The 144,179-nt window shown below is 40.2% G+C and overlaps 2 protein-coding genes across 2 annotated transcripts; both read right to left on the bottom strand.

The window, feature by feature from the left end:
* Window positions 1-9,152: 9,152 nt before the first annotated feature.
* LOC134474376 (zinc finger protein 709-like) lies at window positions 9,153-10,115 on the bottom strand (the record flags this gene model as incomplete). The annotated part of the gene is made up of 1 exon (XM_063242125.1): window positions 9,153-10,115. A coding segment is annotated over one exon (963 nt), but the record flags the coding sequence as incomplete, so codon positions are not given.
* Window positions 10,116-52,744: 42,629 nt separating this feature from the next.
* On the bottom strand, window positions 52,745-110,251 carry LOC134474476 (zinc finger protein 709-like; the record flags this gene model as incomplete). Its single annotated transcript, XM_063242646.1, has 4 exons — window positions 52,745-52,753; window positions 53,644-54,372; window positions 73,450-73,454; window positions 109,513-110,251. Coding segments are annotated over 4 exons (1,482 nt in total), but the record flags the coding sequence as incomplete, so codon positions are not given.
* Window positions 110,252-144,179: the final 33,928 nt, after the last annotated feature.

Here is a 144,179-nt window from a genome sequence, read left to right as displayed (position 1 = left end):
GCTTCCTGAAGAGTGGAGGACAGGTGGTCACAGCACTATCCAGGGAACTCTGTCATCAAGTGAGGGCTGATTATGGTTAGTGCACAGGATACACTGGGAGGGCAGTTTGGGAGGGAGGCCAGACCTGTAGTGCTGCTTACAACTGTCCTCCTCAGGATCAGAGTTTCCCTTCTTGGCTCCTGGCAGGTGCTGCTGAGGAAGGTGGGACAACCAGCCCAACGAAATCTGATTGAGTTGGGCCAAGCCTAGCTCACTGAAAATGAGAACTACAGTGAGAAGGAATTGGCCTGGGTCTCTTGGTTTCTGAGGAGGACATGGGACACTTTAGAGGGAGAAGGACTGTCAGACATGGGGCCTCCTGCAACACAGAGGTATGCAGAAGTGAGTGGAGTGAGGCAAAATAGGAAGTTTTCCTGGGGTGCATTAGTGCACCGAGCTGTCTCTGACAGGCCCTGGGAGGCTAATGGGGCTTTCAAGGAGCAAGGACAGTTGAGGATTTTTCTAAGGCAGGGCTGATACTGGACTGAGCTCAAGGTCCCCTTATAGATCTTGTGCCAGCCTCACCTCCAATGACCTAACAAGCTCTGGGATCAATCTGAAAATCAAGGTCAGATACCCAGTCTGGTGGAATTCCAAGGCATGTCTGTCACTGGCTCCATGGCAGGTGTCCTCAGCTCCACTTAGGGCTCAAGTCTTGCAAAGTACCAGCCCTTCATTTCCCGTTCACTTTGCTTCTTCTATTTTTCTCAGTTTTCATTTCTAATCTTAAAACTATAGTTCTTTGAAACATTAAATTCTAAGATAATTTAATTTTAAGTTAAGATTTCATTAGTTTCCACATGTTCAGTTGAGTCACAGGTAAGCACATTGTCAATTGGCACAATCTAAATCTGTACATCTGTCTAGTTCCAGCTTTCTGCTCAGTATTGGACCCATCCATACCCCTGGTCTCTCCTGCTAGTCGCCACCCACCGCTGACCTTTCTCTCACTGTGATTTACTAAACTGGGTTTTTCATATCAGTGCATCAGATTCTGTTTGGCCAAACATTCCTGGAGGAGACTGGATGCTATTGCTGTTTGACAGAAGACAAAACCACAGATAGACAAAGTCTATAGGCAAAATGTAGAGACCATTGTGTATGTACACAACTTTTCATGTCAGAAAATGTTTTCCATGATTTCAGTGATATAAAGGGAGCTACAAACGGCTGATTCATTGCATTTGAAAAACGACAATAATGCAAAAATCACAACAGGAAACCTTTCTTTACAACCAGTAGTCAGATAGATGGTTTTTATTACAAGTATGAAAGAGGTCTCATGAGTCCATTTTGTGAGGGAAATGATAAATTCTTCTAACTCAAAGGGAATCACCAGGGCCAACAAGCACACACAACACTGAGCCTCCTAAACCTGATACATGCAGGCACACATCCCTGAACTGTGCTGTTTCCCCAACCACTGGCACATTTTAAGGCAGATGCTGAACAACAATGGGAAGGACGGGGTGGGGCAGAGCACAGCCCAATCTCGTAGCTCCCATCCAAGCTCTAAACAGCCTTCCCTAGAACTCCTAGGACTAAGAATAGAGTTTTCTCCCACACAGAATGTTGCACAAATATTCAAGAGTTTGATTCACATTACTCTTTGAAGCAGGAATGAACTGGGACCCTTGCTAGCCTCCACGTAGAGTGTGCACAGAAGAGTTGTCTGGAGGATGCTGTTCACTGCAGCTGGGGGGAAACTTGCCCTGGCCCCAGGGCCACAGAGCTTCAGGATTATGGATGACAAACTCATGGCATGAAAATGTTTTCCCTGGGCCAGCCAGTGCACTGGGCATCTCCACAGCAATCCAGTGCCTCCCAAAGCCAGGGACAGCACTGGGAAAGGGCATTTGGATGCCTGGGTGGCCAGGTGAGGGGCAGCCCTGCCTGACAAAGCTGTGCAAAGTGTGTTCCTCTGGATCTAAACCTCCCGCAGATTCTATTTATTGCCTTCATCAGGTCTGGCAGCAAGGATGTCACACTGAAGCACAGCAACACACTTGAAGTGTACTCAAACTAAATCGTTTAGCTTCCCTTCAAGAAATGACTGAAAATGCACAAGTCTGGAACATCAAGTCTGAGAACACCACTCTGCATTTTGTATAAATAAACTGATCCTTTACAAGACATGATGGTAATGCCCCTTGGTGGGTCTGCTATGGCAGAGATGTAGACTCTCAGGAATAAAGGATTTGTAACTGCAATAGAAAAATTGCAAATAAATGATGCATGTGCAAGACTTTCTGTTTGTATTGCACTGAAGGAAGGGAGATCGAGGCAGTAACCTAGATTTACTGAAGTGCCTCAGTAAACCCAGGGCACAATCCACCACATGATTCCATCACCCAATTATGAAAGCTCAGCAACTTGGTTCCCCCTTGTTACTGCTGTTGATTGACAATTTTGAGGTGTTTGTATCTGTGACAGCCATCTCTGCCTCTTTTAGCTTCTGTCCCCAGACTATGTGTAGATCAGACTATGTGTTTAAAAAGTTCCATCACGATTTCAGGACCAGTGGCAGCCTCTCATGTACTGGAAATAATTCTTCAAGTTTGGCCATAAGAAACCTGATACAATGTGTTTGAGAGGAATTGAGATTGTGTGATATACATGCAGGAAACTCATTTTGTCTGTGGCAGACTCAGCTGCTACTGAAGCCCATATTCTTGAGGGAAAAAGATATGAGTCGGAGTGTTGGAAGGCACAGTAACATCCCCAAGTTCAGTTTCTGCTTTGCTTCACTCATTCTACTAAGCTGCAGAATGGATTCTGAGTGTTCAAACACATAGGGTGTGAACTGCAGCAAAAATCTGTAAAAACTTCAGTTAACTGGGGTGTGAAAAGACAAGGAAAGTTTTTTGGCAAAACACACCTCTAAATATGTATTTGAAGCATCAAAGAAACAAAGAAGAAGACAAAGATGAAGACGAAGAGGAAGAGGAAGAAGAAGAAGAAGAAAGAAGAAGAAGAAGAAGAAGAAGAAGAAGAAGAAGAAGAAGAAGAAGAAGAAGAAGAAGAAGAAATAGTAGGAGCAGGTGGAGGAGGAGGAGGAGGAGGAGGAGGAGGAGGAGGAGGAGGAGGAGGAAAAGAAAGAAAAACAAAAATAATGCCAATGTGTGGGGTTTTGTCTCCAATGCCTCAGCCTCATTTAGAAAAGAAAGGATCAAAATTTGCAGAATGGAAGGGTCACTGTGGAAAATGGTCTTTTCACCAGGGCACTGATGCTGTGTCTGGCCCACTATGGATGTCTAATCCATAGCAGAGCCTGGAGCCTGGTGGAGGCTGAGGCCCAGACCCAGAAGTTGAGGCCCCTGGGGCTGAGGTGGCAGAGTATTTGGTGCACCCTCATGGCTCTGCCTTATTGGGCCTGCAGGGCTGCACCATGGATGCAGTAGTGGAAGTGTGTGTAATTCAGGAGGTGCTGGGCTCCTCTGCATGCTGCACACTCCCTGCTTGACATCAGCACAGGAAGATTCAGGTTCTCATTGCTGGCAAAAGAGACTCTGAAGAAGATTCTGGGTGTCCTCTACCAGACACAGATGAGCACAGTGACTTCTCAGGTAGGGAGGGCAGGACACCCACCACAGTGGGATTTGCATGGCTTCATGTGTTGGGGGTTTAAAAGTTAGTCATGAATGATGTGTTGCCTTTCTGAATAAAAAGACTCCTTATTTTATATAATTATAAAGTGAAGCTTTAATGTTCTTCTATATGCGTATCCTACATTACATATAAAAGAATATTAAGTCATCCAAATCCACTCACCTATTCAAGAAAATACCAACTATTTATTCTTAAGTGAATTGAACAGAAGAGAAGTAATATTGAGTGGAACACTATAAATAATGGAATGGAAAATAAAATAGAACAACCAAAAAGGCATCCCTCCCAGGATGAGAGGTCTGCCATTGACCAGCTCCTCTCTCCTGTCCTCACCTGCTGTGCAGGCCTGTGTCTCTTCACTGCTGGGTGGAGAGCCAGGACACAAGCTCTCTTCAATCTCAGGAAAGATCAGGGACATGGCCTAGGACATGGCCCTCTTTCAGCATTTTCAGTGGCTGTAATTTATAATTAACACAGCAGCTGTGCTGTGGAACATTCATGGTTTCTAACAGTTTACATCTTAACTGATTAAGAAGAGAATGCAGTGTCTGTCAATCTCATTTTTATAATGACTGTTAGAAGTGGAATCTCCAGGTTAAATATATATAAGATTAATTTGAGGATCCCAGATTTTTCACCTGAAACCTCAGCATAGAGACAGAGCCTGGTAGAGGAAGACTGAGTCTGCTCAGATCTATGTGGAGATCTAAAGTCAGAGAGATGGTCCAGGCAGAGGTGTAGGACACCATGGCTTAAAACGGCCTGGTGCAGGCCTCTTCATCCATCAGTAAGTTCTCAGGAAAGCATCACACACTGTACGCTGCACAGGAGAGAGCTGGAATGGTTCCAGAGCTCTTCCCTACATGCCTGAGGCCCCCTCTCTCACTCAGGGGAGCTCTGTATGAGGTCAGTCTGTTACACAGCCCAACTTGACTGAATGTTTTCCACCCAGGTGCAGATCTGAACTGCCACATGTGGACTCACCATAGTTATGGAGCATGACAGGTGTTTACAGGGAGCAGGTCAGGAGATGGGGACACTGCAGGCAGGTCAGGGTATGAAGCCTTAAATAAGAGACCAGGCCCTCACCGGCCCCAGTTTCCTCCAGCATTAACCAAACCCTGCAAGAGTGTGCATTAAAAACTGAGTAACTGAAAGGAGTTACTCACAAAATTATATATTATAGAGATAGTTTGAAGATACAATATAAATGGAAGCATTCATAAGTAAAATGAGATTTGACCCTTAATGGATATGTGGTGTCCATTGATGTCCCCAGCCACATGCATCAGAAGGAAACAGTCTGATGAACAGAGCAATAAGGAGCACAGGCAGTGGGTAAAAATCACAGCTTCTTAATAACAACAACAAAGCTGGGATACAAAAAGTGCACTGGTGAATTTTATCCAGTATATAATAAAGAATAAATACTGATATTTTTTCAGTTCTTTGATGAAGTTGAAGAAAAACCCAGCACCAACTTCTTTTAAGTGACAAAGTTAAAGTTATCCTGAGAATGAAGCCAGACAATAATGTGTTAAAAATAAAATAAATGAAAACACTCTGTTGGCTAATATTCCTACCAAACATAAACAAAAGTGTTCAGCTAAATGTTTGCAATGTTATCTCACCAGCATATTCAAAATTAGCCAACATGATCAACACTGGACTCAATCTCAGTGGTGCAAGAATGGTCCCTCTCTAACAAACTGTTTCCACTGGTTTTAACATGTTGTATCTTACTATATTTTACTGTATGTGATAGTATAAAGAAAAATTTTATAGGCAAGGAGATAATATAGAAACCATTGTTCATGTTCTGTTAACTGGTTCTAAATACCCTGTAATTCTTTCATTCTGTTGAATGGCTTTACACTGTCTTGATATGTTTGATGCTATTGTATACAAAGTTATACTCAAATAATTCAAATAATGAGGCACTATGGTGACTACTATTATGTTAGATTATCTGGGAGTGAAACACAATTATGTTTAAATTGTTCCATTCTGACCAGTGTTGTTCTATTACAATATCCTCTTTTATCTCAATCTCCACCCTTTTTTAAAATTAAACTTTTTTATTTTTTTCAATTAAGGGAAAACTAAATTTAAAAATAGCGGGATATATTATAGTAACTATTAGTTTTCCTATTAACCTGATTTGAACCCCAGTATTGCTCTCCACATCTTGTTCTGTCTGATTTTACTATATTCTATTTTGTTTGATAATATCAAGTTTGAGCGTATAGACAACCACTTTGAAGGCCATAAGATTTATTGTGATGGCCCATTATAGTTTGACTATTATCTTCTTTTGAAGTCTTGCAAGGTTTCCAGTGTAGGTTTTATTGGTCTTGTTCTGTACGGTTTTGATCAATTCTATTATACCTGATGATATAGCAACTCTTTTTAAAAATAGCAAGAGGCACCATGGTAACCATTTTTGATCATCTGATATTCTATTTTTGCATCATGTACTATGCCCATCCTTCTTTTCTAACTGTCTCTGTTTTATTTAGTCATGTTAGGATTTATTCTCTTCAAAAAAATGTAATAAGAACTGTGGGAGTAAAAAAACTCAAAACGTGTAACTGTTATTGTAAAAAAGAGAGGAAAGGAAGGTGGTCTAAGGGATATAACTGCATGCTTGAGTGTGTAGGATGGAAAATCATATTACTGAGCTTTTGTTGGATCACTGAACAGAACCTTCTGCAATCTCACTGTATGAATGTCCACTTTATATGCTTTAATTTTATAATTTGGACAACTGTTTCTAAGATGACTGAAAGGGTTTTGGCCCAGATAGGACACTGTAGCCAGGAAAGCCACAACCGGAAGCAGGAAGCCCCATCTCCCCTGCCCCTAGGAAGTTACCTGTGATGCCATCTTCCCACCCATGGAAATTTACATAGGGCGCCAAACCTAAGACCAATGGACTACCTGTGTATCCCTAATGCCCGCCTTAGGTTCCACCCCAAACCAAGCCTATTTACAGGCCCCCATGCCACGTGTCCGCCAGAGAGATCACTGGACGCCAGCGGTGGGGGTGCCTGTCATCTCTCTCCATGTTCTCAGAATAAAGGCCACTTTTTATTTTATATTTCTCATCTTTTGTTAATATTTTTCATCTTTTGGAAATAACCCTAGCAATGACAATATGTAACCTATTAACTAGTGATTTCTTACTGTATTTTTTCTTGAAATTCTGTATTACTTGTACCCTTTTACTGCTTTGTTTTTTATTTCCTTTCTTCTCTTTAATTAAACAAATAATCAAACCTGGAATGGGTATCTTTTATTCATTTATTTTTTTGGCTCTGGAGATCAAACTCATGACCTCACACTTGCCAGGCAGGTGCCTTAAGCCACTGAGCTAAATCCCCAGCCCACCAATGGATATCTTTTACACCTTGTCATCTTCAGAGTAGTTGCTTCTGCTCTTGAACTTGATACCAGCAAGCATATCAAATGTGAATAAAATCAGTCAAGGCCAAATAACATTGAAACAATCTAGCTTCAAAGAAGATCAGTCATAGAAGACAATGTAAGTAATATAGGGATTCAGTTTTAGTTAATAGGAAATTAAGGATAATTACCATGGTACAACCTGCTATTTTTGGGTTATCTCTCTGTGCCCTCAAATCTAATATGAGTAGACAGAACATAACAAAATATAACCAAACTATACAGAGCAACAAGACTACTGTAGCTTTTAAATCCTGATACACTTTTAACTATGTCCTCTGCCTTCTTTTTTTAGGCAATTCCTCAGCTTTCTCCTTCTCAGGATACTATTATTCACTGTTCAGAGTGATATTAGTCTAGTCTCTTATGTTCCATTTCAGCATACATAAAGATAAAGACAGCTACTACAAAGACCATGACAGACATTATGGTAGTCATTATCGACTTCCCCCAAATAAGTCTTGAAGATCAAAAAAGCTTGCATCATCCTGTAATTATTTGAATAGTTCTATAATATTCAGTATATATTCAATGTGTGTGAGGATGGAAACAACTATTTGGAAAAAATCTAGAGACAGTAAAATAGACAGTGAACATTTCCAGTGGACTTGCTTTGAAATCTGTGTTTCCTTAACTTGTTTCCTTATGAACTGTTTTGCTCTGTTTAATCTTACCCTCTTTAAGAAAAAACAGTGTGTAGGACAGATAGGCATATTAATAACTTTTTGGTGGATCATTGAGGTGAACCGTGACAGTGTCATTATTTGAATATCACTTTGTATGCTTTAAATTTGTAACTTGAACAACTACTTCTAAGATGACAATATAATACTAATCAACTAGTGATTTCTTATTGTTTATTTTTCTGAAATTCTGTATTATTTCTACAGTTTTTTTCTCTTTAAATAAACAACATTACAATTCAGAAAATACAAAATTTAACTTCTAAAGACAAAATATTAAGTATAGAGGCACTATCCATACTTGAAAGTGAAAAGCCCCATTTCAGTTTAGCATGTTTAATTACAAGATGCCATGTTGAAGCACAAAAACATCTAGATTAATAAATCTAGAGAGGAACAAGTGATTAACTGAAAACCATACAACATGTGCACCTAAGGAGAGCCCCACCACAGATTTGTCATTTCTGGAATATTTGTGAAGAAATATTGACATCTAACTTCTGTATCGATTATTTCTTCAGGTCTCCTTGGGATTTTTAAAGTAAACTTAGATCTAAACTGTCTGAACAGTGATGCTTTTTCTATGTATTTAACAAGAAACATGGATTGCTATATTTCTCACATTGGTAATCCACATATCATCTCTGCCTAGTGAGCTCTTTCAGATATGTAACAATGATCAAGTATGCTGATAGTATTCCCATAACACAAAGGGTTTATCTCTTGTGTGAGTTTTTTTCATGTATTTCCCTTACAATCTGGCTGCTGAAAGTGTCTCCACTTGCTTACATAGCCAGTGGTTCTTCCCAGTGTGAATTTTTTCATGTGTTTTGCAATGACTATATGCAGTAAAAGCTTTGCCACATTGTTATACACATAGGCTTTCTCACCAGTGTGAAGTCATAGATGTATTTTACAAAATCCATGTGTGGTGAAAGCTTTCCCACATTCTTCACAAACACACAGGGTTTCTCAACCATGCAAATTTTATAATGTATTGGAGAATGAGCATTTCTGCAGAAACCTTTCCCACATTCTTAACATATGTAAGTTTTCTGCCCAGTGTGAAGATTTTCATGCATTATGCAATATATACCTGTGCTGAAACCATTCTCATGATGCCTATATACACTGGTTTTATATTGAATGTGAACTTTCATGTTTCTTACAATCTCCCTGTGTTTTAAAAGCTTTCCCACATTGATTACACACATATGGTTTCTCTCCAGTGTGAATTCTTTCATGAACCTTACAATTTGCACGTGTGTTAAAAGCTTTCCCACATTGCTTACATACATATGGTTTCTCTCCAGTGTGAATTCTTTCATGTTCCTTACAATGTCCAGGTCTGGTAAAAGCTTTCCCACATTGCTTACATACATAGGGTTTCTCTCCAGTGTGAATTCTTTCATGAACCTTACAATGTGCACGTGTGTTAAAAGCTTTCCCACATTGCTTACATGCACATAGTTTCTCTCCAGTGTGAATTCTTTCATGTTCCTTACAATGATCAGGTCTGGTAAAAGCTTTCCCACATTGCTTACATACATCGGGTTTCTCTCCAGTGTGAATTCTTTCATGTTCCGTACAACGATCAGGTCTGGTAAAAGCTTTCCCACATTGCTTACATACATAGGGTTTCTCTCCAGTGTGAATTCTTTCATGAACCTTACAATTTGCACGTGTGTTAAAAGCTTTCCCACATTGCTTACATACGTAGGGTTTCTCTCCAGTGTGAATTCTTTCATGCTGCTTACTGTATCCCCATGTGTTAAAAGCTTTCCCACATTGCTTACATACATATGGTTTCTCTCCAGTGTGAATTCTTTCATGTTCCTTACAAAATCCAGGTCTGGTAAAAGCTTTCCCACATTCCTTACATACATAGGGTTTCTCTCCAGTGTGAATTCTTTCATGATAGTTACAATCTCCCTGTGTTTTAAAAGCTTTCCCACATTGCTTACATACATATGGTTTCTCTCCAGTGTGAATTCTTTCATGAACCTTATAACTTGCACGTATGTTAAAAGCTTTCCCACATTGCTTACATACATGTGGTTTATCTCCTGTGTGAATTCTTTCATGTTGCTTACAACATTCAGGTCTGGTAAAAGCTTTCCCACATTGCTTACATACATATGGTTTCTCTCCAGTGTGAATTCTTTCATGTGCCTTACAACGTCCAGGTCTGGTAAAAGCTTTCCCACATTGCTTACACACATATGGTTTCTCTCCAGTGTGAATTATTTCATGAACCTTACAATTTGTACGTGTGTTAAAAGCTTTCCCACATTGTTTACATACATATGGTTTATCTCCACTGTGAATTCTTTCATGTTGTTTAAAACATTCATGTCTGGTAAAAGCTTTCCCACATTGATTACATACATAGGGTTTCTCTCTAATGTGAATTCTTTCATGTTGCTTACAATGTTTTGATTTGTTGAATTCTTTTACACATTGCTGACACATATATGGTTTCTCTCCAGTGTGAATTCTTTCATGTTCCTTACAATTTCCAGGTTGCATGAAACCTTTTCCACATTGCTTACACACATAGGGTTTCTCTCCAGTGTGAATTCTTGCATGAACCTTACAATATTCACGTGTTTTAAAAACTTTCCCACATTGTTTGCATACATAGGGTTTCCCTCGACTGCAATATTTTTCATGGATCTGAACATCGTGGTGTGTTTCTGTTTCTTTCACATTCACATTACCTTCTGCAGTACAAAGGAATACTTCTTTATACTGCTTCCAAGTATGTTCATAAGATATCCCTAGCTTGTCATTTCTGGAAAGAAAAAAATCACATATAGGATTTATAACCATATTACTAAGCTTTTTTCGAGAGTTGAACAAAACTGTTTGCAGTCTCATTGTTTGAATCCCCACTTGATATGTTTCACTTTTGTATTTCATGACTATTTCTATGATCAGCATTCGTAATCATCATCTTGCTATTTGCTACTGCTTTTTTTCACTTTGAATGCAGTATTATTTCTACTTATTTTGTCTTATTTAATCTTTCCTTATATTAAATTTAAAAAAAGAAAAATTCACTGTGAAATTGGTCTCCATTTAATGACTGCATTAATATCAAGTTCTGTTTTTAATGCCTGCTAAGAAATTCTGACCAAGAAGCAACAGAATGGCCTTGTAAGATATGTTGAAAACAACCATTCCCAAAAGACTGGTACACATTTGGAAATCTTAAAAGTTGGTACTTTGAAATGCATAATCTTTACCTTCACTTTGGAAATGGGTACATATATGTATCACATGCAGATTATTCTCATATGTTTCCCCATCACAATCTTCCTTCTGTCCTTAACTTGTAGTTCCCTTTTCCATCTGGTCAGTCTTACTTTTCTCTAACAACTCTGTTTCATTTCTTTCCACATTTTGTATTTTGGTTTCTCCTCTAAGAGAAAGCCAGTGACCTTTTAGGTTTTATAGCTGAGTTATTTCACTGAATTGATGGGTGAAAGACCCATCTAATTCTTATGGCAAATGACATTATATTATTTATTTTTTGACATTATATAACACATTTTTTCCATTCTGGTCTGGGAATGAGCAACAGATATTAGCATAAATCTATAGCTTTTTAAAAATCTATTTTAACAGATTTTCATAGATCATTAAGCTGTGAAGTTTGAACTTGAAATTGCCATTCTGCAAACAGATTTGCAAACCCTAGTGTGCTGGGTTTACAAGAATGTAAAATCACAGAGAGTCTATTAAAATTTTCCTTCTCCACAAATGCAGTGATAGATAGATAAGCTTCAAGGCCTGATCTGTCATAACTTGATCTGCTTCGTATATGACTAAGCATGTATCAGTATTTTATGCAGATTTTGAGATTTTAAAAATATCCAGGACAAGTATGAGGGGATCAATCTCTAGAGACAACTGCATACTGATATTCAAAATGAGTGCACTAACATTCCACCAGCCTACTAAGAATATTAGTCAGAATCGCCAATTGTCTAGACCATGGCTTGGAAACATGAGCACTCAGTTTTATTTCACATTCTATTGCAATCTTAGCAATTGTTAGATAATGAATGTGTTGTATTCACATGTATATATGGGTAGAAAAACTGAAGGCAGAATGTCATAACTCAAAGTGCATGCCTTTCGTACAGATCTATATGCAATGTCATACATTTTCATGATTTAATTCCCTCATATATACACTAGCTTATACATCTTTGGAGAATATTACTGACATTAAATTGAATGGTGCCTCATTTCTTTGGTGGTCATTTTTCTGCTGACTCACTAATTACTCAAGAACATTCCTCTCCTTGTGAGTGTGAATTACCTTAAGTACCTCCAGTAAATTTTGCATTCTTTTTCAGCTTCCTGGATATCCCCAAGTCCTCCTGAATTGTAGACATAGAAATACCAGGACTCAGTTGAGTAATACATACAAATTAATAGATTTTGTTTAGATTTATGATATAATGTGTCCAGGTCTGAGCTATTTTTAAAAATATTTTCATATTCTTTTTTACAAAACAGCACTAATGAGCAACAAACAATATTCTGACAGCATGAGTGCCAAAAAAGATTTCATCCTTACCTATTGCAGCCATGTTCCTAAAGATTTCACCCATCACATCTCTGTAGAGGTTCTTTTGGGATGGACTCAGCAAACTCCACTCCTCATTGCTGAAGTTCACAACCACATCCTCAAAGATCACCGCCTCCTAGAGGATCATACATATAATTCTCAAAGGAAGCTTGAGACCCCAGGTTTGTGATATCTTAAATTCTCTCCTAAAAATCTGAATCAAAAGCAAAGTGTGGTGGTGCATATCTATAATCCCAGCATTCAAAAGGTGAGACAGGAAGGCATCAGTGAGGTCAGGCCTATTCTAGGCTCTATAGGGTGTTCAAATCCAGCTGATATACATACAGAAAGCTTGTCTCAATAAAACAAAACTAAACTCAACAAATAAAGCCAAACAAAACAGCTGAATGAAGACTGATTTGTTCAAATTTAAATCTATGTCTTGGTCGTTAATTTTGTGTCTATATACATTTTTGAAGACAGCAAATTTGATACTAGATTGCAACTCACTGCTAATATAACAGCCAAATAGGAGCACTGATTCTTGTGCTGAGTCATGGCAAGATTCCCTGTGCTCTTTCTCTAAAGCAGAGCTCACAGTGAGAAGCCTGCAGGACCAGCAACCACAAAGCACAGAGGCAGATAAATGTCTCATCACTTGCCTTGGAAGCCAAGCAAGCACCTCCCCTCCCTAGTCAGTGGTGGCAGTCTGGAAAACTGCAGCCCTTCCAGGGGGATAACAAGCAGCAGCTCCTAAGATCCGTTCTATGTTGGAACTTAGGGCGCTGTGAAACCAAACAACCAGCCTGTCTCCCTAGTAAGCAACACTGAACCTACTGATGCACCACCTAGAATCAAACATCCCACTTCCCTACCCCTCTTGTCCTGTCACCCCACATTAGCAAATGGGAACCAGAAATCTGAGCATCTCCTGGGAAGTAGACCATAGCAAATAAGGGGGACTTCCTTCTACTATCTCCTTGAAGGAAAACATTTTTATTATTGTTTCACTCTATTCTGATTAATGGTACTGCTCAATTCAATATTCTGTTTTGATACGTTCTATAATGTTCTGCATTTCATCTCATTTTGATATATGTGATTAAAGAACAACTATGATAAAGATAACAAAATATACTGTGATACATAATACTGTTATCCCAGTAACCTGTTGTGAAGTTGTGTACCAATTTCACTGTGTGATCTTAGTTGACCTTAAGCTGCCTTGTTCTGTTCTATTTTACCAATTTCAATATTAAATAAAAAATCTTAGTAATCACTATAATAGACTACAGATGATGTCTGTTCAAATCTCATTTAGGCCAATGAGTACTTTGTTCTTAATATACTTAAGCAGCATTTTGAAACATGAATTTGGTTTCATAGAACAAAACATAAATAACATCAAATATGGTATATAAATAATACCTCAAGTGTTTGTGGAAAACAGCTATATTTTAAAAATATGTATATAAAATGAAACCAGGCCCAAGCTGTAAATTAAACATCACTGTCACCAAGTGATCACTTTCAATTCAAATATAAGAAATATATCTTGGGAGGCTGGTGAAGGATTTCTTCCTTGAATTTGGGGCTTTCCTAACTTACAGAGCTGTCTAAAATAGAAAACCCTGATTGAGACACCGAACAGACAAAGTGAAACTTAAAAAGAGACTGCATAACACACCTTTGGTTAGTTTTAAAAAAATTATAGCCACACAATACAGAAAAATTCCAACAATATTCAACACTTTCTCAGAAACAATGTGGATATCATCCATACTACACAGAAAATATTTTCATAGTTGCGTATTTAGCTCAGTGTCATGAACACCTGCCTGGAAAGCATAGGTCATGCGTTTGAACCTTGGTACAAAAAAATTGAAAATTTCAGCTTCATGACAATGGGGCATAATTAGAGATAATCAAATTAGATCTCAAGTATGGAACACAAAAATTATGGGTTGACAGGGATGTGGAATACTGATTGTTGCCAGAGCTGGTGTTGATCACCTCAGTGAAGCAATCAGAACCCAACTTTACTTCACACTTACTCTAAGAACTACCTGACTTTCAGTGAAGACCCTCTCTGTTGTATGTCCTGCTATTTGCTGCCTGCATCCTGTCAGCCACTTCCACATCTTTTCCACACTCCTCTGATCCATCCTAAGCAGAAAACCCTTCATGCCTAACTATCGATATCACTGCAAAATTTCTATTTAGGGCTTCTCATTTACACCACTTAGATAAGTCCATTGTAGAGAATTTCCATATTTAAACTGTCTATTAACCAAGCTACTAAATCAGCTCTTAATTCAGAGGTGACACCCCTATTCCTTTCCATTCAGAAGGGTATCACGTGTATATGACCATGCAAATGTGTAAATTTTGGCATTTTTCGATGAGAATTTAACAAGTAGCCCTTTCTGGAATTTGTCCTTCACAAATTTTTACCCCGTCCTTGATAACACTTTCATATTTACTTCATTTTTCTCAGACTTCACAACTCTATGGCTGTTCTCACAAACTTAGTCTGTGAGCAAGGGTGCCACCTAAATAATTAAGTATGTTCAGAAATTATTTTGCACTGATCTGTATAATACACAGGAGTTCACCAGTTGTTTGGGAAGCCTTTCTCTGCTGAGGCACAGTACTACATATCTCTGAATTCTCAGACCTTTGTCACTACCTGTCATGAGGATGGAAATAGGAGAACATACTATAAATTTAGGAGATCACTATAAATACAAAAAACCCAAGTTTAAGTTGAGCCATTGTGGCTATGAGGCCCTGCATTACATACATTAATAAACTCTGGACATTCCAGATCTGTTACTCTGCAGAAAGAGAGCACAGACCTAGATCATTACTGCTCTACAAGCTACAAAAGCATCATAGTCAGGGTCTTCCCAAGCTCCACCCAATGACTAAGATGGTGGACTTACAGGCTAGCAGTGAATTTCAAAGATGATACTTGAGTCTGCTGCTGTCATAGTGAAGCCAGGGTTCTGGGGACCCCAAATTACCCTTGCCAACAGCAAGAGGCAAAAGGAATAGTGAATGACCCATGGCCAAAGCTGGAGGACCTCAGGAGCTGAAGCTAACTGAATACCTGAGGCTCCAGACACTGGAACTACTCCTAAACACTTGTAACTGATTTTGCCCAATCCACGCTATTTCTGGGTGCCTATCCACAACCTCACCATTCCATGGCTACAGGATCTCTCAGGTTCTTTGCCAAGCAGGCCACAGGACATCAAAAGTACTAAATGAGATCCAGCAAGCATTTTGCTACCACTATTGTACTCAGAACAGGTAAATCATGCTGAGACACCAGAACAGACAGAAGTCACAGCCAGCAGTGGCCCACCTGATTGGACAGTTCATATAGCCTGCCCCTTCATCACTGATTGACTCCTGCTCTACTGCCCTCCTTCTGAGTCAAGAATAAACAGAGAAAGGACCCCCTCTCTGCAAGAGAGGATCCCAAATAATAGACTGTATTGCAGAGACTTCTGGAGCTGCCATTCTTCTACAGTGGTGATCTCAGCTCGACAGAGGAGTGTTTGTACTGAAGAGCTTTCCTCAGGCTTTTAATTTTCAAATCCATTTGATTTCAAGGAAAAAAGAACACATCAACTAAAATTAAATTCCAAAACATGTCAATCAGGGGGCAACAATGGTATATACATTGCACACTGTCATCCCCAGAACATTCACCCAGAGCACAAGACATCTGTACTCAATTTTCTAAACAGTGCTGTTAACAAGGTCCTGAGTCATTTAAATACTATTGGCATGAGACATGGCTAGGTCCCCCAAGGAGCCAATGCAGGAGACCAGATACCTTGCAACTATGGCGTAGACTGACACCTCATGCTATGGGCCAAGGCTCAAGACAAATTATAAGAAAATTCATCCATATCCTAAGGATTGATATTCTAAATAGTTCCCTAGCACTCTGAGGAAGTCAGGAGTCACCATTTAAAGAAATGTATCCTTATCCTAAAGATTGACATTCTAAATAGTTCCTATCATCTTGAGGAACTCAGGACTCACCCTCCCAAACCCCTAAGGGAAGAGAAACAGCTGCCTAAGAATGCCTGCTTTCTATGTCACTCCCTTCCCCCTTTGTTCCCAATTAAATCAACTTTACCTGAATTTATAATCTTATTGGCTACCATAACTATGTCTCATCTTATGCCCATCTGCATTGTGAGTTCCTAGTTTTCCCCACCTTAAACTCACTTCACCACATGATTTTACTCTATAAAGGTCCCTAGAATGGACAGTGTTTGGCAACCTGCTCAGGATACCTTCTCTCTCTCAGGCAGCTTTTTTTCTCTGAATAAGTATAATCTTCTCTTAATCTCTGTTGTTCCTAAAATTCATTCTTTGACTTTACAGGACAAAAACCTAATAGACATAGTAGACCGGGAGATTCATTTCAGGATAACAATATCAGTACAAACTTTTCTCTTTCTTGAAGTCAGAGAAATCAGTAATAGTTTGTATCACACATAGTTGATCTCACCATGCCATGAATACTTGCATTGAAGGCTTTAACCCTGCCTTTAAGTGCTGCTTCTTTTTCTGAAACTGAACTGATCTGTAATTTTGGTTATGGTATCGACAATGCATTAAGGAATTGACTCAAAATATTTCTTATGAATGGTTTACCAACAGCCATGGAGAAAGACAGATAGCAAAAATTCTTTGTTTTGATTTCTTCATTCAAACCAAAGGATGTACTTGAAAGAGCTTTGCCCTTCAAACAATTACAGGATCTCATGGTTGTAGTTCAAGGTATGTGAAATCAGGGATGCTTACTCATATGGCCACTTCCTCTTTTATCCTGGAATACAACTTCCTCTTGCTTTCCCAGGGGCCTAAAGAAAATTCCCATCAGCTCCTAGCATGACATCAATGTCCCTTCCAAGCACCACATCCAGTCAAAAGTCACATATACCCCATAAACCCATAGTCAGTGGTGGGGGGGGAGCCAAACCCTTGGTGGCTGTGAGCTCCTCTCCACATTCTTTAAATAAAAGGCCACTTTTATATTTCTGATATTCTGCTTCTCTATTGTGCTAATTTACCTCCTCAGTAATCTCAGTAATCTAACCCACTTTAAACCTATCTCATCACATGATTTTATTCTATAAGGTCTCTAGAAAAGACAGAGTCTTTTGCTACAAGCTCAGAATCCCTCCTGTTTTTCTCAGATAGAAGCTTTCAGATAGAATTTTTGGTGTAGTAAAAAAGAGAATACAAAGTCAAAATGGCCTTTATTCTAAGAATATGGGGAGAACCCCATGACCACTGGGGGTCTGGCATTTTCTTCTGGAAATATGTGGGCGGCATACATATAGTTTTTGACTTGGGTGGTGCTTAATTAAAGGTGGCATTGCTGATATGCAAGTAGCTGATTGAGATTCTTTTCTGGCCACAGGTAGGTTGAATAGGGGAGAGGAAAGTGACTTCAAGGTAAAAGTCCCCTGGTTCCACCTCCCAATTCCAAAATATCCTATTTAGAGCAAAATACATTCACTTTCTATCTCTCAATAAATATATTCTGCTCTTCAACTCTGTTGTTCCTAAAATTCCTTCTTGCACTTTAGAGAACACAAACTCATACCAGACATAGAAGTTCAGGAATTTCATTCCACAATATCATGGTACGGTTGCCTGTATTTCTAACTAACTCAGCTGCCTGTAACTTTAAGAATTGTTTATCAATTTGACTTGGGGTAATTGTAGCAAATAAAATGTTCTTAATGGATATAGGGAAATATATCACTAAATTGAAAAAAATGATTATCACAGTTTTTCTAGCTAGCATCAGCCAACATTTTCAACTTTCAAGTATGTGGGAAAACAAAAAATAAAAACAACTCAGAAAATAGCAATCCTGTAGGGTACAGTACATCATTTACTGTAATTGCCATGTTATCTGCAGGTTTTCATAGACCACAAAGGAAACATTAAGCCTATTAATTGACAAGTATCAGTTTCAATAAATGTGCTCATAGAACTGCATCACTGACAACTGCGAGGTTTTTTTTTTTTTTTTTTTTTTTTTTTTTTTTTTTTTTTTGTATGAGGGATTGAACTCATGACCTTGTGCTCTTCAGGGAGCTTCTTGTATAACTGACCTCAATCCCCAGAACCAACAACTTTAGATACTAGATATGACTATTAACAATGTTTAATTTGCTCTTGACATATTTAGTTATAAATTTTGTAAACTTACATTTTCACAAATGAAATGATTTTCTTTCCTTGCAGTTTAAATTACTTTTGTTTATAGGTACCAGGGATCAAAGTTACAACCTAGCACTTTCCAGGCAGACGTTTCTGCCTGCTGAGCTTAAAGCCCTGGCCTGTATTAATGAATATTTTAAATGTATAAACATCACTTTATCCATTCAAATACTATTGTGATTTTAGCAAAGGATGTCAATGTAGACAGAAATTGATATACAATCATAGAGGACCTGGAACCTTCAAGAGTCAATGCAAAAAACTAAATACAACAATCACTGCTACAGGCACAGTTGAAGAAAGCCAGAACTGAAGGTGAAGATTGAAAGAGTTGCTGGCTCAGACTGAACACTGTAACCAGAAAAGGCTGCTGCTAAAATCCTCCCCCCCTGCCCCCTATGGACTTGATTGTAATCCTATATCCCCATCCTTAAGGACCTGTGCACCAATGAGATACCTGTGCATCTCTAATGGCCTTAGGGCACTGCCCTAAGCTTAGGCTATTTAGATTCCCCCACCCCACGTGTCCGAGAGAGACTGCCAGATTCCAGTGTCCAGTATGCCTTTCTCCTTCCCTGTGTTCCGGAATAAAGGGCTCTTTTGTCTTATACTCCTCAACTTTTGGAAGCATCTTTAATCCTTTAAAGACAGACCTAACAAAGCTGAAGTGACCAGGTCTACATGCTCCTGAAGAGAAAAACAACAGCTTGAAATGTACTACAGTTACCACCACCTCCTCCAGGAAGTTCAGATGGGCATCAATTACCATAATCAATGACCAGAACAACTGGACTATTGTTCCCACAAAATGCCTTGGCTCTTCCCACATACCTTTTCTGGCTGACTTGTTCTCCTGATGAATAATATTAGTTAAGCAGCCATAAGTTTATAGGTTGAATATATTCTGAGACCCACACTGTACCCACATTGTGGCTTTCCTGTATAAATTACCCCTGACAATAGGTCTGTGGCCAAAAACTGAAGACCACTCCTGAAAATTCAAGGCTATTCTTCTCTCTTTTTTTTCTAAGAAAATTTTTGAACCTCTTTTGGTTTGTGACTTCCTTTCTCAATGTTGTGAGCCATTAAACTTGGTGCATTTGACATCAAACAGGGCCGGATTATATTTTTCTTATTTCAATTTAAATATGAAATTCTGCTAAAGGCCATGTTCCAAAGGCTGGATTTCAAGCTGTTTGTTTGCCATGAATTTAAGATTTCCATGAGCTTTTAAAAGTCCTCATTCTAGTGAACTGCAAATGTATTGGAGGAAGGAGGTCATTGTTGTGCTGTAGCACAGTAGGTGCCATTCCTAAATCTGTTTTTGTCACTGCCTCCTGGATGCCACTACATAGCATTCCTTCTTCTGCAGCATTATTCAATAAATCCCATTTTGCATAAGTCAACTTTCACTCAGCTCTATAATTGTTTTTATTAGTCTTTCTGTCACCTTGGTTGTTTATGATTTTCATTTTAGTTTTTTGATTTAAAGACATAGTCTCACTTAGGAGTTCTGGCCAGCCTACTCACTATGTAGGTTAGCCTGTCTTTGAATACATGGCCATTCTCCTGTTTCAGTCTCTTCATCACTAGGGAAAAGAGGTGGGCATTATAACACATGGCAGTTGTCTTTTTCTCCTCTGCTTTTCACTATTATTCTTTCATTTCAGTGGCAATGTCATTTAATCCTGTTGTTTGCTTGTGTCAGTAAAGGTTTCTGCAGCTTGAGTTCAGTTTGTGAACAACAATATAGGAAGACAAGCAAACCAATTGAGAAATGTGGAATTTCATTAGCTGGTCTCAGGACCACTTGTATAAAAAACCCCTATGCCCATTTCAGGATGTAAAGAAGAGGCTTTGAACTGGAAAGTTACAGACATTTTAAAAGATAGAATCACAAAAAGATCCTGTTGGAAATCATTGAGCTAGAATCTTATAATAATTTTTGGATGACAACTGTAGTCTGCTTCTTTTCTTGAGCAGGTTAATTTTTTTCTTTGGGTACAGCTCATTTTGCTTTTCTCCTGGGACTTATACCCTGTGTGATTTTCTATTTTTGTGAGTGAAATACAGGGCACCAGTTAAATGCAAAGCTCAAGATGGCATCTATTATGCCAATCTACAACACAGCTAAGTTACAAGCCTCAATATATTCTAGGGTAAAACCACACATATCTATAATCCCAGCACTCAAGAGCCTGACACAGGAGTGCTGCTTTGAGCTTAGGGCAATTCTGCACTCCATAAAGTGTTCAAATCTAGCTGATGTATGTAGAGAAAACCTGTCTCAATAAAACAAACTAAACTAAACAAATAAAACCCACATAACAGCTGAATGGAGACTGATTTCTTAAAATCTTAATTCCAAATCTTGGGAATTAATTGCTTGTACATACACATATTTTGAGACAGCAAATTTGATGCTATAATGCAACTCACAGCTAATGTAACAGCCAAATAGGAGCACTGATTCTTATGCTGAGTCACTCCAAGATTCCCTGTGTGCTGGGTTTGGTGGCTCAAACCTGTAATCCCAGCACTCAGGAGGCTGAGGTAGGAGGATCCTTGCGAGTTTGAGACCAGCCTGGGCTGCAAAGTGAGCTCAAGGCCAGCCTGAACTGCATAGTGAGACCCCGTCTCAAAAAAAGCCAAAAAAAAAAAAAAAAAGAGTCACTGTGCATTGTCTCTAATGCAGAGCTCATAGTGAGAGCCTGCAGGACCAGCATCCTTAAAGCACAGAGGCAGACAAATATCTCATCAATCACTTTGATGTAAGACCAATGATATCTCTTCAAATCTCAATTAGGCCACTGAGTCCTTTGTTCTTAATATACTTAAGTAGCATTTTGATATTTGAATTTGGTTTCACAGAACAAAACATAAATAACATCAAATATGGTACATAAATAATAGCTCAAATGTTCATGGAAAGCTGCTGTAGGTAAAAAACGTATAAACAATGAAACCAGGTGCAAGCTTCAAATTATAGCTCAGTGTCAATAAGTGATCACTTTCCTTTCATAAATAAGAAATATATCTTGGGAGGCTGATGCAGGAGAACTGTCTTGAGTTTGGGTTAGCATAAGTTACAGAGCTGTCTGAAATAGAGAAACCCTCACTGAGATACCACACAGACAATGTGAAACTTGAAAAGTGACTGCATAAGACACCTTTGGTTTGCTTTAAAACGTTATAGCCATACAATATAGAAAAATTCCACAATATTCAACATTTTCTGAGGAACAAGGTTGATACCATCTATAACTTACAGAAAACAGTTTCAGAGCTGGGTATTTAGCTAGCAGCATTAAAACCTAACTTGCAAGCTTGAGATCATGAGTTCAATCCTTGGTACAAAAAAAATTCAAATTTCAGCTTCCTGATACTGGGTCATAATTCAAGATAATCAAAACTAGATCTCAAGTGAACAACGCAGAATTCATGGGTTGACAGGGATGTGGAATACTGATTGTTACCATAGCTTGTGCTATTCACCTCAAGGAAGGTATCATAATTTAACTTTAACTTCATGCTTACCCTAAGAACTACCTGACTTTCAGTGAAAACCCTCTCTGTTGTATGTCCTGCTATTTGCACACAGTGTCCGGCCCGTCATTTCCACATCCTTTCCATGCTCATCTGATCCACCCTAAGCAGAAAACCCTTCATGCCTTAACTACTGATATCCCTGCACAATTTCAATTTAGGGCATCTCTTTACACAAATTAGTAAAGTCCATTACAGAGCATTTCCATATTTAAACAATGTATATGATCAACCAAGCTATTAAATCAGCTCTTAATTCAGAGATGACACTCATATTCCTTTCAATTCAGAAGGAAATCACGTGTATATGTTCATGCAAATGACTAAATTTAGGCATTTTTCAAAGAGAATTTAACAGGCAGCCCTTTCTGGAATTTATCCTTAGCAAGCACACTTTACCCTGGCCTTGATGACACTTTTATATCTGCTTCATTTTTCTCAAAATTCAAACCTCTATGGCTGTTCTCACAAACATAGTCTATGAGCACATGTGTCACATAAAGAATGCTCAGAAATTCTTTGCACTGTTATTTATCATACACAGGAGTTCACCAGGTGTTTGGAAAGCCTTCCCCCACTGAAGTATATCAGTACACATCTCTGAATTCTCATAATCTTTGCCAACACCTGTCATGGGGTTGGAAATGTGAGAACATAGTATAAATTTAGGTGATCACAAAATACATAAATGCATAACTTTAAGGAGAGCAGTTGTGGCTACGAGGTCCTGCAGCACATACAATTATAAACTTCTGGCTTTCAGATCTGTGGCTGACAGGAATGAGAGCAGAGACCTAGCTTATTACACCTGCATCCAGCTTGAATCCACATCGGAATCAGGGTCTCCTCATGCCCCGTCCTGGGCCCAAACTTGGAGGAGCAAGCGCAGCAGGCGATTTCAAAAATGGCCTTGTGGCCTGGTTGTATCACAGTGGTGACAGCGTTCTAGGGACCCAGAACTGTCCTGGCCCCAGTGAGAGGTAAAAGGGGCAGAGGATGACTCACTGCTAGAACTCATGGACCTCAGAGTCTGAGGCTAAGCACACAGGCTCTAGACCACACAGCTGCTTCTCACCACTTGTTTTTTTTTTTTTTTTCATTTTTTTTCTTTCTTCCTTTCTTTCTTTCTTTCTTTCTTTCTTTCTTTCTTTTTTTTTTTTTTGGTCTTTTTCCTTTTTATTGGTACCGGGGATCGAACTCATGACTGCCTACTTTTATGGCAGGCACTTATGCTGCTGAGCTAAACCCCAGCCCCTTCAAACCACTTCTAACTGGTCCCAACCGGATTCCACCCCATTTATCTGCTCCCATCCCATAACATCACCATTGCATAGTTTGGAGGTCTCCCAGGTTCTTTCTAAGCAGTCCACAGTGAATAGAAGCAAAAAATAGTGGTCTAGCAAACATCTAGCGCTCCCTTTTTTGCCCTGGCATTGCAATTGACGCCATGACACCGGAAGAGACCGCCTACCTTGGCCCGCCTGATTGGACAGTTCTTACAGCCAGCCTCTTCATCACTGATTGGCTCCTGCTCTCCTGCCTGCCTTCCCCACCAAGAATAATTACAGAAAAAAAACCCACCCTGGAACTGTGGATCCCCAATGAAAGATGGTGGAGGCTTCTGGAGGTGGCTGTCTTCTGGAATGTTGACCTCAGCTCGTCTGATGGGTATTTGCACTGAAAGTCTTTACCTCAGTCCTTGTTTTTTCTCCCAAACAAATTTTATTTGAAAGTTAAAAAGTAAAAAAGTGGTCCAGGGCTTTAGCTTAATCGCCTGCCTGGCAAGCCAACCCCAATGTCTACAAAAATATTTCGTCTCTACGGATTGTGAACACCTTTAATCAGAGACTGGCTGTTGCTTTTGGGGACAAAGATACCAGCGAGTGGAATGTAATTTTTTTTGAATACATAGGTCCCTGTAAGTCTCTATTAGCAACCAATCAGGCAGCATGACATGCAAACCCAACAACAATTTTTTGTCTAATTTTTGCTGGGATGTTATCTAATAGGGAACATAAATTTATCTTAATTATCTTATAGACAGTAGCATTGGCTTCCAATAATTTACCAGTGAAATAGTCAGTAATTGTAAGTTTTAAACAGTGGGTTACAAGGTATCTCCTTGGGGTCTCCATAAGGAATAACACCTAAGAACAAGATTATCAGATACATTTGGCAATCTTAAGCTTTAAAGAATCCTTGGAGGAAACAACAGTCCACGTATCTGTAGGTTGATTGTTGTCAGAGACCAGAACTGGCTTGAGGTGGCAATGTTGAATTGAGGCAGGCTTTTTTGTGACTTTGAAGGCAGTCAGAGTGCTGAGGACCACTGTGTAAGGGTCTTCTCACCAAGGTTTGAGGAACTCACGTTGCAGTTTCTTGATGAGTAGTGTCCTAGGTTTCATGGCAGGACGTTTATCCTCAGGATGGGCTGTAGGCAGAGGTTGTTGTTCTCAGAATAACTGATGGATGGAAGTCAGAGCTAGTTGAAGGTCCTGGAGGAGCTTAGCAAGATCTTGATTAGCCAGATCAGCTAATTTTTTTTCAGAAATCTTAGGAATAAGAGGAGGAGGTCTCCCACATAGAACATTAAAGAGGAAACAACTGTAACATAGGGGGTACATTGTGCACGCAAGAGGGAAAAAGGAAGGAGACTCACCCAGTTCTCGCCAGTTTTGAATGTCATCTTAGTTACTACCATTTTTAAAGTCTGGTTTATCCTTTTTATTTGTTCTCAACTTTAAAGCCGGTAAGCACAATGGACTTTTTAATCAATCTGCAAAGCTTGGGTTAGTTTTTCAGTTCTCTGGGCTATAAAACCCGGGCCATTGTCAGACCCCATGGATAAAGGGAGGCCAAATTGGGAAAACTGCTATCAGGGCGGACTCAACACTTAGTAGGAAAAGCTATCTACCCGTATTCATTCCCTTACAGTCCAGGTATTTTTATTTTTGTAAACTCTGATTCTCAATGTTTTTCAGGCATAGTCTCATGATTTCAAGTAGTTTTCATTTGTTGTGGTTGCTTAGGATTTACCAACTGGCACTGAGGGCCTCTAAGGGTCACAGACTGAGTAAGCTTCAATAACTGAGGGATAAAGAAATGATCTCAAAAAGGGCAGCGAGTTTTGATCCTCCCATGTGAGTAGACTGATTAGCTTGTTGGATGAGTTTTTATCTCAAGGCCTCGCAGAGGAGTACTTGAGTATGTGGCAGTTGGTACTAGCCCCCAATGATATCAGACTTTGCTTGGAGTTGAGCTGCCAAATGTAAGTCTTTTTGAGTGCAAAAGGGCTCTGACAGAGTGGGTGGAATCAGCAGCAATGCCGGGATTGTCTCAATCCCCACTGATTTTGTGGCTGCTTTTTGGGGAGTTGCATCTGTTAGATTATTTAATAGCCATATTCCTTGGCATCCAAATGGCAGCTAACAAATCCCAAACTTGGGGAGCATTTTTATCTTTTGGCTCCCTTAATTCAGTGAACCTCATTCCTGATAAAAGGCCCCATGAACAAGGGCAGTAGCAAATGCATATCTGCTATCAGTCTGACAACTTGAGGGCCTCAGTGAGGGCAATGAGTTCAGCCCATTGGGCTGATGTTTTTGGCTCTAAGATTTGTTCCCATAGAATCTGAGAGTCTGTGACAGTGGCTCCCATGACCTGCTTACCTTGATATATGTGGCTGCTTTCATCAGAGAAATATGATGGAACTCAGGACAGTGGCTCATCTTTCAAGTCTGGTCAAAACCCCATGAAATGATCAGAGGGGTAAGGAGAGGTCATCATCAGGCAGCTGAGTATCTGGGTTTAAAGACACTGTCCCCTTGAAACTGATGGTAGTCAGATCTAGAAGTAATGCCTGATAGGCAGCCATCCATCCAGTGAAGATTTGATGAGAGTCTCCAGTGAATGAGAGGAGATAATTAAAAGTTTTTGTCCAAATGTCACCTTTTGGGCCATTTTCACCAGGAGGGCCACCGAGGCAATCATCTGCAGGCAAGGCAGACATTGCCCTGCCACATTATCAAGTCTCTTGGAAAGATAGGCAATAGGCTTTTGCCATGGTCCTGAACTCTGGGTCAGTACTCCTTTTGCTATCCCTTGTTTTTTATCAACATAGAGGGAAAGAGGTTTTTGCAACTTTGACACAGCCAGAACTGGAGCTTCTGTTAAGGCTGATTTCAATTGCTGAAAAGCCTGGTCTCGTGAGTCTGTAATCTAAAGCAGGCAATATCCTATGGCTCCTAGAAATTTTTATATTTGTTTTTTAGTCACAGGAACTGGAATCTGTTGAATGGCTTGCACCAGCTGGAGGAAAGAGTCAGTTTTAAGAAAACTCTAATAACTAACTGAGAGAGATTTTTTAAAGTCTCTTAATTCTTTGCAACTTTTGCTTAATATCAGGTGCTGACAGTTACAAAGGTATTATTAATGGCCCTTGCCTTTTTAGGTGCTACCAGATCTACAGGTGTATAAATGTAATAGGCCTCGAGCAATCTCTCCAGAAACACCGAGGAAGACTCATCATCTAATTGTCTCACCTCTGTTACCTTGGACAAATTGGTGGGTTTTCTGGCAGCCCTTAGAGGCTTCTGAGAAAAACGGGCAATACTGAACGAGAGCCTTATTACCTCTGGTTATCCCATTGGAGCAGGACAAAGGGAAAACATGGTTCTGGCATTTGGGATCAGAGGATAGGTTTTTATTTGGAATGCACACTGCTTTTTATCCCACAACATGAAGGGGTTTTTTTTTCTCTCTCTTTTACTGTAAGCAAAACCAGTAAAATCTGCTGGCAGTCATCCCAAGTGGTGTGATGAATGGAGAAGACAAATTTCAAAAGAGAAATAAGGCCCCGAGGGTCCTTAGAAAAAGGGGGGTGAGGAAGAGGAGTACAGGAATTCTGAACGCGGATGGCTTCTAGTCCGGATGGGACTGAGAATTACAGTCCTTTTTAATTTTTATTTTCATAGGCAAATATATTTTATATATGGTGAACACTGACTTTTTATCATTATATAAACTTGGGATGACAAAGGGCTCTAGTTTGTCCTCCCCTTTTTAGAATACAATCTCATTTTAATGGAAACATTTTGCAGTAAAGGTTTACTGATCCAGTACTGTCAAATTCTGAACACATGTGTTTTTCTGTTTCTGTTTATTACCAATTACCTTTTTTCTAGCTTTTTAGACAACATTAAAATTTTTAACAAAATCCTTGAAGTGACTTTCTTAGTAGTCTAAAATATATTAAATCATTTTATGTCTTTTTACCATCTTAAAATGTTACACTTTAAAAACTGTAACTTTTTAAACTGGCTCAATAACAGTATGACCTGGCTTTATTTGGTAATGCCAATATGATTTTAAAAGCCATATATATATATGTATATATATATGTGTGTGTGTGTGTGTGTGTGTAAATATATATGTATTGTTATATATTTACATTTTAACCAGAAAAATACTTTTAAAGACATGCCAAGTTGTACATAATCAGTTGAGAACTAAAACATTAAACAAGGCGCCACAAAAGACAAGACCAACATTAAAGACAAAAACAAAGGGTTTTCTGTCCATGGTTCGGCGACCTAAAGGGAAATAAATTTTCATTATGACCCTTAAGTCAAATAACCCGCATGGGACCTGCAACAGTAGTTTGAGAGAAAAAAGAAATCTAAATGTTTGTACTGAGGTAACAGATTCAAATGAACAAATGGCTCCACCGTAAAAATATGCCAAGCACAAAACCAAATGGATAAAAAACATCCCAAATCACAAATGGCCTAGAAGCCCTGTCCTAGAGGGCATCCTGCTCCGGTGCAGAAAGAACCAGCCAAGCTCTCTGCAACTTCAAAGGTACGCACTCAAATTACAAAGAATAAAAGACCAAATACTTACAGATGTTTCAAGCCGATCGATTGGTGAAAAAATGTGGGGAGGGGTCCCCATGTAATCCCGGAGCACCCCCAAATGTTGTACTCTACTCAAAAAACAGGGCCCCATGATGAAAAACGGGCAAGACCCCAAGATGACAAATGGCACAAGATGACTTTTTTAAAAGAATCGCTTTTATTTTAGCTGGCCCAGCGACACAGTGCAGATGGAATTTGCAAAGCTTTGCAACTGAGTTAGAATTTTGACTGAGTTTTATAGTTCATTTATGATTAGCTCATTGATCATTAAGTACATAGTGATGAGAAACAGAAATAAGGTGGGCCTTTGTTCCCCTTTGCAGAGGTAAGAGGCATTTCACAGTGGGTGGTTAGCCAATTCATAGCCCTTGGGCTGCCAATTCTGGGAACATTTGTCTCTCATAAAGGGAATAATGGTTGACACAAGATCATTTGTCTCTTACAAGGGGAACAAATGTTGACATAGCACACAGGTCACTAAGGTGGGGGGAGGGGGTGATGCATTACAGAACAGCAGAACTACTCAGTCAGTTAATTTATAACTATGTGGTTGGTGCTTGGTTACTAGGGTAATGAGAATAGTACATCATGAAAATATTACTAATAACTATATTTTAAGTAACTATTTTGTTAATTATCTTTTAATCAATTATTTTAATTTTTAGCATCTTATTATACCAGCATCCTGTGTAGTTACAGACCTGTCACCTCTAGAAAATACAAAGTGTTTCCCAGACACAAAAAGCAGACATATTGCTTAGGATGGAAGGAAGCAATTATAAGGAACCATAAGGAAAATGTGAAGGTGACATATACATCACCACTTCGGTGATGATTTTCAAGGGGCTCATGTATGACAAGATTCCTAGAGGTTTGTTTGTTTTTAGTTTCAGATTTGTTTATTTTTGGTACCAGGAACCAAATTCAGTACCCTGTGATTGCCAGCGAGCACTTTGCCAATGAGCTACATCTCTGACCCATGTCAACTTTCATCCAATTTTGTATTTAACCCTGTTAGTTCATTGTATGTCAATTATAATGAAATAAAATTGCTTTTAAAACACTTCTGATCTGAGCTATCCACAAAAGCTTTATTTACTTACAGGCTTACTGACAAGCAATTTTGTTTTTTATAGATTTATTTCTAAGCAGTATTGTTTATTTATAGATTATTTTATACAAAGTCTGTTTATTTATAGATTTATTTAATTTTGCTGTGCTGAAGATTGAATCCAGTGCCTTGGTCCTTTTATCATAATTTATTCCAAGATAGGGCCTTGCTAAGTTGCTAAGTTGTTTACATTGGGCTGGAATTTTATTACATTTATTAGCATTTTTGTATACTTAAGTATAACAAACGTAATTGAATTGAGTAATCTCAAGTAAATCAATAAATACAGCTTAACAAACAATAGCTGGGTGTGATTGTACATGCGTGTAATCCTGGCACTTAGGAAGCTGAGGCAGGAGGATTATTCCAAGGTCTAGGGGAGCCTAATTTACATAGTGAATTGAAGGCCAGCCTGAACTACACAGTGAGAGATTTAAAAAATAAATTAATAAAATAAAATAAGATAAACCCTGGACTAAGGCAAGGAATTATCTTCTAGTCCAGAGCATGGGCATCTTCAGAGGATTTACTTTTGAAGCTGTTATTGTTTGTATCTGGGTGTCCCCACTAAAGCCTCATGAAGTCAAAGAGGCAGCTAAACCTAGCATCTGTGATTGGTTCATTGTTTAGTGCTGTGATTGGTGATGAAAGTGCTTCACCTTCCCAGGGTTTGAATTATCAGAGTAAAAGAGATCTCACCAGTTCATTTTGTGAGAGAAGTGAGAAAGTCTTATAATTCAAAAGGAAATCACCACTTGTGGCCAATGGGTTCAGAAAACATTCAGCCTCCCAAAGTTGATAAGCACAGGCACAAATCAATGAGATGTGCTGTGTCCCAATCCAATGGCACATTTTAAGGCAGGAGCTGAACTGCAATGAAGAGAACATGGGGGACAGAGTCCTGTACCATAGCTCCCATCACAGCTATATACAGAGCCGTCATAAGACCTCACAGGACTAAGAAGAGAGGTTTCTCCAACAGAGAATGCTACACAAATTTTCAAGATTTCTTTTCAAGAGATTGATTCACAGTACTGTTTGAAGCAGGAAGGAACTGGTAACCTCCCTAGCCTTCACGTACGGCATGCACAGGAGAGCTGTTTCAAGAAGCCATGCATGATTGTTGGAGGGAACTCTGGCCAGGGGCTTTGAGGTGCAGGTCTAGCGGTGAAAAACTCAGCACAGCAAGGTTTTTCATGGGCTAACCAGTGCACTGGGAGTCTACACTGCAAACCAGTTCTTCCAAACACCAGGGACAACACCGAGCAAGGGCATTTGGATACCAGAGTGGCCAGTCAGGTGAGAGGCAGCCCTGACTGACACCCTGAGCAGAGTATCCCTCTGGAGCTGAACCCCCCAGCAGGTCCACCTCACTTCCTTTTCAGGTCTGTCAACAAGGATATCACACAGGAGCACGGCAATACAATTGAAGTGTGCTAAAACTATATCATTTAGCTTCCCTTTGAAGAAATGATTGAAAATGCACAAGTGTGATAAAAACAAGGCTGAGAACAGCATTCTGCATGTTATGTAAATAAACGGATCCTTTACAAGTCATGGATATAATGCCTGTGGATGAGTCTTTAGTGGTAGAGGTGTGAAAACTCATGAATGCAGGTTTCACAATTGCAAAAGAATAACTCCAAATAAATGCTACATGGACATCACTTCCCTTTGGCACTGCCCTACAGAAACCTAGATTTATTGAGCCACCTCAGCAAAACCACGGCAAAACCCACCAAATGATTCCATCACCCAAATGTGAGGGTTCAGCAGCTCTACTCCCTCCTTGATGCTGCTGCTGGTAGACAATTTCAATGTGTTTCTATCTGCACAAGCCATCTCTGCCCCCTTAGCTCATGATTGCCTGGGTGTGGATCAGACTATGTCTTTACATACAACCCCACCATGATTTCAGGATGGGTAGCAGTCTCTTGTTTACTGGAAATTATTTTTGAAGTTTGGGTGTAAGAATCCTTAGACCATGGGCTTAGCAAGTTGAGGGGAAATGAGATTGTTTGAAGTAAATGTAGGAAACTCATTTGTCAGTGGCAGATTCACTTGGTATTGAAGCCCGTATATTATGGGTAAAAAGGCATGATTCAGGGTTTGCTGTACAAAATGCTGGAAGGCACAGCAGTGTCCCCAATTTCAGTTTCTGCTTTGCTTCCTTCATTCTACCAAGCTTGAGAGTGGATTCTCAGCATTCAGGCACATAGGGTTTGAACTACAGTAGAAATTTAAAAACTTCTGTTATCTGGGGAGTGAAAAGACAAAGAATTGTTATTTTGGCAAAATGCAGTTCTAAATATATGCTTTAAAAAACAAAGAAGCCAGAAAAAATAACAACAAAGAGAAATGTAATGAAAATATTGTGTTTTGTTCCAATGCCACTGCCTCAGTCACAAAGATAGAAGAAAAATTTGCAGAGTAGAAGGGTCACTGAAGACAGTGGCCTTCGTGGTATTTATCCCCAGAAGTGCATATTGGGTGCCCTGCCCACTAAGCCAGATGAATTCAGGATAGCACCTGAATCCTGGTGGAGGCTGAGACCAGGACTCAGGAACTGAGGCCCCCAGGGCTGAGGAATCAGAGTTTTTGCTGCATCCTGGATGCTCTGCCTTCCCTTGTCTGCAGGCTCCAGCATGGATGAGGTGGGGGAAAAGGGTGTAAGGCAGGCAGTGCTAGGCTCCTGTGCAAGCTGCACACTCCCTGTGCTGCCTGAAAGCAGGAAGATTCAGGACTTCCTTGCTGGAAAAATAGACACTGAAGCAAATCTGTTGTTGTCCTATGGCAGTAGCAGGCACAGGTCAGCATGGTGGCTTTTATAGTAGGAAGGGCAGGGACACTCACCACAGCAGGATCCTCATGGCTTTATGTGTTAGAATTTTTAGAAGTTAGTCGTGAGCGATGTGTTGGCTTGCTGAATACCAAGCCTCCTTATTTTATATTTACAGTGATATTTGAAGTGTCTGTATTGTGCATAACTTTCAGTATATATAATGAAATTAAATCATCCATTTTCACATACGTATTCAAGAAATTAGCCACAATTAAATACTAACTTATTTGAATAAAATGAATATTGAAAACAACACTACAAATAATGCAATGGAATGGAAAAAACACCAAAAAGGCTTCCTCCCAGGTTCAGTGCTCTGCTCTCTAGGAGCTCCTCTCTTCTGTCCTCACCTGCTATTCAAGCCTCTTCATTGCTGAGTGGAGAGAGGGCCAGGCTATGAACTCTTCTATCATCTCAGGTAGCATTCAGGACATGGCCTAGGACATGGACTTCATTCAGTATTTTCTGTGACTATAAATGTATAATTGACTGAGCAACTCTGCTATGGTACATTCATGGTTTCTAACTATCAACACTCATAACTGAATAAGAAGAGATCACAGGTATCTCTCAATCTCATATTTTATAATGAGTCTGTAGAAGTGGAATTTCCAGGTTAAATGTATATAAATTAAAATTCATAAAATTCACACTAAAACTCACCATAGAGTTGGAGCCTGGAAGGGGAAGCCCAGGGCTCCTCAGATCTCTGTGGAAATTCAAATAGGAACAAGATGGACCATACCAATGTGGAGAACATCACAGCATCTAGTAGTGTACCATGGGCAAGAAAGTCTCAGGTCCAGGACTCCTGATCCACCAGTCAGCTTCTCAGGAAACAGCATACACTGCATGCTGAAAAAGAGAGGGCTGTTGTGGCCCTGCTATCCAAGCTCCTCCCTGCAGTCCTGAGGCCCCATGTCTCACTAAGGGGAACTCTGTACAAGAATATAAGCATGTTTCAGAGCCTACCTTAGCTGAATGTCTTCCACCCAGGTGAGATCTCAACTGCCACATGTGAATTCACCACAGCTGTGGAGCAAGACATTTGTTTTTAGGCAGCAGGTCAGGAAGTGGGAACACTGCAGGCAGGTAATGGTACAAAGCCTGAAATAAGAGACCTGGACCTAGCCTTGCCCCAGTGTCCCCCACGAGTAACTGCACCCTGCAACACTGTGCTTTAAAAAACTAAATAACTTAACAGAATACTCAGAAAAATATATACTGTAGGGGTAGTTTGAAGATACAAAAGTAAATTGCTACATCCCTAAGTAAAATGTGACGTGATCCTTAATCAGTACATGATCTCCTATGTTGTCCCTGACCCACACCCCCAGAAGAAAACACACAATTTGACAGAGCATTAACAAACACAGGCAATGAGTCAACAATCATAACTGCTTAATAACAACAAATGCCAGGATATGATAAATGTCCTGATGATTTGTATGAAGTGTTTAGTAATAAATAGCATAATCCAGCATAAATACTGGATCTGGCCGTGTTGGGACTTAGGCAGGTGAACAAGAAAACAATTCTGCTGCCTCCCTGGCCAGCACCCCTGATGCAAGCCAGGAGGAGAACCAGTCAACATCTCCCGTGAGCCTAATGGTGTATGGACTGAGAGCCATACATCTCATTTATGCACCCTTGGTTAGCAAGGAGAGGCAGAATTCTGAGCATCTCTTGGGAAGATGAATGTGTGCAATATAGAAAATATGGGGGATTTCTTTCTATCTTGTTTTTGAAAACAAATGTTATCTTTAATTTTTTGCTGTGTTCTGATTGTTTGCTCTATTTAATATTATCTTTGACTGGTTTTAAAATGTTCTGTGTTTGTTTGAATTTCACTATAACTAATTGAATGGAAACCCATTGTGAAGATAATGAGATATACTATGGTACCTATTACTGTTATCATGGACCCTGCTGTGAAGTTCTGTACCAATTTCACTGCATTGTCTCAATTTTCTTTGTTCTGTTTGCTCTGTTGTATTTTACTATCTTCAAAATAAAATTTTGAAAAGGAATAAATACTAATTATTTTCATGTCTTTCAAGGGGAGGGAACCACCACCAATTCCTTTTAGATGACAAAGTTACCCTGATAATGAAACCAGACCATAATGCTTTAAAAAATGGTAAAGCTCTAATGGTCGATATTCTTAATGAACATACACAAAAATATTCAACAAATGCACATCAGCTAAATTCACCAGCACATGAAAATTTTAAATACCACAATGAACACTGGGTTCACCCTTGGTGGTGCTAGAATGGTTCCACTTGCACAAATCATTCAGTGTCACTTGCCACATTCACAGCATGAGGCACAGCTACCCCCTCAAGTGATTTGGAAAAATCACTTAGAGAAATTCAAAAGTTCACCATCCTTTCATGATAAAAACCATTCACACACCATGTGCAGGAGGAATGAATCTTAGCACAGCAAAGCGCAGACATGACAAGCCCAGCACTGACATCATGCTCAGAGACTGACAAGCTACAAGATTTGCTTCTCAGGTCAGGAACAAGACCAAGCTTTGGACTCTTTTCAACACACTACTTCAAGTCCTACTCCTAGAATTTAGTCAACAATAAGAACCCAAAAGTTTACCAAATCAGAAAGAGATGTCTATGTTTCCTGAGGACACATTTCATATAAGAAACTTAAAACTCCACTGAAAAACTTGTAGAATAAATGGACAAATAACTTCAGGTTTTAGGTACAATATGCATATGTCATAATCAATTCATATCTATGTGCTTCAAACAAACTGCAGCCACAAATACAAGGAACACTATTCATTTCATAATTCATCCAAAAGAATTAATACTCATGTAAAATTTAAACCAAACTCACCTGTTCTTGGAAAATTGTAGAAATTGAAGCAATGAGTAAAGTGGCACTAAGAGAAGAAAAGACAGAGTGTGACAGTGGATGGGAAGAATTCATGTTGTTATAATGTACATGCTACCCAGAGCAACCCGGTGTTTAAATGCCATTCCTGTCAAAATATAAGTTCCATTTTAGCACTGATAGAAAAAACAAAATGATAATTCACAGGGAAGGAAAAAGAGTCATCCTATAGCCATGGAAAAAACATTAAAGTTAGAGGCAACAAAAAACATAGTTTTCTGGTATATAATAAAGTGACAACAGTCAAAAGGGTCCTATACTGCAAGAACTGGACCACAGATTAAAAAGGCCAGCCCAGTGGAGGAAAACTCATACAATCACCAGGAATTTTGTTTTGTTTCTCCTTTTCCTTACCTTCCCTTCCCTCTTCTCCCCCTCCTCCTCTCACTTTCCTTCATTTCCTTTCCTTTAGTTTTCTTTCTTTTTCTTTTTCAGTTTTTGGTCAAGTTCTTCCTGTGTAGCTCTGGCCTAAGCTGAACTCAGAGTGTGTTGCAGGCTTGTGTGGAACTCCCAGGAATCCTGCTGCTTCACTCTCCTGAGTGTAGGCATTGCAGGCATTTTCAACATTCCATGCTCAGCCAATGAGTTTTTAATAACACTATGATGAAACCAGGTCTGGTGGTGTGTTTGTAATGCCAGCAGTCTGGAAGGCTGAGGCAGCAACATCACAAATTTAAGGACAGCCTCGGCAATATAGCCACTTATCCAGAACCTGGATGAAAATAAAAAGAATTGTAAATGTGGAAGGCCATGGAGCTAAGTGCAAATCTCAGTATTCAATCTGTAGAAACTGAGTGTAAAACAAAAAAACTTGGGAAGTGCAGCAGTAGAAAAAACAGTATTTTACACTGCCTTGGCTTTCTGGAGGGCAGTGTGCCCCAAGTGGTATTAGCTTTCACACTTTTCATGTGGTTTGACTTCAAAAAATCATCAAAATCCATGAGGGATAAAAAAAAATAAACAGAAATTGCTTCAAGGACATCAAGTCTCAGTCCCAGTGCTGAAGGCATTTGCAGTGATATTCTGAAGGACATGATGACCACATTTACAAAACAGAGAATCTACAAACAGTGTTAATGGGATTTTCAATCTTACTCACTTTTAAAAAACTTCCATTTAGGAGGTTGATATATATAGCTTGACTAGATCCACTCTTTCTGCAAAGTGTCTAAAGATCAAAGCCAAAAATTTCATTCTATATGCACAAAATTACTGCTGATTACCAACTCAAGAAAATGTACATTTGCAATCCTAGCACTCTGGGAGAGGGAGGGAGATTGGATAAGGAGAGGTTTAAGCCTCACCTGGGAAACTCACAATCTTAGTGAGATCATGCCTTAAAATTTGTAAAAAGATTCACAAATTTTGCAAATGTATGAAAATATAGATCATTAAGAAATCATAGTGCACAATACAGTAGCCAATGTTATTCTCTCATTATTCTTCTGTATTTTATTATTTTACAGACTTAACAATAGCATCTTTTATGTGGACCTTATTAATGTGTACTTGAGTTACATTAAAATAAGACAAGAAAGTCTTTCCAAAAAACAGTAATCTATGCTCAAATCCTACTTCCATATATAAAGTTAGTACCAAAATAAAAGAACCATCAAATTCTTTTTATACTATGATCTCCAAATCCTAAGAGTGTATATTCAGTAGCATATATCTACATTCTTCTCAGTTAAAAAGTAAAAAAAATTGAAATAGTTCAACTTCTTGGCAGTAGATCAATGTCTACCTCATGGTAAACCTAATGCTCCGTGTGCTGACTAATGTACATATGTAAGAAAAATTAATCAATATTTGATTTGTCGATTTATAGGTGATTTTTGTATCTTTTTAAATCTTTTTATAATGTATTATTTATTTCAATTTGTTTATTTATTTTTGATGATATTTCTATGGAGTTTAGGCTTTCATTAAAATCACATTGTAGCACAGGCTGCGTCAACCACAGCAATCTTACTGCCTCAGCCTTGTAACTTCTGGCATTAGAGGTGTTTACTACCAAACCTGGTTCTCATTTACTTTTTAAATTTGTTCCAAAATTAAATAACTCAGGATTATGTGATATGTCATAGTTTATCAGGTGAGTTATACAAAATGAAATCAGAAAGCACTGAAAATGCACTGAAGGAAACTCAAATCCTCACCAACACTAAATGTAGTGTATCATAACATGACATAACATGACATAACATAACATAACATAACATAACATAACATAACATAACATAACATAACATATTATAGCATAAAAAACACAACAAAACAAAGCAAAACAAAATAAGAAAACAGGGTGGGAGATTTAGTTCAGTAGTATAAGTGCCCACTTGGCAAACCTGAGGTCATAAGTTCAATCCTCAGTACCAAAATGAAAACAAGCACCTAACTCTGATTTTAAAAAGTGCTTGCAAGTGTACTTTAACAGTTTGTAAGCTAATCATACACAAGACATATAATCTGGAAATTTCACATCTAAGTACTTTTTCTTTGCAATAAAAGTTTATGTCCACTCAAGACCGTGTATAAGAATGGCTGTGGCAGCTGGCTTTCCAGGGCCAACCCGGAAACAGAACAAATGGGATCAGTAGATGGGTGACAGATGCATGAACAAGTTGCAGTTGGCGGGATCAGTCCCCTGAGAGTGTGTGGTGGCTACACTACCAATAAACAGCAGTATGTGGAGAGCCCAGCACAGAGACGCTGCTTGAAGGAGACCAACCAAGAGCATTGAAAGTGAACAAGCTCAGCACCATCACCTCTAGGAAAGGCAAACTACCCAGCACGGACACAAAGCCCATGGTCTCTTTGGGATGGGAGAACAGGAAGTGAAAACAGTGACTAGGAGACAAATTCCCCAGGAGGGGTGCCCATGTGTCCTTCATCAGCAAGGGATGATGATGTCCATGGCCTTGCAAAGCCTCCCCTTGCCCTCACCACCTGCTGCCCCTCCTCAAAGGAGGTCAGAGTATGGAGCACTACAGTGTGTGGCTGAGGTAAACATGAGTAAAACTTGCTATGAATCCTCCTTTTTTGGACACATCGGTGTTATAACATGAAACATTTCATATCCCTCAAGTAAAATTATTATGGGCATTATGGGAACATCTCCATGCTCCTTAGTGATAATGAAATGAAGCTAACATAAGTCCAGAAAAGATAGTCAAAATAAAATTTGACAAATCTCTAAATGAATAAACTGTGCACCTCATCCTCAAGGGAAAGAATCTTTTGGAAGGAAAAGTCTAATAACGCACATATTTTTGCTAGTTTTTTAACTTGCTGTTTCTAAGGAGGACACATATTAACTCACAAAAAAAAAAAAAAAACAAAGGAGGCATCAGAGGGGGAGCCTCAACTGTGGAACAACAGCATATGACCTCACTTCCTTGGTGACAAGTCCAAACAAAACTCTGAAGATTCTGGTCACCAGGCACTGTGGTCTGGTGATAGTTGGCCTTCAAAAATGGCTGGCTCAAGAGAGTGAACAAGGAACATGCTACACTGCTTTCCCAGGGCTAGTGGCCCCAGCATCAGGACCCCGTGTCAGGGAACCACGTGGGAACATATGGAGAGGACGGTTCACTTGGTCCAGATGCTTCAGGAAGCTCAACTGGAAACACCCAGCTATCAGCAGCTCAGGCCAGGACTCGATGGCACACAGAGGTGCCTAGAGGTGCCCAGAGACAAGAGGAAGCCCAGAACACATATCCCTAGGCTCAAACAAGAGCCACTCAGAGACACTGAGTCCAGGACTAGTTCAGATACAGGGAAGTTAAGTTCTCACCTGAGAAGACCCCTGAGACTTGGCCCCCTGTTTTTTCAAGTCCTGGCCATGTGCAAGCACATCAGTCTTGGTTTACAACACTGAACTGTGGGGTGCTGAGTGTATCCAGAGTGCAGGGTCACTGAGGATGAAATGGGGACTCCATGGCAAGGGATTAGCTCTGGCCTTGGCCCCATGAAGACCTGCTAAGGAGGCTGTGCTGATTCCCAGGGATGACCTTCCACCCACCTCACTGACACACACACATGGGGAAAACTGTGCTGTTCTTTGGAAAGGAGATTGGAGAGTCACTCTAGGGGTTTCCAGGTATGCTCAGGGCAGGAATTCTTAGGAATGACAAAGTGTCCATAGCCCACAGGTATTACTGGAAAGTGGGTGGGTGTCATCAAGCCAAAATACACATGAAGACACCCTGTGTGAAGAGACTTTTCTGCATATTGTCCTTGATCTTTTAATCAGAACAGGTGCAACCACTGCGCTTTTGAGTTTCGATGTTCTTTGAAGGCCACAGAGTCGACACTGGCAGCAGAACAGATATTGTTCAACTCAAGGAAGTCTTTCTGTGACCAAGGCCAAACTTATAAGTGGTTATAGACCATGTAGGACGAGTTCTACAGAAACCATGAGAACTGGGCAGAAGATCTTTGCCTGACTTAGACACTGCAGAAAGGCAGGATAGACATCGATGACTCCTCACTTCTCAGGTATTCATGGAGCACCAGCCCTGAGCCCTTGAGTGCAAAGACATGGCAGATATCAGTCTTTGCCTTTGCTGAGCTGATATGCAGTGGGGAAGGGCAGGGAGAATCTGTGTCATGCTTCTCTAAATAAGGGAGTGGTGTCATACCACTAAGCAAGGACTGCCTCCAATGGAGCATTCTGTCAGCCTCTCAGGTATCCCAAGGCCCGCACTGCCACACTGTAGTTGGGAGAGGGTGGGAGTAGACACTGAACTTGCTGGGCTAGAGACCCATGTGCCTCTCCCTAATGTAACCTGTATAGGTAGTGTTAGAAGAGAGGCCAGACCTCTTGCTCTGCTACCTCCCTGTTTGCTCCAGGTCCGCATCTCCTGTCCTTGAATCATCACTGGAGCTGAACTCCAAGATCGCTTCCCAGGCCAAGATTCTCATGGACCAGCTTGAGCCTCCTAAGTCCCTGGTGCCTAAGTCACAGGGTAAGGAGCCCTGGGATGTGGGTTGTGGCCTTGAGAGGAGGAATGTGCTAGGGAATTCAGCAATGTGCCCAGATGATGGGAGACACAGGAACATGATCCCCTCAGCAGTCAGTGTGGGGATGCAGTCTGGGAGGCTTTCATGGGGCTGTATGCATGCACACAGCTGCCTCTGACAGGCAGTGGGAAGGTTTGGCCCTGAGAAGTCCCTGGAAAGTCAGTGATGTTTCCTTCCCCTCCAACTGCAGAGGCAATTCCAGTGCATGCTGAATTTGCACCCACAGTGCTCATGCCAGCTCCACCTACAGCTCCCTCACCAGCTGTGGCCTCACAGCAAGAGCAGGCACATGTTTTCCTTTCTTCACCAGCTGCAGAGCTGGATCTCCTGGTGGCTCCCCAGCAGGAGTCATCTCTTGACCTCTACCTGTAGGCAGCTCTTGACCCACACCTGCCATTCCCCTCTCTTCCAGATTTTCATATCATTCTATTTATTATTATTCTATTCTGGTATGCGAGTGATAGAATTATTGTAAATGAAATTTAAGGGTTTATTCTTGTTTCAGTTGATGAGTTTGGTATGATTTAGTGCATTCTCCATATTGTTAAACCTTCACCAGTGTCCTCTTGCAGAACATTTTCATCAACTCACTACGCAAATATATTTTCTTTTATTTTCCTTCCTACTATATCCCGGCCACCACTCATCCTATGTCCTTGTAATTTACCTTTCCTACCTTTTCCATATCACAGCAGTTGTGTTTCTCCTCTGCCTTACCCTGCTGTAAGTAACTGTTTATTCTCACCTTGTGTGAGAAGGGAAAATCCAGACAGATTGCATTAATTTGTCATGCATGTATTCATGGACTCTTGGTGGGGCATTGTAAAAGAATTCAGGAATTCTTTGTAATTCGTAGGATTCTTTGTTTTGTTAATTATGTTCCTGGCTTTATAGCCATATACACATCAAAACTGCTCCATGTTTAATTACATGTAGGTCATTTCATATCAATTTCATATGAATGAGACTAACAAACTTTCTTTTGTTACAGAGCAGCACCATGGGAGTGTCACACCCATGTTTATTCTTTAGATATTTCCAATGATAAATTATTAATTTTAATTTATGAATGTTTAACATGAAAACAATCACAAATGTAAAGTGTTGTAGTTGTAATACAACCATTAAAATGTGAGGCACTGTGTATTCCATGGAAAGTCTATAACTCAGTATAGAAAATGCAGTGTCACAGGCAGCATGTCCATTGAATTCCCCTGTGGTTTATTTCCATGCAATGTCATGAATATGGCTGCCTATGTCCCCGTCTCTGGACAGAGTAAATTTACGGAAAGTCTGGCTCAGCATGTCACCACCTATAACTTTTAGTTCTTATCCAGTAGTTCAAAGAACAAAACACATGAACACAGCCCAATTAAGAATGGGCTGTGTTCATAAGAAAAGAAACATAATGGTCAAACAGCAGAGGCATCAAGTCCCAGGTAGTAAAAACCAGCCCAAAACTCGTATCCACCAGGCTCCTGGCCAGACTGGGGTAGATGGTGGGGACCCAAGAGCTCTCCATGACTCCTCAGGCCTGGGGTGAGGTCTTCAATCACAGATCTGCTGTGTCATGGTGTAAACCCATGTAGCCTTCACAGAGGCCAGCTGATTGGTTGCTCCATGCTATAAATGCTCCAGGCTGAAGTTATTCCCCCAAGTACTTGCTGCACTTTGCAGCCATTGGGCCTGGGCAGCAGGAGAGGTTAGGTCACTGATTCAGCAGCCACTAGGTTTCCCACAAAGAAATAGCTGAGCATGTGGGTGTCCCAGTATGAGCTAAGGTGTAGGTCCTGAATTCGATGGATGGTAGAAAGTTTTCCCATGGTCTTTGAACCAAGTAGGCCTATAATGTGTCATAGGCTTGGGGCAAGGCATCAGTGACAGGGAGTGGTGAGTTGTATGTCCAGGCCTTGCCCTGCCCACTAGACTGCATGTGACAATGACAATGTGAGGTAACCTGAAGATGATGGTCTTAGTAGGGATGGTATCAAATTACAGGCATGTATATATGGGGACAGTGCCCAGGTGAAGAGAACCCCACGTGACACTCTAGTGTCTCACACCCAAGCATGCTAGAATCTCCACAGTAAAGGTCTATGTGTGTTATTCCATTCCCAATGGACATTTCACAACCAGTGCCCAGAGAGGGACAATGCCAGGCCCAAGGCACAGGACATGGGCAGAGTAAAGAGGATGGGGGAGAAGTCCAAAAGAGAAAAACCTCTTAGCACAAGACCCATCCCACTCCCATAGGCATTAGAAAAGCAGCCCACAGGCTCCTGGGACCTGAGCCTAAACATATGGGACTGATTTCAAGCAGCATCCCAAGGGATATACACACAAATGCACACAAACACACACACACAACACACACACACACACACACACACACACACACACACACACACACACGAACACATAGTGATTCCATGGGCACCCACTGAGTAGCTCAAAGGAAAAGTGATATGATTCATTCAATCTACATGCCTCAAATTCTCACCTTATTCCTGGGCTGAACTAGGCTGGCACCAACACAGAACAGGACAATATGTCACTGGCCACCCAGAAACTGGAAGGCTGGAAGAGAGGGACAAATCACTGCAGAATGTAGTGGAAGAGAAGACCCAGAGCTATCTCCCAATGAAGCAAGGGCACACAGAGATCAAGGTCACTACATGGGGGCATCTGAACAGCCTCACTGAGATGGAACTGATGCCTAAACCTGAGACATGCAGGCCCTAATGCTGTACAGAGTTGAGTCTGTGTGGCAGAATAGAGGACCAACCATTTAGAGATTCAAAGTCAATTTTTTTTAGTCAAGAAAGAGAAGAGAAGGGAGAACAGAAGGCCTGGTGAGAATAAGGGAGGGGAGGAGTGGGCGAGGGACAGAGGTGGGGAAGAACCGCACATCTGCTGTAGCGCACCAGTGAACACTGATGGTTGCATGGCTGCAAATTTAGGTACAACATGTAAACTTCAGTTCTCTCAGGTTCTATGGGTCAGGAATTCAGGAGGTGCTGCTGCAGGATACACCATATTTTCTCCTGACCAGGCTGCAGGCTCAGTGGAAACACTGCTGTGGCAGAATCTGTTCTCAGGCTCTCTCTCTCTTGCTGACAGGCAGGAATTCAGTTAGGTTGGAGGACTGATGTCTCCTCTGTCTGTTAACCTTTTTCTCTGCAAAGAGTCAGCCTCTCCTCAGGGAAAATGCAGAGATAGTCAGAGATTTAGAGAGGAAGACGGAATGAAACAGAGAGGAAGGAAGGAAGAACAGAGAAGGGAGAGAGCAGGAGGTTGGTCACAGTCATTTTATGAGTGAACCTTGATAGTCACATCCCATTACATCTGCCATGTTGTGTTATTAAGAACAAGTAAGGAATTGGGGAGAGAGCTCAAGACAGAGCACTTGCCTACCATGCCTGAGGACCTGGGCTCAATTTCAGCCTGGCTAACACAAACCAGAACAAACCACGCTCAAGGAATGAGCTACTCAGGAGGTGGCCATCAGAAGGTTAGCTGTCAGCAGTTGAGCACCCTTGCCATGGGTGTGCTGACTCACAAATGTAGCCACAGTGCTGGTAGGTTTTGAGGGTGCATCTGCATCCATAGTGCTTTCTTAGCCTGTGTGAAGTCCTGACTTGAGGCCACAACACCAGTACATAGAAGAAATTGAGATGCTTAGGGAACATAATGATGGCTGATCTAATGAACTTCTGCCCCTCATGATGCCACCAGGGAAACATGTCCAGGAGGTGAGTGTGATCTCCACCACCATACAGCAGGAACCAGGCCTGTGTGCACTGTGTTCACCTCCCTTCCACCCCTTCATGGAAGTGACCTCTAATTCTGTATACTGTGTACACATGACACCAGCCCACAAGCTTTAAAAGTGTCATCTCTCACCTCTGATGATGTCCCTAGGAAGCAGATGCCATAGTTCCGGAGGACACACTGGAAAGGAACTGAGAGGCATTGTGTCTTGTCTAAGTCGACAAGGAAAGTAGGAAGGAGGAGTGGGTCTAAAACTAGGTCTGCTCAGACTGGGCACCTTGGATTCATTGTGGTTTTTCCTTTCCCATGGGAAAGCTTGGCCTCTTGCCAAGGATCCATCACTTGGGTGGAGCTGTTGTCTTCACTCTGAAGGACACTGGGCAGTCATTCCATGTGCTTCCATGGTATCCAGAGCAAGAATCTCTGGGTGATGCCAGATGACCCAGTTCCACACAGATATCAGGGAGGGAGCTGGTGGGTACCTTAAATCAACAGTGTACCAGGCACTGACCATGATTCAATGACCAGAGCAGATGCAAACAATGGTCTCTTGTGCTTCCATATTATGAAGGCCACACAGTCACCCTGGAGAACTGACCAGGTACTACCCACCTTACTGTGAGTGTCCCTAATTCTTGGCCTCTGTACACATGGACATAGAATAGGGGAAGGGGAGACCCATGAAGGCACACAGAATGGGGTGATGCATCCATATATGAACTGAAGGTGGAGGAAAGGCAGGCAGGAAGCACTCCCACTATCCACTCACTTTTCAGATAGTTATAGAGCAGCACCCTGTTGAGCACCCATGATTAAAGTTACACTGCAGACTCCACCCTCTTTCTCACAGAGGCAATATGCCACAAGGGTGGAAAAGGGAGTTGCATTTCATGCTTCCTGAAGAGTGGAGGACAGGTGGTCACAGCACTGTCCAGGGAACTCTGTCAGCAAGTGAGGGCTGATTATGGTTAGTGCACAGGATACACTGGGAGGGCAGTTTGGGAGGGAGGCCAGACCTGTAGTGCCGCTTACAACTGTCTTCCTCAGGAGTCAGAGTTTCCTTTCGTGGCTCCTGGCACGTGCTGCTGAGAAAGGTGGGACAACCAGCCCAACCAAATCTGATTGAGTTGGGCCAAGCCTAGCTCACTGAAAATCAGAACTACAGTGAGAATGAATTGGCCTGGGTCTGTTGGTTTCTGAGGAGGTCATGGGACACTTTAGAGGGAGAAGGACTGTCAGACATGGGGCCTCCTGCAACACAGAGGTATGCAGAAGTGAGTGGAGTGAGGCAAAATAGGAAGGTTTCCTGTGGTGCATTAGTACACAGAGCTGTCCCTGATGACAGGCCCTGGGAGGCTATGGGGCTTGCAAGGAGCAAGGACATTTGGGGATTTTTCTAAGGCAGGGCTTGTACCGGACTGAGCGCAAGGTCTCCTTATAGATCTTGTTCCAGCCTCACCTCCAATGACCTCACCAGCTCTGAGATCAACCTGAAAATCAAGGTCAGATACCCAGTCTGGTGGAATTCCAAGGCAAGTCTGTCACTGGCTCCATGGCAGGTGTCCTCAGCTCCACTTAGAGCTCAAGTCTTGCAAAGTACCGGCCCTTCATTTCCCCTTCACTTTGCCTCTTCTATTTTTCTCAGTTTTCATTTCTACTCTTAAATCTATAGTTCTTTGAAACATTAAATTCTAAGATAATTTAATTTTAAGTTAAGATTTCATTAGTTTCCACATGTTCAGTTGAGTCACAGGTAAGCACATTGTCAATTGGCACAATCTAAATCTGTACATCTGTATAGTTCCAGCTTTCTGCTCAGTATTGGACCCATCCATACCCCTGGTCTCTCCTGCTAGTCCCCACCCACTGCTGACCTTTCTCTCACTGTGATTTACTAACCTGAGTATTTCATATCAGTGCATCAGATTCTGTTTGGACAAACATTCCTGGAGGAGGCTGGATGCTATTGCTGTTTGACAGAAGAGAAAACCACAGATAGACAAAGTCTATAGGCAAAATGTAGAGACCATTGTGTATGTACTCATCTTTTCATGTCGGAAAATGTTTTCCATGATTTCAGTGATATAAAGGGAGCTACAAAGGGCTGATTAATTGCATTTGAAAAATGACAATAATGCAAACATCACAACAGAAAACCTTTCTTTACAACCAGTAGTCAGATAGATGGTTTTTATTAGAAGTATGAAAGAGGTCTCATGAGTCCATTTTGTGAGGGAAATGATAAATTCTTCTAACTCAAAGGGAATCACCAGGGCCAACAAGCACACAAAACACTGAGCCTCCTAAACCTGATACATGCAGGGACACATCCCTGAAATGTGCTGTTTCCCCAACCAATGACACATTTTAAGGCAGATGCTGAACAACAATGGGAAAGACATGGGGGGCAGAGCACAGCCCAATCTCGTAGCTCCCATCCAAGCTCTAAACAGCCTTCCCTAGAACTCCTAGGACTAAGAATAGAGTTTTCTGCCACACAGAATGTTGCACAAATATTCAAGAGTTTGACTCACATTAATCTTGGAAGCAGGAATGAACTGGGACCCTTGCTAGCCTCCACGTAGAGTGTCCACAGGGGAGTTGTCTGGATGATGCTGTTCACTGCAGCTGGGGGGAACCTTGCCCTGGCCCCAGGGCCACAGAGCTTCAGGGTTAAGGATGACAAGCTCATGGCATGACAATGTTTTCCCTGGGCCAGTCAGTGCACTGGGAATCTCCTTAGCAATCCAGTGCCTCCCAAAGCCAGGGACAGCACTGGGAAAGGGCATTTGGATGCCTGGGTGGTCAGGTGAGGGTCAGCCCTGCCTGACACAGCTGTGCAAAGTGTGTCCCTCTGGAACTAAACCTCCCGCAGATCCTATTTATTGCCTTCATCAGGTCTGGCAGCAAGGATGTCACACTGAAGCACAGCAACACACTTGAAGTGTACTCAAACTAAATCGTTTAGCTTCCCTTCAAGAAATGACTGAAAATGCACAAGTCTGGAAAATCAAGTCTGAGAACACCACTCTGCGTTTTGCATAAATAAACTGATCCTTTACAAGACATGATGGTAATGACCCTTGGTGGGTCTGCTATGGCAGAGATGTAGACTCTCAGGAATAAAGGATTTGTAACTGCAATAGAAAAATTGCAAATAAATGATGCATGTGCAAGACTTTCTGTTTGTATTGCACTGAAGGAAGGGGGATCGATGCAGTAACCTAGATTTACTGAAGTGCCTCAGTAAACCCAGGGCACAATCCACCACATGATTCCCTCACCCAATTATGAAAGCTCAGCAGCTTGGTTCCCACTTGTTACTGCTGTTGATTGACAATTTTGAGGTGTTTGTATCTGTGACAGCCATCTCTGCCTCTCTTAGCTTCTCTCCCCAGACTATGTGTAGATCAGACTATGTGTTTAAAAAGTTCCATCATGATTTCAGGACCAGTGGCAGCCTCTCATGTACTGGAAATAATTCTTCAAGTTTGGCCATAAGAAACCTGATACAATATGCTTGAGAGGAATTGAGATTGTGTGATATACATGCAGGAAACTCATTTTGTCTGTGGCAGACTCAGCTGCTACTGAAGCCCATATTCTTGAGGGAAAATGATATGAGTCGGAGTGTTGGAAGGCACAGTAACATCCCCAAGTTCAGTTTCTGCTTTGCTTCACTCATTCTACTAAGCTGCAGAATGGATTCTGAGTGTTCAAACACATCGGGTGTGAACTGCAGCAAAAATCTGTAAAAACTTCAGTTAACTGGGGTGTGAAAAGACAAGGAAAGTTTTTTGGCAAAACACACCTCTAAATAAGTATTTGACGCATCAAAGAAACCAAGAAGAAGACAAATATGAAGAGGAAGAGGAAGAAGAAGAAGAAGAAGAAGAAGAAGAAGAAGAAGAAGAAGAAGAAGAAGAAGAAGAAGAAGAAATAGTAGGAGCAGGTGGAGGAGGAGGAGGAGGAGGAGGAGGAGGAGGAGGAGGAGGAGGAGGAGGAGGAGGAAAAGAAAGAAAAACAAAAATAATGCCAATGTGTGGGGTTTTGTCTCCAATGCCTCAGCTTCACTTAGAAAGGAAAGGATCAAAATTTGCAGAATAGAAGGGTCACTGTGGAAAACGGACTTAGTGCCAAGGCACTGATGGGGTGTCTGGCCCACTATAAATGTCTAATCCATAGCACAGCCTGGAGCCTGGTGAAGGCTGAGGCCTGGACCCAGAAGTTGAGGCCCCTGGGGCTGAGGTGGCAGAGTATTTGGTGCACCCTCATGGCTCTGCCTTATTGGGCCTGCAGGGCTGCACCATGGATGCAGTGGTGGAAGTGTGTGTAATTCAGGAGGTGCTGGGCTCTTTTGCATGCTGCACACTCCCTGCTTGGCCTCAGCACAGGTAGATTCAAGTCCTCCTTGCTGGCAAAAGAGACTCTGAAGAAGATTCTAGGTGTCCTCTACCAGACACAGATGAGCACAGTGACTTCTCAGGTAGGGAGGGCAGGACACCCACCACAGCGGGATTTGCATGGCTTCATGTGTTGGGGGTTTAAAAGTTAGTCATGAATGATGTGTTGCCTTTCTGAATAAAAAGACTCCTTATTTTATATAATTATAAAGTGAAGCTTTAATGTTCTTCTATATGCGTATCCAACATTACAAATAAAAGAATATTAAGTCATCCAAATCCACTCACCTATTCAAGAAAATACCAACTATTTATTCTTAAGTGAATTGAACAGAAGAGAAGAAATATTGAGTGGAACACTATAAATAATGGAATGGAAAATAAAATAGAACAACCATAAAGGCATCCCTCCCAGGATGAGAGGTCTGCCATTGACCAGCTCCTCTCTCCTGTCCTCACCTGCTGTGCAGGCCTGTGTCTCTTCACTGCTGGGTGGAGAGCCAGGACACAAGCTCTCTTCAATCTCAGGAAAGATCAGGGACATGGCCTAGGACATGGAACTCTTTCAGCATTTTCAGTGGCTGTAATTTATAATTAACACAGCAGCTGTGCTGTGGAACATTCATGGTTTCTAACAGTCCACATCTTAACTGATTAAGAAGAGAATGCAGTGTCTGTCAATCTCATTTTTATAATGACTGTTAGAAGTGGAATCTCCAGGTTAAATATATATAAGATTAATTTGAGGATCTCAGATTTTTCACCTGAAACCTCAGCATAGAGACAGAGCCTGGTAGAGGAAGACTGAGTCTGCTCAGATCTATGTGAAGATCTAAAGTCAGACAGATGGTCCAGGCAGAGGTGTAGGACACCATGGCTTAAAACGGCCTGGTGCAGGCCTCCTCATCCATCAGTAAGTTCTCAGGAAAGCATCACACACTGTACGCTGCACAGGAGAGAGCTGGAATGGTTCCAGAGCTCTTCCCTACATGCCTGAGGCCCCCTCTCTCACTCAGGGGAGCTCTGTATGAGGTCAGTCTGTTACAGAGCCCAACTTGACTGAATGTTTTCCACCCAGATGCAGATCTGAACTGCCACATATGGACTCACCATAGTTATGGAGCATGACAGGTGTTTACAGGGAGCAGGTCAGGAGATGGGGACACTGCAGGCAGGTCAGAGTATGAAGCCTTAAATAAGAGACCAGGCCCTCACCAGCCCCAGTTTCCTCCAGCATTAACCAAACCGTACAAGAGTGTGCATTAAAAACTGAGTAACTGAAAGGAGTTACTCACAAAATTATATATTATAGAGATAGTTTGAAGATACAATATAAATGGAAGCATTCGTAAGTAAAATGAGATGTGACCCTTAATGGATATGTGGTGTCCATTGATGTCCCCAGCCACATGCATCAGAAGGAAACAGTCTGATGAACAGAGCAATAAGGAGCACAGGCAATGGGTAAAAATCACAGCTTCTTAATAACAACAACAAAGCTGGGATACAAAAAGTGCACTGGTGAATTTTATCCAGTATATAATAAAGAATAAATACTGATTTTTTTTCAGTTCTTTGATGAAGTTGAAGAAAAACCCACCACCAACTTCTTTTAAGTGACAAAGTTAAAGTTATCCTGAGAATGAAGCCAGACAATAATGTGTTAAAAATAATATAAATGAAAACACTCTGTTGGCTAATATTCCTACCAAACATAAACAAAAGTGTTCAGCTAAATGTTTGCAATGTTATCTCACCAGCATATTCAAAATTAACCAACATGATCAACACTGGACTCAATCTCAGTGGTGCAAGAATGGTCCCTCTCTAACAAACTGTATCCACTGGTTTTAACATGTTGTATCTTACTATATTTTACTATATGTGATAGTATAAAGAAAAATTTTATAGGCAAGGAGATAATATAGAAACCATTGTTCGTTTTCTGTCAACTGGTTCTAAATACCCTGTAATTCTTTCATTCTGTTGAATGGCTTCACACTGTCTTGATATGTTTGATGCTATTGTATACGAAGTTATACTCAAATAATTCAAGGAATGAGGCACTATGGTGACTACTATTATGTTAGATTATCTGGGAGTGAAACACAATTATGCTTAAATTGTTCCATTCTGACCAGTGTTGTTCTATTACAATATCCTCTTTTATCTCAATCTCCACCCTTTTTTTAAATTAAACTTTTTTATTTTTTTCAATTAAAGGAAAACTAAATTTAAAAATAGCAGGATATATTATAGTAACTATTAGTTTTCCTATTAACCTGATTTGAACCCCAGTATTGCTCTCCACATCTTTTTCTGTCTGATTTTACTATATTCTATTTTGTTTGATAATATCAAGTTTGAGCGTATAGACAACCACTTTGAAGGCCATAAGATTTATTATGATGGCCCATTATAGTTTGACTATTATCTTCTTTTGAAGTCTTGCAAGGTTTCCAGTGTAGGTTTTTTTGGTCTTGTTCTGTACGGTTTTGATCAATTCTATTATACCTGATGATATAGCAACTCTTTTTAAAAATAGCAAGAGACACCATGGTAACCATTTTTGATCATATTTTTGCATCATGTACTATGCCCATCCTTCTTTTCTAACTGTCTCTGTTTTATTTAGTCATGTTAGGATTTATTCTCTTCAAAAAAATGTAATAAGAACTGTGGGAGTAAAAAAACTCAAAACGTGTAACTGTTATTGTAAAAAAAGAGAGGAAAGGAAGGTGGTCTAAGGGATATAACTGCATGCTTGAGTGTGTAGGATGGAAAATCATATTACTGAGCTTTTGTTGGATAACTGAACAGAACCTTCTGCAATCTCACTGTATGAATGTCCACTTTATATGCTTTAATTTTATAATTTGGACAACTGTTTCTAAGATGACTGATAGGGTTTTGGCCCAGATAGGACATTGTAGCCAGGAAAGCCACAACTGGAAGCAGGAAGCCCCATCTCCCCTGGCCCTAGGAAGTTACATGTGATGCCATCTTCCCATCCATGGAAATTTACATAGGGCGCCAAACCTAAGACCAATGGACTACCTGTGTATCCCTAATGCCCGCCTTAGGTTCCACCCCAAACCAAGCCTATTTACAGGCCCCCATGCCACGTGTCCGCCAGGGAGATCACTGGACGCCAGCGGTGGGGGTGCCTGTCATCTCCCTCCGTGTTCTCAGAATAAAGGCCACTTTTTATTTTATATTTCTCATCTTTTGTTAATATTTTTCATCTTTTGGAAATAACCCTAGGAATGACAATATGTAACCTATTAACCAGTGATTTCTTACTGTATTTTTTCTTGAAATTCTGTATTACTTGTACCCTTTTACTGCTTTGTTTTTTATTTCCTTTCTTCTCTTTAATTAAACAAATAATCAAACCTGGAATGGATATCTTTTATTTATTTATTTATTTATTTGGCTCTGGAGATCAAACTCATGACCTCACACTTGCCAGGCAGGTGACTTAAGCCACTGAGCTAAATCCCCAGCCCACCAATGGATATCTTTTACACCTTGTCATCTTCAGAGTAGTTGCCTCTGCTCTTGAACTTGATACCAGCAAGCATATCAAATGTGAATAAAATCAGTCAAGGCCAAATAACATTGAAATAATCCAGCTTCAAAGAAGATCAGTCATAGAAGACAATGTAAGTAATATAGGGATTCAGTTTTAGTTAATAGGAAATTAAGGATAATTACCATGGTATAACCTGCTATTTTTGGGTTATCTCTCTGTGCCCTCAAATCTAATATGAGTAGACAGACCAGAACAAAATATAACCAAACTATACAGAGCAACAAGACTACTGTAGCTTTTAAATCCTGATACACTTTTAACTATGTCCTCTGCCTTCTTTTTTTAGGCAATTCCTCACCTTTCTCCTTCTCAGACTACTATTATTCACTGTTCACAGTGATATTAGTCTAGTCTCTTATGTTCCATTTCAGCATACATAAAGATAAAGACAGCTACTACAAAGACCATGACAGACATTATGGTAGTCATTATCGACTTCCCCCAAATCAGTCTTGAAGATCAAAAAAGCTTGCATCATCCTGTAATTATTTGATTAGTTCTATAATATTCAGTATATATTCAATGTGTGTGAGGATGGGAACAACTATTTGGAAAAAAACTAGAGACAGTAAAATAGAAAGTGAACATTTCCAGTGGACTTGCTTTGAAATCTGTGTTTCCTTAACTTGTTTCCTTATGAACTGTTTTGCTCTGTTTTGCTATGATTAATCTTACCCTCTTTAAGAAAAAAAAGTGTGTAGGACAGATAGGCATATTAATAACTTTTTGGTGGATCATTGAGGTGAACCATGACAGTGTCATTATTTGAATATCACTTTGTATGCTTTAAATTTGTAACTTGAACAACTACTTCTAAGATGACAATATAATACTAATCAACTAGTGATTTCTTATTGTTTATTTTTCTGAAATTCTGTATTATTTCTACACTTTTTTTCTCTTTAAATAAACAACATTACAATTCAGAAAATACAAAATTTAACTTCTAAAGACAATATATTAAGTATGGAGGCACTATCCATACTTGAAAGTGAAAAGCCCATTTCAGTTTAGCATGTTTAATTACAAGATGTCATGTTGAAGCTCAAAAACATCTAGATTAATAAATCTAGAGAGGTACAAGTGATTAACTGAAAACCATACAACATGTGCACCTAAGGAGAGCCCCACCACAGATTTGTCATTTCTGGAATATTTGTGAAGAAATATTGACATCTAACTTCTGTATCGATTATTTCTTCAGGTCTCCTTGGGATTTTTAAAGTAAACTTAGATCTAAACTGTCTGAACAGTGATGCATTTTCTATGTATTTAACAAGAAACATGGATTGCTATATTTCTCACATTGGTAATCCACATATCATCTCTGCCTAGTGAGCTCTTTCAGATATGTAACAATGATCAAGTATGCTGAGAGTATTCCCATAACACATAGGATTTATCTCTTGTGTGAGTTTTTTTCATGTATTTCCCTTACAATCTGGCTGCTGAAAGTGTCTCCACTTGCTTACATAGCCAGTGGTTTTTCCCAGTGTGAATTCTTTCATGTGTTTTGCAATGACTATATGCAGTAAAAGCTTTTCCACATTGTTATACACATAGGCTTTCTCACCAGTGTGAAGTCATAGATGTATTTTACAAAATCCATGTGTGGTGAAAGCTTTCCCACATTCTTCACATACACACAGGGTTTCTCAACCATGCAAATTTTATAATGTATTGGACAATGAGCATTTCTGCAGAAACCTTTCCCACATTCCTAACATATGTAAGTTTTCTGCCCAGTGTGAAGATTTTCATGCATTATGCAATATATACCTCTGCTGAAACCATTCTCATGATGCCTATATACACTGGTTTTATATTGAATGTGAACTTTCATGTTTCTTACAATCTCCCTGTGTTTTAAAAGCTTTCCCACATTGCTTACACACATATGGTTTCTCTCCAGTGTGAATTCTTTCATGAACCTTACAATTTGTACTTGTGTTAAAAGCTTTCCCACATTGCTTACATACATAGGGTTTCTCTCCAGTGTGAATTCTTTCATGAACCTTACAATGTGCACGTGTGTTAAAAGCTTTCCCACATTGCTTACATGCATATAGTTTCTCTCCAGTGTGAATTCTTTCATGTTCCTTACAACGATCAGGTCTGGTAAAAGCTTTCCCACATTGCTTACATACATAGGGTTTCTCTCCAGTGTGAATTCTTTCATGTTCCTTACAACGATCAGGTCTGGTAAAAGATTTCCCACATTGCTTACATACATAAGGTTTCTCTGCAGTGTGAATTCTTTCATGAACCTTACAATTTGCACATGTGTTAAAAGCTTTCCCACATTGCTTACATACATAGGGTTTCTCTCCAGTGTGAATTCTTTCATGATTCTTACAATCTCCCTGTGTTTTAAAAGCTTTCCCACATTGCTTACATACATATGGTTTCTCTCCATTGTGAATTCTTTCATGAACCTTATAACTTGCACGTATGTTAAAAGCTTTCCCACATTGCTTACATACATATGGTTTATCTCCAGTGTGAATTCTTTCATGTTCCTTACAATATACAGGTCTGGTAAAAGCTTTCCCACATTGCTTACATACATATGGTTTCTCTCCAGTGTGAATTCTTTCATGTGCCTTACAATGTCCAGGTCTGGTAAAAGCTTTCCCACATTGCTTACATACATAGGGTTTCTCTCCACTGCAATATTTTTCATGGATCTGAACATCGTGGTGTGTTTCTTTTTCTTTCACATTCACATTACCTTCTGCAGTACAAAGAAATACTTCTTTACACTGCTTCCAAGGTGTATGTCCATAATATTTCCCTAGCTTGTCATTTCTGGAAAGAAAAAATCACATATAGGATTTATAACCATATTACTAAGCTTTTTTCGAGAGTTGAACAAAACTGTTTGCAGTCTCATTGTTTGAATCCCCACTTGATATGTTTCACTTTTGTATTTCATGACTATTTCTATGATCAGCATTCGTAATCATCATCTTGCTATTTGTTACTGTTTTTTTTCACTTTGAATGCAGTATTATTTCTACTTATTTTGTCTTATTTAATCTTTCCTTATATTAAATTTAAAAAAAGAAAAATTCACTGTGAAATTGGTCTCCGTTTAATGACTGCATTAATATCAAGTTCTGTTTTTAATGCCTGCTAAGAAATTCTGACCAAGAAGCAACAGAATGGCCTTGTAAGATATGTTGAAAACAACCATTCCCAAAAGACTGGTACACATTTGGAAATCTTAAAAGTTGGTACTTTGAAATGCATAATCTTTACCTTCACTTTGGGAATGGGTACATATATGTATCACATGCACATTATTCTCATATGTTTCCCCATCTCAATCTTCCTTCTGTCCTTAACTTGTAGTTCCCTTTTCCATCTGGTCAGTCTTACTTTACTCTAACAACTCTGTTTCATTTCTTTCCACATTTTGTATTTTGGTTTCTCCTCTAAAAGAAAGCCAGTGACCTTTTAGGTTTTATAGCTGAGTTATTTCACTGAATTGATGCGTGAAAGACCCATCTAATTCTTATGGCAAATGACATTATATTATTTATTTTTTGACAATATATAACACATTTTTTCCATTCTGGGCTGGGAATGAGCAACAGATATTAGCATAAATCTATAGCTTTTTAAAAATCTATTTCAACAGATTTTCATAGATCATTAAGCTGTGAAGTTTGAACTTGAAATTGCCATTCTGCAAACAGATTTGCAAACCCTAGTGTGCTGGGTTTACAAGAATGTAAAATCACAGAGAGTCTATTAAAATTTTCCTTCTCCACAAATCCAGTGATAGATAGATAAGCTTCAAGGCCTGATCTGTCATAACTTGATCTGCTTTGTATATGACTAAGCATGTATCAGTATTTTATGCAGATTTTGAGATTTTAAAAATATCCAGGACAAGTATGAGGGGATCAATTTCTAGAGACAACTGCATACTGATATTCAAAATGAGTGCACTAACATTCCACAAGCCTACTAAGAATATTAGTCAGAATCGCCTATTGTCTAGTGCATAGCTTGGAAACATGAGCACTCAGTTTTATTTCACATTCTATTGCAATCTTAGCAATTGTTAGATAATGAATGTGTTGTATTCACATGTATATATGGGTAGAAAAACTGAAGGCAGAATGTCATAACTCAAAGTTTATGCCTTTCATACAGATCTATATGCAATGTCATACATTTTCATGATTTAATTCCCTCATATATACACTAGCTTATACATCTTTGGAGAATATTACTGACATTAAATTGAATGGTGCCTCATTTCTTTGGTGGTCATTTTTCTGCTGACTCACTAATTACTCAAGAACATTCCTCTCCTTGTGAGTGTGAATTACCTTAAGTATCTCCAGTAAATTTTGCATTCTTTTTCAGCTTCCTGGATATCCCCAAGTCCTCCTGAATTGTAGACATAGAAATACCAGGACTCAGTTGAGTAATACATACAAATTAATAGATTTTGTTTAGATTTATGATATAATGTGTCCAGGTCTGAGCTATTTTTAAAAATATTTTCATATTCTTTTTAACAAAACAGCACTAATGAGCAACAAACAATATTCTGACAGCATGAGTGCCAAAAAAGATTTCATCCTTACCTATTGCAGCCATGTTCCTAAAGATTTCACCCATCACATCTCTGTAGAGGTTCTTTTGGAATGGACTCAGCAAACTCCACTCCTCATTGCTGAAGTTCACAACCACATCCTCAAAGATCACCGCCTCCTAAAGGATCATACATATATTTCTCAAAGGAAGCTTGAGACCCCAGGTTTGCGATATCTTAAATTCTCTCCTACAAATCTGAATCAAAAGCAAAGTGTGGTGCTGCATATCTATAATCCCAGCACTCAAAAGGCGAGACAGGAAGGCATCAGTGAGGTCAGGCCAATTCTAGGCTCTATAGGGTGTTCAAATCCAGCTGATATACATACAGAAAGCTTGTCTCAATAAAAAAAAACTAAACTCAACAAATAAAGCCAAACAAAACAGCTGAATGAAGAATGATTTGTTCAAATTTAAATCTATGTCTTGGTCGTTAATTTTGTGTCTATATACATTTTTGTTTTTTTTTTTGTTTTTGTTTTTTTTTTTTTTTTTTTTTTTTTTTTTTTTTGTCTTTTTCCTTTTTATCGGTACCAGGGATCGAACTCACGACTGCCTGCTTTCAAGGCAGGCGCTTATGCCGCTGAGCTAAACCCCCAGCCCCAGCTAAACCCCCAGCCCCCTATATACATTTTTGAAGACAGCAAATTTGATACTAGATTTCAACTCACTGCTAATATAACAGCCAAATAGGAGCACTGATTCTTGTGCTGAGTCATGGCAAGACTCCTTGTGCTCTTTCTCTAAAGCAGAGCTCACAGTGAGAAGCCTGCAGGACCAGCAACCACAAAGCACAGAGGCAGATAAATGTCTCATCAATTGCCTTGGAAGCCAAGCAAGCACCTCCCCTCCCTAGTCAGTGATGGCAGTCTGGAAAACTGCAGCCCTTCCAGGGGGATAACCAGCAGCAGCTCCTAAGATCCGTTCTATGTTGGAACTTAGGGCGCTGTGAAACCAAACAACCAGCCTGTCTCCCTAGTAAGCAACACTGAACCTACTGATGCACCACCTAGAATCAAACATCCCACTTCCCTACCCCTCTTCTCCTGTCACCCCACATTAGCAAATGGGAACCAGAAATCTGAGCATCTCCTGGGAAGTAGACCATAGCAAATAAGGGGGACTTCCTTCTACTATCTCCATGAAGGAAAACATTTTTATTATTGTTTCACTCTATTCTGATTAATGGTACTGCTCAATTCAATATTCTGTTTTGATAAGTTCTATAATGTTCTGCATTTCATCTCATTTTGATATATGTGATTAAAGAATAACTATGATAAAGATAACAAAATACACTGTGATACATATTACTGTTATCCCAGTAACCTGTTGTGAAGTTGTGTACCAATTTCACTGTGTGATCTTAGTTGACCTTAAGCTGCCTTGTTCTGTTCTATTTTACCAATTTCAAAATTAAATAAAAAATCTCAGTAATCACTTTGATAGACTACAGATGATGTCTGTTCAAATCTCATTTAGGCCAATGAGTACTTTGTTCTTAATATACTTAAGCAGCATTTTGAAACATGAATTTGGTTTCATAAAACAAAACATAAATAACATCAAATATGGTATATAAATAATAACTCAAGTGTTAGTGGAAAACAGCTGTATTTTAAAATTATGTATATAAAATGAAACCAGGCCCAAGCTGTAAATTAAACATCACTGTCACCAAGTGATCACTTTCCATTCAAATATAATAAATATATCTTGGGAGGCTGGTGAAGGATTTCTTCCTTGAATTTGGGGCTTTCCTAACTTACAGAGCTGTCTAAAATAGAAAACCCTGATTGAGACACCGCACAGACAAAGTGAAACTTAAAAAGAGACTGCATAACACACCTTTGGTTAGTTTTAAAAAAATTATAGCCACACAATACAGAAAAATTCCAACAATATTCAACACTTTCTCAGAAACAAGGTGGATATCATCCATACTACACAGAAAATATTTTCATAGTTGCGTATTTAGCTCAGTGTCATGAACACCTGCCTGGAAAGCATAGGTCATGCTTTTGATCCTTGGTACAAAAGAATTGAAAATTTCAGCTTCATGACAATGGGGCATAATTAGAGATAATCAAATTAGATCTCAAGTATGGAACACAAAAATTATGGGTTGACAGGGATGTGGAATACTGATTGTTGCCAGAGCTGGTGTTGATCACCTCAACGAAGCAATCAGAACCCAACTTTACTTCACACTTACTCTAAGAACTACCTGACTTTCAGTGAAGATGCTCTCTGTTGTATGTCCTGCTATTTGCTGCCTGCATCCTGTCAGCCTCTTCCACATCTTTTCCACACTCCTCTGATCCATCCTAAGCAGAAACCCCTTCATGCCTAACTATCGATATCACTGCAAAATTTCTATTTAGGGCTTCTCATTTACACCACTTAGATAAGTCAATTGTAGAGAATTTCCATATTTAAACTGTCTATTAACCAAGCTACTAAATCAGCTCTTAATTCAGAGGTGACACCCCTATTCCTTTCCATTCAGAAGGGTATCACGTGTATATGACCATGCAAATGTGTAAATTTTGGCATTTTTCGATGAGAATTTAACAAGTAGCCCTTTCTGGAATTTGTCCTTCACAAATTTTTACCCCGTCCTTGATAACACTTTCATATTTACTTCATTTTTCTCAGACTTCAAAACTCTATGGCTGTTCTCACAAACCTAGTCTATGAGCAAGGGTGCCACCTAAATAATTAAGTATGTTCAGAAATTATTTTGCACTGATCTGTATAATACACAGGAGTTCACCAGTTGTTTCAGAAGCCTTTCTCTGCTGAGGCACAGTACTACATATCTCTGAATTCTCAGGACCTTTGTCACTACCTGTCATGAGGATGGAAATAGGAGAACATACTATAAATTTAGGAGATCACTATAAATACAAAAAAGCCCAAGTTTAAGTTGAGCCATTGTGGCTATGAGGCCCTGCATTACATACATTAATAAACTCTGGACATTCCAGATCTGTTACTCTGTAGAAAGAGAGCATAGACCTAGATCATTACTGCTCTACAAGCTACAAAAGCATCATAGTCAGGGTCTTCCCAAGCTCCGCCCAATGACTAAGATGGTGGACTTACAGGCTAGCAGTGAATTTCAAAGATGATACTTGAGTCTGCTGCTGTCATAGTGAAGCCAGGGTTCTGGGGACCCCAAATTACCCTTGCCAACAGCAAGAGGCAAAAGGAATAGTGAATGACCCATGGCCAAAGCTGGAGGACCTCAGGAGCTGAAGCTAACTGAATACCTGAGGCTCCTGACACTGGAACTACACCTAAACACTTGTAACTGATTTTGCCCAATCCACGCTATTTCTGGGCGCCTATCCAAAACCTCACCATTCCATGGCTACAGGATCTCTCAAGTTCTTTGCCAAGCAGGCCACAGGACATCAAAAGTACTAAATGAGATCCAGCAAGCATTTTGCTACCACTATTGTACTCAGAACAGGTAAATCATGCTGAGACACCAGAACAGACAGAAGTCACAGCCAGCAGTGGCCCACCTGATTGGACAGTTCATATAGCCTGCCCCTTCATCACTGATTGACTCCTGCTCTACTGCCCTCCTTCTGAGTCAAGAATAAACAGAGAAAGGACCCCCTCTCTGCAAGAGAGGATCCCAAATAATAGACTGTATTGCAGAGACTTCTGGAGCTGCCATTCTTCTACAGTGGTGATCTCAGCTCGACAGAGGAGTGTTTGTACTGAAGAGCTTTCCTCAGGCTTTTAATTTTCAAATCCATTTCATTTCAAGGAAAAAAGAACACATCAACTAAAATTAAATTCCAAAACATGTCAATCAGGGGGCAACAATGGTATATACATTGCACACTGTCATCCCCAGATCATTCACCCAGAGCACAAGACATCTGTACTCAATTTTCTAAACAGTGCTGTTAACAAGATCCTGAGTCATTTAAATACTATTGGCATGAGACATGGCTAGGTCCCCCAAGGAGCCCATACAGGAGACCAGATACCTTGCAACTATGGCGTAGACTGACACCTCATGCTATGGGCCAAGGCTCAAGACAAATGATAAGCAAATTCATCCATATCCTAAGGATTGATATTCTAAATAGTTCCCTAGCACTCTGAGGAAGTCAGGAGTCACCATTTAAAGAAATGTATCCCTATCCTAAAGATTGACATTCTAAATAGTTCCTATCATCCTGAGGAACTCAGGAGTCACCCTCCCAAACCCCTAAGGGAAGAGACACAGCTGCCTAAGAATGCCTGCTTTCTATGTCACTCCCTTCCCCCTTTGTTCCCAATTAAATCAACTTTACCTGAACTTATAATCTTATTGGCTACCATAACTCTGTCCCATCTTATGCCCATCTGCATTGTGAGTTCCTAGTTTTCCCCACCTTAAACTCACTTCACCACATGATTTTACTCTATAAAGGTCCCTAGAATGGACAGTGTTTGGCAACCTGCTCAGGATACCTTCTCTCTCTCAGGCAGCTTTTTTCTCTGAATAAGTATAATCTTCTCTTAATCTCTGTTGTTCCTAAAATTCATTCTTTGACTTTACAGGAAAAAAACCTAATATCAGACATAGTAGACCGGGGGATTCATTCCAGCATATCAATATCAGTATAAACATTTCTCTTTCTTGAAGTCAGAGAAATCAGTAATTGTTTGTATCACACATAGTTGATCTCACCATGCCATGAATACTTGCATTGAAGGTTTTAACCCTGCTTTTAAGTGCTGCTTCTTTTTCTGAAACTGAACTGATCTGTAATTTTGGTTATGGTATCGACAATGCATTAAGGAATTGACTCAAAATATTTCTTATGAATGGTTTACCAACAGCCATGGAGAAAGACAGATAGCAAAAATTCTTTGTTTTGATTTCTTCATTCAAACCAAAGGATGTACTTGAAAGAGCTTTGCCCTTCAAACAATTACAGGACCTCATGGTTGTAGTTCAAGGTAGAAGAATGTGAAATCAGGGATGCTTACTCATATAGCCACTTCCTCCTTTATCCTTGAATACAACTTCCTCTTGCTTTCCCAGGGGCCTAAAGAAAATTCCCATCAGCTCCTAGCATGACATCAATGTCCCCTCCAAGCACCACATCCAGTCAAAAGTCACATATACCCCATAAACCCATAGTCAGTTGGGGGGGAGCCAAACCCTTGGTGGCTGTGAGCTCCTCTCCACATTCTTTAAATAAAAGGCCAAGTTTATATTTCTGATATTCTGCTTCTCTATTGTGCTAATTTAACTCCTCAGTAATCTCAGTAATCTAACCCACTTTAAACCTATCTCATCACATGATTTTATTCCATAAGGTCTCTAGAAAAGACACAGTCTTTTGCTACAAGCTCAGAATCCCTCCTGTTTTTCTCAGATAGAAGCTTTCAGATAGAATTTTTGGTGTAGTAAAAAACAGGATACAAAGTCAAAATGGCCTTTATTCTAAGAATATGGGGAGAACCCCATGACCACTGGGGGTCTGGCTTTTTCTTCTGGAAATATGTGGGCGGCATACATATAGTTTTTGATTTGGGTGGTGCTTAATTAAAGGTGGCATTGCTGATATGCAAGTAGCTGATTGAGATTCTTTTCTGGCCACAGGTAGGTTGAATAGGGGAGAGGAAAGTGACTTCAAGGTAAAAGTCCCCTGGTTCCACCTCCCAATTCCAAAATATCCTATTTAGAGCAAAATACTTTCACTTTCTATCTCTCAATAAATATATTCTGCTCTTCAACTCTGTTGTTCCTAAAATTCATTCTTGCACTTTAGCGAACACAAACTCATACCAGACATAGAAGTTCAGGAATTTCATTCCACTATATCATGGTATGGTTGCCTGTATTTCTAACTAACTCAGCTGCCTTTAACTTTAAGAATTGTTTATCAATTTGACTTGGGGTAATTGTAGCAAATAAAATGTTCTTAATGGATATAGGGAAATATATCACTAAATTGAAAAAAATGATTATCACAGTTTTTCTAGCTAGCATCAGCCAACATTTTCAACTTTCAAGTATATGGGAAAACAAAAAATAAAAACAACTCAGAAAATAGAAATCCTGTCGGGTACAGTACATCATTTACTGTAATTGCCATGTTATCTGCAGGTATTTCATAGACCACAAAGGAAACATTAAGCCTATTAATTAACAAGTATCAGTTTCAATAAATGTGCTCATAGCACTGCATCACTGAGAAATGCGAGTTTTTTTTTTTTTAATGAGGGATTGAACTCATGACCTTGTGCTCTCCAGGCAGCTTCTTGTATAACTGACCTCAATCCCCAGAACCAACAACTTTAGATACTAAATATGACTATTAACAATGTTTAATTTACCCTTGACATATTTAGTTATAAATTTTGTAAACTTACATTTTCACATGAGAGAATCGACTCCCCATTTGTGATGTAACACCCCCCCCCCGAGCTACAGAGCAGAGCTGTAAGGAATGTCTCACTCCCTAATTCCTCCTTGAGATATCGGAGCAGGACAGGAAGGAATGCATTTGCTAGTCATTAACCACAAGATGTTCTGTGTTCTGTAAAGGAAAAGATAAGTAAAGGAATGTGCTGTTCAAACGAGACCGAGTTATACCTGGCACTTTGAGATCAGACCAGGACCCTCAGTCTCCATGGTTACTCAGCCCCAGACCCCTTGAATCAGCATCTGCCAAAGTCCTGCGCCGTTCAAAATTAACCAATGCGATCTGTTTCTGTAAACCTGCTTGCTTCCCGCCTGTGCCCTTAAAAACCCTGCACAAATTCCCCTCTGGGCCCTCCGCACTCGTTTGCCTGGAGGACCCCATGCGCATGGAAATAAACTTTTTTTCCGTCACCAAGAGTTGAGTCCTTGGGGTCTCTTTCCCCGAGGCGGTGGCCCTAACATCTTGGAGGCCCCGGTGAGATAGCACGCCTCACGGGAGGTGACCTCAACGGCTCTGCGGTGGGTGAGTACGACCGGTCGCTTCTTATTTTTACTCTGAGGATCAATCTACCGGTATTTTACGCCCCGAGCCAAACGGCTCGGATCTAGGGGCAATTTTTGTTACCTGTTTTTGTTATCTGTTCTCTGTTCTCTGGTGACCGGGGGACGCCCCACACGGTTTTCCGTGACTCACCGTCTGCGATAGGATTTTCCTATCGGTCTGGGGAATTTCATTCCCAATCTGTGGTCCGTCCGGGCCAATTCGGAGATACCCTCTGAGGTGACTCATCCGGGCCAATCTGGAGACACCCTGTAAGGTGGCTCGTTTGGAGTGAAACTGATGCGTGAGAGTGAGGTGGAAGGCCTGTTTGTCCTGTGTGTTGTGGGTGTTGTGATTAGTTATTTGTTGTGTCGCGTGTACGCTAACCACTCTTTGTCTTCAGAACACCATGGGGCAAACAACATCGTCCCTATTGTCCCTCACCCTCGACCATTGGTCGGAGGTTCGAGAGAGGGCTCACAATCTCTCCTTACAGGTTAAAAAAAGTAAATGGCGGACTTTCTGCTCATCTGAGTGGCCCACATTCTCTGTGGGTTGGCCACCGGAGGGGACTTTCCACCATCCCCTCATCTTAGCAGTTAAGAACATCATCTTCCGCCCTGGACGAGAGAGCCACCCCGACTGGGTCACCTACATCTTCGTATGGCTGGACCTCAGGGAGGAGCCCCCACCGTGGGTAAAACCCTTCCTTCCTCCGCCCTCTCCTTGGTTGCCTGTTTAAACTTGTTACTAACTTAGGGGCTTGTGGCCCATTTCTGTTGTAGGATCCATATGGCTTATTAGATTAAAGGTTCATGATAAGAAAAATTATTTCCTTTAGCTGACCAAACTGTGCAAGAAGCTCCCTTTGTTTGTGTCTTTAATGTTGTGGCGCCTTGTTTAATATGTAAGACTTCAATTGATTGCTTGCAACCTTGGCATGCCTTTTAAAAGGAGTATTTTCTTTTCTCTCTGATGAAAATATAAACATGTGCACATATATATATATATATATATATATGTATATATATATATATATATATATATATATATATATATATATGGTTGTTAAGAGTCATGTCAACTTTGCCAAGTAAAAACCAGGCGGTACTATATTTGAGCCAGTTAAAAAGTTACAGCTTTGTTTTTAAAATACAGCATTTTTATGTGGTAAAAAGACATAAAATAAGTATGTTTTGGACTACTAAAAGGTGACTTCAAGGGTTTTGTTGAGAGTTTCGATGTTGTCTGAGAAGTGAGAGAAAAGGTAATTGACTGGTAATAGTAAAAAGAGGGACAAAGAGAGTGGTCTTCAAGTAAAGGTGTCTGGCTATGCCAGAATGTGGAAAAAGATTAAAGCTTAGTTTGAGAGGTATTATTGTAAGTTGTAGAAGGCTCAAGAGGATGTGAATTTTATTTGTCTTGGTTTATAGTACTACAAATAACAGGTTTGACAAGAAGTAAATGTGTTCAGAATTTGACAGTATTAGTTCAGTTTTGGTAAAAGTATACATAAGATTGTACTTTGCTGCAAAATGTTTCCATTAAAATGAGATTATAGGTGATACTAGAGATAAGATATAAGTTCTTGCATGTACTGTGAACATCTGGGAGATTATGCAGCACAATTTTGTTACCTGTGAAAAAGCCCTTTTTGTTAAGAATATAATTTTAGTAAAATGATGGCCTGCCACGTGACACCCTTGGACAAAAAGCAGTGTGCCATCCAGATGAAGCCGGCTCTCTGATCCGGAATGCCAAAACCATGTTCTCCTTTTGTGCCACCCTGATTGGACATCCAGAGGTAAGGAGGATTCCCAGTATCGCCAGTTGTTCTCTTTGTAACTCCGTTGGCCCCACGTTAGACAAAAATTACAAAGGTTTCAGAGGTTTAAGGAAATGCCCCTCAGCCAGTTAATAGAGATAGCACAAAAAGGTCTTTGAGAACTAAAAAATTTACAAAAAGATAGCCAAGGTGTTATAAGAAAAAAACTTTAAAAAAAAAACAGACGAGACTTTCTGGAGACAGTTGGATACTGTAGGCTAAATTTTACTGAAAAGCTTGCCTCTATATGACACCCATAAGGGAGAAACTCAAAATTCGCTGAACTGGACTGATGAATGTGAACAGGCCTTCCAGCAGCTCAAGCGGGCCTTGACAGAGGCCCCAGCCCTGGGACTCCCTGACGTTACCAAGCCTTTCATCTTGTTCATAGATAAACTCAGGGACATTGCCAAAGGAGTCCTAACTCAGGACATTGGCCCTTGAAAGAGGCCTATAGCCTACCTCTCCAAAAGACTTGATCCAGTAACAGGAGTATGGCCCCCTGCCTTAAAATACTAGCTACTGTGACAATGTTACTTAAGGAAGTGAAGAAACACGCTTTGGGCAAGTGATTTCTGTGGTAACCTCTCACAATTTAGAGACTCTTATCAAAACCCCTCCTAAAAAAAGGCTCTCAAATGCCAGAATTCTACTGTCAAGCCCTGCTTCTAGACCCAGAGTTAATGATATTCAAGACTTCTTCAGCTTTAAACCCAGCCACCCTTATGCCTGATGATGATCCGGAGGAACAAAGGACACCTCTCTCCATGAGTGCGCTGACATCCTCGAACTGCAGCAGAACCTACAGGCTGATCTTACTGACCAGCTTTTGGGAAATGCCGACAACTGTTCGATGAAAGCAGCCTCATCCAAAACGGCAAACGAATGGCCGAGGCAGCAGTGACCACCGAAAAGGAGGTACTCTGGGTTAAGCGGGTAGAGTCTGGCACTTCTGCCCAAAAGGCGGAGCTTGTTGCTTTGACTGAGAGGCTAAAACTAGCCACGGAAAAGAGGGTAAACATTTTTTTACTGAAGACATCCCTTTGCTACTGTACATATACGGGGAAGCCATCTAAAAATGCTCCACAGATTCTAGATTTGCTGGCAGCTGTCTGGCTGCCTCAATGGGTTGCTATTCCTTACAAGGCTCACCCAACCAGAGATGAAAAATAGCAACCACATCAGAGGGGTCAACCAAGAAAGTAACTGCTCTGATACTAGTCCTCTGACCTTGTCAGAACTAGTCTACACAAAGAAAGAAGTACAGTTGGCATCTCAACTTGGAATAAAGTCTCCCACCCCAAGGGGCTAATACCAGTTACCTGATAAACAAGTACTGTTACTGGAGGCACTAGGGCGGGAGCTGTTTCACCTTGCAGAATTGTTCAGATCTCAGTATTTTATTCCAAAACTCTACAAACTGGCCACCTCTTCGAGCTCCAGATGCCCACAGTGCTTGTTAGTCAACTCAGCCAAGAGCTCTGCGTTGGAGACCACCCGACATCAAGAAATTGTTCCAGGAGAACATTGGGAAATAGACTTCGTAGACATGGTAAAACTTAATTTACAGGGACACTGCTATCTCTTGGTATTAATAAATATTTTTACTGGCTGGGTAGAGGCTTTCCCTACTAAGTCTGAGTCAGCCTTAGTGGTAGTTAAAAGGCTATCGCATGAGATCATACCTTGATTTGGCCTCCCACTATCAATGGGGTCCGATAATGGCCTGGCTTTCATAGCCTGAGTCACCCAAAAGTTAGCCCAGGCATGAAAGATTAATTAAAACTCCACTGTGCCTATCAGCCACAAAGCTCAGGGCAAGTAAAACATATAAACCAAAGTCTCAAGGACATTTTAGCTAAGCTGTTTTCAAAAACTGGCGATAATTGGATGAGCCTTCTTCCCTTTGCACTGTTAAGAGCTAGATATACCCCATATGTTTCCAAAATTTCCCCCTTTAAAGCCATGTTTGGGAGGCCCCCGCCATTGGTGCCAAGATTGTCAGAAGACAAATTAGCTAAAATTACTAATCGAGATCTTAAGTTCCTGCAGACACTCCAACCTGTGTTGGCCTGGATCCACCAGCTGTTTAGACAAAAACACCTGGACCCGCCTTCAGAGACGCCTCTCAAGGGCCCAAGGACTCCAGCCTTGGTTCGATGTCATCACCATGACTCCCTCGAACCCCACTGGGAAGGACATTTCACCGTGATGCTCAGTACCCCCAATGCCATCAAGGTAGCAGGAAAAACTGCGCGGATTCACTACACTCATGTAAAGCCACTGGAAACAGCAGACAACGAGGGACATACTCAGTGGACTACACAACAGACTGGTAACCCTTAAAGTTAAAAATTGACTAAAACATAGTTAGATTATGCTGGTCATGAACTGTTTTAGCTTGCTTGTTCTGATTTTAATAACATTGATGCCGACCTTGCACGGCGGCTTTGGTCCCCCTGTAAGCAAAAAAAAAAAAAAAAAAAAAAAAAAAAAAAAAATTGTTAAAGATCTTTGTATGGGAGCCCCCTGTATGGATCCATCTCAGGGTGTTTACCTATGCCCAATTTCAGTGGAGGGGAGAACCTATTGTAACTCCCCAGGAGAGTACTACTGTGCTTACTGGGGATGTGAGATGGTGGCCACTGCGTGGACACCCACCATAAGGGGCCAACACATTAGTCTTTCAAGGTTGACTGGAGCTCGTCCAAAGCCCCCCCACTTGTTATGGTGGGGCTTGGGATGCCGGTCCTCACCCCCCAAGAGCCTTCATGGATCACAGGAAATACTTGGGGGTTTAGATATTATCAAAGTGAAAAAGACTCAGGGGGATATTTGTTTATCAAAAAGGAATTAAAACCGGAAACAAGGACGTCCCCGCCACCACTGGCCCCAACAACTGCTAAAAGACTTTTATCCCCGGGGCCCAAGGCTACCCAAAATCAAGAACACATGACCTCACCTCGCACCCCCTCCGGGGATTTAACTAATCCTCCTGAGTCGGGACTCGTCCCTCCAACCGTGAGCTCTCTTCTCAGCCTTATACTTGGGGCTCATAAAGCCCTTAATCTTACCCATCCAGACCTGGCCCAAGCTTGTTGGTTATGTCTAAGTGCTAACCCTCCATATTATGAGGGGACTGCTCTAAATGATTCCTATACGCTGACCCCCAATTCCGACCAATGCGATTGTTATCACGTGTTCCACACCCTTCCTTTACCCGGCCTCGCTAGCCGAGGAACCTGTATAGGGACACTTGATAATTGGCCGGCAGACCTACGCCATCGCTGCCTCACACACACCCGTTCCTTCCCCAGAAACCAGTACCTCATCCCTCCCACCGGGGCATTCTGGTTATGTACTACAGGGCTCACCCCTTGTGTTTCCACAAATGTACTCCTTGCAGGGGACAGCTCCTGCATCCTCATAGACCTTATGCCACGCATTAAATATCTCCCTCCTGACATGATCCCCCTCATGAAAAGTCGATATAAACGGGAACCTGTCTCCCTGACCCTGGCAGCCTTATTAGGGATAGGTGTGGCAGGGGGGATAGGAACTGGTACAGCAGCCCTCATTACTCGGCACCAGTCCCGCCAGCAACTCCTTGCAGTTGTAAACCAGGATCTACAGGCCCTAGAGACATCTATAACTGCATTACAACAATCTCTCTCGTCTCTATCTGAAGTAGTGTTACAAAACAGAAGAGGCTTAGATCTTTTTGTTTTTAAAAGAAGGGGGTCTCTGCGCCGCACTTAGAAAAAAAATGTTGTTTTTACACTGATCATACTGGGATTGTAAAGGATGCAATAAAATGTTGAGAGAGAGAATCAGATCTCGAGAGCCCCCTTCAAGTGAAGCCAAAGTGTTCTCTTTCTGGGAATCAATCCTGCCCTATATTCTCCCTTTATTGGGACCCCTGGCCGGATTCATTATAGTCATAGCTATAGCCCCTTGCCTCATTAACCGAGTAACCCGGTTTGTGAGGGCCCAGATTTCTCAAGTAAAAGTTATGGTGCTACGTCAACAATATGATCCCTTACCCATACAGGACCTTTAAGATTAAATGTCATTTGCAAGAAAAAGGGGGGAATGAGAGAATCGACTCCCCGTTTGTGATGTAACACCCCCCCCGAGCTATAGAACAGAGCTGTAAGGAATGTCTCACTCCCTAATTCCTCCTTGAGATATCGGAGCAGGACAGGAAGGAATGCATTTGCTAGTCATTAACCACAAGATGTTCTGTGTTCTGTAAAGGAAAAGATAAGTAAAGGAATGTGCTGTTCAAACGAGACCGAGTTATACCTGGCACTCTGAGATCAGACCAGGACCCTCAGTCTCCATGGTTACTCAGCCCCAGACCCCTTGAATCAGCATCTGCCAAAGTCCTGCACCGTTCAAAATTAAGCAATGCGATCTGCTTCTGTAAGCCTGCTTGCTTCCCGCCTGTGCCCTTAAAAACCCTGCACAAATTCCCCTCGGGGCCCTCCGCACTCGTTTGCCTGGAGGACCCCATGTGCATGGAAATAAACTTTTTTTCCCTCACCAAGAGTTGAGTCCTTGGGGTCTCTTTCCCCGCGGCGGCGGCCCTAACACACAAATGAAATGATTTTCTTTCCTTGCAGTTTAAATTACTTTTGTTTATAGGTACCAGGGATCAAAGTTACAACCTAGCACTTTCCAGGCAGACGTTTATGCCTGCTGAGCTTAAAGCCCTGGCCTGTATTAATGAATATTTTAAATGTATTAACATCACTTTATCCATTCAAATACTATTGTGATTTTAGCAAAGGATGTCAATGTAGACAGAAATTGATATACAATCATAGAGGAACTGGAACCTTCAAGAGTCAATGCAAAAAACTAATACAACAATCACTGCTACAGGCACAGTTGAAGAAAGCCAGACCTGAAGGTGAAGATGAAGTGACCAGGTCTACATGCTCTTGAAGAGAGAAACAACAGCTTGAAATGTACTACAGTTACCACCACCTCCTCCAGGAAGTTCAGATGGGCATCAATTACCATAATCAATGACCAGAACAACTGGACTATTGTTCCCACAAAATGCCTTGGCTCTTCCCAGGTACCTTTTCTGGCTGACTTGTTCTCCTGATGAATAATATTAGTTAAGCAGCCATAAGTTTATAGGTTGAATGTAGTCTGAGACCCACACTGTACCCACATTGTGGCTTTCCTGTATAAATGACCCCTGACGATAGGTCTGTGGACAAAACACTGAAGACCACTCCTGAAAATTCAAGGCTATTCTTCTCTCTTTTTTTCTAAGAAAATTTTTGAACCTCTTTTGGTTTGTGACTTCCTTTCTCAGTGTTGTGAGCCATAAAACTTGGTGCATTTGACATCAAACAGGGCAGGATTATATTTTTCTTATTTCAATTAAATATGAAATTCTGCTAAAGGCCATGTTCCAAAACCTGGATTTCAAGCTGCTTGTTTGCCATGAATTTAAGATTTCCATGAGCTTTTAAAAGTTCTCATTCTAGTGAACTGCAAATGTATTGGAGGAAGGAGGTCATTGTTGTGCTGTAGCACAGTAGGTGCCATTCCTAAATCTGTTTTTGTCACTGCCTCCTGGATGCCACTACATAGCCTTCCTTCTTCTGCAGCATCATTCAATAAATCCCATTTTGCATAAGTCAACTTTCACTCAGCTCTATAATTTTTTTAGTAGTCTTTCTGTCACCTTGGTTGTTTATGTTTTTCATTTTAGTTTTTTGATTTAAAGACATAGTCTCACTTAGGAGTTCTGGCCAGCCTATTCACTATGTATGTTAGCCTGTCTTTGAATACATGGCCATTCTCCTGTTTCAGTCTCTTCATCACTAGGGAAAAGAGGTGGGCATTATAACACATGGCATTTGTCTTTTTTCTCCTCTACTTTTCACTATTATTCTTTCATTTCAGTGGCAATGTCATTTAATCCTGTTGTTTGCTTGTGTTAGTAAAGGTTTCTGCAGCTTGAGTTGAGTTTGTGAACAACAATATAGGAAGACAAGCAAACCAATTGAGAAATGTGGAATTTCATTAGCTGGTCTCAAGACTGAAGAGACCAAGAAAGCTCGTTCCATCTGCTGCTTCCCCTCCCCTTCTCCCTTCAAATCTAACTAGGTTAAGTTTTAACTTCCTAGAGGCCACAAAACAAAGGCCTGAGGTAATAGCTCCTGACATCCTGGGTCTTCCCTATCCAGAAGCCCCATCACAAATTGTGTTAATTACATCAGATTGTATTAGATTGTACATTTTTCACAAAAATAGCTTCGTTTATATCATAGTAATACCTGTAACTTGGTATTGTATCACAGTAATACCTGTAACTGTAAATGTGTGTCTTCCTTTTTCTCTGGGTAAAAGATTGATATGTTAATCAATGCTCTCTTCTGTAAAGAGTTGTAAAATCTTACCTAATTGATATGCTAACCATTGTTGCCCTCTACAAATAGAACGGTTGTGGTGCTAAAGTAAGGTAAATAAGGTTGTTAATTGCTGTTAGACTTTTCTATTCAGGAGGTCTTGTGGTGCCAGTTTCCAAACTATGTGCAGCTCCACCCCCACAGGAACCAGTGTTCTTAAACAGTTAAGACAAACAGTCTTAACCTAAGGCAGATCTCTCAGTCATGAGACAAACACCCATTTCTAAGAAATGCCACCCCTTCTAGGGAGACACTCCCTTGCCCCACTAAAAAACCCAATCCCTTAAGGACAGCTCACCATCAGCTCTGCTCTAACCGCTATGATTGGCTTCTGTAACAACGCTTGCTTGCTTTGTTGTTTTAGGCCTTAAAAGGCACAGCCCTGCTCCAGTAAGGGGTTCTCGGTTTCCACCTGTTTGGAGGACCCCGTGTACACGGAAAAATAAAAACCCCTTTTGTTTTTACATGAGAGCGAGGCCCTTGGAGTCTTCCTCGCGACACCGGTCTAACAGGACCACTTGTATAAAAAACCCCTATTCCCATTTCAGGATCTAAAGAAGAGGCTTTGAACTGGAAAGTTACAGATATTTTAAAAGATAGAATCACAAAAAGATCCTGTTGGAAATCATTTAGCTAGAATCTTATAATAATTTTTGGATGACAACTGTATTCTGCTTCTTTTGTTGAGCAGGTTAATTTTTTTCTTTGGGTACAGCTCATTTTGCTTTTCTGCTGGGTCTTCTACCCTGAGTGATTTTTCCATTTTCTGGGTGAAATACAGGGCACAAGTTAAATGCAAAGCTCAAGGTGGCATCTATTATGCCAATCTACAACACAGCTAAGTTATAAGCCTCAATATTTTCTAGGGTAAAACCACACATATCTATAATCCCAGCACTCAAGAGGCTGATGCAGGATGTCTGCTTTGAGCTTAGGGCAATTCTGCACTCCATAAAGTGTTCAAATCTAGCTGATGTACGTAGAGAAAACCTGTCTCAGTAAAACAAACTAAACTAAACAAATAAAACCCACATAACAGCTGAATGGAGACTGATTTCTTAAAATCTTAATTCCAAATCTTGGGGATTAATTGCTTGTACATACACATATTTTGAGACAGCAAATTTGATGCCATAATGCAACTCACAGCTAATGTAATAGCCAAATAAGAGCACTGATTCTTTTGCTGAGTCACTGCAAGAGTCCCTGTGTGCTGGGTTTAGCGGCTCATGCCTGTCATCCCAGCACTCCAGAGGCTGAGGTGGGAGGATCCTTGCGAGTTTGAGACCAGCCTGGGCTGCAAAGTGAGCTCAAGGCCAGCCTGAACTGCATAGTGAGACACTGTCTCAAAAAAAGACAAAAAAAAAAAAAAAAAAAGAGTCGCTGTGCATTGTCTCTAATGCAGAGCTCATAGTGAGAGCCTGCAGGACCAGCATCCTTGAAGCACAGAGGCAGACAAATATCTCATCAATCACTTTGATGTAAGACCAATGATATCTCTTCAAATCTCAATTAGGCAACTGAGTCCTTTGTTCTTAATATACTTAAGCAGCATTTTGATATTTGAATTTGGTTTCACAGAACAAAACATAAGTAACATCAAATATGGTACATAAATAATAACTCAAATGTTCATGGAAAACTGCTGTAGGTAAAAAACGTATAAACAATGAAACCAGGTGCAAGCTTCAAATTATAGCTCAGTGTCAATAAATGATCACTTTCCATTCATAAATAAGAAATATATCTTGGGAGGCTGATGCAGGAGAACTGTCTTGAGTTTGGGGCTAGCATAAGTTACAGAGCAGTCTGAAATAGAGAAACCCTCACTGAGATACTGCACAGACAATGTGAAACTTGAAAAGTGACTGCATAAGACACCTTTGGTTTGCTTTAAAAAGTTATAGCCATACAATATAGAAAAATTCCACAATATTCAACATTTTCTGAGGAACAAGGTTGATATCATCTATAACATACAGAAAACAGTTTCAGAGCTGGGTATTTAGCTAGCAGCATGAAAACCTAACCTGCAAGCTTGAGATCATGTGTTCGATCCTTGGTACAAAAAAAATTCAAATTTCACCTTCATGATACTGGGTCATAATTCAAGGTAATCAAAACTAGATCTCAAGTGAACAACACAGAATTCATGGGTTGACAGGGATGTGGAATACTGATTCTTACCAGAGCTTGTGCTATTCACCTCAAGGAAGGTATCATAATTTAACTTTAACTTCATGCTTACCCTAAGAACTACCTGACTTTCAGTGAAGACCCTCTCTGTTGTATGTCCTGCTATTTGCACACTGTGTCCTGCCAGTCACTTCCACATCCTTTCCATGCTCATCTGATCCACCCTAAGCAGAAAACCCTTCATGCCTTAACTACTGATATCCCTGCACAATTTCAATTTAGGGCATCTCTTTACACGAATTAGTAAAGTCCATTACAGAGCATTTCCATATTTAAACAATGTATATGATCAACCAAGCTATTAAATCACCTCTTCATTCAGAGATGACATCCATATTCCTTGCCATTCAGAAGGAAATCACGTGTATATGTTCATGCAAATGACTAAATTTAGGCATTTTTCAAAGAGAATTTATCACGCAGCCCTTTCTGGAATTTATCCTTAGCAAGCACACTTTACCCTGGCCTTGATGACACTTTTATATCTGCTTCATTTTTGTCAAAATTCAAACCTCTATGGCTATTCTCACAAACATAGATTATAAGCACATGTGTCACATAAAGAATGCTCAGAAATTCTTTGCACTGTTATTTATCATACACAGGAGTTCACCAGGTGTTTGGAAAGCCTTCCTCCACTGAAGTATATCACTACACATCTCTGAATTCTCATAATCTTTGCCAACACCTGTCATGGGGTTGAAAATGTGAGAACATAGTATAAATTTAGGTGATCACAAAATACATAAATGCATAACTTTAAGGAGAGCAGTTGTGGCTACGAGGTCCTACAGCACAGACAATTATAAACTTCTGGCTTTCAGATCTGTTGCTGACAGGAAGGAGAGCAGAGACCTGGCTTATTACAGCTGCACCCAGCTTGAAAACACATAGGAATCAGGCTCTCCTCATGCCCCGTCCTGGGCCCAGACTTGGAGGAGCAAGGGCAGCAGGTGATTTCAAAAATGGCCTTGTGGCCTGGTTATATCACAGTGGTGACAGCGTTCTAGGGACCCAGAACTGTCCTGGCCCCAGTGAGAGGTAAAAGGGACAGAGGATGACTCACTGCTAGCACTAGAGGACCTCAGGGTCTGAGGCTAAGCACACAGGCTCTAGACAGCACAGCTGCTTCTCACCACTTTTTTTTTCTTTTCTTTTTCTGTCTTTCTTTCTTTCATTTTTATTTTTTTTGGTCTTTTTCCTTTTTATTGGTACCGGGGATCGAACTTATGACTGCCTGCTTTTATGGCAGGCACTTATGCAGCTGAGCTAAACTCCAACCCCTTCAAACCACTTCTAACTGGTCTCAAGTGGATTCCACCCCATTTAACTGCTCCCATCCCATAACATCACCATTGCATAGTTTGGAGGTCTCCCAGGTTCTTTCTAAGCAGTCCACAGTGAATAGAAGCAAAAAATAGTGGTCTAGCAAACATCTAGCGCTCCCTTTTTTGCCCTGGCTTTGCAATTGACGCCATGACACCGGAAGAGACCACCTACCTTGGCCCGCCTGATTGGACAGTTCTTACAGCCAGCCTCTTCATCACTGATTGGCTCCTGCTCTCCTGCCTGCCTTCCCCACCAAGAATAATTACAGAAAAAAAACCCACCCTGGAATTGTGGATCCCCAATGAAAGATGGTGGAGGCTCCTGGAGCTGGCTGTCTTCTGGAATGTTGACCTCAGCTCATCTGATGGGTATTTGCACTGAAAGTCTTTACCTCAGTCCTTGTTTTTTCTCCCAAACCCATTTTATTTGAAAGTTAAAAAGTAAAAAAAGGGTCCAGGGATTTAGCTTAATCGCCTGCCTGGCAAGCTAGAGGTCCTGCATTCCATCCAAGATCTGGCTACCACAAACTGTGCTGCTATAAACGTGGGTGCACATATATCATTGTGGTATGATGATTTTTATTCTTTTGGGTAGATACCCAGAAGGAGAATAGCTGAGTTGAGTGGGACCTATAGACCTAGTTTGTGTGGAATCTCCACACTGATTTCCACAGTGGTTGCCTTACCACCAACAATGGAGAAGGATTCCTTTTTCCCCCACAACCTCTCCAGCATTCGTTATTGCTTGATTTCTTGACAGTAGGCATTTTTTTTTTCTCGGGCAAGGTGACATATCATGTTATTTAATTTGCAGTTGTTAAATGTCGAGTGATGCAGAATATTTTATCACATATTTATTTGCTGTTTCTATTTTTTCATCTGAGAACTGTGTATTTCACCTCAGATGCACATTTTTGGATTGGGTCTTTAAATCTGGGAAGACTGAAATTTTTTAGTTTTCCGTGCTCTCAATAGTAATACTTTGTCTGAGGAAGAGTTGGCAAATATTTTCTCCCACATTGTGGGTTGTCTTTTCACTCTGTTAGTGATTTCTCTTGCTGTTAAAAAGTTTTCCAGTAAGGTGAGATTCTCACTTAATTGTCTTTGATTTTTGCTGTTCAATCCAAGTTTTCTTCATAAAGTCTTTTCTTACATCAATGTCTGCAAGAGTTTTACTTACTCTATCTTGCAGCAGATTTAATGTTTCTGTTTTAATATAAGATCTTTGATCTCTTCTGATCCTAGCTTAATACAGGTTGAAAGATAATATTCATAACGTATAGAGCCAGGTTTTCCAGCACCATTTATTAAAGAGGCTGCTTTTCTTCCAATGACTTTGTTTGGCACCTTTGTCAAAGATAAGATGGTTTAGTGGTCTGGGGTTGTTTTTCCATCTTCTAATTTGTTCCTTTGATCTTTGGGTCTGGTTTTGTTTGTTTTGTTTTTTGTCAGTACCACATCTTATTTTTTTAATCACGATACCTTTATAGTATAATTTCAAGTCAGGGATTTTGATGAACCCTATCTTTCCTTTGTTTCAAAGCATCACCTTTGCTACTGTAGGTCTCTTCTGGTTCCAGATGAATTTTTGGAATTATTTTGTGTTATTCTTTGAGATATGCTACAGGGTTTTGATTGGGATTGCACTGAATCTGTACAATAGCTTTGGAAGTATGGTTATTTTCACTATATTGAATTTCCCTACCCAAGACTATGGGATAGCTCTTCATTTTAGAATATCGTCTTCAATCTCCTTTTTGAGAGTACTGTGGTTTACAGTATAGAGATCCTTTACATCCTTTGTTAGATTCATTCCTAAGTATTTCATTTTGTTGGATGCTATTGTAAATGTTATTGTTTGCTTGATTTCTCTTTCCATGAGTTTTTTATTCTTGTTTATGAAATCTAGTGATTGTTGAGTGTTGTCTTTTTAACAAGCTATATTACTGAATTTTCTTCTTTAACTACAATTCTTTTGGTGGAATTTTTATAGTCTTCTAAGTAGAGTATCATGTCTTCTGCAAATAATGATAGTTTAACATTTTCATTTCTATCTTTATTCCTTTTATTTCTTTCTATTGTGTAATTGCTCCAGCTAGTTTCCATGACTATATTGAATAAGAGCGGAGGCAGTAGACATCCTTGTTTTGTTCCTCATTTTAGAGTGAAAGAATTCAGTTTTTGTCCACTTAGTATGAGGTTGAATGTTGGTTTGTAATAAAAGGCTTTTATCAGATTGAGATAAAGATCATCTCTCCTGATTTTTGTAGGTTTTTTATTATGAATAGGTGATGGACTTTGTCAAAATCATTTTCTGCATCTATTGAAATGATCAAATGATTTTTGCTTTTGGATTTGTCAATACGGTGTATTATATGTATGGATTTATGTATGTTGAACCACTCTTGCGTCCCAGGGAATAATTCCACTTGACCATGTTGTACAATCTTCTCGATGATATTCTGCAGTCTGTTTGCTAGTATGTTATTGAGGATATTGCTTCAATTTTCACTAGGCAGAATGTTCTGTAATTCTCTTTCTTATTTGGATTGTTCTCTGGTTTTGGTATCAGGGTAATGCTTGCTTCCAGGAATGAATTGGGAAGAACAATTTCCCATTTGATTTCATTGAATTTTGAGAAGTGGTGGTGTTAGGTCTTCTCTAAATTTCTTATTTATCCCTGCCATTTCATGGCTACCCCTGCTTTCTTTCAAGGATCAGTGGACTCTTTCCATAATGGGCTGCAAATATTTTCAGGATTAAGGTTCAATCCTCCAGGAATAAAAAATCCACTGATGTCAGAAAATATTCTGAGAACAGGCCAGGACAGGACACAACAGAACAGAGAGTCGGAAGTCTGTGTTAGAGGCAGCAGACTTCATCGTAATGATTTTCACTCGTTTCTATTAATTTTCCACCTAGAAACCCAGTATGCGAAAACAAAAGGAGCATAGTTACCGTGTAAAGTGAAGACATTACATTTAAATGATAGTAATGGTCTGCAACAGAGTAAGGATGAAATAAAAGCTAGCATCAGTTCTCCAAGACAAGCTTGCTACTCATTCAGACTCATATAATTTCTGAATTCTGAAAGTGATCATATTGCCAAGCATGGGGGTGACAATTATTGCTGAAATGGAACCAAATTCCTAATACAATTAAACATTTCCTTCTGGTGAGGCAGGGACACCCAAGGACTTCACACTCTAAGTTCCACTTGCCACATAGTTCCCTTGTCACTAATTGGCACTCAGCTCTTTGTTGTACTCTACTCAAATAAAATAGGGCCCCATGATGAAAAAACGGGGCAAGACGCCAAGATGACAAATGGCGCAAAACGTCTTTTTTAAAAGAAGTGCATTTATTTTAGCTGGCCCAGTGACACAGTGCAGATGGAATTTGCAAACTGTGCAACTGAGTTAGAGTTTTGACTGATTTTTATAGTTCATTTATGATTAGCTCATTGATCATTAAGTACATTGGGGCTGGGGATTTAGCTCAGCGGCATAAGCGCCTGCCTTGCAAGCAGGCAGTCGTGAGTTCGATCCCTGGTACCGATAAAAACGAAAAAGACCAAAAAAAAAAAAAAAAAAAAAAAAAAAAAAAAAAAAAAAGAAGTACATAGTGATGAGAAACAGAAATAAGGTGGGCCTTTGTTCCCCTTTGCAGAGGTTAGAGACATTTCACAGTGGGTGGTTAGACAATTCATAGCCCTTGGTCTGCCAATTCTGGGAACATTTGTCTCTCATAAAGGGAACAGTGGTTGACACAGCATCATTTGTCTCTTACAAGGAGAACAAAAGTTGACATAGCACACAGGTCACTAAGGTGGGGGGATGACGCATTACAGCACAGCAGAACCACGTGGTCAGTTAATTTATAACTATGTGGTTGGTGTTTGGTTACTAGGGTAATGAGCTCAGTATAGAATGACAATATTACTAATAAATATATGTTTAAGTAACTATTTTTGTTAATTATCTTTTAATCAATTATTTTAATTTTTAGCATCTTAGTATAATATTACTAATCTGTTTATATGCAAGGTCCAATTGTTAAAAAAGTAAGTAAGATTAACAGAGGTCTGGAGGCTTCTATGATTAACGTTGTCAACCAGGGAGATAGAGAAAACCATCCCTCAAGCCAATTCTGTTCCGTTTGTCTGGCTTGTTCTTGATCCTGTAGCTGCCCTTTAAGGCTGGCCATACTTTTTCTGATAACCCCAGAATGATTAGCATACAAACAACAATATTTTCCTAATGTCAGACAAAAGCCTCCTTCCTTTAGGAACAGGAGATCTAGACCCCGCCAGTTTTGTAAAACCATCTCAGTCAGTGAACTTAAAGAATCCTCTAATTTGGAGACAGAATCACTAAGGGCTGCTAAATCTTGGTCTATGACTACACGTAAGTGTCTATAATTTTGGTCTTTTGACTATTAGGCTGGACACTCTTAAACCTATTGACCTTGTTATCTCAATTTTTAGTAATACAGGTAATAATGCAGGATTTTTTTGCTCTTACTGGACTCTTTAAGTCAAAGCTAGGGAACAAGTGACTCTTACCATTATCTCTAGGGTACCAATATACTTGGGGAAAGATATGGACTAATATGTAAAGCTCAGGGCACTGGGTAAACAGGTGATGCATGGAACAAGGAGTTATATTAGAACTACAGGCAAACCAGGCTCCATTGGGAGCAACAAGGTGTTGATTAGCAGGATAGGAAAAAGTATAAATCAAAGCTGAAGAGGTAGGATTATAGAGTGCAGCATTAGGGGAAGTGTGCAAGGAGTAGGAGGCAGAGTAAACACAGATTCCTGGAGCACCCTGTACATTGTCCAGTGTGAGCCAGGGCTTAGCATCCCACCAACAAATGTGTCATCTGTACAGGAATTAAAAGTTGATTTGCCATAAGCAATGTCCAGAGGCAAGAAGGGGCTAGAGATGTCACAGAAATCGCAGAGGGCAAAAAGGTCTCAGGAGCAGGAAGTCTAGTGGAGGAGAACAGAAGATTGGGTCTCAAAAGTGAGGAAAAAGTTAAAGACCCCATTTATTTCCCTGTCAAGGAGATACAAATTTACAACCCCAATGTCTACAAAATATTTTGTCTCTATGGATTGTGAACACCTATAATCAGAGGCTGGCTGTTGCTTTTGGGGACAAAGATACCAGTAAGTGGACGGTAATTTTTTTTGAATACATAGGTCCCTGTAAGTCTCGATTAGCAACCAATCAGGCAGCATGACATGCACACCCAACAACAATTTTTTTGTCTAATTTTTGCTGGGATGTTATCTAATAGGGAACATAAATTTATCTTAATTATCTTATAGACAGTAGCATTGGCTTCCAATAATTTACCAGTGAAATAGTCAGTAATTGTAAGTTTTAAACAGTGGGTTACAAGGTATCTCCTTGGGGTATCCATAAGGAAAAACACCTAAGAACAAGATTATCAGATACATTTGGCAATCTTAAGCTTTAAAGAATCCTTGGAGAGAACAACAGTCCACTTATCTGTAGGTTGATTGTTGTCAGAGGCCAGAACTGGCTTGAGGTGGCAATGATGAATTGAGGCAGGCTTTTTTGTGACTTTGAAGGCAGTCAGAGTGCTGAGGACCACTGTGTAAGGGTCTTCTCACCATGGTTTGAGGGACTCACGGTGATGTCTCTTGATGAGTAGTGTCCTAGGTTTCATGGCAGGACGTTTGTCTTCAGGATGGGCTGTAGGCAGAGGTTGTTGTTCTCGGAATAACTGATGGATGGAAGTCAGAGCAAGTTAAAGGGCCTGGAGGAACTTAGCAAGATCTTGATTAGCCAGCTCAGCTAATTTTTTTTTCAGAAATCTTAGGAATAAGAGGACGAGGTCTCGCACATAGAACATTAAAGGGGAAACAACTGTAACATAGTGGGTACATTGTGCACGCAAGAGGGAAAAAGGAAGGAGACTCACCCAGTTCTCGTCAGTTTTGAATGTCATCTTAGTTACTACCATTTTTAAAGTCTGGTTTATGCTTTTTATTTGTCCTCAACTTTAAGGCCGGTAAGCACAATGGAGTTTTTAATCAATCTGCAAAGCTTGGGTTAGTTTTTCAGTTATCTGGGCTATAAAACCCGGACCATTGTCAGACCCCATGGATAAAGGGAGGACAAATTGGGAAAACTGCTATCAGGGCTGACTCAAGACTTATTAGGAAAAGCTATCTACCAGTACTCATTCCCTTGAATTCCAGGTTTTTTTTTTTTTGTAAAATCTAATTCTCAATGTTTTTCAGGCACAGTCCCATGATACCAAGTGGTTTTCATTTGTTGTGGTTGCTTAAGATTTATCAACTGGCACTGAGGGCCTCTAAGGCTCACAGACTGAGTAAGCTTTGATAACTGAGGGATAAAGAAATGATCTCAAAAATGGCAGCGAGTTTTGATCCTCCCATGTGAGTGGACAGATGAGCTTGTTGGATGAGTTTTTATCTCAAGGCCTTGCAGAGGAGGACTTGAGTATGAGGCAGTTGGTACCAGCCCCCAGGTATATCAGACTTTGCTTGGAGTTGAGCTGCCAAATGTAAGTCTTTTTGAGTGCAAAGGGGCTCTGACAGAGTGGGTGGAATCAGTAGCAATGCCGGGGTTGTCTCAATCCCCACTGATTTTGTGGCTGCTTTTTGGGGAGCTGCATCTGTTAGAATATTTAATAGCCATATTCCTTGGCATCCAAATGGCAGCTAACAAATCCAAAACTTGGGGAGCATTTTTATCTTTTGGCCCCCTTAAGTCAGTGAACCTCATTCCTGATAAATGGCCCCATGAACATGGGCAGTAGCAAATGCATATCTGCTATCTGTCTGAAAACTTGAGGGCCTCAGTGAGGGCAATGAATTCAGCCTATTGGGCTGATGTTTTTGGCTCTAAGATTTGTTCCCATAGAATCTGAGAGTCTGTGACAGTGGCTCCCACGACCTGCTTACCTTGATATATGTGGCTGCTTTCATCAGAGAAATATGATGGAACTCCGGACAGTGGCTCATCTGTCAAGTCTGGTCAAAGCCCCATGAAATGATCAGAGGGGCAATTAGAGGTCATCATCAGGCACCTGAGTATCTGGGTTTAAAGACACTGTCCCCTTGAAACTGATGGTAGTCAGATCTAGAAGTAATGCATGATAGGCAGCCATCCATCCGGTGAAGCTTTGATGAGAGTCTCCAGTGAATGAGAGGAGATAATTAAAAGTTTTTGTCCAAATGTCACCTTTTGGGCCATTTTCACCAGGAGGGCCACCGAGGCAATCATCTGCAGGCCAGGCAGACATTGCCCTGCCACATTATCAAGTCTCTTGGAAAGATAGGCAATAGGCTTTTGCCATGGTCCTAAACTCTGGGTCAGCACTCCTTTTGCTATCCCTTGTTTTTTATCAACATAGAGGGAAAGAGGTTTTTGCAACTTTGACACAGCCAGAACTGGAGCTTCTGTTAAGGCCGATTTCAATTGCTGAAAAGCCTGGTCTCGTGAGTCTGTAATCTAAAGCAGGCAATATCCTATGGCTCCTAGAAATTTTTATATTTGTTTTTTAGTCACAGGAACTGGAATCTGTTGAATGGCTTGCACCAGCTGGAGGAAAGAGTCAGTTTTAAGAAAACTCTAATAACTAACTGCGAGACATTTTTTAAAGTCTCTTAATTCTTTGCAACTTTTGCTTAATATCAGGTGCTGACAGTTACAAAGGTATTATTAATGGCCCTTGCCTTTTTAGGTGCTACCAGATCTACAAGTGTATAAATGTAATGGGCCTCTAGCAATCTCTCTAGAAACCCTGACAAAGACTCATCATCTAATTGTCTCACCTCTGTTACCTTGGACAAATTGGTGGGTTTTCTAGCAGCCCTTAAAGACTTCTGAGAACAACTGGCGATACTGAACGAGAGCCTTATTACCTCTGGTTGTCCTATTGGGGCAGGACAAAGGGAAAACATGGTTCTGGCATTTGGGGTCAGAGGACAGGTTTTTATTTGGAATGCACACTGCTTTTTATCCCACAACATGAAGGTTTTTTCTCTCTCTCTCTTTTACTGTAAACAAAACCTTTAAAATCTGCTGGCAGTCATCCCAAGTGGGGTGATGAATGGAGAAGACAAATTTCAAAAGTGAAATAAGGCTCCGAGGGCCCTTAGAAAAAGGGGGGTGAGGAAGAGGAGTACAGGAATTCTGAACGCTGATGGCTTCTATTCCGGATGGGACTGAGAATTACAGTCCTTTTTAATTTTTATTTTCATAGGCAAATATATTTTATATATGGTCAACACTGACTTTTTATCATTATATAAACTTGGGATGACAAAGGGCTCTAGTTTGTCCTCCCCTTTTTAGAATACAATCTCATTTTAATGGAAACATTTTGCAGTAAAGGTTTACTGATCCAATACTGTCAAATTCTGAACACATTTGTTTTTCTGTTTCTGTTTATTACTAATTACCTTTTTTCTAGCTTTTTAGACAACATTAAAAATTTTAACAAAATCCTTGAAGTGACTTTCTTAGTAGTCTAAAATATATTAAATCATTTTATGTCTTTTTACCATCTTAAAATGTTATACTTTAAAACTGTAACTTTTTAAACTGGCTCAATAACAGTATGACCTGGCTTTATTTGGTAATGGCAATATGATTTTAAAAGCCATATATATATATATATATATATATATATATATATATATATATATCTCTGTGTGTGTGTGTGTGTAAATATATATGTATTGTTATATATTTACATTTTAACCAGAAAAACGCTTTTAAAGACATGCCAAGGTTGTACATAATGAGAACTGAAACATTAAACAAGGCACCACAAAAGACAAGACCAACATTAAAGACAAAAACAAAGGATTTTCTGTCCATGGTTCGGTGACCTAAAGGGAAATAAATTTTCATTATGACCCTTAAGTCCAATAAGCCGCATGGAACCTGCAACAGTAGTTTAAGAGAAAAAAGAAATCTAAATGTTTGTACTGAGGTAACAGATTCAAATGAACAAATGGCTCCACCGTAAAAATATGCCAAGCACAAAACCAAACGGATAAAAAAAATCCCAAATCACAAATGGCCTAGAAGCCCTGTCCCAGAGGGCATCCTGCTCGGATGCAGAAGGAACCAGCCAAGCTCTCTGCAACTTCAAAGGTGCGCACTCAAATTACAAAGAATAAAAGATCCAAATACTTACAGATGTTTCAAGCCGATCGATTGGTGAAAAAATGTGGGGAGGGGTCCCCATGTAATCCCGGAGTGCCCCCAAATGTTGTACTGTACTCAAAAAACAGGGCCCCCATGATGAAAAACGGGCAAGACCCCAAGATGACAAATGGCACAAGATGTCTTTTTTAAAAGAATCGCTTTTATTTTAGCTGGCCCAGCAACACAGTGCAGATGGAATTTGCAAAGCTTTGCAACTGAGTTAGAGTTTTGACTGATTTTTATAGTTCATTTGTGATTAGCTCATTGATCATTAAGTACATAGTGATGAGAAACAGAAATAAGGTGGGCCTTTGTTCCCCTTTGAAGAGGTAAGAGGCATTTCACAGTGGGTGGTTAAACAATTCATAGCCCTTGGGCTGCCAATTCTGGGAACATTTGTCTCTCATAAAGGGAATAATGGTTGACACAAGATCATTTGTCTCTTACAAGGGGAACAAATGTTGACATATCACACAGGTCACTAAGGTGGGGGGAGGGTTGACGCATTACAGAGCAGCAGAACTATGCAGTCAGTTAATTTATAACTATGTGGTTGGTGCTTGGTTACTAGGGTAATGAGTTTAGTACATCATGACAATATTACTAATAACTATATTTTTAAGTAACTATTTTGTTAATTATCTTTTAATCAATTATTTTAATTTTTAGCATCTTAGTATACCAGCATCCTGTGTAGTTACAGACCTGTCAACTCTAGAAAATACAAAGTGTTTCCCAGAGACAAAAAGTAGACACATTGCTTAGGATGGAAGGAAGCAATTATAAGGAACCATAAGGAAAATGTGAAGGTGACGTATACATCACCACTTCGGTGATGATTTTCAAGGGGCTCATATATGACAAGATTCCTAGAGGTTTGTTTGTTTTTAATTTCAGATTTGTTTATTTTTGGTATCAGGAACCATATTCTGTACCCTGTGATTGCCAGGGAGCACTTTGCCAATGAGCTACATATCTGACCCATGTCAAGTTTCATCCAATTTTGTATTTAACCCTGTTAGTTCATTGTATGTCAATTATAATGAAATAAAATTGCTTTTAAAACACTTCTGATCTGAGCTACCCACAAAAGCTTTATTTACTTACAGATTTACTGACAAGCAATTTTGTTTTTTATAGATTTATTTCTAAGCAGTATTGTTTATTTATAGATTATTTTATACAAAGTCTGTTATTTATAGATTTATTTAATTTTGCTGTGCTGAAGATTGAATCCAGTGCCTTGGTCCTTTTATCATAATTTATTCCCAGACAGGGCCTTGCTAAGTTGCTAAGTTGTTTACATTGAGCTGGAATTATTACATTTATTAGCATTTTTGTATACTTAAGTATAACAAACGTAATTGAATTGAGTAATCTCAAGTAAATCAATAAATACAGCTTAACAAACAATAGCTGGGTGTGATTGTACATGCGTGTAATCCTGGCACTTAGGAAGCTGAGGCAGGAGGATTATTCCAAGGTGTAGGTCAGCCTAATTTACATAGTGAATTGAAGGCCAGCCTGAATTACACAATGAGAGATTTAAAAATAAATTAATAAAATAAAATAAGATAAACCCTGGACTAAGGCAAGGAATTATCTTCTAGTCCAGAGCATGGGCATCTTCAGAGGATTTACTTTCGAAGGTGTTATTGTTTGTATCTGGGTGTCCCCACCAAAGCCTCCTGAAGTCAAAGAGGCAGCTAAACCTAGCATCTGTGATTGGTTCATTGTTTAGTGCTGTGATTGGTGATGAAAATGCTTCACCTTCCCAGGGTTTGAATTATCGGAGTAAAAGAGGTCTCACCAGTTCATTTTGTGAGAGAAGTGAGAAAGTCTTGTAATTCAAAAGGAAATCACCACCTGTGGCCAACAGGTGCAGAAAACATTCAGCCTCCCAAAGTTGATAAGCACAGGCAAAATCACTGAGATGTGCTGTGTCCCCATCCAATGGCACATTTTAAGGCAGGAGCTGAACAGCGATGAAGAGAACATGGGGGACAGAGTCCTGTACCATCGCTCCCATCACAGCTATATACAGAGCCGTCACTAGACCTCACAGGACTAAGAAGAGAGGTTTCTCCAACAGAGAATGCTACACAAATTTTCAAGATTTCTTTTCAAGAGATTGATTCACAGTACTATTTGAAGCAGGAAGGAACTGGGAACCTCCCTAGCCTTCACGTAGGGCATGCACAGGAGAGCTGTTTGGAGAAGCCATGCATGATTGTTGGAGGGAACTCTGGCCAGGGGCTTTGAGGTGCAGGTCTAGGGGTGAAAAACTCAGCACAGCAAGGTTTTTCATGGGCTAACCAGTGCACTGGGAGTCTACACAGCAAACCAGTTTTTCCAAACACCAGGGACAACACCGAGCAAGGGCATTTGGATGCCCGAGTGGCCAGTCAGCTGAGAGGCAGCCCTGACTGACACCCTGAGCAGAGTATCCCTCTGGAGCTGAACCCCCAAAACCCACCAAATGATTCCATCACCCAAATGTGAGGGTTTGGCAGCTCTGCTCCCTGCTTGATGCTGCTGCTGATTGACAATTTCAATGTGTTTCTATCTGCACAAGCCATCTCTGCCCCCTTAGCTCATGATTGCCTGGGTGTGGATCAGACTATGTCTTTACATACAAAACCACCATGATTTCAGGATGGGTAGCAGTCTCTTGTTTACTGGAAATTATTTCTGAAGTTTGGGTGTAAGAATCCTTAGACCATGTGCTTAGCAAGTTGAGGGGAGATGAGATTGTTTGAAGTAAATGTAGGAAACTCATTTGTCAGTGGCAGATTCACTTGGTATTGAAGCCCATATGTTATGGGTAAAAAGGCATGATTCAGGGTTTGCTGTACAAAATGCTGGAAGGCACAGCACTGTCCCCAATTTCAGTTTCTGCTTTGCTTCCCTCATACTATGAAGCTTGAGAGTGTATTCTCAGCATTCAAGCACATAGGGTTTGAACTACAGTAGAAATCTGTAAAAACTTCTGTTATCTGGGAAGTGAAAAGACAAAGAAATTTTTTTTTGGCAAAATGAGGTTCTAAATATATGCTTTAAAAAACAAAGAAGCCAGAAAAAATAACAACAAAGAGAAATGTAATGAAAATATTGTGTTTTGTTCCAATGCCACTGCCTCAGTCTCAAAGATAGGAGCAAAGTTTGCAGAGTAGAAGACAGTGGCCTTCATGGTCTTGATCCCCAGAGGTGCAGATTGGGTGCCCTGTCCACTAAGCCAGATGAATTCAGGATAGCACCTGAATCCTGGTGGAGGCTGAGACCAGGACCCAGGAACTGAGACCCCTGGGGCTGATGAATCAGAGGTTTTGCTGCATCCTGGCTGCTCTGCCTTCCCTTGTCTGCAGGGCTGCAGCATGGATGAGGTGGGGGAAAAGGGTGTAAGGCAGGCAGTGCTAGGCTCCTGGGCAAGCTGCACATTCCCTGTGCTGCCTGAAAGCAGGAAGATTTAGGACTTCCTTGCTGGAAAAATAGACACTGAAGCAAATCTGTTGTCCTATGGCAGTAGCAGGCACAGGTCAGCATGGTGGCTTTTATGGTAGGAAGGGCAGGGACACCCACCACAGCAGGATCCTCATGGCTTTATGTGTTAGAATTTTTAGAAGTTAGTCGTGAGCGATGTGTTGGCTTGCTGAATACCAAGCCTCCTTATTTTATATTTACAGTGATATTTGAAATGTCTGTATTGTGCATAACTTTCAGTATATATAATGAAATTAAATCATCCATTTTCACATACGTATTCAAGAAATTAGCCACAATTAAATACTAACTTATTTGAATAAAATGAATATTGAAAACAACACTACAAATAATGCAATGGAATGGAAAAATGGAAAAAACACCAAAAAGGCTTCCTCCCAGGTTCAGTGCTCTGCTCTCCAGGAGCTCCTCTCTTCTGTCCTCACCTGCTATTCAAGCCTCTTCATTGCTGGGTGGAGACAGGGCCAGGATATGAACTCTTCTACCATCTCAGGTAGGATCCAGGACATGGCCTAGGACATGGCCTTCTTTCAGCATTTTCTGTGACTATAATTGTATAATTGACTGAGCAACTCTGCTATGGTACATTCATAGTTTCTAACTATGAACACTCATAACTGAATAAGAAGAGATCACAGGTATCTCTCAATCTCATATTTTATAATGAGTCTGTAGAAGTGGAATTTCCAGGTTAAATGTATATAAATTAAATTTCCTGATCATAAAATTCACACTAAAACTCACCATAGAGTTGGAGCCTGGAAGGGGAAGTCCAGGGCTCCTCAGATCTCTGTGGAAATTCAAATAGGAGGAAGATGGACCATGCAGATGTGGAGGACACCACGGCATCTTGTAGTGTACCATAGGCAAGAAAGTCTCAGGTCCAGGACTCCTGATCCACCAGTCAGCTTCTCAGCAAACAGCATACACTGCATGCTGAAAAAGAGGGCTGTTGTGGCACTGCTATCCAAGCTCCTCCCTGCAGTCCTGAGGCCCCATGTCTCACTAAGGGGAACTCTGTACAAGAATATCAGCATGTTTCAGAGCCTACCTTAGCTGAATGTCTTCCACCCAGGTGAGATCTCAACTGCCACATGTGAATTCACCACAGCTGTGGAGCAAGACATTTGTTTTTAGGCAGCAGTTCAGGAGGTGGGAACACTGCAGGCAGGTAATGGTACAAAGCCTGAAATAAGAGACCTGGACCTAGCCTTGCGCCAGGGTCCTCCAGGAGTAACTGCACCCTGCAACAGTGTGCTTTAAAAAACTAAACAACTTAACAGATTACTCACAAAAATATATACTGTAGGGGTAGTTTGAAGATACAAAAGTAAATTGCTACATCCCTAAGTAAAATGTGACATGATCCTTAATCAGTACATGATCTCCTTTGTTGTCCCCGACCCACACCCTCAGAAGAAAACACACCATTTGACATAGCATTAACAAACACAGGCAATGAGTCAACAATCATAACTGCTTAATAACAACACCAAAAGCCAGGATATGATAAATGTCCTGATGATTTGTATGAAGTGTTTAGTAAAGCATAAATACTGGATCTGGCCATGTTGGGACTTAGGCAGCTGAACAAGAAAACAATTCTCCTGCCTCCCTGACCAGCACCCCTGGTGCAAGCCAGCAGGAGAACCAGTCAACATCTCCCATGAGCCTACTGGTGCATGGACTGAGAGCCATACATCTCATTTACGCACCCTTGGTTAGCAAGGAGAGGCAGAATTCTGAGCATCTCTTGGGAAGATGAATGTGTGCAATATAGAAAATATGGGGGATTTCTTTCTATCTTGTTTTTGAAAACAAATGTTATCTTTAATTTTTTGCTGTGTTCTGATTGTTTGCTCTATTTAATATTATCTTTGACTGGTTTTAAAATGTTCTGTGTTTGTTTGGATTTCACTATAACTAATTGAATGGAAACCAATTGTGAAGATAATGAGATATACTATGGTACCTATTACTGTTATCATGGACCCTGCTGTGAAGTTCTGTACCAATTTCCCTGCATTGTCTCAATTTTCTTTGTTCTGTTTGCTCTGTTGTATTTTACTATCTTCAACATAAAATTTTGAAAAAGAATAAATACTAATTATTTTCATGTCTTTCAAGGGGAGGGAATCACCACCAATTCCTTTTAGATGACAAAGTCACCCTGATAATGAAACCAGACCATAATGCATTAAAAAATGGTAATGCTCTAATGGCCGATATTCTTCATGAACATAAACAAAAATATTCAACAAATGCACATCAGCTAAATTCACCAGCACGTGAAAATTTTAAATACCACAATGAACACTGGGTTCACCCTCAGTGGTGCTAGAATGGTTCCACTTGCACAAATCATTCAGTGTCACTTGCCACATTCACAGCATGAGGCACAGCTACCCCCTCAAGAGATATGGAAAAATCACTTCGAGAAATTCAAAAGTTCACCATCCTTTCATGATAAAAACCATTCACACACCATGTGCAGGAGGAATGAATCTCAGCACAGCAAAGTACAGACATGACAAGCCCAGCACTGACATTATGCTCAGAGACTGACAAGCTGCAAGATTTGCTTCTCAGGTCAGGAACAAGAACAAGCTTTGCACTCTTGTCAACACACTACTTCAAGTCCTACTCCTACAATTTAGTCAACAATAAGAACCCAAAAGTTTACCAAATCAGAAAGGAAGAATTAAGAGATGTCTATGTTTGCTGAGGACACATTTCATATAAGAAACTTAAAACTCCACTGAAAAACTTGTAGAAAAAATGGACAAATAATTTCAGTTTCTAGGTACAATATTCGTATGTCATAATCAATTCATATCTATGTGCTTCAAACAAACTGCAGCCACAAATATAAGGAACACAATTCATTTCATAATTCATTCAAAAGAATTAATACTCATGTAAAATTTAAACCAAACTCACCTGTTCTTGGAAAATTGTAGAAATTGAAGCAATGAGTGAAGTGGCACTAAGAGAAGAAAAGACAGATTGTGATGGTGGATGGGAAGAATTCATGTTGTTATAATGTACATGCTACCCAGAGCAACCCGGTGTTTAAATGCCATTCCTGTCAAAATATAAGTTCCATTTTAGCACTGATAGAAAAAACAAAATGATAATGCACAGGGAAGGACAAAGAGTCATCCTATAGCCATGGAAAAAACATTAAAGTTAGATGCAACAAAAAAAATAGTTTTCTGGTATATAATAAAGTGACAACAGTCAAAAGGGTCCTATACAGCAAGAACTGGACCCCAGATTAAAAAGGCCAGCCCAGTAGAGAAAAACTCATACAGTCATCAGGAACTTTGTTTTGTTTCTCCTTTTCCTTCCCTTCCCTCCTCTCCCCCTCCCCCTCCACTTTCCTTCATTTCCCTTTCCTTTAGTTTTCTTTCTTTTTCTTTTTCAGTTTTTGGTCAAGTTCTTCCTGTGTAGCTCCGGCCTAAGCTGAACTCAGAGTGTGTTGCAGGCTTGTCTGGAACTCCCAGGAATCCTGCTGCTTCAGTCTCCTGAGTGCAAGCATTGCAGGCATTTTCAACATTCCATGCTCAGCCAATGAGTTTTTAACAACACTGTGATGAAACCAGGTCTGGTGGTGTGCTTGTAATGCCAGCAGTCCTGAAGGCTGAGGCAGCAACATCACAAATTTAAGGACAGCCTAAGCAATATAGCCACTTATCCAGAACCTGGATGAAAATAAAAAGAATTGTAAATGTGGAAGGCCATGGAGCTAAGTGCAAATCTCAGTATTCAATCTGTAGAAACTGAATGTAAAACAAAAAAACATGGGAACTGCAGCAGTAGAAAAAACAGTATTTTACACTGCCCTGGCTTTCTGGAGGGCAGTGTGCCCCAAGTGGCATTAGCTTTCACACTTTTCATGTGGTTTGACTTCAAAAAATCATCAAAATCCATGAGGGATAAAAAAAAAATAAACAGAAATTGCTTCAAGGACATCAAGTCTCAGTCTCAGTGCTGAAGGCATTTGCAGTGATATTCTGAAGGACATGATGACCACATTTACAAAACAGAGAATCTACAAACAGTGTTAATGGGATTTTCAATCTTACTTACTTTTAAAAAACTTCCATTTAGGAGGTTAATATATATAGCTTGACTAGATCCACTCTTTCTGCAAAGTGTCTAAAGATCAAAGCCAAATATTTCATTCTATATGCACAAAATTACTGCTGATTACCAACACAAGATAATGTACATTTGCAATCCTACCACTCTGGGAGAGGGAGGGAGATTGAATAAGAAAAGGTTTAAGCCTCACCTGGGAAACTCACAGTCTTAGTGAGACCATACCTTAAAATTTGTAAAAAGATTCACAAATTTTACAAATGTATGAAAATATAGATCATTAAGAAATCATTGTGCACAATACAGTAGCCAATGTCATTCTCTCATTATTCTTCTGTATTTTGTTATTTTACAGACTTAATAGCATCTTTTATGTGGACCTTATTAATGTGTACTTGAGTTACATTAAAATAAGACAAGAAAGTCTTTCCAAAAAACAGTAATCCTATGCTCAAATCCTACTTCCATATATAAAGTTAGTATTAAAATAAAAGAACTATCAAATTCTCTTTATACTATGCTCTCCAAATCCTAAGAGTGTATACTCAGTAGCATATCTACATTCATCTCAGTTAAAAGGTCAAAAAAATTGAAACAGTTCAACTTCTTGGCAGTAGATCAATGTCTACCTCATGGTAAACCTAATGCTTAGTGTGCTGACTAATGTACATATGTAAGAAAAATTCATCAAGATTTTATTTGTCGATTTATAGGTGATTTTTGTGTCTTTTTAAATCTTTTTATAATGTATTATATATTTCATTTTATTTATTTATTTTTCAGACAGGATTTTTCTATGAAGTTTAGGCTTTCATTGAAATCTCATTGTAGCTCAGGCTGACGTCAACCACAGAAATCTTACTGCCTCAGCCTTGTAACTTCTGGCATTAGAGGTGTTTACTACCAAACTTGGTTCTCATTTACTTTTTAAATTTTTTCCAAAATTAAATTACCCAAGATTAGGTGATATGTCATAGTTTATCAGGTGAGTTATACAAAATGAAATCAGAAAGCACTGAAAATGCACTGAAGGAGACTCAAAATCCTCACCAACACTAAACGTAGTGTAATATAACATAACATAACATAACATAACATAACATAACATAACATAACATAACATAACATATTATAGCCTAAAAAACACAACAAAACAAAGCAAAACAAAATAAGGGTGGGAGATTTAGTTCAGTAGTATAAGTGACCGCTTGGCAAACCTGAGGTCATAAGTTCAATTCTCAGTACCAAAAAGAAAACAACCACCTAACTCTGATTTTAAAAAATGCTTGCAAGTGTACTTTAACAGTTTGTAAGCTTATCATACACAAGACATATAATCTGGCAATTTGACATCTAAGTACTTTTTCTTTGAAATAAAAGTTTATGTCCACTCAAGACCATGTATAAGAATGGCTGTGGCAGCTGGCTTTCCAGGGACAACCCGGAAACAGAACAAATGGGATCAGTAGATGGGTGACAGATGCATGAACAAGTTGCAGTTGGCAGGTTCAGCCCCATGAGAGTGTGTGGTGGTTCCACTACCAATAAGCACCAGTATGTGGAGAGCCTAGCACACAGACGCTGCTTGAAACAGACCAACCAAGAGCATTGAAAGTGAACAGGCTCAGCACCATCACCTCTAGGAAAGGCAAACTACCCAGCAGGGACACAAAGCCCATGCTCTGTTTGGGATGGGAGAACAGGAAGTGAAAACAGTGACTAGGAGACAAATTCCCCAGGAGGGATGCACACATGTCCTCATCAGCACGGAGTGATGATGTCCATGGCCTTGCAAAGTCTCCCCATGCCCTTACCACCTGCTGCCCCTCCTCAAAAGAGGTCAGAGTATGGAGCACTACATTGTGTGGCTGAGGTAAACATGAGTAAAACTTGCTATGAATCCTCCTTTCTTGGACACATGGGTGTTATAACATGAAACATTTCATATCCTTCAAGTAAAATTATTATGGGCATTATGGGAACATCTCCATGCTCCTTAGAGATAATGAAATGAAACTAACATAAGTCCAGAAAAGATAGTCAAAATAAAATTTGAGAAATCTCTAAATGAAGAAACTGTGCACCTCATCCTCAAGGGAAAGAATCTTTTGGAGGGAAAAGTCTAATAACACACATATTTTGCTAGTTTTTTAACTTGCTGTTTCTAAGGAGGACAGAGATTAGCTGACAATAAAAACAAAGGAGGCATCAGAGGGGGAGCTTCAACTGTGGACCCCAGCATATGACCTCACTTCCTTGGTGATATGTCCAAACAGAACTCTGAATACTCTGGTCATCATGCACTGTGGTCTGGTGATAGTTGGCCTTCATAGATGGCTGGCTCAAAAGAGTGAACAAGGAACATGCTACACTGCTTTCCCAGGGCTAGTGGCCCCAGCATCAGGGCCCCGTGTCAGGGAACCACGTGGGAACATATGGAGAGGATGGTTCACTTGGTCCAGATGCTTCAGGAAGCTCAACTGGAAACACCCAGCTGTCAGCAGCTCAGGCCAGGACTCATTGGCACACAAGAGGTGCCCAGAGGCACCCAGAGACAAGAGGAAATGCAGAACACACATCCCTAGGCTCAACCACCAGCCACTCAGAGACAATGAGTCCAGGACTAGTTCAGATACAGGGAAGTTAAGTTCTCACCTGAGCAGCCCCATGAGACTTGGCCCCCTGTGTATTCAAGTCCTGGCCATGTGCAAGCGCCTCAGTCTCAGTTTACAACACTGAACTGTGGGGTGCTGAGTGGATCCAGAGTGCAGGGTCACTGAAGATGTAAAGGGGACTCCATGGCAAGGGATTAGCTGTGGCCTTGGCCCCATGCAGACCTGCTAAGGTTGCTGTCCTGATTCCCAGGGATGACCTTCCACCCACCTCACTGACACACACACATGGGGAAAACTGTTCTATTCTTTGGAAAGGAGATTGGAGAGTCACTCTACGGGTTTCCAGGTATGCTCAGGGTAGGAATTCTTAGGAATGGCAAAGTGTCCACGGCCCACAGGTATCACTGGAAAGTGGGTGGGTGTCATCAAGCCAAAATACACATGAAGACACCCTGTGTGAAGACACTTTTCTGAGTATTGTCCATGATCTTGTAAGGAGAAAAGGTGCAACCAACGCCCTTTTGAGTTTTGATGTTCTTTGAAGGCCACAGCGTCAGAATTGGCAGCAGAACAGATATTGTTCACCTCAAGGAAGTCTTTCTGTGACCAAGGCCAAACTTATAAGTGGTTACAGACCAAGTAAGGAGGAGTTCTACAGAGACCAAGAAAACTGGGCAAATCTTTGCTTGACCTAGACACTGCAGAAAGTCGGGATAGACATTGATGACTCCCCACTTCTCAGATATTCATGGAGCACCAGCCCTGAGCCCTTGAGTGCAAAGACATGGCAGATATCAGTCTTTGCCTTTGTTGAGCTGACCTGCAGTGGGGAAGGGCAGGGAGAAACTGTCATGCTTCCCTAAAGAAGGGAGTGGTGTCATACCCATAAGCAAGTACTGCCTCCAACGGAGCATTCTGTCAGCCTCTCAGGGATCCCAAGGCCCGCACTGCCACTCTGTAGGTGGGAGAGGGTGGGAGTAGACACTGAACTTGCTGGGCTAGAGACCCATGTGCCTCTCCCGAAGGTAACCTGTATAGGTAATGTTAGAAGAGAGGCCAGACCTCTCGCTTTGCTACCTCCCTGTTTGCTCCAGGTCCGCATCTCCTGTCCTTGAATCCTCACTGGAGCTGAACTCCAAGGTGGCTTCCCAGGCTAAGCTTCTCATGGACCAGCTTGAGCCTCCTAAGTCCCTGGTGCCTGAGTAACAGGGTAAGGAGCCCTGGGATGTGGGTTGTGACTTTGAGAGGAGGAATGTGCTAGGGAACTCAGCAATGTGCCCAGATGATGGGAGACACAGGAACATGATCACCTCAGCCGTCAATGTGGGGATGCAGTTTAGGAGGCTTTTATGGGGCTGTATTCATGCACACAGCTGCCTCTGACAGGCAGTGGGAAGGTTTGGCCCTGAGAAGTCCCTGGAAAGTCAGTGATGTTTCCTTCCCCTGCAACAGCAGAGGCAATTCCAGTGCATTCTGAATTTGCACCCGCAGTGCTCATGCCAGCTCCACCTACAGCTCCCTCACCAGCTGTGGCCTCACAGCAAGAGCAGGCACATCTTTTCCTTTCTTCACCAGCTGTAGAGCTAGGTCTCCTGGTGGCTCCCCAGCAGGAGTCATCTTTTGACCTCTACCTGTCGGCAGTTCTTGACCCACACCTGCCATTCCCCTCTCTTCCAGATTTACATATCATTCTATTTATTATTATTCTATTCTGGAATGCGAGTGATAGAATTATTGTAAATGAAATTTAAGGGTTTATTCTTGTTTCAGTTGACGTGTTGGTATGATTTAGTGCATTCTCCATATTGTTAAACCTTCACCAGTGTCCTCTTGCAGAACATTTTCATCAACTCACTACGCAAATATATTTTCTTTTATTTTCCTTCCTACTATATCCCGGCCACCACACCTATGTCCTTGTAATTTACCTTTCCTACCTTTTCCACATCACAGCAGTTGTGTTTCTCCTCTGCCTTACCCTGCTGTAAGTAACTGTTTATTCTCGCCTTGTCTGAGAAGGGAAAATCCAGACAGATTGCATTAATTTGTCATGCATGCATTCATGGACTCTTGGCGGGGCATTGTAAAAGAATTCAGGAATTCTTTGTAATTCTTAAGATTCTTTGTTTTATTAATTATGTTCCTGGCTTTATAGTCATATACACATCAAAACTGCTCCATGTTTAATTACATGTAGGTCATTTCATATCCATTTCATATGAAAGTGACTAACACCCTTTCTTTTGTTACAGAGCAGCACCATGGGAGTGTCACACCCATGTTTATTCTTTACATATTTCCAATGATAAATTATTAATTTTAATTTTTGAGTGCTTAACATGAAAACAATCAGAAAAGTAAAGTATTGTAGTTGTAATACAATCATTAAAATGTGAGGCACTGTGTGTTCCAAGGAAAATCTATAACCCTGTATAGAAAGTGCAGTGTCACAGGCAGCATGTCCATTGAATTCCCTTGTGGTTTATCTCCATGCAATGTCATGAATATGGCTGCCTATGTCCTCTTCTCTGGACAGAGTAAATTTACAGAAAGTCAGTCTAAGCATGTCAACACCTATAAGTTTTAGTTCTTACCCAGTAGTTCAAAGAACAAAACACATGAACGGGCTGTGAAGAATGGGCTGTGTTCATAAGAAAAGAAACATAATGGTCAACGAGGCAAACAAGCTGGAGAAATGAGCACTGGGAAACAGCAGAGGCATCAAGTCCCAGGTAGTAAAAACCAGCCCAGAACTCGAATCCACTAGGCTCCTGGCCAGGCTGGGGTAGATGGTGGGGACCCAAGAGCTCTCCATGACTCCTCAGGCCTGGGGTGCGGTCTTCAATCACAGATCTGCTGTGTCATGGTGTAAACCCCTGCAGCCTTCACAGAGGCCAGCTGATTGGTTGCTCCAAGCTATAAATGCTCCAGGCTGAAGTTATTCCCCCAAGTCCTGGCTGCACTTTGCTGCCATTGGGGCTGGGCAGCAGGAGAGGTTAGGTCACTGATTCAGCAGCCACTAGGTTTCCCAGAAAGAAATAGCTGAGCACGTGGGTGCCCCAGTATGAGCTAAGGTGTAGGTCCTGAATTAGATGGATGATAGAAAGTTTTCCCATGGTCTTTGAACCAAGTAGGCCTATAATGTGTCACAGGCTTGGGGCAAGGCATCAGTGACAGTGAGTGGTGAGTTCTAAGTCCAGGCCTTGCCCTGCCCAAAGGACTGCATGTGACAATGACAATGTGAGGTAACCCAAAGATGATGGCCTTAGTAGGGATGGTATCAAATTACAGTCATGTGTAGATAGGGGCAGTGCCCAGGTGAAGAGAACCCCATGTGTCCCTCTAGTGTCTCACACCCAAGCATGCTAGAATCTCTACAGTAAAGGGCTATGTGTGTTATTCCATTCCCAATGGACATTTCAGAACCAGTGCCCAGAGAGGGACAATGCCAGTCCCAAGGCACAGGACATGGGCAGAGTAAAGAGGATGGGGGAGAAGTCCAAAAGAGAAAAACCTCTTAGCACAAGACCCATCCCTCTCCCATAGGCATTAGAAAAGCAGCCCCCAAGCTCCTGGGACCTGAGCCTAAACATATGGGACTGATTTCAAGCAGCATCCCAAGGGATATACACACAAATCCACACACACACACACACACACACACACACACACACACACACATACACACAATCACATATGAATACACAGTGTTTCCATGGGCACCCACTGGGTAGCTCAAAGGAAAAGTGATATGATTCATTCAATCTACATGCTTCAAATTCTCACCTTATTCCTGGGCTGAACTAGGCTGGCACCAACACAGAACAGGACAATATGTCACTGGCCACCCAGAAGCTGGAAGGCTGGAGGAGAGGGACAAATCACTGCAGAATGTAGTGGAAGAGAAGACCCAGAGCTATATCCCAATAAAGCAAGGGCACACAGAGGTCAAGGTCACTACATGGGGGCATCTGAACAGCCTCACTGAGATGGAACTGATGCCTAAACCTGAGACATGCAGGCCCTAATGTTGTACAGAGTTGAGTTTGTGTGGCAGAATAGAGGACCAACCATTTAGAGATTCAAAGTCAATTTTTTTTTAGTCAAGAAAGACATGAGAAGGGGGAACAGAAGGCCTGGTGAGAATAAGGGAGGGGAGGAGTGGCCGAGGGACAGGGGTGGGGGCAGAACCTCACATCTGCTGTAGCGCACCAGTGACCACTGATGATTGCATGGCTGCAAACTTAGGTACAACATGTAAACTTCCGTTCTCTCAGGATCTATGGGTCAGGAATTCATGAGGCGCTGCTGCAGGATCCACCATAGTTTCTCCTGACCAGGCTGCAGGCTCAGCGCAAACACTGCTGTGGCAGAATCTGTTCTCAGGCTCTCTCTCTTGCTAACAGGCAGGAACTCAGTTAGGATGGAGGTCTGATGTCTCCTCTGTCTGTTAACCTTTTTCTCTCCAAAGAGTCAGCCTCTCCTCAGGGAAAATGCAGAGATAGTCAGAGATTTAGAGAGGAAGACAGAATGAAACAAAGAGGAAGGAAGGAAGAACAGAGGAGGGAGAGAGCAGGAGGTTGGTCACAGTCATTTTATGTGTGAACCTTGATAGTCACATCCCATTACATCTGCCATGTTGTTTTATTAAGAACAAGTAAGGAATTGGGGAGAGAGCTCAAGACAGAGCACTTGCGTACCATGCCTGAGGACCTGGGCTCAATTTCACTCTGGCTAATACAAACCAGAACAAACCACTCTCAAGGAATAAGCTACTCAGGAGGTGGCCATCAGAAGGTGAGCTGTCAGCAGTTGAGCACCCTTGCCATGGGTGTGGTGACTCACACAGGTGTGAATGCAGGCACAGTGCTGGTAGATTTTGAGGGTGCATCTGCATCCATAGTGCTTGCTTAGCCTGTGTGAAGTCCTGACTTGAGGCCACAACACCAATACATAGAAGAAATTGAGATGCTTAGGGAACATAATGATGGCTGATCTAATGAACTTCTGCCCCCTCATGATGCCACCAGGGAAACATGTCCAGGAGGTGAGTGTGATCTCCACCACCATACAGCAGGAACCAGGCCTGTGTGCACTGTGTTCACCTCCCTTCCACCCCTTCATGGAAGTGACCTCTAATTCTGTATACTGTGTACACATGACACCAGCCCACAAGCTTTAAAAGTGTCATCTCTCACCTCTGATGATGTCCCTAGGAAGCAGATGCCATAGTTCTGGGGGACACACTGGAAAGGAACTGAGAGGCATTGTGTCTTGTCTAAGTCGACAAGGGAAGTAGGAAGGAGGAGTTGGGTCTAAAACTAGGTCTGCTCAGACTGGGCACCTTGGATTCATTGTGGTTTTTCCTTTCCCATGGGAAAGCTTTGCCTCTTGCCAAGGATCCATCACTTGGGTGGAGCTGTTGTCTTCACTCTGAAGGACACTGGGCAGTCATTCCATGTGCTTCCATGGTATCCAGAGCAAGAATCTCTGGGTGATGCCAGATGACCCAGTTCCACACAGATATCAGGGAGGGAGCTGGTGGGTGCCTTAAATCAACAGTGTACCAGGCACTGACCATGATTCAATGACCAGAGCAGATGCAAACAATGGTCTCTTGTGCTTCCATATTATGAAGGCCACACAGTCACCCTGGAGAACTGACCAGGTACTACCCACCTTACTGTGAGTGTCCCTAATTCTTGGCCTCTGTACACATGGACATAGAATAGGGGAAGGGGAGACCCGTGAAGGCACACAGAATGGGGTGATGCATCCATATATGAACTGAAGGTGGAGGAAAGGCAGGCAGGAAGCACTCCCACTATCCACTCACTTTTCAGATAGTTATAGAGCAGCACCCTGTTGAGCACCCATGATTAAAGTTACACTGCAGACTCCACCCTCTTTCTCACAGAGGCAATATGCCACAAGGGTGGAAAAGGGAGTTGCATTTCACGCTTCCTGAAGAGTGGAGGACAGGTGGTCACAGCACTGTCCAGGGAACTCTGTCAGCAAGTGAGGGCTGATTATGGTTAGTGCACAGGATACACTGGGAGGGCAGTTTGGGAGGGAGGCCAGACCTGTAGTGCCGCTTACAACTGTCTTCCTCAGGAGTCAGAGTTTCCTTTCGTGGCTCCTGGCAGGTGCTGCTGAGAAAGGTGGGACAACCAGCCCAACCAAATCTGATTGAGTTGGGCCAAGCCTAGCTCACTGAAAATCAGAACTACAGTGAGAATGAATTGGCCTGGGTCTGTTGGTTTCTGAGGAGGTCATGGGACACTTTAGAGGGAGAAAGACTGTCAGACTTGGGGCCTCCTGCAACACAGAGGCATGCAGAAGTGAGTGGAGTGAGGCAAAATAGGAAGGTTTCCTGTGGTGCATTAGTACACAGAGCTGTCCCTGACAGGCCCTGGGAGGCTATGGGGCTTGCAAGGAGCAAGGACATTTGGGGAATTTCTAAGGCAGGGCTTGTACCGGACTGAGCGCAAGGTCTCCTTATAGATCTTGTGCCAGCCTCACCTCCAATGACCTCACCAGCTCTGAGATCAACCTGAAAATCAAGGTCAGATACCCAGTCTGGTGGAATTCCAAGGCAGGTCTGTCACTGGCTCCATGGCAGGTGTCCTCAGCTCCACTTAGAGCTCAAGTCTTGCAAAGTACCGGCCCTTCATTTCCCCTTCACTTTGCCTCTTCTATTTTTCTCAGTTTTCATTTCTACTCTTAAATCTATAGTTCTTTGAAACATTAAATTCTAAGATAATTTAATTTTAAGTTAAGATTTCATTAGTTTCCACATGTTCAGTTGAGTCACAGGTAAGCACATTGTCAATTGGCACAATCTAAATCTGTACATCTGTATAGATCCAGCTTTCTGCTCAGTATTGGACCCATCTATACCCCTGGTCTCTCCTGCTAGTCCCCACCCACTGCTGACCTTTCTCTCACTGTGATTTACTTACCTGGGTTTTTCATATCAGTGCATCAGATTCTGTTTGGACAAACATTCCTGGAGGAGGCTGGATGCTATTGCTGTTTGACAGAAGAGAAAACCACAGATAGACAAAGTCTATAGGGAAAATGTAGAGACCAATGTGTATGTACTCATCTTTTCATGTCGGAAAATGTTTTCCATGATTTCAGTGATATAAAGGGAACTACAAAGGGCTGATTAATTGCATTTGAAAAATGACAATAATGCAAACATCACAACAGAAAACCTTTCTTTACAACCAGTAGTCAGATAGATGGTTTTTATTACAAGTATGAAAGAGGTCTCATGAGTCCATTTTGTGAGGGAAATGATAAATTCTTCTAACTCAAAGGGAATCACCAGGGCCAACAAGCACACACAACACTGAGCCTCCTAAACCTGATACATGCAGGCACACATCCCTGAAATGTGCTGTTTCCCCAACCAATGACACATTTTAAGGCAGATGCTGAACAACAATGGGAAAGACATGGGGGGCAGAGCACAGCCCAATCTCGTAGCTCCCATCCAAGCTCTAAACAGCCTTCCCTAGAACTCCTAGGACTAAGAATAGAGTTTTCTGCCACACAGAATGTTGCACAAATATTCAAGAGTTTGACTCACATTAATCTTTGAAGCAGGAATGAACTGGGACCCTTGCTAGCCTCCACGTAGAGTGTCCACAGGGGAGTTGTCTGGATGATGCTGTTCACTGCAGCTGGGGGGAACCTTGCCCTGGCCCCAGGGCCACAGAGCTTCAGGGTTAAGGATGACAAACTCATGGCATGACAATGTTTTCCCTGGGCCAGTCAGTGCACTGGGAATCTCCTTAGCAATCCAGTGCCTCCCAAAGCCAGGGACAGCACTGGGAAAGGGCATTTGGATGCCTGGGTGGTCAGGTGAGGGGCAGCCCTGCCTGACACAGCTGTACAAAGTGTGTCCCTCTGGAGCTAAACCTCCCGCAGATCCTATTTATTGCCTTCATCAGGTCTGGCAGCAAGGATGTCACACTGAAGCACAGCAACACACTTGAAGTGTACTCAAACTAAATCGTTTAGCTTCCCTTCAAGAAATGACTGAAAATGCACAAGTCTGGAAAATCAAGTCTGAGAACACCACTCTGCGTTTTGTATAAATAAACTGATCCTTTACAAGACATGATGGTAATGACCCTTGGTGGGTCTGCTATGGCAGAGATGTAGACTCTCAGGAATAAAGGGTTTGTAACTGCAATAGAAAAATTGCAAATAAATGATGCATGTGCAAGACTTTCTGTTTGTATTGCACTGAAGGAAGGGGGATCGAGGCAGTAACCTAGATTTACTGAAGTGCCTCAGTAAACCCAGGGCACAATCCACCACATGATTCCCTCACCCAATTATGAAAGCTCAGCAGCTTGGTTCCCACTTGTTACTGCTGTTGATTGACAATTTTGAGGTGTTTGTATCTGTGACAGCCATCTCTGCCTCTCTTAGCTTCTGTCCCCAGACTATGTGTAGATCAGACTATGTGTTTAAAAAGTTCCATCATGATTTCAGGACCAGTGGCAGCCTCTCATGTACTGGAAATAATTCTTCAAGTTTGGCCATAAGAAACCTGATACAATGTGCTTGAGAGGAATTGAGATTGTGTGATATACATGCAGGAAACTCATTTTGTCTGTGCCTGACTCAGCTGCTACTAAAGCCCATATTCTTGAGGGGAAAAGATATGAGTCGGAGTGTTGGAAGGCACAGTAACATCCCCAAGTTCAGTTTCTGCTTTGCTTCACTCATTCTACTAAGCTGCAGAATGGATTCTGAGTGTTCAAACACATCGGGTGTGAACTGCAGCAAAAATCTGTAAAAACTTCAGTTAACTGGGGTGTGAAAAGACAAGGAAAGTTTTTTGGCAAAACACACCTCTAAATAAGTATTTGAAGCATCAAAGAAACCAAGAAGAAGACAAATATGAAGAGGAAGAGGAAGAAGAAGAAGAAGAAGAAGAAGAAGTAGAAGAAGAAGAAGAAGAAGAAGAAGAAGAAGAAGAAGAAGAAGAAGAAGAAGAAGAAGAAGAAGAAGAAGAAGAAGAAGAAATAGTAGGAGCAGGTGGAGGAGGAGGAGGAGGAGGAGGAAAAGAAAGAAAAACAAAAATAATGCCAATGTGTGGGGTTTTGTCTCCAATGCCTCAGCTTCACTTAGAAAGGAAAGGATCAAAATTTGCAGAATAGAAGGGTCACTGTGGAAAACGGACTTAGTGCCAAGGCACTGATGGGGTGTCTGGCCCACTATAAATGTCTAATCCATAGCAGAGCCTGGAGCCTGGTGAAGGCTGAGGCCTGGACCCAGAAGTTGAGGCCCCTGGGGCTGAGGTGGCAGAGTATTTGGTGCACCCTCATGGCTCTGCCTTATTGGGCCTGCAGGGCTGCACCATGGATGCAGTGGTGGAAGTGTGTGTAATTCAGGAGGTGCTGAGCTCTTCTGCATGCTGCACACTCCCTGCTTGGCCTCAGCACAGGAAGATTCAAGTCCTCCTTGCTGGAAAAAGAGACTCTGAAGAAGATTCTAGGTGTCCTCTACCAGACACAGATGAGCACAGTGACTTCTCAGGTAGGGAGGGCAGGACACCCACCACAGCAGGATTTGCATGGCTTCATGTGTTGGGGGTTTAAAAGTTAGTCATGAATGATGTGTTGCCTTTCTGAATAAAAAGACTCCTTATTTTATATAATTATAAAGTGAAGCTTTAATGTTCTTCTATATGCGTATCCTACATTACATATAAAAGAATATTAAGTCATCCAAATCCACTAACCTATTCAAGAAAATACCAACTATTTATTCTTAAGTGAATTGAACAGAAGAGAAGAAATATTGAGTGGAACACTATAAATAATGCAATGGAAAATAAAATAGAACAACCATAAAGGCATCCCTCCCAGGATGAGAGGTCTGCCATTGACCAGCTCCTCTCTCCTGTCCTCACCTGCTGTGCAGGCCTGTGTCTCTTCACTGCTGGGTGGAGAGCCAGGACACAAACTCTCTTCAATCTCAGGAAAGATCAGGGACATGGCCTAGGACATGGCCCTCTTTCAGCATTTTCAGTGGCTGTAATTTATAATTAACACAGCAGCTGTGCTGTGGAACATTCATGGTTTCTAACAGTCCACATCTTAACGGATTAAGAAGAGAATGCACTGTCTGTCAATCTCATTTTTATAATGACTGTTAGAAGTGGAATTTCCAGGTTAAATATATATAAGATTAATTTGAGGATCTCAGATTTTTCACCTGAAACCTCAGCATAGAGTTAGAGCCTGGTAGAGGAAGACTGAGTCTGCTCAGATCTATGTGGAGATCTAAAGTCAGAGAGATGGTCCAGGCAGCGGTGTAGGACACCATGGCTTAAAACGGCCTGGTGCAGGCCTCCTCATCCATCAGTAAGTTCTCAGGAAAGCATCACACACTGTACGCTGCACAGGAGAGAGCTGGAATGGTTCCAGAGCTCTTCCCTACATGCCTGAGGCCCCCTCTCTCACTCAGGGGAGCTCTGTATGAGGTCAGTCTGTTACAGAGCCCAACTTGACTGAATGTTTTCCACCCAGGTGCAGATCTGAACTGCCACATATGGACTCACCATAGTTATGGAGCATGACAGGTGTTTACAGGGAGCAGGTCAGGAGATGGGGACACTGCAGGCAGGTCAGTGTATGAAGCCTTAAATAAGAGACCAGGCCCTCACCAGCCCCAGTTTCCTCCAGCATTAACCAAACCCTGCAAGAGTGTGCATTAAAAACTGTGTAACTGAAAGGAGTTACTCACAAAATTATATATTATAGAGATAGTTTGAAGATACAATGTAAATGGAAGCATTCATAAGTAAAATGAGATGTGACCCTTAATGGATATGTGGTGTCCATTGATGTCCCCAGCCACATGCATCAGAAGGAAACAGTCTGATGAACAGAGCAATAAGGAGCACAGGCAATGTGTAAAAATCACAGCTTCTTAATAACAACAACAAAGCTGGGATACAAAAAGTGCACTGGTGAATTTTATCCAGTATATAATAAAGAATAAATACTGATTTTTTTCAGTTCTTTGATGAAGTTGAAGAAAAACACACCACCAACTTCTTTTAAGTGACAAAGTTAAAGTTATCCTGAGAATGAAGCCAGACAATAATGTGTTAAAAATAATATAAATGAAAACACTCTGTTGGCTAATTTTCCTACCAAACATAAACAAAAGTGTTCAGCTAAATGTTTGCAATGTTATCTCACCAGCATATTCAAAATTAACCAACATGATCAACACTGGACTCAATCTCAGTGGTGCAAGAATGGTCCCTCTCTAACAAACTGTTTCCACTGGTTTTAACATGTTGTATCTTACTATATTTTACTATATGTGATAGTATAAAGAAAAATTTTATAGGCAAGGAGATAATATAGAAACCATTGTTCGTTTTCTGTTAACTGGTTCTAAATACCCTGTAATTCTTTCATTCTGTTGAATGGCTTCACACTGTCTTGATATGTTTGATGCTATCATATACCAAGTTATACTCAAATAATTCAAGGAATGAGGCACTATGGTGACTACTATTATGTTAGATTATCTGGGAGTGAAACACAATTATGCTTAAATTGTTCCATTCTGACCAGTGTTGTTCTATTACAATATCCTCTTTTATCTCAATCTCCACCCTTTTTTTAAATTAAACTTTTTTATTTTTTTCAATTAAGGGAAAACTAAATTTAAAAATAGCGGGATATATTATAGTAACTATTAGTTTTCCTATTAACCTGATTTGAACCCCAGTATTGCTCTCCACATCTTGTTCTGTCTGATTTTACTATATTCTATTTTGTTTGATAATATCAAGTTTGAGCGTATAGACAACCACTTTGAAGGCCATAAGATTTATTATGATAGCCCATTATAGTTTGACTATTATCTTCTTTTGAAGTCTTGCAAGGTTTCCAGTGTAGAGTTTTTTGGTCTTGTTCTGTACGGTTTTGATCAATTCTATTTACCTGATGATATAGCAACTCTTTTTAAAAATAGCAAGAGGCACCATGGTAACCATTTTTGATCATATTTTTGCATCATGTACTATGCCCATCCTTCTTTTCTAACTGTCTCTGTTTTATTTAGTCATGTTAGGATTTATTCTCTTCAAAAAAATGTAATAAGAACTGTGGGAGTAAAAAAACTCAAAACGTGTAAATGTTATTGTAAAAAAGAGAGGAAAGGAAGGTGGTCTAAGGGATATAACTGCATGCTTGAGTGTGTAGGATGGAAAATCATATTACTGAGCTTTTGTTGGATCACTGAACAGAACCTTCTGCAATCTCACTGTATGAATGTCCACTTTATATGCTTTAATTTTATAATTTGGACAACTGTTTCTAAGATGACTGAAAGGGTTTTGGCCCAGATAGGACATTGTAGCCAGGAAAGCCACAACCGGAAGCAGGAAGCCCCATCTCCCCTGGCCCTAGGAAGTTACCTGTGATGCCATCTTCCCACCCATGGAAGTTTACATAGGGCGCCAAATCTAAGACCAATGGACTACCTGTGTATCCCTAATGCCCGCCTTAGGTTCCACCCCAAACCAAGCCTATTTACAGGCCCCCATGCCACGTGTCCGCCGGAGAGATCACTGGACGCCAGCGGTGGGGGTGCCTGTCATCTCTCTCTGTGTTCTCAGAATAAAGGCCACTTTTTATTTTATATTTCTCATCTTTTGTTAATATTTTTCATCTTTTGGAAATAACCCTAGCAATGACAATATGTAACCTATTAACTAGTGATTACTTACTGTATTTTTTCTTGAAATTCTGTATTACTTGTACCCTTTTACTGCTTTGTTTTTTATTTCCTTTCTTCTCTTTAATTAAACAAATAATCAAACCTGGAATGGATATCTTTTATTTATTTATTTATTTATTTGACTCTGGAGATCAAACTCATGACCTCATACTTGCCAGGCAGGTGCCTTAAGCCACTGAGCTAAATCCCCAGCCCACCAATGGATATCTTTTACACCTTGACATCTTCAGAGTAGTTGCCTCTGCTCTTGAACTTGATACCAGCAAGCATATCAAATGTGAATAAAATCAGTCAAGGCCAAATAACATTGAAACAATCCAGCTTCAAAGAAGATCAGTCATAGAAGACAATGTAAGTAATATAGGGATTCAGTTTTAGTTAATAGGAAATTAAGGATAATTACCATGGTATAACCTGATATTTTTGGGTTATCTCTCTGTGCCCTCAAATCTAATATGAGTAGACAGAACAGAACAAAATATAACCAAACTATACAGAGCAACAAGACTACTGTAGCTTTTAAATCCTGATACAATTTTAACTATGTCCTCTGCCTTCTTTTTTTAGGCAATTCCTCACCTTTCTCCTTCTCAGGATACTATTATTCACTGTTCAGAGTGATATTAGTCTAGTCTCTTATGTTCCATTTCAGCATACATAAAGATAAAGACAGCTACTACAAAGACCATGACAGACATTATGGTAGTCATTATCGACTTCCCCCAAATCAGTCTTGAAGATCAAAAAAGATTGCATCATCCTGTAATTATTTGATTAGTTCTATAGTATTCAGTATATATTCAATGTGTGTGAGGATGGGAACAACTATTTGGAAAAAAACTAGAGACAGTAAAATAGACAGTGAACATTTCCAGTGGACTTACTTTGAAATCTGTGTTTCCTTAACTTGTTTCCTTATGAACTGTTTTGCTCTGTTTTGCTATGTTTAATCTTACCCACTTTAAGAAAAAAAGTGTGTAGGACAGATAGGCATATTAGTAACTTTTTGGTGGATCATTGAGGTGAACCATGACAGTGTCATTATTTGAATATCACTTTGTATGCTTTAAATTTGTAACTTGAACAACTACTTCTAAGATGACAATATAATACTAATCAACTAGTGATTTCTTATTGTTTATTTTTCTGAAATTCTGTATTATTTCTACACTTTTTTTTCTCTTTAAATAAACAACATTACAATTCAGAAAATACAAAATTTAACTTCTAAAGACAAAATATTAAGTATGGAGGCACTATCCATACTTGAAAGTGAAAAGCCCATTTCAGTTTAGCATGTTTAATTACAAGATGTCATGTTGAAGCTCAAAAACATCTAGATTAATAAATCTAGAGAGGTACAAGTGATTAACTGAAAACCATACAACATGTGCACCAAAGGAGAGCCCCACCACAGATTTGTCATTTCTGGAATATTTGTGAAGAAATATTGACATCTAACTTCTGTATCGATTATTTCTTCAGGTCTCCTTGGGATTTTTAAAGTAAACTTAGATCTAAACTGTCTGAACAGTGATGCTTTTTCTATGTATTTAACAAGAAACATGGATTGCTATATTTCTCACATTGGTAATCCACATATCATCTCTGCCTAGTGAGCTCTTTCAGATATGTAACAATGATCAAGTATGTGGAGAGTATTCCCATAACACATAGGATTTATCTCTTGTGTGAGTTTTTTTCATGTATTTCACTTACAATCTGGCTGCTGAAAGTGTCTCCACTTGCTTACATAGCAAGTGGTTCTTCCCAGTGTGAATTCTTTCATGTGTTTTGCAATGACTATATGCAGTAAAAGCTTTTCCACATTGTTATACACATAGGCTTTCTCACCAGTGTGAAGTCATAGATGTATTTTACAAAATCCATGTGTGGTGAAAGCTTTCCCACATTCTTCACATACACACAGGGTTTCCCAACCATGCAAATTTTATAATGTATTGGACAATGAGCATTTCTGCAGAAACCTTTCCCACATTCCTAACATATGTAAGTTTTCTGCCCAGTGTGAAGATTTTCATGCATTATGCAATATATACCTCTGCTGAAACCATTCTCATGATGCCTATATACACTGGTTTTATATTGAATGTAAACTTTCATGTTTCTTACAATCTCCCTGTGTTTTAAAAGCTTTCCCACATTGCTTACACACATATGGTTTCTCTCCAGTGTGAATTCTTTCATGAACCTTACAATGTGTACTTGTGTTAAAAGCTTTCCCACATTGCTTACATACATATGGTTTCTCTCCGGTGTGAATTCTTTCATGTTCCTTACAATGTCCAGGTCTGGTAAAAGCTTTCCCACATTGCTTACATACATAGGGTTTCTCTCCAGTGTGAATTCTTTCATGAACCTTATAATGTGCACGTGTGTTAAAAGCTTTCCCACATTGCTTACATGCATATAGATTCTCTCCAGTGTGAATTCTTTCATGTTCCTTACAACGATCAGGTCTGGTAAAAGCTTTCCCACATTGCTTACATACATAAGGTTTCTCTCCAGTGTGAATTCTTTCATGAACCTTACAATTTGCACATGTGTTAAAAGCTTTCCCACATTGCTTACATATGTAGGGTTTCTCTCCAGTGTGAATTCTTTCATGTTGCTTACAGTATCCCCATGTGTTAAAAGCTTTCCCACATTGCTTACATACATATGGTTTCTCTCCAGTGTGAATTCTTTCATGTTTCTTACAACATCCAGGTCTGGTAAAAGCTTTCCCACATTCCTTACATAGATAGGGTTTCTCTCCAGTGTGAATTCTTTCATGATTCTTACAATCTCCCTGTGTTTTAAAAGCTTTCCCACATTGCTTACATACATATGGTTTCTCTCCAGTGTGAATTCTTTCATGAACCTTATAACTTGCACGTATGTTAAAAGCTTTCCCACATTGCTTACATACATATGGTTTATCTCCAGTGTGAATTCTTTCATGTTGCTTACAATATTCAGGTCTGGTAAAAGCTTTCCCACATTGCTTACATACATATGGTTTCTCTCCAGTGTGAATTCTTTCATGTGCCTTACAAAGTCCAGGTCTGGTAAAAGCTTTCCCACATTGCTTACATACATAGGGTTTCTCTCCACTGCAATATTTTTCATGGATCTGAACATTGTGGTCTGTTTCTGTTTCTTTCACATTCACATTACCTTCTGCATTACAAAGAAATACTTCTTTACACTGCTTCCAAGGTGTATGTCCATAAGATTTCCCTAGCTTGTCATTTCTGGAAAGAAAAAATCACATATAGGATTTATAACCATATTACTAAGCTTTTTTTGAGAGTTGAACAAAACTGTTTGCAGTCGCATTGTTTGAATCCCCACTTGATATGTTTCACTTTTGTATTTCATGACTATTTCAATTATCAGCATTCGTAATCATCATTTTGCTATTTGTTACTGTTTTTTTTTCACTTTGAATGCAGTATTATTTCTACTTATTTTGTCTTATTTAATCTTTCCTTATATTAAATTTAAAAAAAGAAAAATTCACTGTGAAATTGGTCTCCGTTTAATGACTGCATTAATATCAAGTTCTGTTTTTAATGCCTGCTAAGAAATTCTGACCAAGAAGCAACAGAATGGCCTTGTAAGATATGTTGAAAACAACCATTCCCAAAAGACTGGTACACATTTGGAAATCTTAAAAGTTGGTACTTTGAAATGCATAATCTTTACCTTCACTTTGGGAATGGGTACATATATGTATCACATGCACATTATTCTCATATGTTTCCCCATCACAATCTTCCTTCTGTCCTTAACTTGTAGTTCCCTTTTCCATCTGGTCAGTCTTACTTTTCTCTAACAACTCTGTTTCATTTCTTTCCACATTTTGTATTTTGGTTTCTCCTCTAAAAGAAAGCCAGTGACCTTTTAGGTTTTATAGCTGAGTTATTTTACTGAATTGATGGGTGAAAGACCCATCTAATTCTTATGGCAAATGACATTATATTATTTATTTTTTGACATTATATGACACATTTTTTCCATTCTGGGCTGGGAATGAGCAACAGATATTAGCATAAATCTATAGCTTTTTTAAAATCTATTTTAACAGATTTTCATAGATCATTAAGCTGTGAAGTTTGAACTTGAAATTGCCATTCTGCAAACAGATTTGCAAACCCTAGTGTGCTGGGTTTACAAGAATGTAAAATCACAGAGAGTCTATTAAAATTTTCCTTCTCCACAAATCCAGTGATAGATAGATAAGCCTCAAGACCTGATCTGTCATAACTTGATCTGCTTTGTATATGACTAAGCATGTATCAGTATTTTATGCAGATTTTGAGATTTTAAAAATATCCAGGACAAGTATGAGGGGATCAATTTCTAGAGACAACTGCATACTGATATTCAAAATGAGTGCACTAACATTCCACCAGCCTACTAAGAATATTAGTCAGAATCGCCGATTGTCTAGAGCATGGCTTGGAAACATGAGCACTCAGTTTTATTTCACATTCTATTGCAATCTTAGCAATTGTTAGATAATGAATGTGTTGTATTCACATGTATATATGGGTAGAAAAACTAAAGGCAGAATGTCATAACTCAAAGTGCATGCCTTTCGTACAGATCTATATGCAATGTCATACATTTTCATGATTTAATTCCCTCATATATACACTAGCTTATACATCTTTGGAGAATATAACTGACATTAAATTGAATGGTGCCTCATTTCTTTGGTGGTCATTTTTCTGCTGACTCACTAATTACTCAAGAACATTCCTCTCCTTGTGAGTGTGAATTACCTTAAGTATCTCCAGTAAATTTTGCATTCTTTTTCAGCTTCCTGGATATCCCCAAGTCCTCCTGAATTGTAGACATAGAAATACCAGGACTCAGTTGAGTAATACATACAAATTAATAGATTTTGTTTAGATTTATGATATAATGTGTCCAGGCCTGAGCTATTTTTAAAAATATTTTCATATTCTTTTTTACAAAACAGCACTAATGAGCAACAAACGATATTCTGACAGCATGAGTGACAAAAAAGATTTCATCCTTACCTATTGCAGCCATGTTCCTAAAGATTTCACCCATCACATCTCTGTAGAGGTTCTTTTGGGATGGACTCAGCAAACTCCACTCCTCATTGCTGAAGTTCACAACCACATCCTCAAAGATCACCACCTCCTAAAGGATCATACATATATTTCTCAAAGGAAGCTTGAGACCCCAGGTTTGTGATATCTTAAATTCTCTCCTACAAATCTGAATCAAAAGCAAAGTGTGGTGGTGCATATCTATAATCCCAGCACTCAAAAGGCGAGACAGGAAGGCATCAGTGAGGTCAGGCCAATTCTAGGCTCTATAGGGTGTTCAAATCCAGCTGATATACATACAGAAAGCTTGTGTTAATAAAACAAAACTAAACTCAACAAATAAAGCCAAACAAAACAGCTGAATGAAGACTGATTTGTTCAAATTTAAATCTATGTCTTGGTCGTTAATTTTGTGTCTATATACATTTTTGAAGACAGCAAATTTGATACTAGATTGCAACTCACTGCTAATATAACAGCCAAATAGGAGCACTGATTCTTGTGCTGAGTCATGGCAAGATTCCCTGTGCTCTTTCTCTAAAGCAGAGCTCACAGTGAGATGCTTGCAGGACCAGCAACCACAAAGCACAGAGGCAGATAAATGTCTCATCAATTGCCTTGGAAGCCAAGCAAGCACCTCCCCTCTCTAGTCAGTGGTGGCAGTCTGGAAAACTGCAGCCCTTCCAGGGGGATAACCAGCAGCAGCTCCTAAGATCCGTTCTATGTTGGAACTTAGGGCGCTGTAAAACCAAACAACCAGCCTGTCTCCCTAGTAAGCAACACTGAACCTACTGATGCACCACCTAGAATCAAACATCCCACTTCCCTACCCCTCTTCTCCTGTCACCCCACATTAGCAAATGGGAACCAGAAATCTGAGCATCTCCTGGGAAGTAGACCATAGCAAATAAGGGGGACTTCCTTCTACTATCTCCTTGAAGGAAAACATTTTTATTATTGTTTCACTCTATTCTCATTAATGGTACTGCTCAATTCAATATTCTGTTTTGATAAGTTCTATAATGTTCTGCATTTCATCTCATTTTGATATATGTGATTAAAGAACAACTACGATAAAGATAACAAAATATACTGTGATATCTATTACTGTTATCCCAGTAATCTGTTGTGAAGTTGTGTACCAATTTCACTGTGTGATCTTAGTTGACCTTATGCTGCCTTGTTCTGTTCTATTTTACCAATTTCAAAATTAAATAAAAAATCTCAGTAATCACTTTGATAGACTACAGATGATGTCTGTTCAAATCTCATTTAGGCCAATGAATACTTTGTTCTTAATATACTTAAGCAGCATTATGAAACATGAATTTGGTTTCATAGAACAAAACATAAATAACATCAAATATGGTATATAAATAATAACTCAAGTGTTAGGGAAAAACAGGTGTATTTTAAAAATATGTATATAAAATGAAACCAGGCCCAAGCTGTAAATTATACCTCACTGTCACCAAATGATCACTTTCAATTCAAATATAAGAAATATATTTTGGGATGCTGGTGAAGGATTTCTTCCTTGAATTTGGGGCTATCCTAAGTTACAGAGCTGTCTAAAATAGACAAACCCTGATTGAGACACCGAACAGACAAAATGAAACTTAAAAAAAGACTGCATAACACAACTTTGGTTAGTTTTAAAAAAAAATTATAGCCATACAATACAGAAAAATTCCAACAATATTCAACACTTTCTCAGAAACAATGTGGATATCGTCCATACTACACAGAAAACATTTTCATAGTTGCGTATTTAGCTCAGTGTCATGAACACCTGCCTGGAAAGCATAGGTCATGCGTTTGATCCTTGGTACAAAAAAATTGAAAATTTCAGCTTCATGACAATGGGGCATAATTAGAGATAATCAAATTAGATCTCAAGTATGGAACACAAAAATTATGGGTTGACAGGGATGTGGAATACTGATTGTTGCCAGAGCTGGTGTTGATCACCTCAATGAAGCAATCAGAACCCAACTTTACTTCACACTTACTCTAAGAACTACCTGATTTTCAGTGAAGACCCTCTCTGTTGTATGTCCTGCTATTTGCTGCCTGCATCCTGTCAGTCACTTCCACATCTTTTCCACACTCCTCTGATCCATCCTAAGCAGGAAACCCTTCATGCCTAACTATTGATATCACTGCAAAATTTCTATTTAGGGTTTATCATTTACACCACTTAGATAAGTCCATTGTAGAGAATTTCCATATTTAAACGGTCTATTAACCAAGCTACTAAATCCGCTTTTAATTCAGAGGTGACACCCCTATTCCTTTGCATTCGGAAGGATATCACATGTATATGACCATGCAACTGCGTAAATTTTGGCATTTTTTGATGAGAATTTAACAGGTAGCCCTTTCTGGAATTTGTCCTTCACAAATTTTTACCCTGTCCTTGATAACACTTTCAAATTTACTTCATTTTTCTCAGACTTCAAAACTCTATGGCTGTTCTCACAAACCTAGTCTATGAGCAAGGGTGCCACCTAAATAATTAAGTATGTTCAGAAATTATTTTGCACTGATCTGTATAATACACAGGAGTTCACCAGTTGTTTGGGAAGCCTTTCTCCGCTGAGGCACAGTACTACATATCTCTGAATTCTCAGACCTTTGTCACTACCTGTCATGAGGATGGAAATAGGAGAACATACTATAAATTTAGGAGATCACTATAAATACAAAAAAGCCCAAGTTTAAGTTGAGCCATTGTGGCTATGAGGCCCGGCATTACATACATTAATAAACTCTGGACATTCCAGATCTGTTACTCTGTGGAAAGAGAGCATCTAGATCATTACTGCTCTACAAGCTACAAAAGCATCATAGTCAGGGTCTTCCCAAGCTCCACCCAATGACTAAGATGGTGGACTTACCAGGCTAGCAGTGAATTTCAAAGATGATACTTGAGTCTGCTGCTGTCATAGTGAAGCCAGGGTTCTGGGGACACCAAATTATCCTTGCCAACAGCAAGAGGCAAAAGGGATAGTGAATGACCCATGGCCAAAGCTGGAAGACCTCAGGAGCTGAAGCTAACTGAATACCTGAGGCTCGAAACACTGGACCTACTCCTAAACACTTGTAACTGATTTTGCCCAATCCATGCTATTTCTGGGTGCCTATCCACAACCTCACCATTCCATGGCTACAGGATCTCTCAGGTTCTTTGCCAAGCAGGCCACAGGACATCAAAAGTACTAAATGAGATCCAGCAAGCATTTTGCTACCACTATTGTACTCAGAACAGGTAAATAATGCTGAGACACCAGAACAGACAGAAGTCACAGCCAGCACTGGCCCACCTGATTGGACAGTTCATATAGCCTGCCCCTTCATCACTGATTGACTCCTGCTCTACTGCCCTCATTCTGAGTCAAGAATAAACACAGAAAGGAGCCCCTCCCTGAAAGAGAGGATCCCAAATAATAGACTGTATTTCAGAGACTTCTGGAGCTGCCATTCTTCTACAGTGGTGATCTCAGCTCGACAGAGGAGTGTTTGTACTGAAGAGCTTTCCTCAGGCTTTTAATTTTCAAATCCATTTGATTTCAAGGAAAAAAGAACAAATCAACTAAAATTAAATTCCAAAACATGTCAATCAGGGGGCAACAATGCTATATACATTGCACACTGTCATCCTCAGAACATTCACCCAGAGCACAAGACATCTGTAATCAATTTTCTAAACAGTGCTGTTAACAAGGTCCTGAGTTATTTAAATACTATTGTCATGAGACATGGCTAGGTCCCCCAAGGAGCCCATGCAAGAGACCAGATACCTTGCAACTATGGTGTAGACTGACACCTCATGTTATGGGCCAAGGCTCAAGACAAATGATAAGCAAATTCATCCATATCCTAAGGATTGATATTCTAAATAGATCCCTAGCACTCTGAGGAAGTCAGGAGTCACCATTTAAAGCAATATATCCTTATCCTAAAGACTGACATTCTAAATAGTTCCTATCATCATGAGGAACTCAGGACTCACCCTCCCAAACCCCTAAGGGAAGAGACACAGTAACCTAAGAATGCCTGCTTTCTATGTGACTCCCTTCCTCCTTTGTTCCCAATTAAATCAACTTTACCTGAACTTATAATCTTGTTGGCTACCATAACTCTGTGCCATCTTATGCCCATCTGCATTGTGAGTTCCTAGTTTTCCCCACCTTAAACTCACTTCACCACATGATTTTACTCTATAAAGTCCTTGGAATGGACAGTGTTTGGCAACCTGCTCAGGATACCTTCTCTCTCTCAGGCAGCTTTTTTTCTCTGAATAAGTATATTCTTCTTTTAATCTCTGTTGTTCCTAAAATTCATTCTTTGACTTTGCAGGACAAAAACCTAATATCAGACATAGTAGACCGGGAGATTCATTTCAGGATAACAATATCAGTATAAACTGTTCTCTTTCTAGAAGTCAGAGAAATCAGTAATAGTTTTTATCACACATAGTTGATCTCACCATGCCATGAATACTTGCATTGAAGGCTTTAACCCTGCCTTTAAGTGCTGCTTCTTTTTCTGAAACTGAACTGATCTGTAATTTTGGTTATGGTATCAACAATGCATTAAGGAATTGACTCAAAATATTTCTTATGAATGGTTTACCAACAGCCATGGAGAAAGACAGATAGCAAAAATTCTTTGTTTTGATTTCTTCATTCAAACCAAAGGATGTACTTGAAAGAGCTTTGCCCTTCAAAAAATTACAGGACCTCATGGTTGTAGTTCAAGGTAGAAGAATGTGAAATCAGGGATGCTTACTCATATGGCCACTTCCTCTTTTCTCCTTGAATACAACTTCCTCTTGCTTTCCCAGGGGCCTAAAGAAAATTCCCATCAGCTCCTAGCATGACATCAATGTCCCTTCCAAGCACCACATCCAGTCAAAAGTCACATATACCCCATAAACCCATAGTCAGTGGGGGGGGGAGCCAAACCCTTGGTGGCTGTGAGCTCCTCTCCACATTCTTTAAATAAAAGGCCACTTTTATATTTCTTATATTCTGCTTCTCTATTGTGCTAATTTACCTCCTCAGTAATCTCAGTAATCTAACCCACTTTAAATCATCTCATGATTTTATTCTATAAGGTCTCTAGAAAAGACAGAGTCTTTTGCTACAAGCTCAGAATCCCTCCTGTTTTTCTCAGATAGAAGCTTTCAGATTGAATTTTTGGTGTAGTAAAAAAGATAATACAAAGTCAAAATGGCCTTTATTCTAAGAATATGGGGAGAACCCCATGACCACTGGGGGTCTGGCTTTTTCTTCTGGAAATATGTGGACGGCATACATATAGTTTTTGACTTGGGTGGTGCTTAATTAAAGGTGGCATTGCTGATATGCAAGTAGGTGATTGAGATTCTTTTCTGGCCACAGGTAGGTTGAATAGGGGAGAGGAAAGTGACTTCAAGGTAAAAGTCCCCTGGTTCCACCTCCCAATTCGAAAAAATCCTATTTAGAGCAAAATACTTTCACTTTCTATCTCTCAATAAATACATTCTGCTCTTCAACTCTGTTGTTCCTAAAATTCATTCTTGCACTTTAGAGAACACAAACTCATACCAGACATAGAAGTTCAGCAATTTCATTCCACTATATCATGGTATGGTTGCCTGTATTTCTAACTAACTCAGCTGCCTGTAACTTTAAGTATTGTTTATCAATTTGACTTGGGGTAATTGTAGCAAATAAAATGTTCTTAATGGATATAGGGAAATATATCACTAAATTGAAAAAAAGGATTATCACAGTTTTTCTAGCTAGCAACAGCCAACATTTTCAACTTTTGAGTATGTGGGAAAACAAAAAATAAAAACAACTCAGAAAATAGCAATCCTGTAGGGGACAGTACATCATTTACTGTAATTGCCATGTTATCTGCAGGTATTTCATAGACCACAAAGGAAACATTAAGCCTATTAATTGACAAGTATCAGTTTCAATAAATGTGCTCATAGAACTGCATCACTGACAACTGCGAGGTTTTTTTTTTTTTTTTTTTTTTGTATGAGGGATTGAACTCATGACCTTGTGCTCTCCAGGGAGCTTCTTGTATAACTGACCTCAATCCCCAGAACCAACAACTTTAGATACTAAATATGACTATTAAAAATGTTTAATTTGCCCTTGACATATTTAGTTATAAATTTTGTAAACTTACATTTTCACAAATGAAATGATTTTCTTTCCTTGCAGTTTAAATTACTTTTGTTTATAGGTACCAGGGATCAAAGTTACAACCTAGCACTTTCCAGGCAGACATTTCTGCCTGCTGAGCTTAAAGCCCTGGCCTGTATTAATGAATATTTTAAATGTATAAACATCACTTTATCCATTCAAATACTATTGTGATTTTAGCAAAGGATGTCAATGTAGACAGAAATTGATATACAATCATAGAGGAACTGGAACCTTCAAGAGTCAATGCAAAAAACTAAATACAACAATCACTGCTACAGGCACAGTTGAAGAAAGCCAGACCTGAAGGTGAAGATGAAGTGACCAGGTCTACATGCTCCTGAAGAGAAAAACAACAGCTTGAAATGTACTACACTTACCACCACCTCCTCCAGGAAGTTCAGATGGGCATCAATTACCACAATCAATGACCAGAACAACTGGACTATTGTTCCCACAAAATGCCTTGACTCTTCCCACATACCTTTTCTGGCTGACTTGTTCTCCTGATGAATAATATTAGTTAAGCAGCCGTAAGTTTATAGTTTGAATGTATTCTGAGACCCACACTGTACCCACATTGTGGCTTTCCTGTATAAATGACCCCTGACAATAGGTCTGTGGCCAAAACTCTGAAGACCACTCCTGAAAATTCAAGGCTATTCTTCTCTCTTTTTTTCTAAGAAAATTTTTGAACCTCTTTTGGTTTGTGACTTCCTTTCTCAATGTTGTGAGCCATTAAACTTGGTGCATTTGACATCAAACAGGGCAGGATTATATTTTTCTTATTTCAATTGAAATATGAAATTCTGCTAAAGGCCATGTTCCAAAGCCTGGATTTCAAGCTGCTTGTTTGCCATGAATTTAAGATTTCCAAGAGCTTTTAAAAGTCCTCATTCTAGTGAACTGCAAATGTATTGGAGGAAGGAGGTCAGTGTTGTGCTGTAGCGCAATAGGTGCCATTCCTAAATCTGTTTTTGTCACTGCCTCCTGGATGCCACTACATAGCCTTCGTTCTTCTGCAGTATCATTCAATAAATCCCATTTTGCATAAGTCAACTTTAACTCAGCTCTATAATTTTTTTTTTAGTAGTCTTTCTGTCACCTTGGTTGTTTATGCTTTTATTTTAGTTTTTTGATTTAAAGACATAGTCTCACTTAGGAGTTCTGGCCAGCCTACTCACTATGTAGGTTAGCCTGTCTTTGAATACATGGCCATTCTCCTGTTTCAGTCTCTTCATCTCTAGGGAAAAGAGGTGGTCATTATAACACATGGCAGTTGTCTTTTTTCTCCTCTCCTTTTCACTATTATTCTTTCATTTCAGTGGCAATGTCATTTAATCCTGTTGTTTGCTTGTGTCAGTAAAGGTTTCTGCAGCTTGAGTTGATTTTGTGAACAATAATATAGGAAGCCAAGCAACCCAATTGAGAAATGTGGAATTTCATTAGCTGGTCTCAGCACCACTTGTATACAGAACCCCCATCCCCATTTCAGGATCTAAACAAGAGGCTCTGAACTGGAAAGTTACATATGTTTTAAAAGATAGAATCACAAAAAAATCCTGTTGGAAATCATTAAGCTAGAATCTTATAATAATTTTTGGATGACAACTGTATTCTGCTTCTTTTGTTGAGCAGGTTAATTTTTTTTCATTGGGTATAGCTCATTTTGCTTTTCTCCTGGGACTTATACCCTGAGTGATTTTCCATTTTTCTGGGTGAAATACAGGGCACTAGTTAAATGCAAAGCTCAAGATGGCATCTATTAAGCCAACCTACAACACAGCTAAGTTACAAGTCTCAATATTTTCTAGGGTAAAAACACACATATTGATAATCCCACAATCAAGAAGCTGAGATAGGAGTGCTACTTTGAGGTAAGGGCAATTCTGTGCTCCATAAAGGGTTCAAATCTAGCTGATATACATAGAGAAAACATCTCAATAAAACTAAACTAAACTAAGCAAATAAAACCAAACAAAACAGCTGAATGGAGACTGATTTCTTCAAATCTTAATTCCACATCTTGGGGATTAATTTTTGTATATACACATTTTTTTTACACAGCAAATTTAATGCTATATTGCATCTCACAGCTAATGTAACAGCCAAACTGGAGCACTGATTCTTATGCTGAGTCACTGCAAGAGATCCTGTGCACGGTCTCTAAAGCAGAGCTCATAGTGAGAGCCTGCCAGACCAGCATCCATAAAGCACAGAGGCAGACAAATATCTCATGAATCACTTTGATGTACTAACAATGACATCTCTTCAAATATCATTTAGGCCACTGAGTCCTTTGTTCTTAATAAACTTAAGCAGCATTTTGATATTTAAATTTGGTTTCATAGAACAAAACATAAATAACATCAAATACGATACATAAATAATAACTCATGTTCATGGAAAACTGCTGTATGCAAAAAATGTATAAACAATGAAACCAGGTACAAGTTTCAAATTATAGCTCAGTGTCACCAAGTGATCACTCTCCATTCAGATATAAGAAATACACCTTGGGAGGCTGATGCAGGAGAACTTCCTTGAGTTTGGGGCTAGCCTAAGTTACAGAGCTGTCTGAAATATAGAAACCCTGACTGAGCCACCCCACAGACAATGTGAAACTTGAAAAGTGACTGCATACGACACCTTTGATTTGCTTTAAAAATTATATCCATACAATATAGAAAAATTCCACAATACTCAACATTTTCTGAGGAACAATGTTGATATCATATATAGTATACAGAAAACACTTTCAGACCTGGGTATTTAGGTCAGCAGCATGAAGATCTACCTAGCAAGCTTGAGATCATGAGCCTTCCTCCACTGAGGCACATCACTACACATCTTTGAATTCTCAGAACCTTTGCCTCCACCTTTCATGAGCAGGGAAATATGAGAACATTGTATAAATTTAGGCAATCATAAAATACATAAATGCATAAGTTTAAGGAGAGCAGTTGTGGCTATCAGGTCCTGCATTACAGACATTTTTATCTTTTGGCTTCCAGAATTGTTGCTGACAGGAATGAGAGCAGAGACCTAGCTTATTAGAGCTGCACCCAGCTTGAAACCACATCGGAATCAGGGTCTCATCATGCCCCTTCCAGGGCCCAGACTGTTGGAGGAGCAAGGGCAGCAGACGATTTCAAAAATGGCATTGTGGCCTGGTGGTATCACAGTGGCGACTGGGTTTTAGGGACCCCGAACTGTCCTGGCCCCAGCAAGAGGTAAAAGGGACAGAGGATGCCTCACTGCTAGCACTAGAGGTCCTCAGGATCTGAGGCTAAGCACACTGGCTCTAGACAGCACAGATGATTCTCAACAATTTTTTTTTTGGTCTTTTTCCTTTTTATCAGTACCAGGGATCGAACTCATGACTGTCTGCTTTTAAGGAAGGCGCTTATGCCGCTGAGCTAAACTCCCAGCCCCTTCTCACCACTTCTAACTGGTCTCAACTGGATTCCACCCCATTTCACTGCTCCCATCCCATAACATCACCATTGCGTAGTTTGGAGGTCTCCCAGGTTCTTTCTAAGCAGTCCACAGAGGATAGAAGCAAAATATATTGGTCTAGCAAACATCTAGTGCTCCCTTTTTTGCCCTGGCCTTGCAATTGACGCCATGACAACGGAAGACACCGCCTACCTTGGCCCGCCTGATTGGACAGTTCTTAGAGCCCGCCTCTTCATCACTGATTGGCTCCTGCTCTTCCTGCCTGCCTTCCCCACCAAGAATAATTACAGAAAAAAAAAACCCACCCTGGAACTGTGGATCCCCACTGAAAGATGGTGGAGGCTTCTGGAGCTGGCTGTCTTCTGGAATGTTGACCTCAGCTCATCTGATGGGTACTTGCACTGAAAGTCTTTACATCAGTCCTTGTTTTTTCTCCCAAACCCATTTTATTTGAAAGTTAAAAAGTAAAAAATAGTGGTCCAGGGATTTAGCTTAAGTGCCTGCCAGGCAAGCTAGAGGTCGTGCATTCCATCCAAGATCTGGCTACCACAAACTGTGCTGCTATAAACATGGGTGCACATATATCACTGTGGTATGATTATTTTAATTCTTTTGGCGAGATACCCAGAAGGAGAATAGCTGAGTTGAGTGGGACCTGTAGACCTAGTTTGTGTGGAAAATCCACACTGATTTCCACCGTGGTTGCTTTACCACCAACAATGGAGAAGGGTTCCTTTTACCCCCACAACCTCTCCAGCATTCGTTATTGTTTGATTTCTTGACAGTAGGCATGTTTTCTGGGGTAAGGTGACACATCAGTGTTATTTAATTTGCAATTGTAAAATGACGAGTGATGCAGAACCTTTTGTCACATATTTATTTGCTGTTTCTATTTCTTCATCTGAGAACTGTGTATTTCACCTCAGATGCGCATTTTTGGATTGGGTCTTTAAATCTGGGAAGACTGAATTTTTTTTTTAGTTTTCCGTGCTCTCAATAATAATACTTTGTCTGAGGAACAGTTGGCAAACATTTTCTCCCACGACGTGGGTTGTCTCTTCACTCTGTTAGTGATTTCTCTTGCTGTTAAAAAGTTTTTCAGTAGGGTGAGGTTCTCACTTAATTGTCTTTGATTTTTGCTATTCATTCCATGTTTTCTTCATAAAGTCTTTGCTTACATCAATGTCTTCACGAGTTTTACTTACTCTATCTTGCAGCAGATTTAATATTTCTGTTTTAATATAAGAACTTCATCTATTCTGATCTTAGCTTAATATACGTTGAAAGATAATATTCAGAACGTATAGAGCCAGTTTTTCCAGCACCATTTATTAAACAGGCTGCTTTTCTTCCAATGACTCTGTTTGGCACCTTTGTCAAAGATAAAATGGTTTAGTGGTCTGGGTTGTTTCTCCATCTTCTAATTTGTTCCTTTGATCTTTGGGTCTGGTTTTGTTTTGTTTTTTTGTCAGTACCACACCTTTTTTAAAATCACAATAGCTTAATAGTATAATTTCAAGTCAGGGAATTTTGATGAACCCTATCACTTCTTTGTTGCCCAGGATCACCTTTCCTACTCTAGGTCTCTTCTGATTCCAGATGAATTTTAGGATTTATTTTGTGTAATTATTTGAGATATGCTACGGGGTTTTGATTGGGATTGCACCAAATCTGTACAATAGCTTTGGAAGTATGGTCATTTTCACTATATTGAATTTCCCTAACCAAGACTATGGGATAGCTCTTCATTTTAGAATATCTTCTTCAATCTCCTTGTTGAGAGTACTGTAGTTTACTGTGTAGAGGTCATTTACATCCTTTGTTAGATTGATTCCTAAGTATTTCATTTTGTTGGATGCTACTGTAAAAGGTATTGTTTCCTTGATTTCTCTTTCCATGAGTTTTTTATGCTTGTTTATGAAGTCTATTGATTGTTGAGTGTTGCCTTTGTAACCAGCTATATTACTGAATTTGCTTCTCAAGCTAGAAGTCTTTTGGTCTAATTTTTAGGGTCTTCTAAGTAGAGTATCATGTCTTCTGCAAACAATGATAGTTTAAGATTTTCCTTTCCTATCTTTATTCCTTTTATTTCTTTCTCTTGTCTAATTGCTCCAGCTAGTTTCCAGGACTATATTGAATAAGAGTGGAGACAGTAGACATCCTTGTTTTGTTCCTGATTTTAGAGTGAAAGCTTTCAGTTTTTGTTCACTTAGTATGAGGTTGACTGTTGGTTTGTAATAAAAGGCTTTTATCAGATTGAGATAAAGATCATCTCTCCCAATTTTTGTAGGTTTTTTGTTATGAATAGGTGATGGACTTTCTCCAAATCTTTTTCTGCATCTATTGAAATGATCAAATGATTTTTGCTTTTGGATTTGTCAATACGATGTATTATATGTATGGATTTATGTATGTTGAACCACCCCTGCGTCCCAAGGAATAATTCCACTTAATCATGGTGTAAAATCTTCTTGATGATATTCTGCAGTCTGTTTGCCAGTATCTTATTGAGGATTTTTGCTTCAATGTTCACTAGGCAGAATGTTCTGTAATTCTCTTTCTTATTTGGATTGTTCTCTGGTTTTGGTATCAGGGTAATTCTTGCTTCCAGGAATGAATTGAGAAGTACCATTTCCCATTCAATTTCATTAAATTTTGAGAAGTGGTAGTATTAGGTCTTCTCTAAATTTTTTATTTATCCCTGCCATTTCATGGCTACCCCTGCTTTCTTTCAAGGATCAGTGGACTCTTTCCATAATTGGCTGCTAATGTTTTCAGGATTCAGGTTCAATCCTCCAGGAATAAAAAATCCACTGATGTCAGAAAATATTCTGAGAACAGGCCAGGGCAGGACACAACAAAACAAAGTCAGACATCTGTGTTAGAGGCAGCAGACTTCATTTTCATGATTTTCACTCATTTCTACTAATTTTCCACCTAGAATCCCAGTACGTGAACACAAAAGGAGCACAGTTACTGTGTAAAGTGAAGACATTACATTTAAATGATAGTAATGGTCTGCAACAGAGTAAAGATGAAATAAAAGCAAGCATCAATTCTCCAAAACAAGCTTGCTACTCATTCAGGCTCATAAAAATGCTGAATTCTGAAAGTGATCATATTGCCCAGCATGGGGGTGACAATTATTGCTGAAATGGAACCAAATTCCTAATTCAATTAAACATTTCCTTCTGAGGAGGCAGGGATGCTCGAGGACTTCACACTCTAAGTTCCCCTTGCTGTATAGTTCCTTTGTCACTAATCGGCACTCAGCTCTTCAGGATTTTAATATTCCTAGAAGTCATATATTCCCTAAAGCCTGGTGATCCATTTTTTAACAACTTTTTGGCTTCAGAAATGTGTAGCATATTACTATGATCGCTTCTATATGTATATACTGCAGCCATGTGTGTTGGAACCCATGAACCAAATCTGGTCCCTGGATCCTTCCTCTCAGTTTCTGAAACTGTTCTCTGGCTCCTTGACCTCATAAAAAAGTTATCTTTTACTTTTCACTTTTTTCCAAGATATTTATGCGTTGGAAACAGGACAAAATACCTCAGGACACAATACCTTCAGGACAAAATACCTGAAGCCCAAGTTGAGAAAGGAAAGGTTTATTTCTTTGGTTTTTGGAGGTTTCATTCCACACTCAGTTGGTTCCAAGGCAGGTGTGTATGGCTGAGCCGCAGTTCATGGCAGCTGCAAACAGCAAGCAGGAACCAGCAAAAAGCAAGACACACTTTCTTCCTGCCATTATATTACATCCTGGCCCTATGTGGGTGTAGCACTAACATCATCAATCCATGTACTACACAATGAACCATCACAAATGCACAATGCAAATGCATGAAGCCTGGGGGACACAGGCATAAACGATGACATTCCACCCCTGGCCCCCAGGACTCATTTACATCCATTATACAAAAGACATTTAGTCCAATTCCAAGAGTTGCCAACATCCTATGTTTCAGCATTGCTGAAGAGTCCAATTTCCAAGTCTCCTCCAAGATCTAAGGCAAACTCTTAACTGTAACCCCTGTACAAATGAAACGGGGTTAAACACTTCTCAAATGCAAAGGCACAAGGTAAACATTACCATTCCAAAAGTTACAAGAAGGGGAATGTAAAGCATTGGAAACAAAAGAAATCCAGCAGGGTGAACATTATGTCCTAGAATTCCATGTTCAGCATCAGAAGCAATCTGGTTGCAAACTCCAAAAGGCTTGGGTAATTCCACCCCCATGGCACTCCAGTGATTTTAACTCCCGCAGCTTTTCTCTTAAATCTTCTCTGCTCTCTTTTTGCAGCTTCCCTTGAATCATCCACATTCCTGCCTTTTCCAAACTTCTGCAGTCTCCACCACACTTTTGGCTTCACCCTTACATCTTCACAAAATGCCCTCTCAGGGGCAGACTTTTGGCCTCCCATGCACTTTGCAATTGAGGTGGATGCCATCTTGCCTCAGAATTTGTGCATTTTCTTGCACCTAAAATCAGCACTTGTGGATGCCACCAAGGTTTGCTGCTGACTGGAGCAGTACCTAGGCTTTTCTGTCTTTTGCCTATAGGGGTCAGTTGCCTGGATTGCAGGGCTCTGTTTACCTGATTGTGAGGAAAAGCTTCTCTAAGTTGCCACCATTCTGGAACCTTAAGTGGCCTTTGTCGCTGTTCTGGAACATGGCACTCTGCAGCTTTTCCCTCTGAGCAAATTCTTTCACTTTTGCAGTGAGGCTGCACAGGGTGGGGACCCCCTTCCTATGATGCCCTGGGGAAACCTTTCTTATCTCATTTCTCCTCAGGAATGAAAATCTCAACTCTGTCTTTGCAATCCATAGTCTTCCTGGAATTTTCCTTCTGGCCAAACTCACAGCATTGTACACTATCCTGCTGATCTCTTTGCTTTTGATATGCAGCATAAATCTGGCTAAAAGCCCCCAACAATAGCCATGCCACAGTCTCAAGGTTTGATTGCTTTTTAATTTCTTTTTCAAGATTAATCAGTCCATTGCCCTTTGTCTCAGTCTCAGCAAAGTCCCTGGGCAGGAGCAAATCTTGAGGTTTGCAGACAAACCTTCTGCGAAACCATAACACACATCATGTGGAGTCCAACAACCAATGCAGTCCTTCTTCCCAACAAAAACCTCCCAAGCCTGGTCTTTACCATCAGGCCCTCTATCAGCCTCCTGGTCTCCAGAGTTCTGACCAGAATGCCCTCTGCAAAACAGCCTAAGCTGCTCCAGCTCTACGCATCCAGGCAACATGTCCAAACCTTTCCAAACTCTGCCCACAAGCCATTTCCAAAGCCTCTCGAAAAACATGGTCAAGTATAGTCACAGCAAATGACCCCCTCCTAGGTACCAAATTCTGTCTTAATTACTTTTTACTTGTTGATGAGACAAAATACCTGAAACCCAATTTGAGAAAGGAAAGGTTTATTTCTTACAGTTTTTGAAGGTTTCAGTTCACACACATTTGGCTCCAAGGCAGGCAGGTATGGCTGGGCCACAGTACATGGAGGCTGCAAACAGCAAACAGGAACCAGCAAAAAGCAAGCCACACCTTCTTGCTGCCATTGAATTACATCCTGGCTCCACCCAAATGTGGGTTTAGCACTGACACCATCAATCCAAGCACTAGACAATGAACCATCACAAATACACAATGCAAACGTATGAGGCCTGCGGGACACATGCATAAACCATGACAACTACAGTCAGTTACTTACTTCCTATCAAGGTCACTTAGGTCTTCTCAGGAGATATCTTAGAACCATACATAACACCTCATGGCTCTTCTGTCAGTGTCAGCCACTTAGAAGAGTCACAATCATTGCTTGACCACATTGCTCTCTGTGAAAGCTTGGGAGATTTTTCTCCTGGTGACTCTTCTTAGGCACACCTTGCATTGAAGGTGACTTTCCTCTGTGGTCTCAACATCTTCTTGATGAGACAACCAGGGACTCACTGAATATCTTAGGATGATGCAATCAGAGGTTATTTTATATCCTGGGTCTCCACCACCCTTCAAGACCTGGGGCCATAATATTGGCTATCCATTTAGCCCATCTGTTTCTCTAAGTTTTGGCTTCCAAACCTTAGCTGTCAAACATCCAAAAGAAGATTTTGGTAACAATAGTGTATATTAGAGGCAGTAAGTTTGATATTACTATTTTATCTAAACATGAAACAAGTTAGAACATTAAATGAATCCTATTTTCTTCTATCCATGGACATTTTAGCATTTGAATACCTACAGTATTAACAGTTGCATATTTCACATAATATATCAGGAATCAGAACCATACATAGTATTGCATCATGACAATCATGAGATTCTTGTAATCTAAATTCCTGTTTTGACATAAAATATCCCTTTTAGTCAATCACCCTTATCTAATACACAAGAAGTTTTTTGTGTATTATTGAACAACTTATTGATCTTTAGTTGAATGTGAGCCTCACAAGTCTTTGTTATCAGCAAAGATGTGCACATGAGACAAAAATCTTTACCATAAGTAACCCCCACTTTACAATCATGAAGTCTTATGCATCCAGAATTACGAATGTATGCAATACATCATATAGTTGATTAAAATCAACTGTCATAACCATGTGAAACTTTATACAGGCCTCATCAAACCAAAAATATGTATTACTTCATTTGATAATGACCAATGTGAACATTTAGGAATACATTTCATAAATTTATTTGAGGTGTCTCCTATAATGCTCTGGAGATCATTGAGGTCTCTAATCAATGGACAAAAACTGGTTAAAAATGTTACCAGACAGCTGCTTTCTTTTTTATCAATCAGAGCTTGGCCCACCAGTCTCACTGCTAAGGGACTTTGTTTATTTATTTATCTTTTTAAATTTATTTTTATTTAAAGAAAGACAAAACAAAACAGAAAGCAGGCATAAATAGTACATACATTCAAAGAAAAGTATAAACAGTAATAAATAACTAGTTTGTGTTTACATATTGTCCTCTTACAATTAATTGTTCAAGATACAAAGTGGAACATATAAATGGGAGTTCAAACAGGGAGACTGCAAATAGTTCTGTTCAACTATCTAATAAAAACTAAGTAATATAGCAATCAATTCTATACACTTAAACATGTATGTATTTATCCATATCTTTATTTATGCTGAGTTTAAACAAACCAAAGCAGATTAAAATCACTCTAATTGAAGATTAATAGTATTGCTTGATTTCACATCATGACACTATGGAATCAGCACTGGATACTGTAGTCGCTTTTTTTCTCCTTCAAAGTATTTGTTCATTTCATCATGTGTCATAAGTTCTTGTAAATTGTTGATAGGTTTTATGGAAGCATGCATCTTAACATGTGTTACTATCCTTTCTATATTAGAGGGAGAAACAGAACAAAGCAGGACAGAGCAAAACATAATCCTAGAGATACATAAAACTAAAAAGGCATTTAAAGCTGCTGTACAAGGTGTTCTACCTTGGTTACTGTGTTGTCTCTTGTTATCATCAATAAAAATGGCTATATCATCAGATAAAGTATAATTGAATATATCAGTGCATAACAGTATTAACAGAAATAGAACTTTGTAGATAGTGTAGAGCCACAAAAACAGATATTAATCAAGTCAGAATGGGTACTATAGTGAATCATTTCTATTTTCAGTATAGTTGTCTACATTCTGATGATACTATCAAACTAATGATTTTGAATAAAATAGTCAATAACAAGAAGCAAGCAAACAAATCAGATTTAACTAAAATCAGAAATGATATAACAGTATAAGTTATATAGGAATCCATTTTAACAGGAAATTAAAAATGATTACTGTGCTATATCCTGATATTTTTGGGATAGCCCTCTGTGCCCTCATATCTAGTGCTTATATAAAAACTGGGATGGAATAACATACATTTTCTGGCTGAATTGTTCCCCTGCTGAATAATGTTAGTTAAGCAGCTTTAAGCTTATATTTTGATTGTAATTTGAGACCCACACTGTACCCACATTGTGACTTTCCAGTACAAATGACCCCTGACAATAGGTCTGTGGCCAAACACTGAAGAGCACTCCTGAAAATTCAGGGCTATACTTCTCTTTTTTTCTATGAGAATTTTTTTAACTTCTTTTGGGTTGTGATTTCCTTTCTCAATGTTGTGAGCCATTAAATTTGGCGCATTTGACATCAAACAGGGCAGGATTATATTTCTCTTATTTCAATTTGAATATGAAATGTCTGCTAAAGGAAATGTTGCAAAGCCTGGATTTCAAGCTGCTTGTTTGCCATGGGTTTAACATTTCCATGAGCTTTTAGAGTCCTCAGTCTAGTGAATTGCAGATGTAATGAAGGAAGGAATCACTGTTGCACTGTAGCACAATAGGTGCCATTCCTATGTCTGTGTTGGTCACAGCCTCCTGGATGCCACTACATGGATTTCTTTCCTCTGCAGCATCATTCAACAATTTCCATTTTAGAGAAGTGAACTTTCACACAGCTCTATTATTGTGTTTTTTTTTTTTTTGAATAGTCTTTCTCTCTCCTTGGTTGTTTATTTTTTTCATTTTAGTTTTTGATTTAAAGACATAGTCTCACTTTGGAGTTCTGGCCAGCCTTGCACTCACTTGTAGGTTAGGCTGTACTTGAGTATGTGGCCATTCTCTTGTTTCAGCCTCTTCATTGCTGTGGAGAAGAGGTGGGCATTATAACACATGGCATTTGTCTTTTTTCTCCTCTCCTTTTCACTATTATTCTTTCATTTCAGTGGCACTGCCTTGTAATTGTGGTGTTTGCTTGTGTCAGTAAAGGTTTCTGCAGTTTGAGTTGAGTCATACGAAGCCAAGCAACCCAACTGAGAAATGTGGAATTTCATTAGCTGGTCTCAGGACCACTTGTATACAGAACCCCCATCCCCATTTCAGGATCTAAACAAGAGGCTCTGAACTGGAAAGTTACAGATGGTTTAAAAGATAGAATCACAAAATATCCTGTTGGAAATCACTGAACTAGAATCTTATAATAATTATTGGATGACAACTATATTCTGCTCCTTTTATCGATCAGGTTAATTTTTTTTTCATTGGATACAGCTCATTTTGCTTTTCTCCTGGGACTTCTACCCTGAGTGATTTTCCATTTTGCTGGGTGAAATACAGGGCATCATTTCAATGTAAAGCTCAAAATGGCATCTATTATGCCAAGCTACAACATACCTAAGTTACAAGCCTCAATATTTTCTGGGGTAAAAATTACATATCTATAATCCCCACACTTAAGAGGCTGAAACAGGAGTGCTGCTTTGAGGTTAGGGCAATTCTGAGCTCTGTAAGGGGTTCAAATCTAGCTGATATACATAGAGAAAACATCTCAATAAAACAAAACTAAACTAAACAAATAAATCCAAACAAAACAGCTGAATGGAGACTGATTGCTTCAAATCTTAATTCCATGTCTCAGGCATTAATTTTTTGTATATACACATTTTTTGAGACAGCAAATTTAATACTAGATTGGAACTCACTGCTAATGCTACAGCCAAATAGGAGCACTCATTCTTGTGCTGAGTCAATGCAAGAGTCCCTATTCACTGTCTCTAAAGCAGAGCTTATAGTGAGAGCCTGCAGGATCAACATCCGTAAAGCACAGAGACAGACAAATATTTCATCAATCAATTTGATGTACTACCAATGATATCTCTTCAAATCTCATTTAGGCCACTGAGTCCTTTATTCTTAATATACTTAAGCAGCATTTTGATATTTGAATTTGGTTTCATAGAACAAAACATAACTAACATCAAATATGGTACATAAATATTAACTCAAATGTTCATGGAAAACTGCTGTATGTAAAAAATGTATAAACAATGAAACCAGGTACAAGCTTCAAAGTATAGCTCAGTGTCACCAAGTGATCACTTTACATTCAGATATAATAAATATATCTTGGGGGGCTGGTGCAGGAAAACTGCCTTGAGTTTGGGGCTAGCCTAAGTTACAGAGCTGTCTCAAAAAAGAAACCCTGACTGAGATACCTCGCAGACAATGTGAAACTTGAAAAGTGACTGCATAAGACATATTTGGTTTGCTTTAAAAAAATTATATCCATGCAATATACAAAAATTCCACAATATTCAACATTTTCTGAGGAACAATGTTGATATCATTTATAATATAGAGAAAACACTTTCAGAGCTGGGTATTTAGCTCAGCAGCATGAAAACCTAACTGGCAAGCCTGAGATCATGAGTTTGATCCTTGGTACAAAAAAAATTCAACTTTCACTTTCATAACACTGGGTCATAATTAGAGATAATCAAAATTGGATCTCAAGTGAAGAACACAGAATTCATGGGTTTACAGAGATGTGGAATAATGATTGTTACCAGAGCTTGTGTTATTCACTCAAGGAAGAAACGATAAGCTACCTTTAACTTCATGCTTGCCCTAAGAATACCTGACTTTTAGTGAGGATGCTCTCTGTTGTATGTCCTGCTATTGGCACACTGTGTCCTTCCAGTCACTTTCATATCCTTTCCATGCTCTTCTGATCCACCCAAAGCAGAAAACCCTTCATGCCTAAACTATTGATATTCCTGCACAATTTCAATTTAGGACATCTTCTTCACATGACTTAGTAAAGACCATTGCAGAACATTTCCATATTTAAACAATGTCTATGATCAACCAAGCTATTAATTCAGCTGTTAATTCAGAGATGACCCCCATATTCCTTTCCATTCAGAATGATATCACCTGTATATGTTCACGCAAATGACTAAATTTAGGAATTTTTCAATGAGGATCTAACAGGCAGCCCTTTCTGGAATTTGTCCTTAGCAAGCACACTTTACTCTGCCCTTGATAACACTTTTAAATTGGTTTCAATTTTGTCAGAATTCAAACTTCTATCGCTGTTCTCACAAACATAGTCTATGAGCAGATGGGTAACAAAAAGTACGTTCAGAAATTCTTTGCATTGTTCTGTGTAATTCACAGGAGTTCACCAGGTATTTGGGAAGCCTTCCTCTACTGAGCCACATCACTACACATCTCTGAATTATTAGGACTTTTGCTAACACCTGTCATGAGGATGGAAATGTGAGAATATACCACAAAATTAGGTGATCCCTATAAATACAAAAAAAATAAACCACACGTTTAAGGAGAGCCATTGTGGATATGAGGCCCTGCATTACAGATATTTATAAACTTTAGAACCTAAAGATTGCTACTAACTGGAATGAGAACAGAGACCAAGCTCAGTACTGCTGCTCCAGATACAAAATGCATCAGAGTCAGGGTCTCCCCAAGTTTCTTCCTCTGCCCCCTATAATGGAGGTGCCAGGGTAGTAGAGAATTTCAAAGATGATACTCCAGTCTGTTGCGATCATAGTTAGGTCAGGGTTCTGGGGACACAAAATCATGCTTACTTCCAGCAGGAGTAAAAAGGGACGGTGGATGACCCAAAGCCAATGCTAGAATACATCAGGAGCTGAAGCTGTCTAAATACCTGTGTCAACAGACACCACAACTGCTTCTAAACACTTGTGACTTGTTTCCACCCTATTTCTGGCCTCCCATCCAAAGCATCACCATTCTGTGGCTACAGGGTCTCCCAGGTTCTTTGCTAATCAGACAACAGGACTTCAAAACCAGGAAATGAGATGCAGCAAGTATTCTGCTCCCTGTTTTGTGATCCAAACAGGTAAATAATGCCTAGACAATGGAAGAAACCAAGAGACCACCTGTCATGGCTCGCTTAATTGGAAATTTCATATAGCCTGCCTCTTCATCACTGATTGACTGCTGCTCTACTGCCCTTCTTCTGAGTCAAAAATAAACAAGGAAAGGAAATCCTTCTGTTAGGGCCGACGCCGCAGGGAAAGAGACCCCAAGGACTCAACTCTTGGTGAGGGAAAAAAGTTTATTTCCATGCGCATGGGGTCCTCCAGGCAAACGAGTGCAGAGGGCCTCGAGGGGAATTTGTGCAGGGTTTTTAAGGGCACAAGCGGGAAGCAAGCAGGTTTACAGAAGCAAATCGCATTGGTTAATTTTGAACGGCGCAGGACTTGGCAGATGCTGATTCGAGGGGTCTGGGGCTGAGTAACCATGGAGACCGAGAGTCCTGGTCTAATCTAGCACATTCCTTTACTTATCTTTATCTTTACAGAGGACAGATCACCTTGTGGTTAGAGGACAGATCACCTTGTGGTTAATGACTAGCAGATGCATTCCTTCCTGTCCTGCCCCGATATCTCAAGGAGGATTTAGGGAGTGAAACATTCCTTACTGCTCTGTTCTATAGCTCGGGGGGGGGTTATATTACAAACGGGGAGTCGATTCTCTCATTCCCCCCTTTTTCTTGTGTATGACCTCTAATCTTAGAGGTATGTTGTAGCTAGGGGTTCATATTGTTGACCTATGACCATTACTTTGATCTGAGAGACTTGTCCCCTTATGAATTGGGTAATCCAGTTAATGAGGTAAGGGACAATGGCTAGGATTAGGATTAAGGTCACTAATGGTCCTATCAAGGGAAGGAGATAGGGGAGAATTCCGTTTTACATTTTTTAAAGGGGGCTCCCATACAAAGATCTTTAACAATTGTTTTTTTTTGCTTACAGGGGGACCAAAGCCGCCATGCAAGGTCGGCATCAATGTTATTAAAATCAAAACAAGCAAGCTAAAACAGTTCATGACCAGCATAATCTAACTATGTTTTAGTCAATTTTTAACTTTAAGGGTTACCAGTCTGTTGTGTAGTCCACTGAGTATGTCCCTCGTTGTCTGTTGTTTCCAGTGGCTTTTCATGAGTGTAGTGAATCCACGCAGTTTTTCCTGCTACCTTGATGGCAGTGGGGGTACTGAGCACCACAGTGAAAGGTCCTTCCCAGCGGGATTCGAGGGAGTCATGGTGATGACATCAAAACAAGACTGGAGTCCTTGAGGCCTTGGTCTCTGAAGGCGGGTCCAAGTGTTTTTGTCTAAACAGCTGGTGGATCCAGGCCAACACAGGTTGGAGTGTCTGCAGAGACTTAAGATCTTGATTAGTAGTTTTAGCTAATTTGTTTTCTGACAATCTTGGAACCAATGGCGGGGGCCTCCCAAACATGGCTTTAAAGGGGGAAATTCTAGAAACATATGGGGTATATCTAGCTCTTAACAGTGCAAAGGGAAGAAGGCTCATCCAATTATCGCCAGTTTTTGAAAACAGCTTAGCTAAAATGTCCTTGAGACTTTGGTTCATACGTTCTACTTGCCCTGAGCTATGTGGCTGATAGGCACAGTGGAGTTTTAATTAATCTTTAATGCCTGGGCTAACTTTTGGTTGACTCGGGCTATGAAAGCCAGGCCATTATCGGACCCCATTGATAGTGGGAGGCCAAATCAAGGTATGATCTCATGCGATAGCCTTTTAATTACCACTAAGGCTGACTCAGACTTAGTAGGGAAAGCCTCTACCCAGCCAGTAAAAGTGTTTATACTAAGAGATAGCAGTGTCCCTGTAAATTAAGTTTTACCATGTCCATAAAGTCTACTTTCCAATGTTCTCCTGGAACAATTCCTTGATGTCGGGTGGTCTCCAGTGCAGAGCTCTTGGCTGAGTTGACTAACAAGCACTGTGGGCATCTAGAGCTCGAAGAGGTGGTAACAGCTCCTGCCCTAGTGTCTCCAGTAACCGTACTTGCATATCAGATAACTGGTATTAGCCCCTTGGGGTGGGAGACTTTACTCTAAGTTGAGATGCCAACTGTAGGTCTTTCTTTGTGTAGACTGGTTCTGACAAGTTCAGAGGACTAGTATTAGAGCAGTTACTTTCTTGGTTGACCCCTCCGATGTGGTTGCTATTTGTTAAGTAGCTTGATCTGCCAAACTGTTTCCTAAGGTGACAGTGTCATCTCTGGTTGGGTGAGCCTTGTAAGGAATAGCAACCCATTGAGGCAGCCAGACAGCGGCTAGCAAATCTAGAATCTGTGGAGCATTTTTAGATGGCTTCCACGTATATGTACAGTAGCAAAGGGATATCTTCAGAAAAAAATGTTTACCCTCTTTTCCGTGGCTAGTTTTAGCCTCTCAGTCAAAGCAACAAGCTACGCCTTTTGGGCAGAAGTGCCAGGCTCTACCCGCTTAACCCAGAGTACCTCCTTTTCGGTGGTCACTGCTGCCTCGGCCATTCGTTTGCCGTTTTGGATGAGGCTGCTTTCATCGAACAGTTGTCGGCATTTCCCAAAAGCTGGTCAGTAAGATCAGCCTGTAGGTTCTGCTGCAGTTCGAGGATGTCAGCGCACTCATGGAGAGAGGTGTCCTTTGTTCCTCCGGATCATCATCAGGCATAAGGGTGGCTGGGTTTAAAGCTGAAGAAGTCTTGAATATCATTGACTGTGGGTCTAGAAGCAGGGCTTGACAGTAGAATTCTGGCATTTGAGAGCCTTTTTTCAGGAGGGGTTTTGATAAGAGTCTCTAAACTATGAGAGGTTACCACAGAAATCACTTGCCCAAAGCGTGTTTCTTCGCTTCCTTAAGTAACATGTCACAGTAGCTAGTATTTTAAGGCAGGGGGCCATACTCCTGTTACTGAATCAAGTCTTTTGGAGAGGTAGGCTATAGGCCTCTTTCAAGGGCCAATGTCCTGTGTTAGGACTCTTTTGGCAATGTCCCTGAGTTCATCTATGAACAAGATGAAAGGCTTGGTAACATCACGGAGTCCCAGGGCTGGGGCCCCTGTCAAGGCCCGCTTGAGCTGCTGGAGGGCCTGCTCACATTCATCAGTACAGTTCAGCGAATTTTGAGTTTCTCCCTTATGGGAGTCATATAGAGGCAAGCTTTTCAGTAAAATTTAGCCTACAGTACCCAACTGCCCCCAGAAACTCTCGTCTGGTTTTTAAAAGTTTTCTTTTATAGAGCAATTTTAACACCTTGGCTATCTTTTTGTAAATTTTTAGTTCTCAAAGACCTTTTTGTGCTATCTCTATTAACTGGCTCAGGGGCATTTCCTTAAACCTCTCAAACCTTTGTAATTTTTGTCTAACATGTGGGGCCGACTGAGTTACAAAGAGAACAAATGGCGATATTGGGAAACCTCCTTACCTCTGGATGTCCAGTCAGGGTGGCACAAAAGGAGAACATGGTTTTGGCATTCCGGATCAGAGAGCCGGCTTCATCTGGATGGCACACCGCTTTTTGTCCAAGGGTGTCACATGACAGGCCATCATTTTACTAAAATTATATTCTTAACAAAAAGGGCTTTTTCATAGGTAACAAAATTGTGCTGCATAATCTCCCAGATGTTTACAGTACATGCAAGAACTTGTATCTTATTTCTAGTATCACCTATAATCTCATTTTAATGGAAACATTTTGCAGCAAAGTACAATCTTATGTATACTTCTACCAAAACTTATCTAATACTGTCAAATTCTGAACACATTTACTTCTTGTCAAACCTGTTATTTGTAGTACTATAAATCAAGACAAATAAAATTTACATCCTCTTGAGCCTTCTACAACTTACAATAATACCTCTCAAACTAAACTTTAATCTTTTTCCACATTCTGGCATAGCCAGATACCTTTACTTGAAGACCACTCTCTTTGTCCCTCTTTTTACTATTACCAGTCAATTACCCTTTTTTTTACTTCTCAGACAAAATCAAAGCTCTTAACAAAACCCTTGAAGTCACCTTCTAGTAGTCCAAAACATACTTATTTTATGTCTTTTTTTACCACATAAAAATGCTGTATTTTAAAAACAAAACTGTAACCTTTTAACTGGCTCAAATATAGTATCGCCTGGTTTTACTTGGCAAAGTTGACATGACTCTTAACAACCATAGATATACATATATATGTGCACATGTTTACATTTTCACCAGAGAGAAAGAAGAAAAAAAAATACTCCTTTTAAAAGGCATGCCGAGGTTGCAAGCAATCAATTGAAGTCTTACATATTAAACAAGGCACCACAACATTAAAGACACAAACAAAGGAAGCTTCTTGCACAGTTTGGTCAGCTAAAAGAAATAATTTTTCTTATCATGAACCTTTAATCTAATAAGCCATATGAATCCTGCAACAGAAATGGGCAACAAGCCCCTAAGTTAGTAACAAGTTTAAACAGGCAACCAAGGAGAGGGCGGAGGAAGGAAGGGTTTTACCCATGGTGGGGGCTCCTCCCTGATGTCCTGCCATACCAAGATGTAGGCGACCTGCCCTCTCATCTGGGGCGGAACATGATGTTCTTAACTGCTAAGATGAGGGGAAGGTGGAAAGTCCCCTCTGGTGGCCATCCCACAGAAAAAGTAGGCCACTCAGTTGAGCAGAAATCCTGCCATTTACTCTTCTTGACCTGCAAGGAGAGATTGTGAGCCCTCTTCCGCACCTCCGACCAATGGTCGAGGGTGAGGGACAATGGGGATGAGGTCGACTATCCCATGATGTTCTATAGTCACAGGGCGGTTAACGCAAGCGCGATACAACAAATAACCAATCACAACACCCACGACACACAGGACAAACAGGCCGGCCACCTCACTCTCATGCATCAGTTTCACACCAAACGAGTCACCTTAGGGGGTGCCTCCAGATTGGCCCGGACGGACCACAGATTGGGAATGAAATTCCCCAGATTGGCCCAGACGGACCACAGATTGGGAATGAAATTCCCCGAACGAGTCACCTCAGAGGGTGTCTCCGAATTGGCCCTGATGGACCACAGATTGGGCCCCAAACCGATAGGAAAATCCTATCGCAGACGGTGAGTCACGGAAAACCGTGTGGGGCGTCCCCCGGTCACCAGAGAACAGAGAACAGATAACAGATAACAAAAACTGGTAACAAAAATTGCCCCTAGATCGGAGCCGTTTGGCTCGGGGCGTAAAATACCGGTAGATTGATCCTCAGAGTAAAAATAAGAAGCGACCGGTCGTACTCACTCACCGCAGAGCCATTGAGGTCACCTCCCGTGAGGCGTGCAATCTCGCTGGGGCCTCCAAGATGTTAGGGCCGGCGCCGCAGGGAAAGAGACCCCAAGGACTCAACTCTTGGTGAGGGAAAAAAGTTTATTTCCATGCGCATGGGGTCCTCCAGGCAAACGAGTGCAGAGGGCCTCGAGGGGAATCTGTGCAGGGTTTTTAAGGGCACAAGCGGGAAGCAAGCAGGTTTACAGAAGCAAATCGCATTGGTTAATTTTGAACGGCGCAGGACTTGGCAGATGCTGATTCGAGGGGTCTGGGGCTGAGTAACCATGGAGACCGAGAGTCCTGGTCTAATCTAGCACATTCCTTTACTTATCTTTATCTTTACAGAGGACAGATCACCTTGTGGTTAGAGGACAGATCACCTTGTGGTTAATGACTAGCAGATGCATTCCTTCCTGTCCTGCCCCGATATCTCAAGGAGGATTTAGGGAGTGAAACATTCCTTACTGCTCTGTTCTATAGCTCGGGGGGGGGGGGTTATATTACAAACGGGGAGTCGATTCTCTTACTTCCTGCAAGAGAGGATCCCAAATGATAGACTGTAGTCAGAGACTTCTGGAGCTGGTTGTCTTCAACAGTGTTGAACTCAGCTACACAGAGGAATATGTGTACCAAAGTGCCTTACCTCAGGATTTTCATTTCCAAATTCATTTTATTTCAAGAATAAAAAGAAAAAATAAACTACAACTAAATTTCAGAACATGTGAATCAGTGGGCAACACTGGTATATACATTGCACACTGTCATCCCCAGATCATTCACCCAGAGCACAAGACATCAGTATTCAATTTTCAGAAAAATACTGTTATGGGAAGCTGAGTTAGTTAAATACTATTGACAGTGAGACAGGGCTAGGTCCTCCAAGGAGCCCATGCAGAAATCCAGATACTTTGCACCTATGTATAAGATGGATGTGATAGTTTGGACTCCAGAATAAAACCCAAGGAAGTAAGAAATTAAAATTTGGGGAGCAAAGGCTTTATTTTAGGCCAGGCCTGGCAATGCAATCTCCAGGAGCCAATTTGGAGACTGCGAGCCTTACAGCTAAAAAGGTTGGGTTTTAAAGCCAAAAACCACAGGAATGTTGCAAACTTTGACCCTGTTTGATAACTTCCTTGTAGTTCAACTTTTCTGAAAGACAGCACATTGTATTGCAGATAGGCTGAAGGGGGTTGAGAGGATTACAAGAAACTGAAAATTAAAGTTTACTTAATCTAAAAAGAATAGGGAGGGGAGGGGGATTTACAAGGAGCTGAAACTTAAGTCTTCACTGGAGATGGAATTTTAATCTCTATTGAAATGGCGCATAGAGAACAGAAAGTGGGTACATTGGTTAGAACTAGGTTACAACAATGGAAAGCTCCTGCTATGGGCCAAGCCTCAAGACAGAAAATCAACAAATTCATCCATACTCTAAGGTCTGATATTCTAAATAGTTCCCTAGCCCTCTGAGAAAGTCAGGAGTCACCATTCAAATAAATGTCTCCATATCCTAAAGACTGATATTGTAATTAGTTCCTATCAAGAGTCACCCTCCCAACCTCCTAAGGGAAGATTCACTGCTGCCTAAGAATGCCTGCTTTCTCTGTGGCTCCCTTCCCCATTTGTTCCCAATTTAATTAACTTTACCTGAACTGTTTGTCTTATTGGCAAGCATAGATATTATGTTTCATCTTATGCCCATCTGCATTTTTAGTTCCGTTTTCTCCAACTTAAGCCCATCTCACCACATGATTTTACTCTAAAAAGTCCTTGGAAAAGACGGTCTTTGCCAACCCACTCAGGATGAATTCGCTCTCTTCCACAGCTGTCTTTCTCCAAATAAGTATATTATCTTGACTTTTGTTGTTTCTAAAATTCATTTTTTTGACTTCAGAGAACACAAATTTATTTTACTCTAAATAAATAGCTTCATTATATTTGTATTATAGCAAACTGCAATGTGGGTTACTAAATGTTTTTTAATCCTTTTTCCCTAACTGATATGTTAAGTGATGTAATTGATATGTTGAGCAACACTCTCCTCTGTAAAGAATTGCAGGAATCTCACTTAATTGATATGTTAACCATTGTTGTCTTCTACAAACTACAGAAGTTGTGCTAAAACAAGCTAACAAGGGTTGTTAATCACTGTTAGGTGCCTCTATTCTCCGCTAAAGAGCAAAAGAAAACTAGGATGGCCCACTAATTTACACTTGTTTGAAGTAACTTGCTTGTGTGCAGGGAGAATTGTGTATGAATTTAACCCTTTACCTGACCTTGATTCCCTTCCCAGAAATAAAAAAATAAAAAACATAACCACCATTTTCTGTTCTGTATGGCACCTTATTCCCTCCCTCTCCCCTTACCTATCTATCTAGGTTAGGCCATAAAGAATTTGGATTTCTGGTGACCTCTTTCCAACCCGGTGATGATCTGTCATAAAATGAGCCAACCCAATTTTAAGAACTGTTTATCTTCAAAGAAATTACTGGGAAATACTATGCCCCAAACCCCAATTGGTGCTTTCCTTTTGTTCTGTATGCATCAAATGAGTTAGATATCAGATCTTTGTAAAACTTAAGTTTCAGCTTCTTGTAACTCTTGACCCCTTCGCACCCACTAGTGAAAATGAGCTGTCCTGGAATAATTAACTGTCCACTTTCTTCTCCAAATATTGCTGCAGATGTGCCACTCTAAGATAATGTCAGTCTGTAGGATGGGAGTAATTTGAGAAACACCAGGAACTCCTGAGATTGTCAGAGCTAAGTGGACAGCAATAGTTTCCAGATTTGGGTCAACAAGTTTGATGGCTCTACAGGTTTCTTTGTGTCCCCCCCCCCCTTTTCCTCCAGCCTCTTTTTAAAGTCCTCTCTTCAGCCTCTGGTGGCAGTCCCCAAATTGGCTCCCAGAGACTCATCACCAGGCCTGGAAATAAAGCCTTTGCTACCTAAATTTTTGGTCTCTTGCTTCCTTGGATTTTATACCAGGGCCCTAGTTATAACAAAACTCATACCAGCATAGTAGAATGGGAGTTTCATTCCCCTATAGCAATACCACTATAAATTTTTTCTTTTTCTTGAAGTCAGACAAATCAGTAGATGATTGTATTCTTAAATGTTGATCTCACCTCTTAAGGGACACTTGCACTGAGGGGTTTTATCCTTGCCTTTAAGTGCTGCTTCTGTTTTCTTAAAGTGAACTGATCTGTAGTTTTGTTTACTTGTACCATGCATTAAGGAAATGACTAAAAACTTTTCTTGTGAATTGTTTACCACTAACTGTGGAAGAAGACACATAGCAAAAATTCTTTATTTTCATTTTGTAATTCAAACTGAAGGCTTTACTTGAAAGAGTTTTGCCCTAGAATAAATTATAGGACATCATGGTAGTAGTTCATCAGGGTTAAAGTTCAAATCAGCCATGATTACTGATATGGCTACTTCCTCTTTTTTTCCCTGAATGCAACTTCCTCATTCCTTTCCCAGGGGCCCAAAGAAAATTCCTATCAACTTCTTGCATGATATCAATGTCAGTGCCAGGCACCACATAGAGCAAAATTTCACATATACCCCATAATCCCATAATCAGTCAAAAAAAAGTCAAACCCTTGGTGGCTGTAGGCTACTCTCCACATTCTTAAATAGAAAGGACACTTTTACTTTTTCTTATATTCTGCTTCTCTATTGGGCCACAAAATCCTAACTGGTAAGATTATATAGTACATCCAAAAGATCAAAAGTATAAAACAAAAGAGGCCTTTATTCTGAGAATGCAGAGAGAGAAAACAAAAACCCTGTTTTGGCCAGAACTCAGTAATAGTACTGATTCTTCTGTATGTATGAAGCTAATTTAGCTCTTCAGTAATTCTCATGTTAAATGCCACGAGGACCCAATGGAAATTAATGCAGTGGGCTGTTGCTTCACTCTATCAGTGTCAATGCAATAAGTTTAATCCTAAAATAAAAATAAATCTTCATATAAATTTCAAAACACAAATATGCATCAAAATACAGCCAAGGTCCTAGAGACCTACAGACAGCTTTCAGTAATATAATACAAGCCTTCTAGAAACTGACAAAAATACACAATTTTTCTAATGAAAAATTGTTCAAGCAGCCAATAATGTAGAAACTTTTCTGAACAACTATAGGTGAATCTTCTCTTTAATAAAATATAACCTACTGCAATGGCAATGTCTAGTTCTTGCTAAATAATACACTCAAACCAATTATTTAACATTTATAATGACTGATGTATACAATTTTAGATATTGCCAGCACTACAATCACTGTGATTTGTATTAATCACTTAAAACTGCAAGAGAAGGAGCAAATTTCAGACCTTACATAGTATAGTTATGTTAATTTGGCTCATGTTAATGGTATAGGGTAATGAAACTCCTTATCTACTATATGTCTGGTATGAGTTTGTGTTCTCTAAATTTAAAGAATGAATTTTAGGAATGATGGAGGTTAAAAATGGAACATATTTATTGGGAGAAGGAAAGCTTCTGAGAGACAGAAGGGGTCCTGAGTGGGTTGCCAAAGACTCTGTCTTTTTGAGGAGCATGTACAGAGTTAAACCATGAGGTCAGATGGGTCACAGGAGGGGAAAAGTAGGAATTTTCAAGATTAGCATAAGGCGGGATAAGACTGTGGTCAACCAATAAGGTTAATTGCTCAGGTAAAGTTGATTAAATTGGGAGCAAATGGGAGAGCAAGTCACATACTAAGTGGGCCTGTTTAAAAGCAGAGACACTTCCTGTAGGGGGTTGGGATAGTGACTCTTGAGTTCCTCAGGGTGATCTGAGAACTATTTGGACTGTTGGTTCTTAGCACTTGGTTATATTTCCTTGCCTTTTGTTTTGAGATTTGGCCCACAGCAGGAGGTGATTGTCTCTTCCAATGCTACAAGCAATCTGAACTTATTTTCTGGCTCCATTGAGGGCCCAGCCCTGTTGTTACAAGTAGCTGAGTTAGTTAGAAATATATAGCCAGGGAGACAGGATCAGGTACTAGAATTGGCCAGTGCAGAAGCCCAGAAACCTTGCAGGTATGGGGGAGACAGATACCTCTTTGTTATGGGCC

The sequence above is a fragment of the Cavia porcellus genome, unplaced genomic scaffold (assembly GCF_034190915.1).
Source record: "Cavia porcellus strain 051 isolate PalLab524CR breed Dunkin Hartley unplaced genomic scaffold, mCavPor4.1 scaffold_32, whole genome shotgun sequence".
Lineage (NCBI taxonomy): Eukaryota > Metazoa > Chordata > Mammalia > Rodentia > Caviidae > Cavia > Cavia porcellus.
This window is presented reverse-complemented; position numbering and strand designations above follow the sequence as displayed.